The sequence below is a fragment of the Centroberyx gerrardi genome, chromosome 12 (assembly GCF_048128805.1).
Source record: "Centroberyx gerrardi isolate f3 chromosome 12, fCenGer3.hap1.cur.20231027, whole genome shotgun sequence".
In the NCBI taxonomy this organism is placed as follows: Eukaryota; Metazoa; Chordata; class Actinopteri; order Beryciformes; family Berycidae; genus Centroberyx; species Centroberyx gerrardi.
This window is the reverse complement of record NC_136008.1, coordinates 17,769,681-17,912,629: the sequence shown is the minus strand read 5'-3', so window position 1 is coordinate 17,912,629 and position 142,949 is coordinate 17,769,681. Positions and strand designations below refer to the sequence as shown.

Sequence of the window (142,949 nt, the reverse complement as noted above, 5' to 3'; positions counted from 1 at the left end):
GTGTTTTTCAATTGTCTTTTCTCTGATGAACACCCATCTAGGTGTTAATGAATGAATAATCTTGGGAGCAGCTTCCAGTGTGCAGACTCTTCTTTTGTTCCATGTTTAGTATTGTCTGCAGGAATGTGCTTGTTTTCCCTCTGCTCAGCTGTAGATATACAATATAGAGAATGAATTGGAAAAGATGGAAAAGAACTTGGTTAGTAATCGTTTTGTGTTTGGGTTTTGAGTCAGTAAACAGTGGGGTGTTTATAACTCATTATCCTGAAGTAGAACATATATAGTAGTCATATACACTCACCGAGCACTTTATTAGGAACACCTGTACACCTGCTTACTCATGCAATTGTCCAGTCAGCCAATCATGTGGCAGCAATGCAATGCATAAGATCATGCAGATACAGGTCTGCAGCTTCAGTTCATGTTCACATCAAACATCAGAATGGGGAAAAAATGTGATCTCAGTGACTTTGACTGTGGTGTGGTTGTTGGTGCCAGACGGGCTGGTTTGAGTATTTCTGAAACTGCTGATCTCCTGGGATTTTCATGCACAACAGTCTCTAGAGTTTACACAGACTGGTGCGAAAAACAAAAAACATCCAGTGGGCGGCAGTTCTGTGGACGGAAACGCCTTGTTGATAAGAGAGGTCAGAGGCGAATGGTCAGACTGGTTGGAGCTGATAGAAAGGCGACAGTAACTCAGATAACCTCTTTACAACTGTGGTGAGCAGAAAAGCATCTCAGAATGCACAACACCAACCTGGAGGCGGATGTCACTTTGCTAGCTGATACCTACCCAGTATTAGTATTGAGCACTTTATTAAGAACACCGTGTTCCTAATTAAGTGCTCGGTGAGTGTATAATAGTTATGAAACACACACACACACACACACACACACTCACACACTTATCAGATCTTTCCTTCGTATGGGGCCCCCTGTACATATTCCACACTGCCAGGGTCTGGTCTAAAAGCCAATCACCTTCACACTTACTGAGCCACAGCCAATAAGGAGAGCTCTTATTAGTGTGTGATTACCATGGTTACCACACCCCATCTAATCTTACCTCAAGTAACGGTTCGAACATTTAGACCAACTGCATGGTGAAACAGGCGTCAGTGTGTGTGTGTGCATGTGTGTGTGTGTGCATGTGCCTGAGCTGCATGCGTCTGCACATGACTGAGTGCCTCGCTTCATGTATCTACAAGTGTGTGTGTGAGAGGGAGTGTCTGACTGCTGGGCTAAAGAGTGTGTGTGTGTGTGTGTGTGTGTGTCCTACAGTGAATGTCTTCTTTATATAGGGTCCTCCTGGTGTCTGTAGCTCCTCTGGACTCACTTGTCTCTTCAGAACTGTCGAGAGAGAAACACACACACGCAACATGTTACTAACATGACACAGACTGGCATGACACGCATACACACACACACAGGCAGCAAAGCACACACACATACCCAACAGTTACAATACAAAGAGGTACTGACGCAAACAACCGCACACACATGAATGCAAACAGGCATGAACATTGACGCACACAAACACAGTACTGTTGGTAGAAAAGAAGTGTGTGTGTGTGTGTGTGTGTGTGTAGAATGTCTTAATGTCGGTCACATGCCAACAGTGCCTGGAGGCTCCCAACTTCCTGCAACAGTACCCCAACCCCTTAACTTCCCCTCTTCATTACTCACTTCAACATCACCCTACACTGGCCTGAACTGGACTCTTGTGTCTCCACATATGTGGAAGATTGATTTCAAATTCACTGCATTCATGAGAGTCGTTAAAAAAATACACAAGAGCGTCTGGGAAGATGCTTTGATGTAACACAGTTCAGCAAATTTTGTTAATGCTACAGACTTGAATTGTATTTGATTTCTTTTCCACACACACACACAAACTGAAGAGGACACATCACTTGTGAGATGAGATAAAGAACTCGTCATGTCGGTCAAAAATCTACTGAAAGGTTTCTGAGGTTCACATCTGTCCTGTAGTCCCATCTGCCCTCATAACATTACATTCTGCTGAGCCTACAGATAACCTGTGCGTACTGCATGAGTGTGTTATGGCCGGCTTGCAGCACTTAATCTGAATCTGATGAGAAAGAGCGAGAGAAAGACAGAGAGAGACGGCTTTATCCTCTTGGTCTCTATATTTCCATAATCTCTCAGTGAAAATCCTGAGCTGATTAGATACAGAGGATGACTTCCATTTTAATATCTCATCATCTGTATACTACCTCATCTCAGAGGCCAATGTCTACGTGCTATTCTTTGTACTATCAGTTTTTTTCTCACCGTTTTCATAAATATATACTAGACACTCTGTGAGACAGACTGCTCCATTCATTCAATGGGAAAGTTTTGTTCACTCTACTATGAACCTTGTAAATTAGGACGCAGAGACTGGAGTTCTTCCTATCATGTGATATGCATGATTAGTAAAGTTAATGTGAAGCAGAGAAATAAGTGTTTGTGTGTCTCTGTCTTCCTGCTCCTGTCCATTGTGTGTGTGTGTGTGTGTGTGTGTGTGTGTGCATGTTGGGGGGTTCTGGTACAAAGAGACTCCTGTCAAGGTCTCTGCTTGGATTAGACACATCAAAGGAAACCTCTCACACAGTAAGGACAGACAGACCAACACACACACACACACGCAGTGCTCAAAGGCGTCATTACACCATTCAAATGTCTCAAAAACTGATATATGATTATCACTTACAACCGGACATGCACAGACATCTCACACACATAAATCTCTCTCCCTCTCCATTTAACATTTAGTCATTTAGTCTCTTTAACATCTCATTGTAATTACACTGAATAAAAAGCGGATTTACTAGTTGTGACAGAATGAAGGGGTTCAGAAGTGTGTTAGTCTTTTGTTTGTTTGAGCGGGTGTGTGTCCTTGTACTTCTATCGAATGTAGTAGTGTGCCACAAGTAAAGTAATATGAGACGTTTGTATCACAAGTCAAAAGTATGAGAGAGAAGCCTGTAATCAATTGACTAACATTATTACACTCACCTGATGAATGACCTGAACAATTAAGGAACACTTTCAATACATTATCAATACTGTACATTAACCTACTGCACTATGCCCAAATGGCAATATTCAACATGATCATTATAAAAACAAAAAACAAAATAAAAACTAAACTAAACATTTGTTAAATTTGATACCTAAACTAAAATGAACAAACACCACCTAAAAACGAATTGAAACAACATATAGTAGTTCTTGTATAACATATGACTGTCGCTGGATCCTCCACATCTGTCTCTCTCTTTCTCTAAACACACGCATCTGCATCTGCATACACACACACACACACACTCTGCAGGAGACATTTTTCAATACAAGAGGAGACCTTTGAGACTCACAGCACAGTCAAATGTCTAAGGCACTTTATCACGCTAAGAGGCCCTTCACATAGTAGACTGTGAGTGTGTGTGTGTGTGTGTGTGTCCTCTCACCAGACTTGGGGTTACAGAGGACAGGTGGGCTGCTGCTGAGCGTAGGACTGCTGCTGTAGTAACCGCTGCTGCCACAGCTGCTGCTCATGCTGCTGCGACGGGCGCCGACCACCACCTTTATCTCTTTAGTGGGACTCACTGGGACAGACAGACAGAGAGAGAGAGAGAGGGAGAGAGAGAGAGAGAGAGGCAGGGTGAGGAGACAAAGATGGGACAGAGACAAAGACAAAAAGTGAGCGGGAAAGAAAGAGAGAGAGGGGCGAGGGAGGGAAAGAGACAAAGTAGAGGAAAGACTAGAATTAATTTAACACGATTTATTGAAGCAATTACTGGTCGCACCAGTAGGTGAATGCACTGTACAGGAGGAAAAGAGTAGTGGGGCTGTCGTCTACCAAACACACACACACACACACACACACACACACAGTTCTGTGTATGTAAGGTCAAAGAGGTATTACATGCATGTCTAGCCCAACATCCACTGAGCCACAGAACGCCCCATACAGACATTTCTATAGTGCATTACAGCAATTAATCTTCTACTAAAACTAAGAATATAATTAGGCATGATCTGAATTGAATGAACCCAAATAAAAGCTGAAGCTGAGCTGAAATTGCAAATTGCTACATTTTCTTCCTGGAGGTAAAGTCAACAGAATGATGTGATGTTGAAGAACCGGATTCAGCACTTCTGGCCATGTTACACTGTTCTTCTGCCTAGCAACACGAATAGCTCCGCTCTGTTAACGTCCCTCTCACAGAGAACACCAAGGACACCAGTTAGTGTGTGTGTGTGTGTGTGTGTGTGTGTGTGTGCGCGCGTCTACTGAAGATAAGGCAAAAGGAGTAAATATGTCACTGTGTGATGTTTGCCTAGAAGGAAGAATCAAGGGTGCAAGGGAAATAATTTCATCCATTTAATGAAAACAGCAAAAGAAAGAAAAATACTTCAGTAAAAAGTACAAAGAAGCGTCAATATATGAACATATCAAAACATGTAAAGTTATCAATTGACTTTAATTACGAAACAGGTATCTTCAGCTCCTCTTTGTATTCCTAAAATTGGGTATTATCACTGTACAGATAAGTGAACTATCTAAATTAAACTAAATTAAAGTTTACTGTGTGTGTGTGTGTGTGTGTGTGTGTATGTGTGTGTGTATGTGTGTGTGTGTCAGTCAGTGTGACTAGGGCTACAACTAACGATTATTTCCATTATTGATTGACCATTTAGTCTATAAAATGTCAAAAACAACGAGAGATGTCCATCACGAGGGTTAGGCTGGTCTGACCAGTAGCCAAAAAACACCAAATTAATAATATAAAATGGAGAAAAGTAAGCAAATCTTAGCATTTGTGAAGCTGTAACCAGAAAACATTTGGTAGTTTGTACTTGATAAATGACTAAAATGATTAACTGATTATCAAAATTATAATGGATGAATTTTCTGTCAATCCCCTAATCAATTAATCAACTAATCATTTAAGCATTTTATTTCAGCAGTGTGACCATGTCCGTATGTGTGTGTGTGTGTGTGTGTGTGTGTGTGTGTGTGTGTGTGTGGTCTCTACCTGAGAGGAAGCTGGTGTTGCCTCCGTCTGAGTTCTGCTTGCGCAGACAGAAGGGGCTGTCGTGGCTCTCTGGGATGCTGCGGCCGCGCTCGTTAAGAAGCTCAATCAATCGCCGCCGGCGACGGAAGTTCATCCTGAACTGGTAGAGCAGGGCCCCGTCGACAAAGTGGTGCTTGTTGGTCACTGGTGAGGAAGAAACAGAGAGGGGGAGAAAAGAAACAGATGGAGGGTGCAGCAGAGCAAGAGACAGAAAGAAAAAAGAGTGAGGGAGAAAAAGAGCATAAGAGAGAGGGAGGGGAGGGGAGGAGAGGGACACTTTAATTTCATTTTAAATCTCATGTCATTGCTAGAAATTCATACATGACAGACCCAAAAGATTTGAGTAACCCTAGCTGTGGCACTAAGGAAGCTAAACTGTTTTAAGGAATGTTATTTTAAAAGTTATTTTCTATGATGTCTCTGCTTAAGGAGACAAAATTGTTAAGAAAGAGAGAAAAGGAGGTAGAGAGAGAGAGAGAGAGAGGATGACATGTGACAAAGCATCAGGAGATGGATTCAAAATTATGATGTCATGAGTATACAGTATACGCCTTAGCCCACTAAGCCACCATGATGCTCCTTTTTCACTTAATTTAATTTACCTGTAACACGGAGTACAGCTCTTACAGGACATGAACAGCGTGTGCAGGAGATTGATCTCTCTGCTGTTGATTAGTTTATACACTGGTCATGGGTCAGAGTCAAATTCCTGACTCCTCACTCAGTGCAGTGGGGAGTTATTTAAACAACTCAGTGAATGTGTGATCATTTTACCCAGAGGCCATCTGGGCCAAAAAGCTGACTATGGCGCTGATTCATACTCTTCAACTGAACTGAACTGACCTTAAAGCACACTGAAGTTAAGTGAGCAGAAGTAAGCTGCACTGAGCTGAACTCACCTGTGCTGAGCGTGCATTAAACTCAGGAGCGCTGACCTGATCCGACCTCAGTTATCTTAGCTGAGCTGATAAGAGCAGCTGGACTGAACAGTTACAGTATCATTTTGTTTGAATTAACGACGTTCTCAAGGTCAGACTAAGTCAAGGATATGAAAAAATGTGTCAATAGAATGAAAGACTGTGAAAAATTTGAGAAACACTGGGACATTCATCATACATTTTGATAATCATTGACCTGTTAAAACTCTAAAACACGGTATGAGGCAAACTGGTAACAGGCCTGCCAGCTTATACTGGATAAATCTGTAATCTTTCAAATAATATAGTCTTTCAAATCACTTCTTAAAACTCATTTTTATAGACTTGCTTTTATGCATTTACCTTTATGAGTTGTTGTTGGTTCTTTTTGGTTCTTGCCTTGCTTTATACTGTATTTCTTAACCTGTTTTATTACTTTTACTGTTGATTTTATGTCTTTGTTGTTCCTTGTAACTGCGTTTTGTACAGCTCAACACAAATAAAGATTACTATTTATTATTAACCAACCAACCAACTAAATGACTCACTAACCCACTGAGAAACCAAATTCCCTGTGTGTGGTTATGTAAGCTTGTGTAATACTGCATTCCTCTGTCTTAAACCATAACTACTGGTCCATTTACTTGCCTGGCTACTCACACGAAACTTTCCTGAGATTACAGATGTAGGAAATGGTATAAAATCTAGTCAATGAGGACCTGATATAAATGGATACTGTAATTTAGACTAGTCTGATGGTTTTTGTCTGATGTTTTAAAATTTTAGATTATTGTCTGATATGTACAGTCAGCGCTAATTGAGTCCAACTCTACTGTATAGTTATTTTAGCATCATTTTATGGGTGCACGCCTATTGTCAGCTTTACAAAATGCTTTTTTCATGTGACAAAAAGAAAAAAAAAAAACATCCTATGCCATAGTTTAAAGCAAGGTCTACACTCCACTTCACACTATTACACTGAAAAAGCTATTTTACTATACTAAAACTGAAATGGCTTCTGAAATGGTTTCTCCTGTTGAGTTTTTAAGCTGACTATGAAGGATCTTGAGGCGGACTCAGTAAAGAGTCTAGGCTTTGTTGAGCCAAGATTTATATAGGCTTGGCCCCTTATGCTGATGGTTGGCTGTTGGATCGCTGCCTTTTGTTCAGTTATGTAGCCAATTTCCATTTTACTCTTAGCCCTTATGTGAGTTTGATTGTAAATTTGCTCATGTACAATGTCTGCAGCGTTTATATACACTGTCAGCAACCTTTATGTCTGTTTTAATGCTGCTTCTCTGGGAGGGATTCCTAATCTCATTTGGACTATATGACCAAATAATAAAAAAACAGATATATACAGTATAGAAAAGCAGCTGCCATACTGTCCCACAGTAAACGCTGTCAGTCATTCTGAACACATATAACCAAACACAATGTGGACCCATCCAGACTCGCCTGCTATTGTTCCACTGTATGTGAATGTGTGAACATGACCTCTGCCCGGCAGAAAGGAGGAATGCAGGCGTGGGCTGTGTCACTCTCTCTTTCTCTCTCTCTCTCTCTCTCTCGCTCTCTCTCAAGTGATCAGTCTCTCTGTCTGATCAGCTGGGTTCCTGAGTCTCTTTCTCTCATTCTGTGGGTCTCAGATCAGTCGGCTCTTCTATATCAAGCCTTTAAACCTCCCCACCCACCCTCTCCATCCTTTGCATTGTATTTTACAATAGAGCACTGCATTCAATTCTAGACTTACAGTTTGTCAAATCCTTAATCGCACTGTGTTTAATGTGGCGGCTGATATCCTCTAAACAAACAGACATAAATAAACTATAAAAATGAAACATTTAACAGCTATTGCTCTTTGTTAACTCAATCTACCTGCTGTAACAAAAAGGCATATGAGAAAACACACAGTGCAGTATTTCCACAGGGAGGCTGATGGTGTGCAGTGTCTGTCAGGCCAGCAGGAAGCAGATATGGCTCTGTATGACATTAACTAAGTGATGTGACAACAACCTCTCTGCCGCACTGAGTGTGTGTGTGTGTGTGTGTGTGTGTGTGTGTGTGTGTGTGTGGTGAAATACATCACATTCCAAGAGATGCTGGAGATGCTCAGCTCTATTACAGCACTTGAGAGATGGGAGGACAGAAAGACAGAGAGAGAGAGAGAGAGAGAGAGAGCGAGAGAGAGAGAGCGAGAGAGCGAGAGAGCGAGAGAGGAGAGAGAGAGCAGATGGGCCAACTGTGTGATGGTGAGGGGAGATCAGGCAGATGAAGAGAAGAGGAGGGAAAAGGGAGAGAGGACAGAAATAACTCACATGATTAACCATCTCTCCCTCTTTCACTGTCTCTCTCCTTAATCTCCTTGTTCTGTCTGTTGGTATCATTCCATCTCTTTTTAAAATGATTTAGATGGTAAATACTGGCAATAATACTGTCTAACAGTAGTATTTTTACAATGCATTGTTCCTTATTGCTAACTACAGTGTGTTATATCCACACTGACTTTATCGCTGATAACAATCCCCGTCTCTGTTGAAGGCCATATTGCACATCTTCAGTCTTGTACCTTTACAATTTTTTACACTTTCAATGTAACAATCTGACTAAGGGCCATTTGTATTGCTTGTTAAAATCAAAAGACTGATGAAATGTGTGCAAATGTGTAGCACCCACCATATGGTGAAATATCTGCTACAAATGAAAAATACTAGCACTAAAGGCAACCACATGATGTCTCTGTTGTATACACAGCCTAATTTAATCAGACAAGGGTGTGAACCACGGGTTCTGAGTCAAATCAAATTTAAGAAACTTTGTCTCTCCCCTTTAACATACACATAGGTTAATATGATTAATGTTGTCATGCAGGGACCCAACACAAACAGAGTCAGGATCCAGCTCCATGTTTAAGAAACACTATCAACATGAACTCTCTTGGAGGGGAGGTGAAGACTATCGTATGATGCTTTATTTCCTGGGGGGTCAAATAAATAAGACCCTCGTCCACATAAACACACACCACACGGACGGATAGACACACACACACAAACACAGGGAGCCACACAAACACACACACTATAACAAGCAAGCTAGTATTTCCACAACATACTTAAATCGGAGCCTTGTGTGGGTCAAATGTAATTTCCTGGATCATGGCTTTCTCCCTTTTGATCTGGTGTTAAAGCTTTTCATGAAGAGATTTAATATCTTAACTAGAATAATTCAATCTCCACTGCATAGAAAGCATGATGGTAAAACTACCAGTTAGTTACTATAAGCTGACTGTCAACTACATGTACAGGTAACGCCCACATTCAAAATAATTTGTATTTCTGAATTTAAAATCAACCTTAAACGAATCGCAGCAGACATTACTTGCTTTTTGTAAGTAGACTGGATCGTATTACTGTGAATAGGACTGATCATTTTGTTTTATATCATCTTGCACTGCCGACATCTGTGGATTCGCAGCAGTGTTTACCACTTGTGTTGACACACCTCCGCAATTCATGACACCAAGTGGAAGAAATCGGAGCCCACGAAAGGTTCCCACGTCCCTCTTGTAATTATTATAGGAGGTTGACGTGACGGCAGGTTGTATTTAGGGTAAACATGACATAATGTGAACGCGGCATTAACTAGGGGGAGCATTACTCTGTAAAACCTGAGGATTACATGTTTGATTTCCTTACACAACAAACAAGTGGGAACCTTTGGTGTCAGTTTTTTTTCTCTCAAACTCCCCTATAGACTAGTCAACAAGGGACGCTGTGCTTGCTCATCTGTTTGCCGTTTATTTTCAAAGGTGATTGGTTAATTTACAAACTTATTGTTTTAAGTTAAGCAGCATTTTGGGATTAACTTTGTGAAATGAGTCATAGAATATATTGAATATAAATTTGTTTTATTGGTCTTCTCTAAGCAAAATTCCTGTTATATGATGCCTCCCCTTAAAGTGTCTATATGTGTGTGTGTGTGTGTGTGTGTGTGTGTGTGTGTGTGTGTGTGTGTGTGTGTGTGTGTGTGTGTATCATGTATGCATGGAAAACATGCTAAGCTGGGGCCTCGGCCCTCCAGCCAGTAAAACTCGCCGACTTCCTGATGCCCATGCCACTCAGGTCACATTTTCCTTGTGTTTATTAGTAACACTCTGTAACACTACATACTCTTGAACGTAGCTATACACCGGGTCAGGTCAGGCACAGGACATACAGAGAATCATGACTAGTGAAATACAACCCCAGCATGTTTGAGATATAATGTGGGTCAGGTCCGAATGGTCTGGAGGCCAAAAAGAGCAGTGAAGGGTTTTGGGACTGGACTAGACTGGCATGGTTCTTGCATTTTCCATTATTTCAGATACCAGACACAAAAGAGCAAAGCAAAGGCACATGTCACTCGGTGCCGTAAATGGCAAGGTTAAGGACGAGCTGAGAAGGAGTTCAGCTGAAGTCTGGATTCGTCTGACCGGAGGAACTCAACACCAGAGCCAAGATAGCAGCAGAAGACGCCACAACACAGACTGGGAACATACCAGCAGGGCCCTTCTTGCCATTCCCAAGTGTTTAATGACACAGGATCATGTAGAGCAGACACAGGGCCACTTACAGGGCTGCTGGCTTTCACCCTCACCAAAGCCCATTTACAGATCATAAATCTGTCAAGAGCGTGGCTTTGAGGCAGATTTGGCCCTCCTGGGTGTGTTTGATAAAACCTTGAGAGGAAATACTTCAATCACCTTTTGTTTTGTATACTAAAACAGTATCTGAATGATGCAGGTGTTGTTTGATAGTGTTGGCAATCAAAATCAAAAGTTTTTAACATGCACAGGACATTTTCAGCAACTTTTCAGTGGGGTGGTTGAACACAGTGGTAACAGTTCATGCATTGGGTCTACTGCAGTACAATCCCTGTCTTTGTAAGCCTCTCCCCCTCACCATGCTGGATGATGCCATGTTCGAGGAGCCTCCGTCCCAGTTGCTCCGCCTCCTCCCTGGTTGCCATCTCCCCCTCCTGTAGCAGCCAGTCGACGAACTCAGAAGCCACCAGCGTCCGCTCAAACGTCCCGCCCTCCTCCTCCCGGGTCTGTAATAGGTTGTTCTCCGTGTTCATCAACCTATGGAGAGAGAGAACAGAGATAAAACCAATGAGCTGAACGCTTGCTAATTAGCTTGCTGCTAATGTTACCCATTGGTTTCAATGAAGAATGCTGACAAGCATTTTAACTGAAGCACTTATGTAGAAACTTTTTCCAAATAAAAAATAAAATTAAAATGAAGCCTTACTGAGGATAATTAAAAGACTACTATAAATAATGAATCACTTCAATTTGTGTGAAGTTTTATTGTCATACTGAAAAGGAGCATCTACTTAAAGTTACACTACGCAATTTTGCCAGCCCCAAATGGCAGTGAGAGGAAACTGACATTTATGGACTTTATTATCCAGAAATCCTGTAATGTGCCATCAGTGAACTGCACACTGCATGCTCTTGTTTACCTGCCTGTTTGGTCTGTGATCACTTTACACCAAAGATCTAATACTGAGGAGTCCAGCTTTCTCTCACTCACTTGCTGATGTTTAGGAGACAGTTTGTATTTCACTTTTAAGTTTTGATTCATAACCTCCTGTGTGCAGACAAGATTTCCTGCCAGTGACCCGACCCAATTTAATTTGGGCAAATAGGGCGAATGTATGGTGTCTCAATTAGTGGAGATGGGGACGCTCTTCTCTGCTGCAGCCCCACTTTGTGATTTAGGCCAATAAGGCAGGTGTAGAGCAGTTTTAATAACAAAAATGTAACAATGTAGGCTTAAATGCAAATGTGCAGTCTATCCCTAATAATCTGCATCATTGTGATTCATTGTGACCATTTCTGCATTAGTGTGTCAGTCGAATGACTTAAGTGGAGGCATGGACAATCCACCTTAAAACAGAATTCACATGTTATTCCTACCATCTCACACAGTGTAATCATCACTCATGACTATGAACAACTCTTCTAGACCTGCTCCACTGACAACAAATGGAGGTCTGACTTTGTGGACTCAGATTGTTTGTTTAAGCTTTTACACCCAAATAAGTTATTTCACAGTAGCGGAGAACATTTCAGGTTATTTGTGGTGACGAACAAAAGAGGAGTCAGTCTATCACAACAGGCCGTGTGTTTTACTGTTTCATTCATAGATGTGCGTAATCCTGTCTGGTCTGACAAACAAGGATCATATGAAATGGGTGTGACATCTGGATGGTACCGGATGACACTAGATGACACATACACACTCATGCATACACACACAAACACACACATACGCTCAGACAGTCAAACAAACAAAAACAGACAAGTGCACACATGCACAGAACTGCTGACTCTTTCTCTCTGTTGCTCTTTTTAAAAAAAAAAAAAAGGACTATCACACACACCCAAACACCGTCATGTGCACGTCCAAACAATATGAAAACAGGTAGGGCGATGTTCAAAAGAAAGACACAATGAGCTTTCTATAGTGTGCCTGGACAAGTTAAAACCTGTACTGGCAAAGAACGGTGCAATGGAGCTAGCTATAGGTAGGAAACTCTCCAGATCTTCTGTTGGCGGGGTCGTCCTGGCACAGATCATACACCCACATTCTGCTGCTTTGCATCACTGAGGGTGATGGCTATCAATCATTCATTAAAACTGCCAGCTCTGAACACAAAACAGTGTAATCTCAGGACAGATAGCCCCATGGGATTTTTTTAATATAGTAGAAGAACATCATTCATGGATGTAATAGAGGCTTGTGGTTTTGTGGGAATGTTTAGGGTCAAAATTTGTCAAGTATAGACACAGCATATTTGCAACAAAAAACACATCATGTAACCTGGGTTCTGCTTTCTTATGTCTAACATGACAAGAGTGTCAGTATCTTCCAACAAGCCTGGGGATTTAGACTTCAAGCTACGCAACTTCAACAAACACTGGTAAACACACCAATAGGTAAAATTTCTAGCTCACATGAAAAACCAGTATAGTCTGCTGGTTCAGTTGTCTGCCTGCCTGGTTCAGCCTTATCAGCAAGTCAACTCAGTGAACCATTAACCTTTAAGACTGCAGACATTAACCCTGGATCTGGCTTTGATTCACAATAGTTGGAGATCAAGATCAAGTCTGCACCAGTTTTTTCAGTCAGTCAAGATATTAAATGTGACTTTCCAGTTGGAAATGTTGATGGATGAAGGCAAGCTGGTCTTGTGTACTTAAGTAAATGTAGCTTTCCACACCATGTATGGTATTAAATCTAGATAGATGATGATGACCTTGTGTGGAATCCATGTATCCTATAGAGTGATTTGAGGAATGTGTGTGTGTGTGTATGTGTGAGTCAGAGAGAGAAAGACGGAGACAGACAGAGAGAGAGCTAATGTTGAGTGAAGGATGCAGGATACTAGTGGAAGATAGATGTCTGATAGGGGACTTCTGTTATGGCTGGATGGACCGCAATCAGGCACAGCTGATAGCATGCACAGACAGCACACTTTTTCCTCCAAAAAGCCTTGCATCCTTAACTGCGTCCTTTCTGCCAGTACCATCTCCTTAATGCAGTTTGTTAAACTACGGATCATAACTCCAAATGGGCTGCGGACCCCACATTTAAAGAGAAGCATTATTTTTTTGTCATTAAACTTTGTCCCAGGGTGAGAATGTATTCCTCAAATTTCAATCCTGGGTTAGGAAAACAATACAGTTCCAGGTTTAATGCATTTAAGAAAATGGTCCACGTAATCTTGGATCAAGTGTGCACACCGAGGATTGCTTAAGTCATTCAGTCATGTAAAGTCAACACACTACAGCAAATATGGCGCATATTTAGATGTCAAATTTTGATGGATTAGGACTTTATGTAGGACAAATGCTGTGGTCTACATTAGCAGCCAACCAAGTTACTTAACCTACAAATGTCCTTTCTTGAAAGCACAGGACATAATGTTCCATGGCACCTCAATTAAAGTGTACACAAGACTATTTTAGCTATTTATACAGGTTAAGTCAACAATTCATCTTATCTTAGCTCCAAAGGGAAACACTCAAAGAAGTACTGCACTCAAAGTAAAGCAGTGCCATAAGGCGCTTTGGAGAATGGCGTCTTGCAAATGGCATGTGCATATGCATAATATATATACTACACACGATGTAAGATGATATATAAATGGATGATGATAACTTTATGTGGGGCAAGGCAAGCTGCCACGGCCTAGATAAGGAATCGGTGTAGTTGATCAGTCAGTATGCCGGACTGGGCCTGAGACTCGGTTGTAGGATAACCAGGCTTTTCCCTGGGTTTCCAAAAACCTCAGCAGGATGGGTTCACATGGAGACAGGGCACTGATGACTCTCTAACGCCATACAACAACCTTTAAGAGCCATTTAAGGCCATTTAAGGGACACATGGGAATAAAATACACTAAGCAAGTCACAATCTAACAAAGCAGGTGAAAGCATTAGGGAAGGAAAAAATTCCAAACAATTTGCATGTTTTGACATTTTGGAAGGTTTAATATTCCACACTTGAATCCAGGTGATCAGAAACAACATGAGCCACATATGAGTTTAATAGGCAGGAAAAGCCCTGTTAACACAAACTGATATGGAGGAAACCATATGCAAGTTTTATGTTAGATCTTAGATTAGATACAAAACCTAAGTGATTTCCAAGTAGAGCTCAACACAGGATGTCGATCATTATGTAGAGAAGAGGAAATCAAGACACAATGGCCTCTTCTAAATCAGTTTGAGTGACTCAACATGCATGGCAAAGGCCAAACTTCTACTGTCAGCTGTGCATAATGCATCTGTTGTGTTTTACCTAGAGTGACCCACAAGTCAGTATTACCAAGTATTATTAGGTCGCACAGTTTGGGTATGCAGCTTTCAACTGTTGAGTTAGATCTTCCTAAATAAGAGAAAATAATCTGAGGAGACACTATTAGCCTACATTACAAGGGCTATTCCTGGCTTAGGTTAACTTAAGGTTAATGGAAACAATTTTGAGGCAATTTCAAGGAAAAAACAGCATTGGACCTCATTCAGAAGCCTAATTCAGAGCATACAGACCAAATTTAGTGCTGTAACCCACCTTATCCACAACCCAGCATTTTTATCTATGCAAACACATTTTCAAACTTCATGAAACCTTATTTAGCCGTGCTGCGGCCACACCTACAGCTAAATAAGCCCTATGTATTTATGTTACACAAACTGTACAGCATGCACATACTGTAAATGACACTGTGACAAACAGGTCTGTAACTTCAATGAAACATCACTTTCTCATGTCAAGTCAAGTTCATTTGTATAGCCCTTAATCACAGTCAGAGTCTCCAAGGGCTTTAACACATTATCCACATTATGAAACAACAAATGAAAATGATAAATGACTTTCTCATCAGGACCTTGCCAAACAGAGGTTTGTCAGCACAGAGCATTCTGTAAGCAGAGCTAGCCTCGTTAAAAAACATGGAATGTTAAATTGCTTTTATTATAGACCTTCCTGTGTTAATTATACTGCATACTAGACTTTCTAGTGGTAATTACCCAAGACATCCCACTAGTCTTCAGCTGACACACGTTAGGACCTACTCTCCAGCAGGGAGAGAGGCTAATGGTCTTAGCCAGTGTGGCTGTGGCTAATGCTACAGCAAAACTGCCATGAAGGCCCCTTCACTGAAATCTTCAAAAACAAGTGAAAACTAACCAACGCGTGTTACATGCTCGCTGCCAGCTGTGAGCATCTTGGCAAATGAAAATGTAACAATAAAAAATTACTACTACAATTTAACAACAGTTCCTGCTAACACACACTTAGCAAGGCCTACTATGGTAATGTTAGACATGGTTAAGGATCAATCAAAATGATCCTTTTAATGCTACGATGTAACACGACGAATGCAGATACTTAGGAGTCTTTTAAACTATTCATTGCAAGAATACAAGCAAATACATCATTAATTCTTTGCATCTTTTCAACCCATGTTTCCATAATAAATGGGCAAGCTTTCCTCCTCTTTCCTCTGAAAAGCAACGAAAAAATGTCGTGTAGCTGACATATTACTTAGTCTATAATTAGGCTGGCACTAAAAAAAAAGATTTTGATGACTGAATCTCTTCTATCACAGTGCCAGTGAAGAGAGAACACACTCCAGATAGATCGCTTAACACAACACTCAGCAGTGGCAACTTGGAGAGGAAGAAATCGACTCTACATTTTGGCAAGTTGAAACATTACAATTGAAGCAAATATATTCATATGCAAATTAACATCTGACATCATCTGGCGACGTCTAATGACTTTTAGAGCAGCCAATTGCTTTTTTCCTTGGAAGAGAGCTGCCAACGCTGCTTACATAGCTAAATACCTTAATCAAGGCTGTTCAACCAACACAACCTTCTTTTTCCCCACAAAGCCTAAAGGGAGCCAGCAGGAACACCAGCCTGTAACCATTTCCTTTTTCAACTTAAGGTTTTTGGTGCCATTACGGTTACAGAGGCTCAGGCTAAGGGCCACCTGGGGAATGAGGAAGATAGAGTCTATGTTTGTTGTTTTAAATAGCGGCGTCTTCTAGCCTTGAAAGCACCCGCAGGACTGATAAGCAGCATTGCAAGTCTCTCTCTCTCACACACACACTACAAGCACACACTCTCACGCAACAAAAAGACATGCACACATGCTATGAAAAGACATTAGTACCAGCAGAGATTGTATTTGAATTGCACAAATTTGTCAACTCTTTCACCAAGAGGGCAGAATAAAGCTTGATCATTGGCTGAGGAGATGAGCAAGGCACAGTACACACATCACATGTCATTGGCTAAGTGAAGAGTGTTAGCCCACTGTTGGCAGCCTTAGAGGAGGCGGAGCCTTCCAGTCGTCACTCAGGGGACAAAAGTCTGCTGTGCCCGGATGTGTCTCAGAGAGCTCAATCTGAACTAAAAATACTGAGTCTGAATTCAGAAAAAACTAATTTGAAATCACATTTAATTTCCAGCCATTGCATTCAATTTCAAATTGTGCCTTACAAATAACATTTTTGAATTCCTTTAGTCAACAAATCCTTTTTTTTTTTAATTCACGGTTTAACATGAGCATGACAAAAATCAAATTCATGCAATTCAAATACACACAAACACACACGCACATGTGTAGAGTAAACAGTCCAAGCGCTGAACAATGCTTTAAAAGGCCTTGCCACTACTGAGCTGCATTCAGGAAGACACCAGTTAGTCATAAAAGGTTGTAAATGTCCTCCTTGACCAACCCCTGTTGCTGAGGAACGGCTGTCAAAACAACAATATGAAGTCTTTTCCTGTGGTTTGTTTATGGGACTGTGTGTGTGTGCTGCCTTGATTATCTGTGGCACCATAGATCAATAGGTAAGGGCTGTATGTGTGTGTAGTATCTCATGAATATAAAAAGGCTGTGATGGATGCTTAATGTAGCAAATGTTCATGTATTTTGTCTGTGTACAGTATTGTGTATGTGTGTGCATGTCTGCATATAAAGATCAAAGGCCTTCTCATGCTGTAAGGGACAGCCTGGTCTGGATGTGACAGCAAAAAATAAAGGATTAACCTTGATGCCAGATTAAACTCAGAGAGAAAGAGCACCTCTGGGTGTATCACAAGGAAGCGACATGTCACTGCGTTGTACACGAGTGCTTACTGGAGCCAAACTTAACCTCCTATTTCACAGTTTATCACTGTTATTGCACTGTTATTAGTGCAACCACTTTTACTACCATGCAGCTGACAGGTCATTTACTATTTTTGAAACACTTCTTTAGGTATTTAGGTCTAGAGACAATCTCAATTCTTGACTTTACTTCAAAGGCAGAAAATCCACCTTTTGTGTACCGGCAGTGCGGTTACATTCAAATAAATTAAATAATTGAAATAGCCAAACAAAGATTAAGGAGTGGTCTGCCCACTTAACAAAGGGCTTTTAAGTTTGTTCCGATGTATGCTCAGGTCATAAAGGTCAACTTTGGTGCATTTAAGGGACAAGTCAAGGAAATTAGTATTATTTTCATGTGTGGAAACTTATTGAAACTCACAATGTTCCTCCTCCTATGAGCCTCATGTATTGGACTAAAGCTAATTTCTATGACAGTAGAATTTGATGACTCTGTGGCAGACATCTAATGTGTGCCAGCCAAACGTCCATTCAAGAATGACGACTTGCATGGGAATTCCCATTTCATTCATTCTGCCACAGCTTCAACTTGTGTGACTACTGGCCATCTGTAGCACAGATGTCTTCCTAGATATCAGAGAAAGTACCAAACATCTCAATCGTTTTAGCATTAGCTGTGGTACCATTGTGCTGATTTTTGCTTACCAAATAACCAAACCATACAGTAGTCTACTCATAAGGAATTTGCAGTAATCCTTGGATGGGAGATATTTGCGCTTCCTACATCTCAGGCACGAGTCTGGGAGATGGTTGTTCTTTTTATGTCAGGACAGTGTTACTTATACCAGCAGTGTATTCACAACGCAACTCTGGTTCACAAGCAAGCAACACCAGAGCAAGCTTGAGGGGTGTTAGTATTTGTGAGTGTTTGTGTTTGTGTGTGTGTGTGTGTGTGTGTGTGTGTGTGTGTGTGTGTGTGTGTGTGTGTGTGCGCGTGTGTGTATGTGTATGTGTATGTGTGTGCATGCCCTGGGCTGCACCATGGTGATTACATAAACACATAGCTCAGGGAGCTGAGACGACAGATGTCTCCCCTTGGACTATTTCTTCCTCTTATGCAATAACTGCCTGTGTGTGTGTGTGTGTGTGTGTGTGTGTGTGTGTGTGTGAGAGAGAGAGAGAGTGTTGTCTAAGAAACAGACATGAAAAATAGGTCTCTGGTGTGTCAGTGTGTGTGTGTGTGTGTTAGGAGAGATACAGAAATACAGTTCATATGGAAGAGGTAGGACAGATTAGGTCTATGTGTGAGACAGAAAGAGAGAGAGAGTGTGTTTTGTAGAATAGAGACATTATGTGTTTGTATGTCAGCATTCATTTGGTTATGCAGAGACAAAGTGTGTGTGCATAAGCGTTTGTATGTGTGTATTTAATCCAAAATTCTAAAAGCGCCACTATCACACCACTAGAGAGAGAAAGAGAGAGAGGGAGAGAAAGAGGGAGAACAGAAGGGAAGAGAAGCACAAAGCAAGACTTTGGTGTTTCTATAGAAACAATCAGGCTCATCTCTGTTGGAAAAACAGCATCATGGGTAAAAACCTGGTGACAAACAAAAACAGTACCATTAGCGGTCCTCTGCCATCCTCTAAACACAGCCCGTCATTGGACAAATACTGTGAGTCATCTTTTGTCGAGATGCTTCCAATATCCTCTGATTTCCCTCTGCCTGCACTCAGGTCTTTTATCACCATCAACAAACCTGTTAACCTGCGTGCCCCGCCTGCTCATTGGACTCAGCTCCACCATGCAATCTATTCAGATAACAACCAATTTGCCAGCATAAAATAATCTTTAGAAAATTTGTGGTTGTGGCATTTCTGCCATACTAGATAGTATAGCAGTGGAGAATGACAGGGAGGATCAGAGAGAGAGACAGAGGGGAAGACAGGCAACAAGTGAGTGGTGTTTGTCGTGGCTCGCTAAGTGACCATGAAAGCTCCAAACGTGAACCATTTCAGCAGCATCAGATAGCACTGTATTAGTACTCTGTTCATCATCATATCAGCAGACTCCACCAGTACCATGTTTGAGTAGATTAGCCTTAAAATTGGCCAATTACCTATATTTATGTCACTGCATTACAGCAGTAGTTTGTCCAGAGGGATACGCCTGCAAGATTATGGACTACTGAAATACACTCACTTTTTGGCAGTTGCATGATAAAATTGTTAGCAATTTTAGCTCTATATGTTCAGCATTTATTTCATTTTCTACTATGAATGCGATCAAAGGACACTGTATGTTTAATGGACAAAGTGAGCTTGCTTTGCACCATTTCAAAAGCACCATAGTGCACACAGAGGTAAAACTGCTGCTGTTCTTCTTATCGCTCAATGTTAATTTGATTGCCAAAATACTGATGCATTACTTAAAAAAATTGAAAGAAAGATTTGTCTAAAAACGTTCAAAATAAGAGCTACTTTTACAAAATCCTGTGCATGGATCCTCTGTTTCCATTACACAGCTGTATGTGTATCTATTTCTTTTAAATCCTCTTCATAGTCGCACTGTGAAGAACTTGACTGTGTGTGTGTGTGTCTGTGTGCTCTGCGTGTGTATGCCAGTGGTTGTGTTTTAGGTGTGTATTTGCGTGTCTGTGTGTCCGTACTTCTCATAGATCCTCTGCCCCCTCATGAAGACCTTGGCTTCACTATCCAATGGGAACGTCCCGTCATCCTTCCGGAAGCGGTAGAACAACTTCATGTCTTTGAACTCCCGATGCTCGTCACACACTGAAAACACATTCAGACACAAAAAAAAAGGGGGGTTTTACTTCTGCGGGCTTATCACACACAGGAATCACACACATGGGAAGAGAGGTTTAAACATTTGTCGCAAACTAAAAACACACAGAGGGAAAACAGGAACAGGTTGTTTCTAAGAGCCTGACAACAACTGGAGCCCCTCTACTCTCACACAGAAATATATACAGACACAGACAGAGGTAGAAGCAGACTTCAAGAGCCTTTGTTTTTCCTCTCAGATTGCATCTTCATATTACATCATCATCACCCATGTAATTATAATGTATGGAATGGACACACATATACAGAGGCTCTTTCAAATGACTAGAACAGAAAGGGAAACCATTCTTCTGCATGTTAGGTTCAACACAAAGTTTCACTTGATGCCACTGCTTGCAACAGAGGCTATTTTGGGTTACTACCAGTAAGTGTTTGCTGTAATTCATTTGGCGATAGAAAACAGCATGAATGAAAACATCACATGATGGGAATGTTGATTCTGATGTTTGTATGAGGCAATCTGACCAGATCACTGAAATCTAAACATCATTTGCAGCTTGAATCATTTATCCAAGGCAGGGATCTGCTGTTAGTGTTGTGAGCTGGCTCTGTTTAAACCCCTTGGAGCCAGCCAGCTCTCCCTGTCTCTCCCTTCAGTGTCTGGTCAAATGTGAAGCAGGTAGTGAGACACTGGGGCCAAACTGGCTGGGAGGGATGGAGAATCATCCATTAAGAGGCACTGAATGTTCCCAGAAAATGTCGAGGGGGTGGGGGGGGGGTGGGGGGGGGGGGGGGGGGGAGAGAGAGCGAGACTGGTGCAGTTATATAAAACAGGAAACACAACAACAACACAAACAACACAACTACGTGCAAGTTCACGTGCATAACAGACACAATTTTACACACACACACACACACACACACACACACACACACACACACCACACCCTTACCGTGGTGAATGATACTCTGGTCTAGAAGTTTCTGTATGATCTTGATGGCCGTGTCTCGGTCTGAAGCCTCCTTGTGCTCGATCAGCCAGTCAATGAGCTCCTTGGCCACAAAGCAGTTTGGGTAAGTTCTCAGGTGGTGCCTCCGATCCTTGATCACCTTCCCCTCGTGGAGACGCAGCCTGCAAAACAGGAGAGTTTCTTCAGAATATTTCTACACTGTTAGATCAGAAACTCAGAATGAATATATCAGCCAGTCAAGCTTCTAGCAGCTAGCCCCAAACCTGAGAATTTGATATAGTTGAAGAACAACTTCATTCGAACAGTCATATAGGCTAAAACTTTGCTTTACAAAATTAGGCAAAGCAATCAGTCATCTAGGCAAGGGAGGGGGGAATTCAACTACCATTTGCAGTGATCTACAGGACGTGACTATATTGCATGATGACAAGAAAACATCTCATGCCTCTACAGATGGCCTAGATGCTGGTTTCCATTCAGCAAGGTGACCTCTTCTTGAACTGAGTATTGTGAAACAGCCCACCTCAGCCTCAGCCAGGCTTCCTGCAGCTAGCTAGTTCCACTCCATGCTGGGCCTGTGTGCAGCTGGCTAGCATCACTCCGGATTAGCGCTTGACAGCCCAGTCCAAGCCTGCCCAGCCAGACCCACACACACCGCTCTGCCAAGGCCCAGGATGGGCCAGCAACCGCAGCCCAGCAAGTTAGACTTCGCTTACAACAAGGTGCAGCACTATCATCAGAGCATTAAACTTAACTGATGTTCCATTCAGTCCAGCAACCTACCAATACATCTGAAATCATTTCAAACGGAGCCAGCAGCAAAATCATCCATCTTGCTATTGCTTTCTTTTCAAAGTCTGATAGAACCGGAGTGGGACTTGCTGTGTCAGCTGTTACAATTTACAATTTCCCATTTGGCAGACGCTTTTATCCAAAGCGACGTACATATGAGATTTTTGAGCTGTTCTCACTCTGTTGGTTGCTCTCTGTAATTGTATTTCTAAAACTATAAAATGGGTTGTGGTGGGTCACTATAAGACAGGAGTACGAGTGTTTTTAATTATCCAAGGTTGCCCAAAGAGGCCCGACTTTGTATCAAACTCCACCAGTCTGGTATCCAGTGATCCTCTCCTTGGTGTTGAAGAAAAGTTCCTTGTGCAGCAGTGCAACAAACTGTCTATTCACAACAATGAACTGGCCACAAGGCGCACTACAACAGCTGCATGTGTCTGTCTGCCATGAGAGCTGTCGTTCTGTCTGGATCTCTGTCTATCTTTCAGCTCTGTGTCTGCTTCAGTCTGTCTGCTCTCAGATATGAGCTGTCTGCTCAATGGTATACAATGTGTGCTAAGACATTTATAACAGCTGGTGTATTGTCACCAGTAACAGGAACTGTGTCACACAAAACCCATGAGCTTGACTCATGATAAAATGATCAGAGGTGTGGATTAGGTACACTCTTTGCTTTTACACCAAGTGTGTTTCATATTAGGTCTAGGTTTATTCTCATGCGTATTATCTGATTTTCATATGATCGTGTCTGTCACCTCCCCTTCTCTCTCTCTCACTCACAAACACACACATGCACACACACAGTGTGTGTCAACCATCACTTCAGACCAGAGGACAAAGTTAATGCTAAGTCACAGGCAGTCAAGGTAAAACGCTGAGGGAAAACATCAATCATTAAACTGTCCAGTGTGTGTGTGTGTGTGTGTGTACCAAATGCCCTCAATCTGTGTCCTACATCTGTATAAGTGGGTGAAGACAGAAGATAGGAGGGAGAGAGAGAGAGATAGGAAGGATAGATAGATAGACAGAGAGACAGATAGATAGAGAGACAGATAGATAGATAGATAGATGTTTGATTCCCATTTGAACTGTATTATTTATTGTTGAACTGTTGTGGCTTGATAGTCATTATATGGTGGAGTGTCAACACAGCACACACAAATACACATGCACACTGTATCTTAATGCTTTGGCAATATTGTTCTAATTTCACGCCAATAAAGCCAATTGAATTGAATTGAACTGATAGATAGAGAGATAGAAAGAGAGAGAGATAAGTTGCAGTCAGCCTCATATGTCCCAATCTCCAGTCTTTCCCCCAGACCAGCAGCCGTGTCAGAGGAACAGTCTCAGAGGAAAAGGCCAACCACCCCAACCAACCCCTCGTTCACTGACACCAGCCACTCTGCCAGCTGGCAGCCTCAATACACAGCTGTGCCAGGGACACTGACACACACACACACACACAGTACTGACAGTATACACTAACAAACAGCGAGACACACACGCACAGACACTCACACTACCCTAATACACACAAAGCATAAGTAAGAGTACACTCCATGTACGCACAGACACACGCCATTAATCTCCTGAAGTGATGACAATTATGCCACTTGAGAATGGGACAATGTTACAGCATGTACTTCGTCAGAAATAGCAAACGCTGTTACTCAACTTGTCTCACCCAATTGGAAAACACATTTCAGTTGCTTATTTTCCTTATAGTTCAATGGGGAGCTGAAATTGCAGGCATTGGTGCCATTCTTTACCTCATTTGCCTCATCGCTGGGCAGTGTGAGCTAAAGCCACTGGGGTTAGGGGGTGCACTGGGGGGTTAGGGGTTCAATTCCCCGTCAGGCTCAATGGGCGGGGCATGACACTGACACTGCTGGGGTTAGAGGGTTCATCACTCCCCGTGCAGCTTAATGGGTAGATAAGGGTCACGAAAATAAATATGTACATAGTCATAACACAGTAAAGCACGTCAGAATACAACACTGCCTGCATTTCCACAGCATGTGATGCATTCAATCACACACGCTCTCTATGCATTAAAGGCCAGAGCACAATACAATGCCACTGCTAGCTGCTGGCTAAACATTGCAGGCTATAGTGGCACCGGGGCTAAAGTGTGCAATGTATGTGAGCAGCAGCAGCGGTTTGAATGGGGAGGGCTTGTGCATGTATGGACGCCTTTGTTTGGCTGTGCATGCTGCAGTGGGGCTGGGACTGGCTGTAGTGCAGAGGGGTGGGATCCATCCGAGGCGGCATGCATGGCGGTTTTAATTGATTATCCACATTCAATTCTGACCGAAATACACGGCTTTTAACGCGCACTTCTCTTATTTGATGTGTCATGTCCAGATTTATTGTTCAGCACGAGCTGAGCCACCAGAATCAAACAAGGGCATGAATGAAAACGAACTACTTTCAGCTGAATTTACACATGAGCAGACGACTCGTAGATTAGGCGTATTTCAAAGCCTGATGTGGGTTAAATTAGGGTTTGCAAATGTGGGTTTCTGTTCCCAGCTTGCACACGATCCTGACAGAAGTGACACAACATGCCTCCCTCAAACAAGGCTCGCCAGTACGAGACGCAGATGAGGCTGTTTGACTGGCAGCAGCCTCGGGGGTCAGCGGGGACCGACCGACCTACCTCAGCTGTTCTCCGGTGACCAGCACCTCGGCCATGCGCTCCAGCTCCGCAGCCTTCTTCTGCATGGTGTTGCCGATCCCGTCCATCGCTCTGCTGTAACACACACACACACACACACACACACACACACACACACACACACGCACAGGCGAGAGAGTGTTTTCTGTTTGTCAAAGAGCCACAAACAAAGCCACAATTCTGGGATGCGAAAATGCAATGAAAAGTCGCGGTGTGCATATATGCTGGAGCAAAGTGCGCTTAGTTCACCAGATGATAGACAGTCACAAACAGGTATGGAGCGATTGGCAAAACAAAGCCATGAATCCACACGGTGCTAATTTCTTTAGAATGGTGCAAACACAGAACAAATAATATCTATATCTCAACACACTGGCAGCAAGTTCACTTCAGTATTCGCTTACCCTTCAAGCACCATGGAAAGAAAAAAAAAGAGTTTATCAGTTAATATTCCTCGGGTTTGTGGGCTTTTATTCCATCCCAGAAAAAAACGAATGAAACAATGCAAGCAGTTAGAAGTGACAGCCAGGGCAGTTCCTCAGTGTGCAGCATTCCCCTTTAATCCCCGAAAAAACCTCCAACCACCGCCGTGGATTTTCTGCACACACTGACTCAAACATGCACCTTTCCTTCGCGAAATCCCTCTTATCTATCTATTAGACACAATACTGGTGGTGTGGGGCGGGCGGGTTGGATGCAACGTGTTTTTTTTTTTTTTTGTGTGTAAGCAGCTCACTCCCTTTTCCTCTCCAGTAGCTGGGTTTGTTTGTCAGTGTGACACACCACACGGGATCAGTGCACGTTTTTCTCCACGGCGCAGCGCAGGCGGGCAGTGCCCATCCACACAGCCCCCGCATTGGGAGGATCTGCTGTCGTCACTGGGGGAGTCAACCGGGGGGGGCGGGGCTAAAGGCGGAGATGGGTGAGTTCGATTCGTACGCCATCTGGCACCGCAAGGCAATATTACATAGGAGTGTGTACATATAGGCAAGGATGTAAACTCACATATATATATCAAAAATCATATTTTCAGAAAAGCATGAATTTATTTTTTTTTGTTGTTTTTTTTATTAATTAAAAGGCCCTTACTTTGAGGGGGAGCATTATTAGTGCTTTTCTGAAAATGTAATGATTTTTGTTCATATTAGATGGGAGGCCAAATGGTTTATTTCACTTTTTTAATTTAGAACTGTATCATTGCATGTAGGATAGTTTTGGATAGCTTATCCTCGTCCCATTCACATCCTTGTCAATTAAGCTTAAAATCAGAACTGTCCTGTGCAGTGGGTAGTTCTGATTTTTTGCAAAATTGATGAAGAGGTGAATATAGGATCTTTCTGAGTAGCTTTAGATTTTGCCAAGTTGAACAGCTGCACAATGAATTTGAGCTTTGACCGTTAGCTTGGAGGAGGTTCCAGGGGTCGGCAACAAAATGAGGAACAGTTTATTTTCCCTATGATTTGAATTAATTTGAATTCAGGACAGTGAGACAGCAATATACAAAAGACTATTTTTTAATCAGAGGTTTCATTCTCCCTTTGTACAGTGCAAACGGTTGTCCAGTTCTGCGCCAAATGATTAGATAAGATTTTTTTAAAAATCCCCATGGGGAAACTGAGTCATCACAGCGTCAAAGAATAGGATATAGATAAGAATAATACAAATAGAGAGGACTGCATGTACAGTAATAAAACAAATCATCAACAACAAAACATACTGAAAACTAGAGGGAAATCAGAGTGCAAAACCTCCACCAACACTGAACAATTCTCTAACTTGCTGTTACACCCAAAGAAACCATTTCTATTGCTTAAATTTTAGGTTTAATTGTATTCTTGACCCTGAAAATATCCTTTGGGTTTGGAATAAGTCTCTATCTCTGTTCATAGTTATGGCTAAAAAAAACAATAATCATCTAATGGCAGAAATCCCAGATCTGGATCACCACCAAAATCTAATCAGTTTCTTGGCCCAAGGCCTAACCGACCACACAGTTTCAAGGGAATCCATTCATACGTTACGCAGAAAGACAAACTGGTGTGAAAACATAACATCAATATCAGGAAGATGTCCCTAATATTTTGTACATTCAGTGTATATTTTAAGAAAGTAATTGGTAGCACAAATCCCGTGTGTGTGTGTGTGTGTGTGTGTGCGTGTGCGTGTGCGTGTGTGTGTGTGTGTGTGTGTGTGTGTGTGTACAGTCAATGAAGGCAGAGAAACAGACAGGTTCCTACATGAAGACATAACCAGCGCTTCCAGCGGGAAGAGATGACGTCTTCTAGCCGTTTATTGGCTACAGGGACGATGTTTAATATCGCGGGAAACTTGAAAGCTCCGTTAAGCTAGCCACAATTATCCTCAACATTGTTTCCGTTTGTTCCCTCTAAATCCCAAATCACCTTCCAAAATAAAAGTTCCTCGAGGTGGTTGCTTCACATAAGCAGTGACTGTCTTGTGTGTGCGTGTGTGTGTGTGCGTGTGTGTGTGTGTGTGTGTGTGTGTGTGTGTGTGACAACAATTTCTACTAACTTTATATTTCCATTACATCCTCCACTACTATTACAGGGAATTCCCTTTACATCTCTGAACAAATATAATAATTTGGTCCTTAAGAAACTGAAACAAAATACATGTATTATCGTTGTTATATTAGCCTATTATCATTTAGTACCTAAAATGAACAATTTCTTACAGTGGAAATACTGTAGGTATAGCCTACAGCACATTCACATAACTGGTACTTTTATATTTGGAGACTTGCAGCCTGCTCAATTAATGGGTTGTTTTAATACAGACTTCAGAGAAGCAGGTTTCATTGTGTAAATATTCCAAATTTCACATCACAAAAGGAAGACACATAGTGATGAAACTCGTTTCAAAACTAGGCCTATTGTAATATGTTAGATAAAATAATAAAATAAAACAGCTGAGGATTGGCATTGATCTGGTCTCTCTGAAAGCTAGTTCAAAAGTCAGAGGTCTAAAATCAAACAATCTGTACGAGTTTCTATTCTTAGGCGTTTTCAGCTACATATGAATAAAACACTATGATCACTACAATATTTCACATTCACAACCCTAACAACCTTTGTCTGTGTTGAGGAGGCTGCAGCACCTCTTCCTGAGGCTGTTGGCAGAAGCAGGTGCTGTGTAGTACCTGCAGCACACCATAGCTCATCTATTTGAAACAAGCACAGCATAATGGTTGTGTAATTGATATGTTTAGTGGTTATTTTGACTATACAGTTGAAGCCTATTTATCTTCAGTTACACAATTTTCTACAAATGCTACTGTACTTACAGTCTTCCTGCTTTCTGGTCTGATCCCACAGGGAAGGGACAGAAGCGGACACACCTCCCTTCTCCAAACAAGCAATCTGCTTTGGTTTTGGGATGATGGACAACATGCTTGTGTTTACGTATGTGAAACAGCGATACACATATTTAGATCCAAAATGACTACTTTGATTTTAGTTTATTGACTATTTACACCACACCACAGCAAACAAATCCGCACAGCCTGTTTCAAGGCCTACATGTTTTCCATCAACCCCCTATAACAACACAGGAATGTCAATATAATCTTCAGGCTTGGAACGTCTATGAACCGAGGCCAGTGTTGAAGGCTGTATGAGAGGGAAGGTGAGTAGGTGCTGATGCAATTTCCACAATCGCTGAAGGTCTTTTCCATTGACGATTTGATCAAGTCCAGAGAGGAATTCCAAGTTTCCACTGAATACTGAGCCCAGGTGCTCCAGAGTTAAACTGAAACTGCTCATGATAAGAAGCCATTTGGATTATGCTTGAAACAAGCATAGAGACATATTGTGAGGATATCAGTGTGCATCTGAATCAACAGCAAATATTAGAAAATCCTGCATGTAGCATCTTTAATATTATATTTTTAATGGTAAGAATACTTCTCTACAGAAACCTTCATATTAAGCAAAGAGAAGATTGTGACAAAAGCTTAGGCCAAATTATGTGTTGTGACAGGTTACTGTGAAAAAGAATAAAAAATAAATAACTGACTGAACTGAATAAACTGACAGTGCAATTCACAGTAGTTCATATGGTCATAGGGCATCCAATGGAGTTAAGAAGTGTTGAGAAGTGGGCAGTAATAGCAAAATCACTGTTAACAGTTCAAGTGGCGTGCACTGCAAATAAAAATCTACAGTTGTAAATGTATTTGGCCATCATCATTTAATGATGATGAAGATGGTAGAGATAAATCACCCCGATGTACCTAGTCATCAGGGTGATTTATGACTGCATATGAAATAAAGAAAACACACAATACTATGAAACTTACAGTGAGGAAACGAAAATCCAAATGGTTCAAACTGGAAAGCTGTTCATCTAGATTTAGGGCCTGTATGCTGGTATTGGTATCAGTGAGATTAAAGATGAAAAGCCAGGTCATTCAACAGACAATAGGGGTTTATTCCAATTTAAACATTTTCCTTGAAAACTTGAAGTTGCCTATTTCTGTTACAAGTGGGCTATGTGGTTATGACTGCCTCCAAAAAGTGAAAAATTACGTTTGAACAAATAAGATATTCCACAAATTTGATGCAAGCCAAGCAAATCACACTGTATATTAACAGAAACTTGCTGTAGTAGAATCCTAACTGGACTTCAGTAGCCAAACAAACTACTATTTATGCTTTTATGATCTCTGTTTTTTCACTGAGACCAGAGTCATGCTGACCACAGCGTCCGACCGCGACATCTGCTGACCGAAAGAGGCACTGCGAGCAATAAGGAAAATATTTTTAGAGCAAGGGCGGAAGGTCGTGGGTTCAAATCCCGGTCCTGGTCCTTTCTGAGTGGAGTTTGCATGTTCTCCCCAGGTTTCCTCGCACAGTCCAAAGACATGCAGGTCAGGTGGATTTAAGACTCTGAACTGCCCATAGGTGTGAATGTGAGCTTGAGTGTGGTTGTCTGTGTGTGCTAACCCCTGTGCCTCAGTTTTTTTTATAACCAATAAATCAATCAAAAATCAATCAGTCAAGCATCCTGTGGCAGCCTGGCAGGAAACAGAGGTGTGACTATATGCTCTATCCTTCAGTTGCTGAGTTTCTGTAGCTGCTCTGTTGTGTAACGTTACAGAGATGAAGTGCTGCTCAGGATCTTGGTCAGGCAACTACTAGGTCTACGTTAGGTCTAAACATAACGGTCATTACCGGTTTTTATTTTTTGTTTGTTTTTGTTTTTAACCACCTCCTACTTCTTATTTACCACTTAGGGTCTCCGCTTCCTCATTGTCATCGCTTTACACATTAAATCATATAAATTACTGGTGAGACTACAGCTTCCGTACGGGCCAGTGGCGCAATGGATAACGCGTCTGACTACGGATCAGAAGATTCTAGGTTCGACTCCTGGCTGGCTCGATTCTTTTTCCCCCCCCCATGTGTACTTACATTTTATTTGATGTAGAAAACTTCATTCAATCCGGACACCACAAAGAAACGTATATTATGCAAATAACCTACGCTTCCTCCCATACTTAAGATTACAAATTGTACAATTTGTTAACTAGAAGGGCACTCGGAGAGCGCAGACCTTGGTTCGTGCTATTACTGCTTGTTCGTGAGTCGGATCCGGATCCGCTGCAAAATTTAATGGGTTCTTCCTTGGCCCATGCTACACCCTTCCACGAAGTTTCATGAAAATCGGGCCAGTAGTTTTTCCGTAATACTGCTAACAGACAAACAAACAGACAAACAAACAAATAAACAAACGGCACCGCCGAAAACATAACCTGGCGGAGGTAATAAAAGTTCATCGCATCGGACCAGAAAAAGCAGGCGGAATACCAGGAGCACAGAGAAAACATTACAAAGTGACTAGCCAGCTGTCAGTCGAGGTAAATCTTGGTAGTGTCATCCAATCACGTCTCGGTCCGCTACCAAGTTTCTACCAAGAATCGCAACGGAGGGCCAATCTCTGGCCGCGCCTCTACCAAGATTCTACCAAGAACTGACCAATCGAAATCTCCGAGCTATGGAATCAATCAGAATACGACGTAGCGTTCTTGTTGCTGGCGTTGCTGGGCAAAGACTTTGCGCTTTCCGTTTAATTTCAAGGTAAACTGTAAAGTTGTTTGTTTGTTTGTTGTTGTTGTTGTTGTTTAGTTTGTCTTCGTCAGGCCAAAATTAATAAATTACGTATTTCCCGTTTTTCTGAAAACGACATTTTTATGGACGCTATTTTTTTGACATTCAAGTAGGCTAATAGCGTTGATTTAGAAGGATCGCTATTTGTTTAGGATGATTAAGCTGGGTCAGTGTAACGTTAGATAATTCAAAGATGACAAGGTTTTCTGTGAATGAAACTAGCCCAAAGTGTTGATGTAAAGATTTATTTACATCTCATCTGGATCGAATAAATGTGAGCGATCTGGTTAACATTACCTAAAAATAAGGTTATTATAGGTTAGGCCACCTGTTGTGAACTAAGTCGCGGCACCGTGTGTTGCAGGCTGCTTTTTACGTTTCATTAGATTTAGTGATGCAGGCAGCTCTTCACGTTTCATTCTAATGTTTGCTATAAGCCTTTATCCATAACATCCCGCCTGATGGGGTACTTCTTAGGGCAGATGGACAAGCTACATCGTTGAGTGGTGATTGCTGGCAGTGCAGCAGCGCCCCCAGCAGGATGGTACTGGCATGTACAGTATGTAGCCCACTGAATGGAGATGGCTTTGACATCTGCAGAGCTCTGCCTTATGAGTCACAATAATCAGAGCAGCAACCAGACATACCTGTTTATGTAACACTGAGACAACAATTTTATTCTCTGGTGTGACTATAAGCATGATGCTGAATATATTCGATAGCTATGAATTAATAGGCTATGACTTAAAAAGAACCAAATTAAAATTGAAATTTTGGCCTATTGCAATGCATTTATTTTTTTAAACATTCATACAGCACATATGTATATATTTTCTCTTTATCTTAATCTACAGCTGGCTAATGCTGCAACTCTGTGGCCCACTAATGAAAAATATCTTACTTCAAATCTTTTAGTAAGCTTATAAGGAAAAGACATTAATAAAATTTGAATGGCTAGGGCAGGCTAACCAGAGATGTACACTTTTCACTGCAAACCAAATTAATATTCAAGGGGTTATTCACAAAAATCAAAATTACCCAAAAGTAAGTGTAGGCCTATAATGCTTTTTTAAATATACAATATGTTTGCAAATGTTTCATTTCAAAAATTTAACAAAATATAGATCTACAGGCCTATAGAGGTATACTGTCATACGTTTGGGAAACATCTTTACAGTTGCCTAAATTCATACATCTAGAAGTTTGTATAAGTGCTGAAAACAACACACTTTGTGTGACAAAGGATGGTAGTTCTTTAACTACATAATGATATAATTTAGCTATCTTAGACATAATAGAATCAAAATGCTGTTTCGTATGCATGAGTGTGGAACTACATGCCCTAAGTACATAAGGGCAAAGCCAATGGAGGATAACAAACTGTCCAAGTTTAGCCTCCATGCCATTATGTCATGATAGAGTGAAATATTCTGTTGAAATGTTCAGTTTTCTCAGTGGTTTCAGTTTTTGATTTTTATAGTTTGAAATGAATGCCTGTGCCAAGTATACCTGTATGGTTGTATTCAGAAGTTCTTATTTGAAATAATTTATTGCATTATTGCATATGAGAAATGGATAACAATGTTGGCTCTGTGTGCAGGTCAGGGAAAATAGATTATTGATTCAGTATGTCTTACACTGCAAAGAAAAAATGGTTTCAAACAGCTTAGTTACTCAGCCAGCAAGCTAGCGTTTCTTTCATATTGATACATAAGGTACCTGTGATTTATGTTATATCCCACAATGGAATTCACATCATTTGTGTTCATCATGTTAGGAACAACATCCTTGTTGAAGCCTTTGGACAGACTATGTATAGACCTATTTTAAATTGTGCTCACATGTAACTTCACTATATGGGCTCACACATCAGCATTCGTAAAGTAAAACAGCAAAACTGTGAAACTGAAGTTGAAGGCACACAGCGTCTAAAATGAGTTTAGAATAAGATATTTACACAGCCAATGCAATTGATATTTACACAAAAAAAATCATATGGTGATATTTCTACAAAGTCAGTAATCAGTGGGTATAACGCACTGCTTCACTGCGTTCAAACTGGGGCTTTGGTGTATTATTTCATATCTGGGTCAACACCTTCTTTAGGTATTATGCATAATAGAGACTCCATTAACATTCCTGTCAGAGTATAGATCATACCACACAGTAATCAATTTCTCTACAACAAGAATTGTGCATGTCCGCTCTTGCGCTCCAGTCACTCTCGGGCAGTTCCTTCAGATTTCCACAAGGTGGCTCCCTCCGCCTGACACTAGTGCTGGTAGGAGGCGGCGGCGACGGGCGAGGAGCAGCCGGGCTCGATGTGCTTCAGGTGGCAGGAGTGGCAGAGAAGGTGGCCGTTCAGCGGGTAGCAGCGGTGACCCTCCTCGTCGTTCAGCTCCATCTTACAGTCCTGCACAACAGACCCAGAAGAGGAACGCAGAGGATAAGAGGGACTCATGCACTGAAAGGCTGCTTGATTTTAAATATGAGAATAGAGAATGAATGTGAAAAGTCTGATTTCTGCTCTGTGTTAACCTTATTTCCCGTCACTGAACAAATAGACAACAATAAGAACCTCTGTAGGCTAGATATCCAGCATTTATACAGTATAGGTCCATTTCTACTTCTACAAAAAAAGATGAGATTTGCTAAAACCTGCCCTGATTCATACAATAAAGCTTTTCTTTATCTGCATATAGCTCACGATTTTGAGAGGGAAACCTGTTTTCAAAGACAAAAATGAACTTCAAGATATTGCTAATCTAAAATCACCTTGAACTGATTGGCTACTAGTTTGAAAGATAAAGGCAAAGTACGACAGGGACACTGCCACTTCATGTCTCAGCTGTTCTGCATTGTTAAATGCAACTTTAATGGGGAGCCGCTCTAAAAGAAGCTCCTCTCCTCACGACTGACTGCTTTTATTGTTTTCATGAGCCGGAAGAATTCCAGCTGTCAATCAGCCCCCGGCGAGAAAGTAGAGGCACTTGAGTAGAATGACGAGATAGCGATGATGAGGTGTCGCGTACCTGCTCTCCTCAGCAGTACATAATTACCACCAGGACTGTAATTAAGATTTGGGATCTCCTCGTTATGTTTTCTCTAAATGAGCCATTCAGCAGGTGCCTCGTTTAGGGCCAATGAGCACGGATGTTTTAAAATGCCATGTTTGATTTTCAGTCTTGCAAGAGAGAAAGGCGACTTGTTTTTTACCCACCTCACAGTGATAGCATTCCACATGATAGTCTTTGTCCATGGATACAACTCGAATGGTTTCGTCCGACCCCTGGAAAGAAACGCAGGCAGACAAACACAACCGAAGTCAAACCTCGGAAAATCATCCTCTGTTTAACTCAAAATAAAATGTCACCATATTTTCTAATTTGATCCATTGGAAAACAAGCTGACTCACGCTGATGACAAACATTTACACAAATCAAAACAAACAGAAAAATAGCCCAATGGATTGATTTTATTGTTATGTAATCCTATAGAAAGAGACGAGGTGCTTATATTTTCTTTTACAAATTCACTGTTACAATACCAGCCTGTGAGAGGGACTTCCACTGGACTTCCTCAAAACAACTTACATGTGGGCACAAGACAAACTTACTAACACCCCTACCACCAAACACATGCATATAGTACACTACCCCTTCTCTGGATACCAGCCTCACTGCTTACTGAAAGGGGAGGGCAGGGGGCATTCCGGCAAAGCCAACTCTAATTTTGGACGTTTCTTTTAAGAAGGAGGGTTGTGTTTGTGAGCATGTTCTGCCTGTGTGTGTGAGCCATGCTTCTACCTATTATCCACCTACTCTTCCTTGACGCCACCTAAAACAACAGCCCGGAGCTATTGTCTTGACCTATACTTGAACTTTAAGGGCCACTCTACCGGGAATTATGGCAATATTAAAGTATCTGCTATTTGCACAGCTAAGTTTAGTGTTTTGGCACATACTGAGTAAATAGGAGCAGATATGGATTTCATATCTGCCGAGCTGCTGGTGGTTGAAGCTCGACAGGTTAAGGTGAAAGACTAAACAGACTTGTAGTTTTTAAGACATAAAACTGACTGTATGATCCATGCCGAGGATCTCTTTCAAGTCCTTCTACACCTAAACGGTTTCTTCAAGAGTTACCTGATATCACCCTCACTTCTTCCTGCGGGGCTTGACCTTGAAACACTAAGAGGGGCAGCTGATTCGTGCCACCGCTGACCAACTCTTTCTCCACATCTGGCTTTCTACTCATAGTTCACCAGAGGGCTGATTCATTAATCTTTACCCCTGAGAGAATCGGGTCAGGGGGCCGAACTGTTCATGATCATATTGGTACGTACCTCTAGGTTTAAAATTCAATCAGATATTACACAGGATAATTACCAAGACAAACGTTCATTAAGAAATCTGTTATTTTTCTCCCAAACATACAAAGCAGTCAGCACAAAAATTATATTTGTTTAGTATTGCTTTTAATTAGCCACTGTTATTTATTTTTTACTGTAATCTGCTAAATTTATGTTTCTGTCTCACTGTGTTTTAACTCTTCACTCTGATTTCTAAACTGTCTAATGTTTTAAATTGTTGTTTTTCTCTCACTCTGTATTTTACCTTAATTTGTCTTTTCCTCTACTTATTGTAAAGCACTCTGAGCTGCATTTTATGTACGAAGGGTGCTATATAAATTAAGTTTATTATTATTATTATTATTATTATTAAAGCATGCCTTGATCAACCTTAACCACTGACTGTATTTATAGGGTTTATGGGTTATTTTATAATTATTTAGTTATCAGAGTCGCTTGTAAACTGAGACAGAAGTAGGGCATTTGTGGGTGAGATAACAGGACTGGCTGCAAATGCACTGAGGCAGAGATTGTCAACAGGACTTTCAATATCACACACTGCTGCTGTAACCCGACACTATAACCTGGACAACTAGGAGCATAATCATGCAAAATACATAATACAGGCTGATGTGGGCTTACCTCTGAGGGCAGGATGGGCTGATTACAGGCTGCACATTTAGGGGCCAGGACCCTGGGAGAGTGAGGAAAGAAAAGACACAAATTCAAAGATTGGTCTGAACTAAACTGAAATAAAGTGATTTGAACTGAACTTCTTCTATGCAAAGGAATATAAAGCTTGCTGTTCATACGTGGAGTTCCTCTCCCACAGCTCTTAAACGAGCCGAGTCTCTCCCTCTTTTTCTCTCAACCCTCACTAAATCTAAGACTCTGATTTGACTAAGGAGATGCCAGGTTTGCAGATGTGCTGGCTCTCCCTCACACACGTGATTCCCCCAATCCCAAAAAAGACTAGAAAAACAAAAAGCAAAATGAATTCATTATTTCCACACACACACACACACACACACACACACACACACACACACACACATCTGCAGATGGCTGGCACCTGGATGTCTGAGGGAATAACACAGGGCCTCTCAGTGTAGACAGGCATAACTGTGGCTAAAAGACAAACACTTAAAGAACACACACACAAACGTTTCTCTAATTCAGTCAGCATAAAGAATATGTGGGAGTCGTCAGTCATCGGCCATGTACTTGGTTGAGCAGTATATTATTCTCCAAGCAGGGAGACGAGTGGCTGTAACTGAACAGAGCTGCTGTTGAGCCACTAAAGTTGCTATTTATGATAATTCACCTTTTACTCCAGTTGCTACGGATGCTTACGTGCAGAACATCCATTTACTTCTCACACACAAAACCTTGATTGTTCACTGAGAAGTCACAAGCTCTGGTTTCTTCCGGACCTCGCCGAATATGTTCCTGTTGAGTTTGGCTGAGAAGAGCCATGGCCACATGCCACTCCTCTCACCCTTTACTGGACAGTGATCTTTCCTCCCTACCCTCCCCCCCCTCCTCCCGTCCTCGACTATGCTTCTCAAGTGTCTGCCGCACGTGGCAGAGAGAGACCCAGTTAAGCCACGCAGACCTTCTCAACCTGATCCTGCAGTGGCAGAGGAAGCTGAAGGGTCTGTGTTGTGATTTCATCTTAAACGTGGAATATGAAACCTTCCGGAATCACGCTAAAATAATTCACTTTTTAATAAAGATAGTTTAAGGTCATGCGCTCATGTTCCCTCGGACTATAAATGCCAGAACAAGAGAGCAGGAGCTCACCTGTGATAGTCTTTGACGCAGTAGATCTTATTCTCAGTGTCCACAGTGAAGGGCACTCCATCAAGGCTCTCATTACAGATGACACAGCGGAAACAGCCGGGGTGGTACGACTTCCCGAGGGCCTGCAGGATCTATGAAAAGAGAGACGAGTGCAGAATATCAGGGCGTCAGTATTCTATTTCAGATATTTTCCTCTCTATTTGTAACCAGTATTATGAACAGAGAGCCATTGTTCTAAAAAAAAAACTTTGCTTTTAGATTAGATGAAACTTTAATGATCCCCATGGGGAAACTGGGCTGTGGCAGCAGCAGAGAATAGGACATCACTAAGAATAAGCCCATAGAGAGCAATGAGGATAATATATGAGGATAATATAACAAGTATTCATACCTACCAAATGTATTAAAAGATACATCTATCTTGATATGGGATGACCAATATACAAAGATGTGTAAATAAGCATTGTACCTATTCAGGTGCAAAATGAATATGAAAATGAAATATGAATAACATTAATGTGCAAATAGTATGCGTTGCACCTATTCACATTTTTTACACAACTTTTGCAAGAACATTCCCAGTCGTTATGTCCTCCAGATTTGCCTGTTGCAACATATAAGATCTTTAATGTGGCTGTGTGAGGAGGAGGCAGTGTAATAAAAACAGAGACATTTCCTTCATCTGTCTGCTAGGCCTGTATGGAGAACATGTGTTCACTTATGTCGAGGGAAATCCCTCATATGCTGCTACACTTCCACAGACTACTTTGTGATGACATCCTGTGTGTATATCTGTTTTGTTTTTACCCATGAGCCTGTGTGTGTGTGTGTGTGTGAGAGAGAGAGAGAGAGAGAGAGAGAGAGAGAGAGAGAGAGAGAGAGAGAGAGAGAGATAGAAAGACAGAGAGAGAGAGAGTGGAGACAGAGAGGGGAGAGAAATAGTAAGCGACACACACGCGGAGCCACCACTTCCTCCTGAGCCTTTATCCAGATGTGGCCGCAGGAAGCTCATTGTGGGTGAAGCAGCTCCATGTTTCTGCTGAGGGCATGTGGCTCTGACACACACACACACACACACACACACACACACACAAATACGGGACACTCACCATATCCATGATCAGATGTCCGCATGCGTTGCACTTGTCAGCAGACTGCTGGAAACCAGAGTACTGAAACAGACCGAGAAGAGACGACACTGACTCATTGCTAAACCAAAGATAAGTATTTAGATCTTCAATGGATGACTCAAGTCCTTCTTAGTCCTTTGCCCCACATAAAGTCCCAAATAAACATAATTTTCGTAGCAAGAAGATTCGGATTGTTTACTGACAAAACCAGATTGATCACTCAGCAGCTCTAAGATGTCACTCAGGCATAATCCAAAATATGTGGTTTAGGTATCATACTAAAATTTCAGTCCCTGAAAGATTTGTCTGAGTTCCTCTTTCTCTTGCTCATCTGCCTCAGAACGGCCTCTCTGGAGTTTGTATTGGACCTGGGTCAAAATAGCAATTTGCTGTTAGATAATCATGGGAAAGTATTTGAAAGTCAGTTTAGTGTATTTTTTGTGATTGCCATCTACCTGATATTTGAATTGCTTGGTAAACCCCTGGTACTCCAAGCAGGTTAAAGCACATGCTAAGAAATATAAATACTATTTGAGGCATCTCTCTTTCAAGTAGGATACAAGGTCCATGCACCATCACCTTCAGCTTTATTAGTGTATGAATATACCAGTGTCAGTGAGAAGGAGAGGCCGCACTAACAGGTCTGGTAGAAGAAGAGAGGTAATTAACAGCACATAGAGAGAGTGGAGAAAAAGCAAATTTAATTCAATGTAAATTCATATTTTAATTGAGCAAGAGAGCTTTTGATGGAAGGAAGATTAGATGAGGTTTTATTCTGAGAGGGCTCCTGGGATAAACACACCCCAGTGCTGCTGTGTATGACTAGAAGGACAATTTGGAAAAATACTTTCAAAATACTACAGATAACTCACAGATAGTAAAGCATGCACACTGCTGCACAAGGGCTGCAAAAGGTCTGCGTGATGAAAATTCACAGATTTTACCAGGAGTTTTCAACTGTATTCAATGGGGCATCCTCTGATTATAAATAGACTGAAACGTTAACATTTTTACGACATATTCACACTGCACTGGTGTGAAATGGCTTTAACTCTTCCCCCTATAAACCATGGCTAAGTAGCATCTCCAGTTACCAACAAACCTCCAATCCCACCCAGGGGAGGAAACCGATATGGAATAGCTGCATGAGATGCTGGAAATTGGGCCACAAGGTCAAAGTCTCCAACTTCAATTTTGTATTAATTTGCATGTTGACAGATTATGGGCTGAATTTAAGTTTTACTTTATAATATACAAAAAAAAGTGATGACCCTTTTTGATTTCACCTGTTAAATCCACCTTAGCCTAGTTGCTGTATAGTATCCCTAAGATAAAACCAAATACATTTTTGATGTCATAACAACTATTACAATACCACATACCTAAGTAAAGATATGTATTAACAGTGTGTTGCCCACTCACCAGAAAGTCCTCTTCGCAGAACACCTTCCCTCCAACGTAGTAGAACGCTTTCCCCCTCAGCCTTCGACCTGTGGAAACACAAACAAAGAAAGAAAATGTATACAGTTCACTCAAGCAATACACAGCAGACCCAGCACCCACTTCTCTCAAAACTAGCTTCTTAGAAGACAAAAAACCCCAACATTTTTTTCATTATTGAATTATGATAAGTGGGTTTAAGCAGATTGCAAAAGGTAAGTCTAGGACAGAATGTCGAGATGTCTGCGAGAGTCTCGTGGAAAATCTTGCGCATGCATACGCCCAGTCTCAGAAAATAAGTTACACCAATAACACACTGAGACTGCGGTGATTAATTACAGCCATTCAAAGGTAATGGACCCTCTTGCAGAATTCATTATGTCCCGCTGAATCCCAGGCAGATAAATCAAATAAACGGCTCAATGGCGAGCCGGTGTCTTAATGTAATATTGCTGAGACACAGAGCAGGACTGGGAACACATCTGGATCTGACTGCTGCCACAACCACGACCACATGAGGGGAAAATGTTGTGATTTAATCCAATTACCAGACAGGTGTAACTGATTAAACACTCGGCTCTATTGGCTCTCCTGGCAGAGACAGGCCAAAACCCACGAGGCCCCGCCGTTCTTCTTCTTTGTTCCTTTCCAGTGTCATTCCACATGCTGGGTGCACTTCCTGTCTGTCTGTATGCTATAATAGCTCTATGGTCTGGGTCTGGCTTCCTACGTCTCCTCTCCCTCATAGCAGCACACACACACACACACACACACAAACGCACACCTCACTTCGCATGGCTATTCCTGCCCAGGTCCCACAGGAAGAGGGAACATTCCACACATTTTCTGAGTGGGGAGGTGAGGGAGGGGACAGGAGGGCAAAGGAGGGGGTTAACCCCGGTGAATAGGAGCCTTCTTCATCTCCTCGGCTCCCACACACAAACACGCACAGCGGCTTAGGCAAATCGGAGAATAAACTCGCAAATATCCTGTGTAACATTAGGAAAATACAATCACCACTATGATCAATAGTTCACGAGCTATGGGCTCCGAAGTGCATAGATGTGTCTTCAACCTGCAAAATGAAGCAAGTGGCTATTTTAGTCTAATGAGGAAGTAGCAGAGTTCAGCCAAAGAGCTTGACCTATCTTTTCCCTCCTGAGGGCGGAGGGTTAACCCTTTTCTCTCCTAAAAACACTACTTCTGTCTTTAAATTGGGAGTAATAAGACCATTAATCATTTGAAAATCTAGGATTTATCGCCTTCAAGGGCCAAAGAAAGAAGCATTATGCACTGCATTGTTCTTGAGTTTTAATTATACAGACAATACAGGCAAGAACAATGGAAGACTTGAAAGAAAAACTTTAAAAACACCAGCCAAACTCATGATTCATCTTTCAAATCAATGTCACATGAGATTCTTTGAATCACTGCTTGACAATTACATTATCTTTCTTTGACAGAATAATTTGGTCAAGGTCTGGCCAAAGCTCGCACAATAACTACCTTCAGAGGAGAAAAGACATTTTGATCAAGCCAAGGTGTGGAACTGGCCTTGGGTAATTACTGACAGACAGTTTTGGGACTGTGTCCCCAAGGAAAGAGGGAAGGATGAGGGGGATGAGAGTGAGATATGGGCCATTCCTCTTCTTTACATTCCTGTCTTTTTTCCAATGAGTCAGAAAGGGAAGGCTGTGAGCTTTGTGGAAAGATAAGAGCTTAATTAAAGTCAGAAGGTGGGACTGACTATTTGAAAAGCACCAGAACGAACTGTGGCTAATTCTCTTTCAGAAAAATGTTAAATACCTGAGGGATAGAACAAAGCACGAGGCCATTTTCTAATCAAAACATCCTATAAATTCCCTTATGTAATCCCAGGCAGAAAATTACGCTACCATGATTTCCTAATCAAGCCATAACCCCCTCCTGTCCTGTAAGTAAATTACTCATGTGAGACATCTCAGCATAAGATCCACATCTCTGATACAGCAATTTGGGAATCTCAAATTCATTTTCACATAGGGCAACTGTAGACTGCTTACATCGAGCTTCAGTCTCGTCTCAAGTCATTTTCCCTGTCCTACTTTGAATACATATGTTTAATTGTTAAAGAAAAACTTTGCTGCACTTACAATCATTCTCTTTAGTAGTGTGACTGCATTGCTCAGATTTTCAGAGCACCTGGGATGTTTTGCTCAAGACCCTCGCAAACTATCCAGCAGCTGTTAGCGCACCAATGGATTCAGGACCAATCAGATCCTTGTTTGTTTTCTCCAAAGCCCGCTGACTGGCTGGGATGAGGGCCTGATGTTATTAAGGCAGGAGTGTGATTCGAAGTGGAGAAGGGGTCTCTGTGCTCTTGCAGCTCCACCATAATCAGATCTCTGTTCTCACAGCAAACTCCAGTCACACCTCACACTGCTGCTGACCACTGCTCCACTGAGCTATCACATGAATTAAACCAAGCCATATTCAGCTGTACTGAGCTCAAAGAAAGTGAGAAGCATGATCATCTTTGTATTATAAGATGGCAAACACAACAACCTCACTTTAGTATTCAGGGTGGTTCACACGGTTCCAAAATAATTTCCATTTGTGTTTCTTTCTACATATAAACAGGATCTCAAATAAGGACAGGCAATATCCCTCCTAACAGGTTTTCTCAGGCATCTAGTGTTCAAAGTTAAAGATCTACATCCCCTCAAGCCCTCTCTCTCAGTGTAACTCCTCTGGGGCCGGCAGTCCAACTGGGACTTTGCTTTCTTCTCTCACCCTCTTGCTTTCTTTTTCCTTCTACGGCCCTCTTTCCTGCTCCATAGATTATTTGGGTTGGCTACTGTTTAAGCCAGTTCCCTGATTACAAACAGGTCATAATCTCCACTAGATTTCCACGGGCCCAACGACAGCTTAGGGCTGCTCTCAGTCTTCTCTGTGGCGCTGAGGAAGTCAATGATTAGCCTGGAGCGAAGCCCCCCGCAGCGAAGTGCTGAATCCCAGACACGCAGCCTGAGCTCTCCTAGCCACCAGGAATGTTCTCCCGGGGCGGGTGGGGTGGGGGGATTCTCGGAGGAAGTTCACGGTCATAAAGACTTGTTATGCAACTCAACAAGTGTGAAGGTTGTCATGACACAGAGATTTGGGAGGAAGATGACAGGGGCGGCCTAATAAGAAGGCACTGTGTATGTGTGTGTGACTTTCTGTCTGTCGCGTATGTGCATCTGTGTGTGTCAGTGTTGTTGCTGTAGGTGTAATGTGTGGGTACATGCATGCATACATAAGCATGTGCCTGTACACGTGTGCCTGTGTGCGTCTGCAACTTAGCTGTGTGTGGTGGGTGGTGTGCTCCCACTGAATGGTCTCCCTGTCCGGCACTGTGCTCCCGTCTCTTCGGGCCCAGCTGACATAACAGCACCCACTGTCCTCCTGGAGCCCACCCTCCTGAGGGCCCCTACGCCTGCATTCCTCCCCAGCTGGGATGCTTTCCCCCTGGGGCCAGGCACAGCGAGCGCAACCCTTATGCCCTCACATGGAGGAAGCTATGAGAGGTATGTGTATCCTCCTCTCTTCGCCCCAGTTCAGACATCGGCTTCATTCTCCCTCACTATGAGGCTCCTCTTCTTCATCCCCTCTCTCTCTCTCAGACACACACACACACACACACACACACACAGGAGGGCAGATAAAGGAAAACACGGTGATGTTAATCACAGATCTGGGGGCGCGACCACTGAGGTCAAAGGTGCTGCAGAATAATGGGCCTGGGCAGGGGTCACCGCTGGGGGACACATATTCCACATACCCATCACTCTGTAATTGGAGGAGAGGCTTTAATTGGCTGGGTTCATCCAGACCAGGCAGCCAGATAGAACTTTGGCTTTGGAAGTCCACTGCTACTCAGTCAGGAAACTACAGGTCAGTCTTACATATGATCAGGAGCCAAGTACAGCCGGGGTGTTGAACCTCAACTGAAGCCTGGCTGTACCTAATTAGTCCAGGAAACTCTCTGTATCGAAAGAAAGAAATCCAAAAAACTGGCCAGTGCAGCAATGCATAAGCGGTCCATTGAAACACTAAAAGTGAGTCAGAGATTTTTACTGAGTCATACTAAAATGATTTCAGCGACCGACTGGATGAATGAATGAACTTGACGAATGGCCTTGTTCCCTGTGTTTTTGCCTATTCCTCGCTCTTTGTGTGGGCTGGAGGAGTGACTGACACACCCAGAAACCAAACACTGCCGCTACAGGACCCTAATCCACAAATGATTGCGTGTTTGTGCTCGGGGCAGCGAGTGACTGACGAACAAGGTACCACTTCCATTCAGCAGAACAGGGGCTTTGGCAGCCTTTTAGTCAGGAGGTGACATGAACTTTATGGGTGACTTGACCAAGGAGGGAAGATTGAATGGGGGCAAAAGTCACTTAGCGAGCGAGTGAGTGTTTGTGTGTGTGTGTGTGTGTGTGTGTGTGTGTGTGTGTGTGTGTGTGTCTACTTACTGCAGGCGCTGCAGGTGAAACAGCTGTCGTGGTAGAGGCTACCCATAGCCTGGCAGGCCTGGTTGGCTCCATACACCGCCTTGTTACACTTCACACAGACCCCTGGAACACAACACAACGTATCACAGCCAAGTCAGCCACAGTAAGACACACACGCGATCCACCAATCACTCACTCACTCATACAGATCAACACACTGCACCACATTAACAGACATGCTGTAGACTGTGCAGCCATATGGATGTAGTCCTAAACTACATGGCCATCACTACTGAATCGGAACAGTGAGTCGGAGATACACCATGACACTCAGCAACACAGAGGTCAGTGACACCCAGACACAGTAGGTTACGACATTAGTTTATTATGGTAGGATAAAGGGGAGTGAAGGGGCATGGCGGCTATGATCGGATTAAACCAGACAAAAACAATGGAAAGAGAGGAAAAAAACACTTCACAAAAGTCAGGAAGCTGGTTAGTGTGCTGTATCACTGAAAGGGGAAATATATCCCTATTTGCTTGTTTGACTTGGCTCAGAGACTGAGAAGTCTGTTATATGAATACTTTGATAAAATCCAAGTGTTCCTACATTCACACCACGCACACGCACAAACACACACACACACACACTCACACACTCACACAAACACACACATAGAGTGGCCTGACACTCAGACCCTCCAGTCTACTTAACATCAATCCATCCACCCATCCCACCCAGAACAGATTTGGACAGGATGTGCAAAGACGAAATGAAAGAAAGACAAAAGGAATAGAGATAAAAGGCTAGACACATGAAAGCAAGAGCTATTCTCTCTCTCTGCCATGTGCTGCATGAAGAATGCCAGTTCATGCCTTCAGACAGGTGATTCAGGCCAGTCAGGCTTCAAAGACTGAAACATTACATCATCCCTCATTTAACTTTCGACAGCTCATGTACAATTAGGGATTTCTGTCTGATCAATATGGAACTAGTTTTTGCCTCTGTACATATTTGTCATATGTGTATTCTTTTGTGACCTGGAGCTGCTTAGGATGCAACACTGTTTTCCCGAGACCTGACATGAAAATATTATCTCGTCTCTCTCCTTCCCTGTCATTCTCTCTCTCTCTGGGCCTGCACTGTCACACGCATGCATGAGCCGTCTGTGGAGGCACGCCATGTATAACACGGCATGATATGACAACTGACATATGGACTGTGACAAGTGGCAGCTCCATCACTGCTGGCCTCGATGAGCAGTCAGCTGGCTACTAAATCCATCAGATACAATGATGACCATCCAGTCATGACGTATTAAGTTAAAGTGACAGCGACAGAGGAGGAGGGGGGCGGTGGTGGAAGATTACGGCAAGAACTCAGGCTTCTCTTTGAAGTGTCAGCGTGTGTGCGTTATGGTTATTTGCGTGTGTGTGTGTGTGTGTGTGTATTACCCCAAAACAAATCCCCGGGGGCAGAGAAAGAGCTCAGCAGAAAGAGGGGGGGCTTTTCCTAACTCAGCCCATCCCAGCCCTGGTCCAGCCTGGACACTGACAAAGAAACTTCTGTTTCCACTGTACCCAACACACATCACGCGTCTGCCTCCTCCACAAACACAGTTACACATAATAACCTTGTCCAACTGTGACTCCTCATAGGCCGATGGTAATACAATATACAACTGTGCTATATATACCTAATTCAACTAAGCCTCTCCTAATGCAACAACAGGGGACACATCGCCTAGTCTACATTAGTGGGACCAAATGGTTGGAAAGAAGAATTTGAGTCAAATGGAATAATATTATTATAAATTCCGAGAATTTTGTTCTTATGTAAGTAATTTTGTTTTCAAGAAAAGACAAATTGTAGCCTTCAAGAAACAAACTATTGAAACTACTGAGTGGAGGCCCTTCGAATCACATTCTCTGTCCTTAAATATTTACAGGGAACACTTCACACGTCTGGGCACAAACACACAGCAGGAATTGGATTTGCAGGATAACTGCATACACACACTCACACTCATGAACACAAGGGGCTTCAGGGATGGATTTACTTTTTCATGACTTCTTTCAAATTTGACACTGGGCACAAGACATTTTTCTTGTCAATTTTTGATTTAGCTTTTATTTTTACATTCCGGGAGAGCAAAAATGCACTATAAATCCATTTTCTCCTCTCTTTTCCTGTTTGGGACCAGCAGTCTTCGTTTTGGTAACAACCTCCCTGCTGGTTGGACCTCCACAAATCTGCCTTTGGCTGGAGTCCCATATTCCAAAACACCATGATTATTCAGGGGACTGCTTGCTTTGGGCGGGGGAGGGGAACCAAAACATGGAGCCAAAACTTCACCCCTCCTCTCTCCCCCTCACCTTTCCCAGCTGTCAAAACTCCCTGTCCATGGCTGCTTTCCTCTCCCTGGCCAATGGACCATTGACTGAAAACTAACCCCTCTTCACACACTGTAGTTGCTAAGACCAGGCCGAGCGCTATCACTCCTCCAGTGAGTCCCAAGTATTCAGTTTCTTAGTGAATATAGCTTTGAGGATTGAGCAATGAAAGAGAACTTCTGTAACCAAACATGTGATTGAATTCCGTCTTTATCAAATCAACCACATGAAAAACTGTTTGATTTTAAAACTAACAAGAGTATGTATAGTACATCACACAGTACAATTACTTTCGCTGTAATGTAATGAATGGAGCCATGTCATCTGTGTCTGCGGCATCGTTTTCTAACTCATACCCACGGGGCAGACACCACACCCAGTGATGACATAGCACATTGAATTCACTCAAATACCACAGGCCATATATTCATAGACAAACGAGAGACAGAGACGTGCACATGAACACATCACATGCACATGTATACACACACACACATAAAAGTCAGCCTCCCAAAAGCCTGCCAGAGCAGAAGCCAAGAATCCCTGGGAAGAGTTAAGATGAAGCTTTCCAGTCAACAGCCAGATGGGATAAATTAATCCTCCATCTTAACACAACACTAAACACTCATGCTCAACTGTGTGTGCGTATGTGAAAGACAGAGGGGGAGAGGGGAAGCACACAGGGACGTCCCGCCACTATTTCCCTCTTTGATGAACTCGGCTATAATTCTCGCATCCACTCAGACTCTCGCGACCGAGGACAAAGGAGCCCGCACGAACTTTCCCTAAATCTCTCCGTTTGTCTAGTCATCCATTGAGCCGCGCCACAGGCACCTCTCCACTCGTCTGGGTCTCCCCTCCCCTTTTTATCTCCAGTCCTCATTTCTTAAATTCCTCGCTCTCTTTCTCCAGACATTCCTCAGTGTTCCCCTGGTGCAGCCGTTTGGCACCGGACTCATTTTCCCAGAACTTCCAGCTGCAGTTCTGCCAATCAGCACCACGCGTACGTTTGGGAATCTGATGGATCCCAGCCCTCCATATGGATACAGCTCACTGGATAGGGTAAATACTGACATGGCATTGGCAGAGACTTTTAAAGGCCCGATATACTGTATGCAGTCCTGTAAGACGCAAAAAATGTGTGCTTTATATAGTCGAAACCAGATGGGATCTACAAACGTGACAATCTACAAACTGTCCAAAAGTACTCAAAATACTGAACAAACTGCATATGCTAGTCTTTTTAACCTTCACAATAAAATAGAGATCCGGTTGAAAACACCTGCCGGCACAAGTTAATATCAGTGCAACAGGCAGGAGAGAGAAGGACACTGTGAAAACAACTAGTCTTCTTCATCGGTATGTAAAAAACTGCATCTGTCCATCATGCAGGCTATTTTCTGGCATGAAAGCATGACTCAGAGGATGAGCCATGGTCTAGTGGGAAACTCCATACAGGAACAGTGTGTGGGCTATGTGGGAATATGTGTGTGTGAGTGTGCCTGTATGTGTTATATATATATTACGTTAAAACCTACACTTTTGCTGATTGCACATTGTGCTCTCCCACATATCCGCAACACTGATGTCTGTGTGCGTTTATGAGCCTTGTCGTGACAGTGACATACGCCAGAACATCTTCCCTTACACACCAAATGAAAGCACTCCAGGGGGCTTTGGGAGGCTGTGAATTACAACTGTGACATTCCAGCAGGAAATTCCTTTAACGAGGAGGCGGGGGTGGGGTGTGCGTGTTTGTGTGTGTGTGTGTAGGAAAGGGGGGGGTACAAGATATCACCCCTCTCACGCTCTCTTGTCTCCTACTATCTTTCTCTCCCGAGGCAGGACGTCCCGTTTTCCGTTCTGATGCCTGTACTTGGCTCCAAATGCCTGGCCAACACATGAGCCCCAACGTTCTCTCTCACACACTGCGATCACCTATATATGATACACCTTACGCCTCTGAATAGAGGGCAACAAAACTTTGCCACACATAGTATGAAACACCTACAGTGTGCACTACATGACTTTCAGTGAAAGAGGCAACGGCACAGGAAATTAAAGTGATAAAAAGTGACAAATAGTGATGAAAACTGAGGAGTGTGACAACACCCTGTCAGCTGATCTCACAGCAAAGCATTTTTGTTTTCTGACTGTTGCATTCATTTCCTGATAGCAGTCCCACACTCCAGATATAGCTAACAAAAACTGCTACAGGCACTGATATGAGGAACAGAAACCAGGCCATTTATGAAAGCGAATCTGCTGATGGTGGACATTCCTCTCCAGATCTACCTACCTCTCTCTCTCTCTCCGTAAACTTCTGTATTGATCATACTCTCAGCAACAAGATTTCACTTCTCACTTCTATATATTGCAAATAAAAGGCTTAATTACATCTAATACTGTACATTTAATTGAAATGTGATTTCATCTAGTGCAAGGATGAGATCTGGTAAAGGAAGGTAAACGTGAATCTCCACGTAAATACAAGTGGTGCCTTCAAAAGCCTGAATTCTTAAAATAAACTCACAGCCATGCTGCTGGTTCTTTGTGATTTGTTTCCAGATGCCAGAATTTAAAGAGTCACAGGTGTTGTCATTCATTATCATGTTCCCTGTGCATCTGTGTGTGTGTGTGTGTGTGTGTGTGTGTGTGTGGGTGTGTGTGTGTGTGTACGTGTGTGTGCGCGCACGTGCACAAGCATGCACGGCATGCTCACATAAAGAGTAATGTGGAATGTGCAAGCACAGGTCTGTGGCGATGATGTCATTTGGAAAACATTGAATGCCAGTGCCAGCCAAACCAACCAGACATGGGAAGGAACATGAAAGGGACGTTTTTCACAGACCCGACACATCCAGACAGATTTGACAAAAACAATCAATATGCTATTACCAATGACTTTAGTTATCAATACGACCTCAACAGTAATCAATGAGACCTCTGTAAGCTGAGAGGAGGTGAGAGGACAACGGCCTCCTAGCTGGCCTTGGCCCCAGCTTGTACTGTTAAAGAGTTTGTTGTAGCTGCCAAGACAGCAGGCACAGAAGAATTCAAGAACGAGATGAAACAAATTGAAAATGATTCACTCTAGATTCCACAAAGGGATTAGGAAAGAGAAAAGAGAGGCCTCAGGCTACAGAGTGTCTGTCTGCAAAGTTGAGCTATTATATCAGCAATGACCATCAAGAACATCAACACACACACAATGACACCTGGGACGACCTCCCAACTATGCCACTTAATCTGGCTAGAACCTTGTGACATGCAAGAAATGTGTGTTTGTATGTGTGAGGGAAAGAGAAAAAAAGGATGACAAAGGGTGAGAGAGCGTGCATATAAATAAAATGAAAAAACAAACAGATTTATGTTCTGGACTGTGGGTGGGCCGTTCACTCTTTGAACCGAGTTATGCAGCAGTGGCCTAACTGACAGAAACTCCTGGTTGATGTTGGTAGTGTAAACATTCTTACCAAAGTAGTCAGCCTTCGGCTGGGCATCCATCTCTTTTTCCAGACGGTTAGTGAGGGCTTCCAATTTTATTTCAGCTGCAGAAGGCCCCTGTTCAGCGGGCTGCACATGGAGAGACTGGCAGGGCAGTTTGACAGGCTTGGAGGAGCAGGTGCCCTCAGGTTCAGCACAGGCTGCCGTTCCTAAACTGGCCATCTGGACCTGACCTGGACCCTCACTGATGCTTTTGGAGACACTGCCAGGGGTTGAGGCAGAGGCTGGGACCTGGGCTTTGAGCTGAACTGATTCACAAGGAGGGGCAGGTAGGACAGGTGAGGGGGCTGCCACAGGAGCAAGGCCATTCTGTCGGGGGTCAGACAGGTTGGCGGAGGGTCTGGAGGTTGTAGAAGGTGGTGAGTAATGGGCTGCGGGTGGTGCTGTGAGAGCAGGCTGGGTGGAGGACTGTTGCAGGTGGACGTCAGCTCCACCAGTGAAGGCACTCAGAGGCAGGGAAGGGATGAGGTCTGGTTTGACTGAGCCAGAAGGCTCTCCAGCCCATCCTCTGGCCGGCCCAGCAGAGGAGGGGGGACTCCGCCTCACTGGTGGGGTGACGGCCCGACTCTGCTGAGCCCCAGAGCCCGGAGATGGAAGACTGTTGGAGGGAGATGTAGACTGGCGCTGAGGCTGCTGCTGAGAGGTGATGCTGCCAGACAATATCCCAGGCAGTGACGGGGAAAGCTGGCTCTCCCTGGAGGGGGCCCAAACACTCGAGGGGCTGACAGGGTGACCAGCATGTGTGGGCGCGCTGTGAGACGCATTTCCTGGGCTGGGGGGAGCAGGGGTGTGGTGTTGGTATGAATGTGGCTCAAAGCGCTCCTTATTATCGTAATTGTTTCCGTAGCCGTATGTCCTGCCGGCTGGCGGTTCAGACTGAATGCCTGAGTGGTGTTTCTGCCCGTCATACTGTGCGTACTGGTTCCCACCCACGGTGCCCGGGACAGGGCCAGAGAGGATGGGGGGCTTTGCTGCCGCCTCGCCCGCCTGTCTGTAGCTATTGATGGGCGGCCTGTCTTTGGTGTAGTATGTGTTGTTGTGACCCCCGTTCATTTTCATGGCCAGGTTGTTTTTTGCCATCTCTTCTTGCTGCTTCTGCATGTGGATTTTAGTCATTTTAGAGGCAAACACTTTCCTGGTCTCCTCAAAATCCGGATTATTCCCTGCATCCCTCCTCATTCGAAATAATCCATCTCTGGATGCTTCATACATGTTTAAATCCTCGATAAATTTACTTGCCTCCAGACCTAAATCCTCGTATTTATCCATTGTGAAGATATTTCGCGTGGCTTTAAATAAAGGGGGAAAAAGTTATAGGTACCCTGTATTCAAGGACTACAGTCAAAATCACAACAGTCAATATCTAAAAGTGTGTTTCTCCCAGAGTGAAAGTCCAGCAGTTCGCAGTCTGACAGCAGATATTCTGACATGGATCCAGACCCGGGTTGAAATGCAGCTCGTCTTTGTTACTTACAACTTTCCCGTCCTTATTATTCCGGAGGAAGACTTAAAGTTTGAACCTCCTCGTCCTCGGTGAGCCCGTCCAGCTCTGCCCTCGACAAGCCGCCGTCTGTCTGGTTATAAAGGCAGATCCCAGATCCGATAGCCCGGACGACCCCACCAACTGCCCCCTCCTCCCGCTTCACAATCCCACTTATGGCGCTGAGCGGGGAACCTCCATTCAAAACTTTCTTCTTCGCAAATTTTATCGTTAAAAGTAGTTCAAAGTCGTTGAAAATCACGATATATGTCATTCACGGCGCGACAGTTATTAAAAGTATCGTTGACGAGTAGACTGTGGGACAAAACGCTGGGAGGACGGAGCCGTACGTGGCCGGTAACAGTTGGGACTGGAAGGGAACAGTTTGTTTTTAAAGGCGCAGAGCTCAAATACAGATCAGCCACAAGTTAAATTTGAATCTTGTGGATCAGCGTTGGGCTCGTTAATCAAAAAAGTAATATGTTACCTATTACTCCATATCATTTAGAAAGCAGGCTAATAGCTTCACTTAATTTATTAAGTTACTCCCCAGGCAGCCATTCCTCTACTTTCACTTATCCGTTATGGACCCCCAAATTGGCGGTTACATCTTCAAAAATCGCGATAATCTCCTGTGATTTGGGAAGCCAAATAGCATTCTCCTTTTACATGATAAAATGATAGTAGTGGAAATACTTATACTCGGGGAGAGAGTAGGCTGCTAATCAACCTTATAATCTAGTTTAGTGAGAGGAGGACGACTAATTACGAAGAAACGGATAAGACATGGGTGTGGGAAATAGGCTAGTTTTGGGATAGGCTAATTCAACTTCAATATTATATTTAGAGGGGGTGACACAAAAGTAAAGACTAATTTTTAGCTTGGTAACTTAAGTATTATTACGAAACTGAAATAGAAATGTTACTTTATTGTTACTGAAAAAAGATGATTGTAATGCATTATTGAGTTAGTGCCGACCACGTGTTGAAAACCTTTCTCTTTCTCTTACATTATATATCTCATGTATATAATGTAACCTGTTACACCAACAACTCCATATTTATTCCAGCATCTTTGCACTCTGCACCATTGCACTATTGTCCTAGTGTTGTTTACATATGTATATATATACTTTTATATATATATATATATATATATATATATATATATATATATATATATATGCATATTTGTACATAGTAGTTAAATGTTTAGGTTTACCTTTGTTCATCTTGTTGCTCTTGTTTTAGCTATTTATTCTGTGTAAGTACATTGAGTCAAATTCCTTGTATGTGTACATACTACATACAATAAAGCTGATTCTAAAAGACATGGATTGAAACTGGCTTTGGCCACTATAGGCCATAAGACCACTGCTAATGATTAACTTATAGCACATGGATAAGTCACCTGGTAAGCTACGTAATTAAAATGTATGGCACTCTGATAAAAGTAGCCTATTCAAAGTTTTCCTGTATCCACCATAACAGTGGAATAAACCAGGTAGTTGTTTTTGGATGTGCTTGTGGTGGAGGGGGCTATTTACAGTGCCTGCCCCCTCTGTTTTGGGTGAATGATGTCACACATTCCTGTTCCCCTGGATGTCCATGGAAAACAAACAGGCTTTGGGCCATGGGCTCCTGGAACCAGTGCCCCCCCTGAGACCCCCTCCCACACTGTATCCTGACCCTGGCTGGAAAGTTTGGCTGAGAGAGAGGGCCAGCAGAGCACTGTAGTTAGGTCTACATGCAGCAGGGGTCATATGAATGGGGTGTGTATGGAAAAAGAGAGGGGCTCCAGCAAACACACATGGGACAGATCCATTTTATTTGAGTCCTGGATGGAGCCTGTAGTGTATATAGTGTATATATCCCATTGTCTGACAGTCCAGTTGATGTGAGGAGGTATGGAGCCAGTGTGTTGAGGGGCCTCCAGGCTGCCGGTGGGTGTTGTAATTACAGCAGAGTGTTTATAAGGCACAACCATCTGTGCTTTAGGGAAGCAGCCACCACAACATAGCCACCCTCCAAGTAAGAGCCTTAACTCGCTTACTGGTTTCTCACACACATCCCCCAACAACAGACACAGCGTGAAGGCATTATGGTAGCAAAACACTTGAGGACTTGCATGTTTGTAATATGTTTACACTCACAGAAAATATTCACACACCTATGTCCTACCTTTGAATTTACAGAAAAGATTTGTATGAATGTGCAAGTCACCATTTGAATGAATGGAATAGAAGATGCAAACTTGTAATAGGCTATATTTGCTGAAATCTACCTCTTCTTGAATACAAAGGTATATATACCTGGTAGAATGTATTTTACAAACTTTTATGAATGATTAGGGACTTCTGGTAAATCCAGCATAGGCTATATCTAATCCACCAAGTAGCACTTTATTTCAATAAAATCTCAACTTTTACATTTAGTTCACACTGCTTGCGGTCACAGGTCTACAAATTACTTTTGCAGCAAAAGTGAGAGCGTGCAGATATAACATCTCCATGGTTGTACTGTGCTAAGAAAATATATTCAAGAAAAAAACAAACAAATATCCTATTACATGTTAGCAACTGCTATTACAATCAAATATTGACTTGCACATTTATCAATCTTTTCAGTGACTTCAAATTTAGAACATAATTGTGTGAATATTTCCTGTGAGTGTAAATTCCAACAGGCAAGTTCTGAGGTGATTTGCGACAGTAACACCTTCATAAAATGGCCCCTAGTTAAGTTAGAGATGTGGGAAACAACAGCAATTTTGGAAAAGTGGAGATCACTTGGTTTCACTGATTATGTTAATGAACCCATTGTGTCATTAGCACCTCATTAGGTGTGAAATGGAGAAAAAAATAGAATGATACAGAACTTTACTTCCCAGTCTCCAAACTCTCTACATTAATTTTGACTAATAATTCTGTACATGGTACTTTACACATCATACAATATTATACATACATACATGAATACAAACATACAACCAAAACATATCACGCACTTGTGTGAGTGGATTTACCGCATAGGTCAGGGCCTAGATTACATACATTCAGAAAAGGCTTTATGCACTTCCATCCAGCAGCCCAGATGGCTGTTACTATGGAGAGGTAAACAAGTGAATAACTTTGGCAGTGCGGTCCATTCACATACATACCAGGAGATTAGCTTTATCCTCAAAACAATTAAAGGACTAGTGAAAATCTCTTTATACAATGAGCTCACAGAAAATATATCCACGGATGAACAAATTACCAGTCTTGAGGTCAGTCTGGGAGATAATGAGCTCTGGCATTACTGTGTCCCCCTGTGAGAATAGGGCCCAGTCCAGGGACTGCTCTTGTGCAATGGAGGGTGACTGTGACTGCTGCTGCTGCGCACTCCACCCTAGTTTCCACCAGTAGAGTTTCTCAAGAGGAAGGGGGTGATTTTTAAACTCATCAAAGAGAATTCATGCTGTATATCTCTAGGGTAGGCACTATGAAGACTGTGGTCTGAACAGAAAGTGAGTCACAGTGGAATACTGTTTCCTATTCAATAATCCTAGTCGTCATGGAAACTGCAGAGCAGACGAAAGTGTCAAATGACTTCGGGGGCCATCGGTGACAAAATTAATTATTAGAGGAAATGCACCATTACATGTCAGACTTTACTGTACCAGCGTTGTTGTTCTAAAACACCCTACTGAGCTATTTTGGGGAACGCTCTCCTGACCCACCTGAAAAAAAGGCTACAGTGCTCCTGTTTTCTATGACACAGCAACTCCGGCTATCAAAGGCCATCGGCATATTGTTCAAGTCAGTTCAAGTTCAAACTTGTTTATTAACTGGTGTGTATGTCAAGGAAAGTGAAAAGGAAGGTGAGAAAAAAACAAAAAAACAACTGCAGCAATAACACAAAGAGAGGCAGGGATCAGGTGTTCACAACCACCTCCCATGAATCTTTTGTATATTTCACACAACACCAGCCTGAAAGTGTGAAAGAAAACACACACACACACACACACACACACACACACACCAAGAGATGAGTTGATAGAGGATAAAATGCCCCTGGATCTCTCTCGTGTTCACAAACACAATTTTTCTGTCTGAGAGGTGGCAATATGAACATAAGATGGATCTCTGAGTGTCTGTTCTCCATTTCTGAATCTAGCTTTATGAAACCATCCATAAGGATGGAGACAATAGAGAGAATAGTGAACACAGCCACGGCTCTTTGCTCCCCCTCCCCTTATTCCTGGTTTCTCTTCCTGTTATTCTGTCTCTCCTGTGAGCCGTTTCCTGTCACCTGATGGTCAGAGATAGAGCACAGAAATATGGAAAAAAGGTTAGGGGATCAGTAAGGAAGGCTTCCTCTTTCCCCATGTCCACACATTTTTTTTTACTAGCAATCAAACCCTGTATTACTCATATAATATGATACAGTGTTATTTTATTGGTCACAATCTGATCATCAAATGGTATGAAAGTATTTTCTTGCAGGGAAGCTGACGCATACACGCAGGCCGTAATGCAGATCCCGCTATATTACACTGGAACGGATGCAGTGACGCCGGTCAACACATCAGACATTACATAAGGAAGAGCTATCGGAAAGGTCGGATTAATAGGAGAGGTGGGGGCGCTGCCAGTCCTGAAAGACTAGTACTGGTATATATCAAATAACAAACAACTGCTGCTTACTCACTCAGCCTTCACAGAGAGGCTGGTGGGTGTAAACATGGGATACTTTTCAGTGCTGCCGGCATTAGTGTTCTGCCACGACCGTGCTAATGGATGACTCATGTTGGCCCAATATTGAGAGGAGCAACTTCTATGTACTTAGTTAATAGTTTTCAGTCACACTCTGACAAAATGAGGTATGAAACATTTTAAGGAATTTGAAAATGTCCATTTTGTTTGACATCACACCTAAAATGTCCATTTGGTTCAACGGGATGAACATTAATTTGATTATTTAACATGTTGTTTGATTTTGCATAGGTAAACCATATCAATATCGAAAAAAAATCCTTATGATTATCATGATATTGATTTCAACCATATCGCCCAGCCCTAAGAGTCCCTATCCCTAGTCACACTGTGTTCACTGACATAGAGCTAATGAATAGGTATTGGCAGTGGCAAGGTGCAGCATTGCGGCTGGATTACCGCAAACAGAACAACGATCGACAACAGTGTTATGCTGGAGAGTTAAAAAGTCCCAAACCGCATTAGACTCTTCAGTGACTTCCAACAGAAGTGCTGATGGTGACGGATCCAGAACATGAGCCACAGAGCAGAGCGGCAGGCCGAGAAGCCAAACAGGCCGTCACGTTGTATTCAACCAGCCCAGCCGTGTTGACTAACCAGACAGCAGCCCATGTATGGTGCTCAGAGATGATGTGGCGCAAGCAGAGGCAGCGGCACACACTGATAAGGCAGGATCACGACCGACTGGGTCAGCCAGGACACAGAGCAGACAGGCAGGGCAGGCGGAGAGGTGTGAAGCTGTGGTTCTGGGTGTGAAGCATAAGCATGATGCTGTAAGCGGTGTTACAAGAGACTGGAGGAATCTGAACGATGGCTGGAATCTCAAGCGGTGTTTTGGTCTGATTGGATTTGACTGTAAAATGGAGGATGATCTCAGAGAGACAGATGCTGTGTCTCACTTGGCAAAGACTGTTGTTGTCCATAGAAAGGAGAAACTTAATTCTCCTTTCAAGAACTTACTCCAAACATATAAATAAAATGTTTCTTTTATTATATTTACATTTCACTGATGACATTTTATACAAATTGACTTTCATCCTTTCACCCAATCTTAATTTATAACATAAAAGCAACAGTTAGTCCAATAGTAAACCGTGGAGGATCGCCAAACATCACTCGTCGATAAGGAAGTTGATGAGGGCCGTCCTGGGGGAGAGGATGGCTCTCTTGATCCTGCGGTCGCCTAGAAGCTCCTGTCCGAGCGGGCTCTCCAGAACCAGCTGCTGCACCCGCTCGGCGTCCCGGGACATCTGCAGAGGCACCGTCACAGTCCCACATACGTTGTTGTTTATCTGAGGATACGAATCAGAGATGGAGCGATGAGAAAAGTTACACATCTCGTCAAACATTCTGCTTTCGAATAGTGTCTAGCTCTGACCCAAAACCCAAAGACCCAAAATAACAAACAGACTACGCTTCTCCTCCACCTCTCTGTGTAGACTGTACATGTACACCGAACCATTTAAAACATATAGTTAGTGGTAGATATGGGAAGGGCAGACAGTCTTATCCTCTCTAATACTGTGTGAAGAGTCCTCATGCTCTGTATGTTTATAAGCAAGTGGGTCAAGCAGAGGCTCTATTTCACAGCGGAGAGACAGTTTGTATGTGTGCACAAGGGCTTGTTTATGTGCACATCTACATATGCTGTGAGTGTGTGTGTGTGCGTGTGTGTGTGTGTGAGGCCACTCAACCTTGGCCTGCCCTCTGGGACAAACCCAAGGCAGTGATTAGAGGACAGAGGAAGTGAGGTTGCCTCCGCAGAGCTGGGGAAGCCCACAAGAAAGAGCTCCGACTAGAGCAAAACCAACACCGTCTTCATCAAGCACCAGGGGCTCAAAGAATATACGTCTGTGTCTGTTGTGTGTGTGTGTGTGTGAGTGTGTGTCTGTGTGTGTGTGAGGAGACAGGACTCATAGGATTAAACAGTATGCGAGGACAGATGAACCAACAACAAGAAGGCAGAAATGAAAACGTGGATATTCCAGAGCCAGAATTCAATAGGTCTACTGGGTGGAGTATCCCTTTCACTAGAAGCACTAGAAACATAGTAAATAAGAGCTGAGAGAGAGAGAGAGAGAGAGAGAGAGAGAGAGAGAGAGAGAGAGAGAGAGAGAGAGAGAGAGAGAGAGAGAGAGAGAGAGAGAGAGAGAGAGAGCTACACACACACGCACATAAGGCACACTCCAGTTTCTTTTCATTTTTCTCTTTTCCTTCTTTTCCCTCAGCCAGAGTACAGAGGCAGAATACAACTGGTGACAGACAGGTGCTGTGAGTCAGCTGACTGTGTTTTCTGTCATCACACCTCATACGTGTTTGAAAGGATTAGAGGGCTCTCTCAGGGGAAAAGACCCGCTAGAGAAAGCAGTCAAGATTAAAGCAGTTTCAGCTTTTAGCTATTAACTGAGTCAACGTTTGGAAATTGCACAGGCATGTAGGGCACCGTGAAGACTGGCGCGTGTGTGTGTGTGTGTGCAGATGAATGAATATTTGTGCACATGCATAAGCGAGCGTTAGCATGCGGGCATGCGCTCAAGATGCTTTGATCTGATCACTGCTGATTTCCTGAACCAGTGATTGGCTGCATACCCTAGAAAGCACACACACACACACACACACACATGTGCACACACTTTCGTCCTTGATGATGACACACTCCCAAACTGGGTTTTTCACTGTTTGTGTGAATGAGCACATAGGGAGAAAAGGGTACAAAAAAATGAGAGCAAGAGAGTGACAGTGAGTCAGGAATAACATGGTTGCTCTGTTCCTGGCCTTTAATTATTTACCACTTGTCTATTTAGCCTGAAGCCGACCACTTGACATGCAGACGCACAAACACACACACGTGCAGACACACACACACACACACACACACACACACACACACACACACACACACACACACACACACGCTAATCATAGGCTCTTTTGAAAATTACAGAGTATGAATGTAATCATGGACCTAAGACTTTGGGTTAAAGAATGGAGAGTTTCAGTGAAAATGCCAGCTCATATAAGAGCAAACGTGCATATGCCTACTAATATAGCTATGTATGTAATTCTAAATATTTGAGTAAGCAAAGAATAAAAGAAAGGAAGTCTGAATGGGCGAGTGTGCAAATGAGACTGAAGATGGCGTGTGCTGACTGAATGTGCGAGAGGCAGGGCTTCAGTGATTTATTCAGTTCAGTTCAGTTCTTTTTATTGTCGCTTCTAGGGAAACTCACCTTGCAGCAGAAAGTAAAAACAACAACATAAAAACATCTATCATCTATCTGATCTGTGTGTGCGTGTGTGTGTGTGTGTGTGTGTGTGTGTGATCCTACCCGTACAGACAGCTCCACAAAGTCGGGGACCTGCAGGTACTCTGGGTCCACGGAGGGCCAAGGCTGCTGCAGCACGTCTCCTCTCCGCGCCAGGAGGGGGCTGAGGGGGTTTTTCACCTGGCAAAGACCTGCGAGAGACCCGGTAGGAAACACAGGAGAACAACGCCCACGACGGCCGTTACTATGACACTGAGGAGATTTCCACCACATTATAAAGGTCAGTCAAAATTGGGTCTAATTTGGTCTTGCGTGCTGATTCCAAGGTGCTAGGAAACTTTTGTGTAAATTAAACACAGCCATAACACCGTCCCAGCCAAGGAGCGGGGTGAATATTATGGCACGAAAATAGACCGTATCAGAGTCAAGTGGTTCAGGCCAGACAAACCACTGGGCATGACTTTCCTTTTGCTTTCTCTTCAGCTTGTTTTTCCATATTACTGAGAAAAGTGATCTGGTGGGAGGGTAAACAACAGCCTGCTTGAACAAGCAAGCATACGTAGCACAGGAGGCACAGGGGAAGGATGTGAACTTCCTCTATCCTGTGCTCTCTCTGTGTTTGTGTGTGTGTGTGTGTGTGTGTGTGTTACACACAACGAGTGAGAGTGAAAAGTACAAAGTACACTGTGGTTGACTGCAGCACGGGTTGCATGTCCCTGGACTGTATGTCCTGTTCATGGATTTGCCCCTTGACCCACAAACACACGTTTGTACTACTGTACTTGTGAGGACCTTCATTGACTACATGCATTCCCTAACACCTGACCTTAACCTTAAGCCTCTCCACTACATGCCTAGCCTTAACCCTCACCCTAAACAAAAACCTGATCCTAATTCTAAGATTAACCTTAAACCCAAGTCTTAACCTCAAAATAGAAAGAAGTTAGTATCGGCAAAATATCCTCATATTTTTCTTATCTTTCTATCCTCGTGAGACAAGGCAGAAATACAAAAACACACACTCAGGCACACACACCTCTTCCCGTCAGCACTCGTGTGTCAGATTCCCTGATTGTGGCTATCAGCTGGAGGATATGGTTTTCCGGAGGCCTCTGCCTTGTGAAGAAAGCTTGTGTACGTGTGGCTTCGACAATAAGGGGACGTCCTCCAGGCCCGCGTGAGGCCAAGCTTCCACACTAAGCCACTAAACTGACTGCAGATCCTCCCTTTTATTGTTTGTTGGTTTTGACGTTTGTTTTCTCACACATCTCACATCATCTCTTTCATTTTCCTCTGAAGGATATTTAGTCCATTTCAGCTGAACTGTACTTTTAGATTTGATTTGTCTAGTAGGTATGGCAATAATATAAATGAATGAAAAAGTATAAACAGGGCAAAATGCTCAGTGTCACTGCTCACACTTAATGGCTGCTGATTACATCACTGGGCGTTGTAAAAACATTGGTATTAGACAAGCGGCAGTGTCAATATTACATCTATCTGAGGCAACTTCCTCTCATCCTAAAAACAACCTCAGTTTACCCTCAACTTCACATACTGTACCTTTGTCACTGTCCCTGTGGAAAATGCTAGTGGCTCTAGAATTTCATCAAAGTGAACAGTGGACATTTGGCAAACTGCTGTGTTATTAAGATGTGTGACATCTTGCACTAAAGTAGCCATTCCAGGATTTATCATATGATTAGGAAAGAGTTATATTTGTGCATGATTAGCTTTCATCCTCCTCTGTCCTCCCACACATTCTCCTCTGAGTGTGTACAATGTGTGTGTGTGTGTGTGTGTGTGTACAATGTATTATCTGTGTGTAATTTGAAGGACACCAACCTGCCCAAAGTTCAGAAGCCAAGTGAGGAGCCATGGGTGCCATCATCACAACCAGCACAGCCAGAGCTTCCTCAAACTCCACACTGTGCTGCACCACCCTGACTGTAGCACTCTGAACACACACACACACACACACACAAAACTGATTTTCGGTGCATACAATAAGCATATAGTAAGGATAAGCTTTGTGTGTTTATTTCCAGTCACCACAGTGTCACTCACAGTCAGTGTATTGGTAAGTCCCATAAGACGAGAAATGGCTGCATTGAAAAGGAAATCCTCTGTGAAGTGAGCTGTGACCTGGAAACAGAACCAAAAACAAAAATTAGGTGAGACTGTCAGTTAACACAACACTGCTTTTAAACTCTATTTTGGTCCACTTTGCATCCGCTGCCTGCGCTGGACAAACGGACGCTTCCTGATGGGAAGTCTGTGTCATGGAATATTTCACAGCCAGTCTGCCTCTGAAGAGTTATTGGAAAACAATGACAGTCCCAGAAGAAAAGCCTCCTCCCTGTTATCACCATGTGGAGCAGCTGAAGGCATGTGATCATTCCACTGCTTAGCCTTCTGGGAAGAGCCCATTTGGGAGGGGCCCTCGGGAGGAGGTCGATGACCGAGGCTTTTCTGTCGGGCAGATCAAAGGACGGCCCTGGCTTTGGGGGCTTAGGGCAAACAGCCTGAGGTCCTTTAAAAAACACCGGCCCTGGGGGGGGGGGGGGGGGGAGAGAATTAAACCTGGTGGCGAAAGGAGGCTATTTATAAAGTGTGAAAGGAGAGTGAGTGGATTTAAAATCAATTTCCATCCCCTTCTTCTCTTGCTCTTTACTCTTGGGGTTTCAGGTTACGATGGATGTTCAGCACTGGATGGAATGGCTGGATCTCCATCACTGCAGGACTGCGTAATGAGTGGCATCGTACCTTGAACTGTGCTATGCATCTTGTTGTAACTGAGGTCTTAGCATGCCTCATGAAAGTACAATCTATTCATTCAGTCTATTCAAAGCACAATCTGAGCATCAGGAGGAGGAACTAAAGGACTGCAATGTCAGATTGCACATTAAAAATAAGACTACACATGATTTAAATGAAAGAGATTTTAAAATAGAGCTGAGCGACAGATGCAGCGGGGTGAATAAGTATCACCTGTCTTTCTGTAGGAAGATGTACATTTATGAATCTGCTTACTCACATTGGCGTGAATTCTGGTAGTTTGAAAATGAGTCCATTAGCGACCCCCACTGGTCAGGATTAGTGCTATATATCACCGTGAAATAACCTGCCACTGTGAGACATTTTCAGCCATGCATTTAGGAGTACAGTACCACCACTAGACACTATAATGATAAAAGCATAGACACTCTGAGGCTGTAATGCTTCTACCTGTTCAACAGCATAGTTCTTGTTCTCCCAGATCTTGCGGGTCTCTGTCTGCTCTTTCTTCTTCAGCAGGGAGGGGTCCGGGACGTCTCCAAGCTGCCGCGCCCCCCTCAGTTTGGTCACCAGCTGCCACAGGCGAGACTGCCACCGCAGAACCCCAGGAAGGGCGTCCGCTGAGGGGGGCAACACACAAAAACATGGTTATATAAACATGTGAGGAGTATCCTTCCAAAATGAGATATTGAAGATTTGAAACACCTTCTCTCAGAAACTGATTGCTGGCATAAAAGTAGAACTTACTATGGAATATAAATTACATTATTAGCATACCTAAGATCTTACAAAGCTGACAAAATTGTAACACATGTCAGGATAACATCATCCGTAATTAAAAAATGTTGAATAATAAATTTGAGGTGTCATTAATTTCTCAAAATGCATACATAGTGTTTTGAAATCAACCTTGACGCATACACTGGGAATACCAAACAACTAACATACTAACTACACCACTAATCGACCTATCGGCATCACATCATTGTCTCTGTCTGGGGTTTCATGTCTAGTGGTTTGCTGTAGTTTTCTCAGCTCACTCTTGACGCTCCACAGGATGTCCTGTTCGGGCGGCGCGGCGTAAAGGATGTAGAGTCGGACGGTGTCGATGCCGTACTGCTGCACCACCTCCTGGGGGTCCAGCCCGTTGTGTTTGGACTTACTCATCTTCTCCCACGTCACCTCAAGACGACCGCCGCCCAGCGCCGCCGGCTCCTCACCTAGCAGGCAAAGGTTAGAGGTCAGAGGTCAGGAGGAAACACAGATTTAACATTTTAACATCCATTACACAGTACAAATTCTAAAGGCTTCGCATAAGCATCAGAACCTGGACCATCGTAAAATGGCTATTTGTGGAGCCATTCACGGTGAACAATCAGTCAACAAAGAAGAAATAATTTCCAATTTTTCCAATTAAAAGAATCTAGTTTGAACTCTGCCCTCTTGTCCTTTCAGAATTGCATGGACGATCACATCTAACAATGTTCTCTTTTCTAAAAAGTAACTCAGCAACTTTTATTCTGAGTACATTTTAAATGAGCTACATTTTTACCTTTACTTAAGTAGATTTTTACACCAGTACTTTTACTTGTACTTAAGTAAAATATCAGCAAAGTAACAGTACTTCTACTTGAGTAGGACATTCTAGTACTCCACCACTGGCTCTTAGTTGGTTTTACTGTTGGCAAAGTACTTATGTGTGTATCTAAGTTTCTTCCTTTTCTTATTCTTCCCCTTCTCCTACTTCTTCTTCTTATGAGTAAGGTAAAGGTTGTGTGCTCTGTACAATATTTAGGTTTCTTCAGTGATGTTAAAAATAAACCAGATCATAAATTTCCAGTAAAAGCAGGAAGAGGAGGGTCTACGTTTTGCATTGCACAGGAGAGTAATATGCCAAAAAACACATAAAGGATACTGTATGTATATTGGGCCTAGCTACCTCACTGCTTACTAGGATGTAAGCCTAGGAGGTGGTGGTGGATTGATCCGTCATAGTGTCAGCTCATTTCCTGATCAGTACGCTCACTGCAGGAGTCCATCTGATTAGAGGATCTTCGCTAGTTGTCTGTCGCACTTCAGAAAAGAACACGTAACGCCGAATCTGTCTGAGTCTTTAATGCTGGGAACGAGAGGCTTCCCTCTCTCTGTAAAGCCGCCACCAGCTCCTGTTTATCCTGTTACTAAGCAATACAGAGCGGCTGAAAATCCTCAAGCAGGAAACCAATTCAAAGAGATTGTAGGGGCATAAAGAGAAAAGACCTCTTTTCAAAGGACCTCCTCTAATTTGACTTTTGTTCAGAGTAGCTAGTTAACTTGTCGTTCTATCGGGGAAAGCACAAAATAGAGAGGGATCGCTACAAGCAGCAGATTAGGGATGAGGTGGGATACTGATTTCATTACGTTCTATGGTTAAAATAACACAACAAATAAAGTCATTGCTGCCGATTTCTTTTAATCGTGACTATCATGATTATTGTGTCTTTATGAGCGGTTTTATCTGGCACAGCCACAGGGAGGGAGCCCCTCTCCCATCTGATGAACAAGTGTCACATTCACACACTCTTCAGATTCGGACAACGAGTACCTGTGAAGTCTATGTCTTCTCTCTTTACGTACTGGCCACTGTCTGCCAGTTTGAATGTCTGGCCCTTGATCAGACCCTGTACCAGCAGCTTCCTAAAAGGCTCCCTGAAAGGCAAAGGGAGGGATCCGGTGTTAATACGTACACACAAGCAAGCACCAGCACACACAAACACACATAAATGCACACGCACAGTAAGAGCAGATAAGGTGCTGTGTACTCCACCTGTGAGCCACGAGGCCCTGGTCCCTGCAGAAGTGGCAGAGGAAGCGAGCGTAGTACAGGTGCATGACGGCGTGCTCCTTCCCTCCGATGTACACATCCACAGGCAGCCAGTGGTCCGCTAGCGGCCGCTCAAAAGGCCTGGAGGGGAACAGCTAGTTTAGGGTCATCATAAACCGTCGAGCCCTCACTGAATTCTTGGGACTATGCTGGTATGAAGAGGGACGTTGGATTAAAACGCAACAACGAACAACAACAACAACAAGCAAACAAACTCAACAATTTTTATAAACGTTTTGATTCTGAAGAGAGTATTGATGAATGTAGAAACCTGTCAATTACAGTAACATGTGACCCAACACAGGATAGAATAGTAATTGATCCAAGTGCTGTGGCCAAGGTTTTTAAGAAGTTGCACACTAAGAAGGCCAGTGGGCCAGACGGTATTTCGGCTCTTCTTCTTAAAACATTTGCTGATGAGTTGACCCCAGCCTGGAGCCCTCTATTCCAGCTCTCGGTTGATACATGTACCATTCCTACAATATGGAAAAAAGCTGTCATTATTCCTGTTCCAAAAAAACCTTGCCCACAGGAAAATAATGATTTTAGACCGGTAGCACTGACATCAATAGTGATGAAATCACTTGAACGCATTATGGTAGGGAACCTACGAAGTGAGGTACAACATCTCTTGGACCCCTACCAATTTGCTTATAATGATGGTAGAGGCACTGATGATGCTCTAAACACTACAACTCACTTTATTTTAAAGCACCTTGAAAATCCTATAGCTTATGCTAGACTAATGTTTATGGACTTTAGCTCAGCATTTAATACCATACTCCCTCAGACCCTGTTAAACAAGCTGAAACAGATGGAGGTGAACCCCTATATAATCAGATGGTACCATGCATTTATCATAGGAAGACAACAGCAGGTGAAAGTTAATTCAACTCTCTCTGACATACAGGTTATAAGCACTGGAGCTCCTCAAGGCTGCGTAAGCTCTCCCCTTCTTTTCACATTATATACAAATGATTGCAGAAACTAGTACACAAACAACTACATTATCAAGTTTTCTGATGATACAGCCATACTCAGTTTACTGACAAAAGATTCAGACATTGCTATGTATAAGTCAGAGATAGAAGAGGTTGTGACGTGGTGTGAGGGGCACAACCTGATGTTATACGTTAAAAAAACAAGAAATGGTCTTCGATCCCAGGTCTGTTGGTGATCACAGCCCAGTTCTAATCAACGGGGAGAGAGTTGAGCAGGTAACAACATACAAGTACTTAGGTATTCACTTTGATTCTCAGTTACAATGGGCTCATCAAGTGGAGTATGTTTGTTCACGAATCAGTCAGCGTCTGCATTTTCTGCGAAGGCTCAGGGTCCACGGAGTGGATAAAAGCATTATGTTATTGTTCTACAGGGCAGCCATTGAATCGATTATTCGTTATGGCATCACAACATGGTTTGGTAACCTGTCCGTTAAACTCAAATCACAACTCCAAAACCTGATCAGAAGGGCTGGAAAAATAATTGGCCTGCTGCCCCCATCTTCTCTCCAGGAGATATTTGAGGAGACAGTGAGGAAGCAGGGCCTTAAAATCACCTGTGACCCAAACCACATCCTTCACAAAGAGCATGAGCGGATGCCTTCGGGCAGAAGGTAAGGTTACCAAACTGTAAGTTGAACAGGTTGTGGCTTTCACTGGGGGAATGTGCAATATCTTGGTGTAGGGCATCTGTGCAATATTCTTGGTGTGTATGTTCTGGTGTATATGGATTTGTGTGTGTTACTGAATGTTAACTGTAGTTTGATTGTACATGTATACGGATATATTGTGTGTCTATGGAGAGGCTGTGTGCTGCTACGTCACCTGTGTTCTCTCGAATGCCCAAGACAAATTTCTCCTAAGGGAGACAATAAAGGCTAATCTAATCTAATCTAAACAAAAGGAAGATGGGAAGTGTGGTAATATGCGAGATCTGTGTTTCATGTTGATTTTGGGGACATCTTCTGTGCTAAGTGAAGTCACTGCTGTGGTGTTTTTGCACTGCACTTCCCAGAGATCACCTGTCAATCAAGCGTCTTTTTCCTTGGATTATCTGTTGATGAAGTTTGAGTTTCTGTAGGCGGCGCTCTTTTCTTTGTCTGTTCGGCCATGGTGGCTATCGCTGCTCATGTTGAATCACTATAGTGTTATGCTTTTATTTATATAAAAATGTCACCGATTATTACTTGAAAGACCTTTGTCAGATGTCAGAGGTTCATATGTGTTGGTTCTGTTAGTTATGCATATCCATATCCTCTAGGGGGCAGGATGAATCTGACACAGAAAGATCCAGGGAGAGGAAGTGAACAGGAGACACGAGTGCTACAGAAGCATCCTGAAGGCTCCTCGCTCTCGCTGGCTCCTTCACCCTCACACACAGGTCAAAAAAATACAATTATACTACAGTTAATGTGTGTTTGGAGTTCAGCTTTGAAGGCTTCCTCTGTGCTCAGTTTCCTAAAACTCTCATTTTATCAGGTAAGTAGTTGTTTGTGGAGAGAAAAATACCTGCGATTAAGACTGGGAGGCTTATTTTAGGCTTCAGCAGGACAGCTTCGGTTAGCGTGACTGGCATGGTGGTCAGCATAGGCAGGATTCTGCCTAATGATGCTTTTTAGGGCAGACTCCTATCTCCGTGTGTCACCTTTCACACCAGTCATTACTCTCCTCCAACCCCGCTCGCTCTCTCTCTCTCTCTCTCTCTCTCTCTCTCTCTCTCTCTCTCTCTCCCTCTCTTTCTCTCTCTCTACTGGCTGATGGTGTCTGGGGATAATTGAACTGGGGGAAAAAAAAAAAGTTATGAACTCACAGGGCAGAAAATAATCTAGCCTGTTTGTTGGCATCAGGCCAGGCACCTCTAATACATAAACACACTTCTATGTACACCTCCCCCATTTCCCTCCTCTTACTCGCTACTTTCAACCTCTCCTACATCCCGTTTTCATCGTTTCCCCCGTGCTACAGAACACACACAAGGCTCAGCAGGCCAACTGGATGCACAAATAGTGTAATTGCTTTTTCTGTTGTGCCATAATCTGCCCCCGCTAAGAAAAGTGATGGGGAGAGCAGCCCCCCCCCCCTCTTAAAGCAGCTTTACAGCAAGGTCAGGGCACTGGGAAATTAATCTCTTTTGTCAAGCTCAGGGTATCGCCACCGTCCCAGCAGGTGACAGCCGTGGCTTTATAATCTCTATTGGCACGGAATGTAACTCCAGGCGAACATGTGTGTGTGTGTGTGTGTGCGAATGTGAGTAAAGAGTGTGGAGTGATATGTACGCAGGCAGTATGTGCATGTTCGAAATGGGTAAGTGGGAGAGAGTGGGTAAAATTAGAGTGTGCATAATTATGTGTTTGAGTGTAACTTTGCAAGAGGGTGGGTAGAACTGTGTGTGCCAAAGTGTCATGAGTGTGTGTGTGTGTGTGTGTGTGTGTGTGTGTGTGTGTGTGTGTGTGTGTGTGGCAGTGGAAACGTGTGTGCAAGGCAAGAGAGGGAATTGAGTTTGCCTCCGTTCATGCACCTGGGATTAAATAGACAAAAATTGATTTTTTTTAATATCTGTAAACAGCTTAGTTGAGCCGCCCACTGCTGGAGAACTTTGGGCGACTCTCTGTTCTCTTCACTTCATTTGAACTAATAGGGTGAAAATGCAATCTCTGCAATTCCTACTAAAATCTGTCACTGTAAAATGGAGAGTGTGAGAAAAAGGGAATAAATACAAAAAAACAGAAAGCACAAGAGAGGTTTTCTTGGGTCTAGCAGATTGTATTATTATAGAGCATCATGGGAGCGTCAAACAGACATTGGACTAAAAGCTTCCATTTGACGGCTTCATTGACTCATGGACTGATGGAAGTGGAGAAGTGAAGTCAGACAGAAACTGCAGCTGAGGAGGCGGCGTGTTCATACCTGTCTGGGTTATTAGGATCCGTGTATCTGAAGTAATACCAGGCTGAGTCCACAAATGTGTCCATGGTATCAGTCTCCCTCCTGGCCGGACCTTTACATCTGACAGAGAAGAAGAGAGAGAAGGAGGGAGGGAGGGAGGGAGGGGGAGGGAGATGGAGAGAGAGAGAGAGAGAGAGAGAGAGAGAGAGAGAGAGAGAGAGAGAGAGAGAGAGAGACAGGTCAGACAGCACAAAAAATCAATATGAGACTGACAAAATAGAAAATGAATAAATGAACGATTCCAGCTTGTATGCCTAGAGAACTGGCCTATTATTTTATGTATTTGTGTGCGTGCGTGTGTGTGTGTGTGTGTGTGTGTGTGTGTGTGTGTGTATAAGGCTGGCTCCATCTGGCTGTGGGGGTCATGTCCCTGTAGAGAAGCGCAACCGAAGCCAGACTGGCACCGCAGGCCCGTTCCTGTGCCCTGACTAACAGGCTGTGCCAACAGGGAGCGGACTGGCAGGCCTTGTGCGTGATCATGTGTTTGTATTGGAAATGCCACCTCGTGCCCCTTTTTCTCATCCAAACCAAACAGCGCTTGGTACACCATGCGGATCTGCCAACATCGCTTTCACAGCGGAGGAGAGGACACATCCGCAAAGACACGGAAAAAGAGAGGGGTTCTGATCAGATGTGAAGCACTTAATGGAACGGTGAAAGCGTCTGCCTCTCACTTCATAATGAGTCTCGACAGAGTTAAAATCAGCGTCCCAGAAAGCCAAACAGAAGCGCAGTGCTGGGGTTTGCTGTGTGCAACAGAGCGGGCATCTTTTCCTGGACCTTATGGGATGCATTTCCTTTGTCTGACTGTCTCTCCTCCTGTCTGTCCGCCTGTCTAACATATTTCCACTCGCACAGACAGATCCATTTCAGTCAAATCCTTCGTCTTCGCCTCACACTCGCTAACGGACGCGCTCCTCTCGAACGCGGACACGCATCGGGAGGCGACACCCCCCTCTTCATAACCCCCACCCTCGACCACCTACCATGCCAGTCTATAATAAGGCTGTGAGGATGAGGTAAGCGCTGGAGGTTGCCTAGCAACAAGGCTAAGGTGTAGCAAGGCTAATATTTGAAAGCCAGGTGTTATTTCACAAGATGAAAACCCAGCATTATAACAAAGCCCCTTCCATCCTTCCATCACAAATAAATAGAGACCCCACAAAATAGAGAAAGGCATTGATACCCAAAATTCTGCCTGCCTGAGTGATTTCTCACCTCGGACCGGCCAATCAGGGGCCAGATTGTGGTCATTTGACAGACAGCTGGTACCGGGCGAGAGTCAGACCGCTGGGAATCAGATTAGACTACACACAGACATATTCTCTGTGGAGATGGCCCTTCTCTGAGCCATGAAAGCAGCCTAACATCACAACCAGGTAACAAATCTGAAACAAGTGCACCTGTGTGTGTGCGTGTGTGTGTGTGTGTGTGTGTGTGTGTGTGCGCGTGTGTGAGGGATGAGCCAGAAAGAGGCAAAAGGCTCTCAAACAGATGAGGCAAGAGAAGCAGCTGCCCACTCTATGAAGGCTCGCTTCCCATGGAAAATAGACCTCCATCTGTAGTTTGTCTGTGTGAGTGCCTATAAATGTATGTGTGTCTGTGTGTATAATCACCATCAGGCCTCATTCCTTACCTGTGAATTCATGGATCACACACACACACACACACACACACAGACACACACACACACACACACACACACACACGCCTTCCTAGCCTGGCTAATCTGAGGCCGGGTTCAGTTGGCAGGCCAATTTACAGTTCTGCAGAGGGCCGGAGACTAGATGAGCACACAGGAAATGACTTCCTCAAGGACAGATAAAGCTCCATCTCTCCCCCCCATCTCTCATCACACCCTTCCTCTATGTTCCACTCAAACTTTAATTGGACATGGTCGGCGAGTGAAGAGAACAAATTTCCACAGACACTTAACAACGGAGGGGAGATGGAAGGGAGGAGATAACGGCGCCTCGCGATTATGGCCATCAATCTTCACTGATGGGAGGAATTATAGTGGCTTTGTGGAAGTGAGTGAACACAATCTGATGACTTGTGCCATCTGTGTCTGAGTGGGCCATTGTTTTAATCAACATGGAGTCATGACGGTGTGATTAGTCTTATTCAGAGAGGAATTCCCATGCCAGCGAGGGACTCTGGAGACGGCGGTTAATAGGCATCCTGCATTCTCACACATTTTCTGACACATTCACTGAGATGACTCACTGCCAGTCTGCTGAGTGGCGTGTGTGCATGTGCGCGCGTGTGCGTGTGTGTGTGTACAAAGGTAACTGTGTGTTTGCGTGCATTTGTACATGTGTGTGCGTCTCTCTCGGGGCACAGCTGGCTTATGTAACCTTCCGCCGTCGTCTCATGCTGCTATTCTCACAGCTGCCACTCATTACATAACCCCGTCAGAACAAAAGTATTAATCACACAATTCACAGTCTCGTTCGCAAAACTCTGTGTACTTGTGAAGCTGTCAGTTCTCGCAGCTAGCCTGACGGTGGACCAATTTTCTCGGAGCAGATCCCCCGAGGAAATACAGGCAGCAGGGAGAGGAAAATGTCACTAGAGAAGACTTGGTTGTATCTGAAAAGGTTCATGCAGATCCTTTCATTCTCGCTGTCTGCATCCTCCAGGAACACCATAAAGGAGAGCATCATTTCCTCCCCTATCATTTATATTCAAAAAAGAAATGATAGTCCTCCATTTTCTGCATTCAGTCTGCAACATGGTGCACCTTGATGGGCCCACCTAGGGCTGCACGATATTGGAAAAAACTGACATTGCAATATTATTTTTTTTCTGCGATATATATTGCGATATGAAAAAATACAGGAATTTTCACCAAATGACTTGGAATAGCTCTATCAAGCCTTGCCCCTTTAAGAAGGTGGCCTTGTGGGTAACCTGCGCGGGTGACGTAGTAGGAAGTGAGTGTGTTTTTAGCCGCAGCCAGAGTGAGTTGCAGGATGCTAAGTGAGTGAAGTTACCATAGTTAGCGGGAAAAGAGCTTAGAGCGTCACCGAGAGGCCGTGCATTATGTTCGCTGCTGTACCGAAATAAAGTGCCAGTTCTCCACTGCAGAGTTGGTCCGGACTCTTAGTAAAAAGCTTGTTACCAGCTACGAGCCAGGCTAAGCTAAAACAGGCTAGCACAACACCAGAGGCTTCCCAACTACGGTTCGGAGCCGCGACAGCTGGAAAGGTAACATACGCTACTCTTATAACAAACCCTTAAATCGGAGTAAATTATGTTATATCAGACAGACTTCTCTTGTAGATTAGTCATTGAAAATGAGAACCGTGCGAGTTTTCCTTTTGTATCAAGCAGCAAAAAAGTTGTAGCATGACATGTTTCAGTTAATTTGCCTTACTTGACATCGCACGTCCTGCGATGTGACTATTGCGCATGCGCACATCGCGATGACGATGCTGAAACGATATATCGTGCAGCCCTAGGCCCACCTGTTCTTCTTTTTGTGATATGCTACTCATACGCTATTGAGAACCTTTTCTTCTCCAGGGAGGTCAGAGGTCAGCAGAAGAACTGAAGCCCAGGAGCTGAAAGGGATTCAGTGTCTTGCTCAAGGACACTTCAGCGGGGCTGCTTGCTGCTTTCTGGTTAAAGGACAGTCTCACTTATCTCTTTTATCTCTACCCCACCTCTGTAGCTCTAGATGACCGTGGTTTCAGTCAGAGAAACCATGAACAAAGACGTTTTTTTCCCTTATGGATGTGTGGAAGGACATCAAATTCAACGACTTTTAAGGTCTTATCTAGTGAAATTTCGGTGACTCAAAATTGGCATGTTTTGGGGTAAGACATCATAGTGGCCTCATTTTTTACTCATCATCTTAAGTCAAGAAATCATGGTGAAATCATTAATTTTAAAACTGAACACTGCTGCTATATCAGTGCAAACAACCATCAGGGTTTTCCTCAGGATGTGAAGTGTTGATGCCTGGACAGAGAGAGGTCCAGAGAGCTGAGGCATACTGATGAATTTAGGTGCTATTTTTTCCTAAAATATTCTGTACTTTCAAGGCCATCACTTCATTACCAAAAACTTTTAAAGGCCTTATTTTATTTTTTCTCAAATCAACAAACTTTCGAGCGTCCTCACCTGGGACACGTGCAGCTGACCCAGTCATGCGCAGCCTCCAGAGGAGACGCGCCCTTTCCTGTCAGAGAGGGCAGCTTCGGCAGGGTGACGGGGAGCTCCTCTTCGGGGACCGCCACCGGACCGCAAGACCCACAGTGCACCACGGGGATGGGCGTGCCCCAGTACCGCTGCCTTGATATCAGCCAATCCCTGAGCTTGGAGCTGGTGAGGTGGCCGCCCACCTTCTGCTCTCTGGCCTTCTGGGTAATGGAGTGAAAAGCCTGCTCTCCGGTGAGGCCTGTGAACTACACAGAGACAAGGGAAAGGGGATTGAGAGGGACAGAAAAGCTCAATTGTAAATGATTCTGCATAAGTTATAGAATAGATAGATTTGAGTGTTATCAGTAGTGTGGTGCGTCGGCAGCGCAGACCTCGTCAGAGTTGACCAGAGTGTGTGTTCCTCCTTCCTGGCTTTTCAGCACTGTAGTCCAGCTCAGATCCAGAGCTTTGGCCACAGACAGATCCTCCTCACTGCTGTCTGGGATCCCTGTCAGACACAGATACAGCATGAACACAACACAGACAAACACACACTGGCACATAAACACCTGCACACACACATCCAAAAACAACACATATCAACATGCATATACAGTACACAAGGGATCTCTTGAGAGGGAGAATAAAAAAACTCCCCCTGGTGAGGTTAAGCATGTTTTGATGCGGCTAATCGTTAACAGCCTCATGGGCTTCACCTCCACCCTCTGTGAGACAAACACCCAGTGGCTTTACATCATTGCGGCATCCAGTCTGCTGCATAGCAAAGACATGTAGAATACTGGCTCAAGAATGCATATATATATATTAATAAAGATGGGTAAAATGGACACAGAAAATACACAAAATACAGTACACAGCAGTCTCTTACCGAGTGTCTAGATGCGTCTTTGTGTGAGAAGTATACACGTACGCACACGATAACTTACCGATCACAGTGTCAAGATAGTCATCAAACGCCTCCTTGTGTGAGATGACCAGGGGAACCTCGCGGCCGGTGAACAGGTTGCGGGCGGTGACCTGTGTCAGGGAGTCTGGAGAGCGGAGGGCGAGGGGCGTGAGAGAGGGAGCGCTGCCTCCCCCGGCAGCTCATTATCAACAATCATTCACCACAGAGAGAGAGACAGAAACTCAAGGGAATCCCAATTAACATACACACACACACACACACACACAGGCAACTGCAGTTACGACAACCCTGCCTTGAGGATACACAGGTGAATAAACAAATGTACGCATGCTCACAGTCACACACACGCGTGCATACAGGCGATCGAAATATATGCCGACACAACGACACACGAATACTGTGTACGTGTCTTCTTTAATAATGGAGGGAATGTGTTTCTTCCTTTCTGAATATGAGAAGAGGATTGTGGGATTTAGGTGAAAATGTGCAGTTCAATGTGTGATGAACATGGTATGGTATCTTTTTCACAATAGTACCACTTTTACTCCTTTTATTAATTAGGTTCTGCTCAGTAAAGAATAGGCATAAGTTGGAGAAAAAGATTTAATCAAGTGCTGCACAGAAGTGAAGCATCTCAGCCCTGACTGACTAACTGACCTGAATTTGTCTCTTGATGATCACGGCACTGTGGTAGAAACAGTAGTGGGTCTACCAGGTAACATAGCTACAAAAGCTGTTAAAAAACCTGCTAATAAAAAGTAGATGATATAAAATTTGTGTCTTTCTACAAAAAAAACATCTTTTCCCTGCCTCAAAAATAGCCATGTCGATTGGCATAATATCATATATAGCAAAGAAATGCATCTTGCTCAACTGGAATCAACAAAGACCTCCAACATTTAATTTGTTCAAAAAAATTCTGAATGAAACATTACGACTGGAACAGCGCACTTATACTTTAAAAAATAAGGGGGATATCTTTCTGAGAACATGGGAACCCCTTATGGACCTGTGATCATCCGCCTAGCCCGGTTAGATGTGCCTTGACTCACTTTATCCTACTTTTTTTTTTTTTTTCTTTCTTTCTTTTTCCCCCCTGAGTTCTATTTCTCTGTACTGTAAGAATGATGAAAATGAATAAATAAATAATTGCAAAAAAAAAATAGCCAAGTCATGTTTATTTGTACAGCTCTTTACCACAAGCGTCTCAAACGGCTTAACATACCATCATATACATGTCATATACCATACTACACACAAACACACTATGGGCAATTTAGAGTCTCCAATCCACCTGACCTGCATGTCTCTGGACTGGGAGGGAACCCACGTGAGCACAGGGAGAACATGCAAACTCCACACAGAAAGGATTGTGGTGGAGATTCAAACCCCCAACCTTCTTGCATTGAGGCGACAGCGCTAACCACTGAGCCACTATAGGCAAACATACAGATTCTACAGGGGCTGGACAGGCGGAGCGGTTGCTTACCTCTGCCCGGCTGAAAGGCTTTCTCCAGGGCGGGGCGCACTGAGCTGGTCCCATGCAGCAGTCTGTGGGACGGCAGGACGGCCAGGTACGCCGCTCCGAACATGGCTTCCGGGGAGGAGGTGTAGGCTGCCAGGGTCTCCCCCGTCTCCTCGCCGTTCACCTGGGAGTTTAAGGAGAAAAAGCATGTTGGGACTCTTCTGCTTTTATGTGTCAACAGCTGCACTGGAGCCTAGTTAATGAAAATGTTAATGCTAGTTAATGGTAAGAGGTTCAGTCCAAAATGAGATCCCCACCATCTGCTGTTACAAAATGATTGCTGGCATGTAAATGAAGCATATTATAGGTTACAATTGAAGTTATCAGTCATCTTGAGACCTTTGTTTACAAAATCATTATGGTTTTAGGCATAGCAGCATCTGTGTTTTTGAAATACTGAATGACGCATTTGAGGCAGCATATTTTGTTTACAAAATAGATATATAGCATTTTGGAATGAAACCCATCATATGTTCTTTGCACTGTCAAGCGTATGTAACATGTAGGTACCTCTGACACATAACGCCATAATGTATATAATCTCACAGTGATTTAAAGACGACAGTTATTCTAAGGTGGAGTAGGGTTGATGTAATATGATGATCCTAAGTAGATGTAATGTTAAGCCGTTATAAAAGACATACTAATACAGATCTTCAGCCCTTCTGGGGATAATTCAGTGAAGAGACCCCCTGACAATACTGAAGATGAAATACAACACGTTCCTCCTTCCATCTACTAAATGACCCCTGGACTTCGTTTTAATTACCCATTCCACCAGGCTTACATCTGATTTATGAGAAACCCCTTCCCACATACACAGACCCACACACACACACACAAATGCAAGTACACTCTCTCAGCCCGTAACTCTCTCCTCACTGGAAAAATGAAGATTTTTTGAATTAAGGAACTGACTTGAGCAATAGAGTCCCTGATTCTCTTTCAAGGAGTGCTGTATAATAAGAGTGATCAGAGGGCTCTCAGTGGGCTTTTTGCAAGCACTCTGTTTGAAATGGCAGAAGTGTGAAGGACTGTAAATATGCCTCTAGGCACACTCAATAGAAACTAATCTCTGACATCATTTGTTTTGGTAAATTGCTGCTTGCAGATGGATGCGCCCGCTGAATGCGAATACCTAGTCAAGACTTCTGTTTTGGTACATGTTTTCTCGAAAAAAAAAAAATCCAAAATAAAGCAAGCAATCAGTGCTTGGGGAAGAAAATAGATGAAAAAAAGGAGTGAGGGAAAGGGGAGAGTGAGGAGGGAGAGAGAGATGAAGTTGTTGGAGAAAGGCTGATAGATTGAAGGAAACCAAGAAAGGGAGATGAATAAGAAAGAGGAGAGGGGGAAGAGGGAAGGGAGCTGAGGCTCACCTTGAGGCTGAAATCGAAGTAGCAGCCGCTGCAGTCTCCGATCCAGTTCGCCTGCATGGCTTTGACCCCATACCACTTTGGAAGGTCTGCCAGGGCGTCCAGGAGGGGCTGGAGGAGGGGGACAGGAAGACGAGACACGTGAGACAGAACTTTACTGTGTGGTTCTCATTTACTTTGTACAAGTTTGGGAAAAGCTAATTCTCCACTTCACTTTGGAGAGGAGATAATATTTTGTAGGGGAGCAAATAGTTGCTCGCCAGTATGTGGCTGTCGAGGATAATGCCACTGACTTCAACTCTGTCACAGAGTGCGGCCCTTTCAAAGCCCAGCCAATTTATTTGGACAAAGCAGCAGAGCAGACCAGGTCACATTATGCAGACAAAGAGGGATTTTCAAAAATCCTGACCTCTACTCGCCCTACTTTCCTGGATATCACAAAGCAATCGCCTATAAAGCGTTCTCTCTCTCTCTCTCTCTCTCTCTCACTCACACACACACACACACACACACACACACACACACACACACACACACACACACACACACACACACACACACAGCCAAACAGTTAGTCTGCATGATTAAAGGAAGCTATGCATATCAACGAGGCTGGGGCCAAAAAGCCACAGCTGGGCTGAGGCCAGAGATGTTATATCTCTCTTTCAGTCTGTCACAATCCATTACCCACTTTCCCCCTCACAACGCCTCTCAGCGTGCAGTACCTCATCACAGAGATATCAATACAAATACCAACACTAACTATACTCATCACTAGCATGATTGCCAAGTGTGTCAGTTGCTAGACTGTATTTGGTCCAGAGTGGGAGCAAGAGACATAAATCCTGGTGAATTTGTGTCAGCAAACTCTGAGAGACTCTAGGAGGCGTCACAGCAAAACAAAGATGCTACCAGCAACAAAGAAAGGCAGGAAAGCAATGATGACACACTAATGATGCCGTTCAATTGTGAGGGGGGTAAATCTTTTTACTTTTTCTGAAAAGAAAATGTGGTCTGGCATAGAACCCAGTGTAACTGAAAGATGTACACCAAGGACAGGAGTCTCCATGGCAACTAAGAAAAGTTATAAGAGAGAAAGCATGGTATAGCATGGTAGAAAGTAAGGCTGCCCAAGGGTTGTGTGTGTGTGTGAGAGAGAGAGAGACATCATCCATCCATTACAGTGAGATATTATACTATACATCCACATATATGCAATTTCCCGGGATTTGAACCAGCAACCCTTAAGTCACCAGTTTACCACTTTAAAAATTAACAAGCTGTTGTGTAGCGTCAGTGTACCCATGAAAAAGAACACGCTTATTGAATCAGCTGTGTTCATATTTGAGCAATATTAAAGGTGAATAATATATTGTGCTCCAGGTATGTGAATTGTTTATTTATCACGGCAGTGTAATAGGCAGGCGCCATGTATGCGTGAGTGCAACATGTGTGATTATGCATGAAATTGAAAACTCTGATTATTTTGCATTCTGTACTCCCCACATAAAAAAAATCCATCTTAGTAATAATATGCAGTCATCTGTGTCCCAGAAGGAACAATATGGTTATGATTCAGCAGGACCTGGAACCTGACAGCTAAACTGATGACCATTGAATAAATATTGTCTGAAGTTAATGTTGTCTAACATACTTGCACCTACAATCACAGACTGTGCACAGAGACACACACACACACACACACACATAGGAATCACAGTCCAATTACAGCACTTTTCGTGTGGCATTTCGTTTTGACACTCTGTCCTCCTTTCTCTCAATCTCTCTCCTTCTCACTTCTTTCCTTTACACCTTCCTCTTCCTTCCTTCCTTCCTTCCTTCCCACTTCTGTGTTCGTCAGAGAAAATTAGAAATGCGGGAACACACAGTCACAGTGGGCCGCTTCGCTTCCACCTCCACTCACACCTCTGACATGGACACGCATGGGCGAGTACAGCACTGCTGCTAAAACCGGGTGAGACTTGATTGTGCACAAAGTGATTTTCATCAAAGGAGAGAAAATTAGCAAGGGAATTAGCGTTATTCTTAACTACAGTATGCCTCCCCCTCTCATGCAGTGGCTGCTCATCAATTTGTCCCACAATATATTCAGACTATTTGTAATTTACAGTTCCTAATTGTTAAATGGATTAACTCATGTTTGGAAAATGGATTTCGGGTCAATTCTATCTAATGGGTGCCATTAGATAGATAATAGCAAATCAGTAAATGGAATCAAACCAGTTCAGTGCTTTCCACACATCAGAATACAAACCTGCTCGCCCTGCAATCATCTAGATTCAGAAGGCTGTCTTACAGTCTGTAGTGTGTGTGTGTGTGCTTGCCTGCACATCTAACAATGCACATGTATGTATTGCATGTATAATGCATGTAACTCCTCCTGTGGATGACTCATATAAATCTCTCCAAGTCCAGAGGGGGTAATTTCACTGAGCAGCGGGCCTGTTCACACCTCAGCGCTGGGAGGGGGAGGGCTTCTCATCAGCCAGCCAGGCGGCGGCGGTCGTAATACTCGACTCCGCCGGTCTCTCTCCTTGGCCTGGGGACGCCGGACTACAAATGACAGTCTCCGGGGGTCTGATTGCAGAACCAGAGCCAGAGAAGCAGGGTTGCTGCTGCTGCTGCTGCTACTGAAGTGTCAGCCATGATTGACATCAGAGGGGCCTGCTGCTCACCCTGGCCCTCGTGAAGCTGCAGGCCGGCCAATCAGACGCCGCTTGCCACGTACGCACACATTCACGAATACACAGGACGGACACACACACACACACACACACACACACACACCAAAGAGCCCCCACCTTGGCATAGTTTGTGGTCTTGATGAACCATTGTCTGAGCAGCTTCTGTTCCACCAGCGCGCCAGACCTCCAGGAGCGACCGTTTTCATCCACCTGCTCATCAGCCAACACTGTCTGGTCCACAGGGTCCCAGTTCACCACGGCCTGGAACGCACACACACACACACATACAAGCACACACACACATGCACATGCAGAGGCAGACACACACTCTTAATAACAAGTGGAAAATCATAATGAAAAAGCAGATCTCTGACATAGCTTAGGAAGTAGCTTGAATTCAACAGACAGTCCACATACCTATTTGAAGGGCGTCCCAATTCATTGCACATAATCCACGGGCGTCTGTCACGTACTTTTCATTTCACTCATTTTACGATGAGCTGCCTCTGTGGTTTCTGTGACTGCCAAGGACCTCACATCTACACCACTCTACACACTACTCTTTCTTCCAAAAGAATACCAGAATAGGGATTTTAGCTCGAAGGCCATCCTACCTCTTTCTGGTATGCCAGTCCTGCTTCGAAGAGCTTGATAAAGAGGTACTGGGTCCACTTGTAGTAGTCTGGAAGACAAGTGGTCACCTCCTGTCAGGAAAAGCCGGAGTCAGGTCAGTGGTGTGCGGTATGACATGACAGGCACGCACAAGTGAGCCGCCCAGACTCAAAGCTACCCCTCTCACTGGTATGAGGTGTCGCTCAGTGCCTCTGCCTACTCACCCGGTCCCAGTTAAAGCAAAGCCCTAGGCTGTCCAGCTGCTCCCGCATGGACTGGATATTACTGAGGAGAGGAGACGGGACAGGGACAGGGACAGGGCATTAGGGTGAGTGAAGGGGAGAACTCAGAGGGAGCATAAATAGAGAAAGCCTGCGTGTGTGTGTGAGAGAGAGAGTATAAATGATTAAAGGATATGAGAAAGGATCGAATATTTCATGTACCTTTTAGTCCACTCCTCCGGGTCAAGACCTCTCTCGATGGCTGCATTCTCTGCCGGAAGTCCAAAAGCATCCCAACCCATCGGGTTCAACACCTGTGGACGCAATCGAGAGCTCTGTATCAGGCCTATTTGATGGGAAGTCATTACAGCACAATCTACAGCCAATAAAACTGAAAGGACTATTCCGACTTTATGGGAGTTTGGCCCATTGGTCACCTTACTCAACATGTGACAAGATGATTGGCACCAATATCATCTCTGTGACTCTGGTAGATAGTTCTGTCTGGTGCGCATGCTAACGCTTTAGCTATGTTAAGTAATCATAGGCAAAGTGAGCAAAGTTAGCCAGACAGCTAAATGTTTTTGTGCTGTTTATTCATAATGGACTTAATGATGAAGCTTGACATTTTGTTTTCAGAAGTTACGAATCTACAGGCCATAGAACAAAAACTAACACCAAGTTTGGATTACTAAAAGGTCTATGTTCAGGATTTTGCTAATCGCTTACAATTACTTAAAGGGGGGGGGGGGGGGGGGGGGTATCCTAGGATGTGGCAATTCCTAGTGTTTCTGGTGATTTTGGTACTTGGAGGTGTGAAGTAATCACAGTAAAAAAAATTGAATCATGTTACTCTGCCATTTCCCCAGAGTCACCAACTATAAAACATACAACCCCCTTGTACAAGTCAGATTTTGCTCCAGTTTCTATGTAGACACTGGACTGTCTAAAATCGACCAATCAGCACTAAGAGGAGGGCGGGCCTTCCAGAATGGCCAGCCAATCAGAGCAGTAGCTCATTAGCATAAGAAGCTGCTTATGTAAAACAACCTATTTTCTTGTAGGTGGGAAACAAACACTGGGAAGTGAATAGCTAAAGCTATAACTAAACGATTTTTACTGAAAAAAACTTAACAGACGTATTTTATAGACACCAGGTAATTATATAAAATTGCTGAAAAAGCAAAAGATACCCCCCCCTTTAACATACTGTATGCTAGAGCGTTAGCCTGCACATCAGACAGAGCTATCTACCGGAGACACTGAGATTACTTTGGTGCCAATCTTCTCCCAAAAAGTCGGTGTAGTCCTTTAACAACAAGCCGACTACAATGAACAGTATCTGAGAGATAGGTGCTGACCGTGCTCATCCACTACACTAATGATGAAGAGAAGGCTTATCCTGAGATTTGCTGTTCATGGTGTCATCCCCAGCATCTCCACTCTTTTAGGCCTGGCACATTTATCCAGGCTTCCAGCTAGTCTACAATGTTAAACAGTATTTCACTTCAGCCTTGTCTAGAAGGCAATTTAATCCGCAAAATAGTGTTGTCCTACCCTAATTATAGTACATGAACCCTATACCATAATGCATGTTCCTTGCTGGGATCTCAACTCCCACGTTAAGCACCACAGCTAATGCATGCAGAGTGACTATACAGAGTAACCGCAGTTGTTATATAATGTAAATGTAGTTGCATTCTGCAGTGAAAGAGCGAGTGAACAGGACGGGGCTTAGAATGGAAGATAGTAATTGGGATCAAGCCCCCTTTTCTGCACCCTTTATATGTTTCACACTTTCATCGGGGTGTGACAGCTTTAAATAGTAGCCATTAAGATCTGTACAGACTTACACATAATATGGATGCAGTTTGGAGTCATTCAAATTACTCAGTAACCTGGTTTATATTGTATTTCTCAACCAACGTCATCATCTTCTGTTACATACCCTCTCTGTCTGCTTTCTCCCTCTCCCTCTTTATCTGTACTGTATCTACGGCCATTTTATTGTCACCCTCTAACACACACTCTCCATGACATAAAAATTCTCCCATTTCACCATGACATGAGATCTAGTCCCACTTCGGCCACAGGCGCTGCTTCCAGCATGCTTGTGTCTCTCTCTCTCTCTTGTAATGACGTCAACCAAAGACGATGCCTCTTTCACTCATCTCAATTCCGTTTAGCTCTCTGACTCCGTTTTTAACCTTCCTGAGAAAGGAATGAGATAACGGCACAGGAGTGGAAGGGATGAGTAAAGTAGAGGAGAGGAGAAGCAGAGCGAGGAAGAGGTGAGGACTGGAGAGGATCATTGTACTGACTCTAACGGGTCTGATGTTTCAGACGAATCGGTATCCTTGGTAACTGCCTGGGCCTCATTTGTAAAGCCGAGTGCTGGATGGTATTAGGCTAAGTGAGCACAGCACAGCAGACTAGTCCGACTGCTGAGGAGAAATACAGACACGCTGAGAGCAAGACAAAAAGCCTAAGATTGCCTATGTAAATATACCCAAAAAACCCATGCGGCTCATTAAAATGGATACGGTACTACGTTGTTTATTCAGTGTAAATACTCCATTAAAGTGAAAGAGAATTGACGAGGCGTTGCTAGGGACCGTCTGTGATGGACAGGCTGCATTAGTGAGCTCAATTCTCAAAGTTCAAAGAGAGCGGCACAGGCACATTATCATTCCACTGCTAAGAGCGGCGGTTCCTTATGTCCACACAACGCGTGAGGACTAGTCCGAGTCTTACCTTCTTCAAAAGACTCATTCCTAAGCTATTATTATGGAGACTTAAATTTCAGAACACGAGTAACGAGAGGCAGGAAGGGAGTGGGTAGATCTGATGGGGCTGACTTCATGACAACCTGTCTAATGTGGAGCAAAACTGAGACGTATCCATCAGTACGCTGCTCCAGGCTACACACTTTGCAGACAAGGAGGACAGGAATGCCAAGAGACTGATTTTGGGCATGTAGCTTTGCGCTGCTACGTGAAGGCGTCCGCCCACACAGAAGCTAGAAACTAGAAGCTCCACTCCATCTGTGACAGGCAGCTTTAAAACATAACTCCGGCAATTTCCTACTTTCCCATCATTTTGGCCAAAATCTTGTCAGTTGCTTCACTATAAAGTCCAATACAGTCCTATAGGGCCAAGGCACAAGTCAAAAATCAACCGCAAGAGCACCCAAATCATGTCTTTTTCAACATATTAATTCTCACTCTGTAATACGACATTTAATTTTCAGTTTATCCATGACCCTACAACTTTCACTATCTATTGCACTACTATACACAGTGGCGAATGTAGACAAGCAGCCGCAGAGTAAACAAGGAAATGCAAACGCAGTGGCCAAGGTAGCGTTAAAACTGTACGAGAAACGCATGACATCTTTTTACCAAAAGTGTGTGTCATTACAGAGCGAGCAATGTGTTGACAAAGACATGGTTTGGGTCCTTTTGGGGTCAATTTCTGGAGTTTCCATTGGCCCTATAGGAATGTATTAGAGAGCTGCACACCCTAGCAAACAAGATGCAAGTAGCTCTATAGTGAAGTAATTGATTTTGGTTAGAATGGATAGATATGATGGAAAAAGAAGGGAAAATAGGTCTGAGGAGAAAATGCTTTATGATAAAAAAGCAGAGCCACACAGTTAAATTACCCACTGAAAGACAGAAAATATCTACTGAGTGTGACTGTCGACAAGGTGTAACTTCATTAATTAACTAGTGAATAGACTATATGTGCATACAGCGGAGCGAAGTTCTCTTCCTGACAGATGCTGGGAGAAAGTACACTCTCGGGCAGGAAGCGGTCGCCAGTCATGTGAAACCACGGCTGCCGGTGGAGAGATCAGTGACAGAAGTAGCTGGGGAGTCTCTCTGCAGGTAAGGGAGACACACACACCGCTTAGTCAGAGCGAAATCCACCAGGAAAAGAAAACTGGGAAAATACGGAGGGTGTCTTTTACTGTTTTACTGAGCATGTGTGTTTGTAAGTATCTGAGGGTTTAAACAGAGCACATATCAGTGCAAAGCTACAGCTTAGGAACAGAAAACACCATGTGCAGATGTAGAATACATGTACCTGAGCATGCGACAGAGCTGGCACATATTCAATTGTTTACATTGATTTCAGGCGAACACTTACGGGAAGAGGGGGGGCAATTTAGTGTGATGTGATTCACTGCTGAGATGAAGACCACCATGTTTATCACTGCTCCTCTCCAGTGCGCCTCCTGTGCTCTATGGGACCTCTAACCCCCCCTATCCATCTCTCTGTTGTCTGGGAGGGAGACAACATGCTGATTACAAAGCAATGATGGGAGACATGCTACACTGACACACTCGCTACTGACAACACTTTGTCAAGGCCCATTAAGCTATCTCAATAAAATCTTCAATAAAGAGAGGAGAGGAGAGGAGAGGAGAGGAGAGGAGAGGAGGAGAACAGACAGCAGCTGCTGGCTGTCATACCAGCTTCAGTGATTCGTCATGGAGAAGACAAGGATGGATGGTGTGGCGGCAGAGAGAGAGAGAGAGAGGGAAAGAAAGGGCTAAACATAGGCCATCACAGCCGTGTCAGAGGGTGTGGGTGACTGCATGGGCAAGGTCCGTCTGACAGACACTGGTCGCAGCTTGATCGTTACCCCCGGTTTACAAGACTCAAACAGATTGCTAAAATAAAGTGTCCTTCATATTGGTCACATCTCTCTGATCTGAAACACAGCAGAGTCCTCAACACCCTAGAGATGGAAAAGATGAATTTTGCCTTCTGCCCTTCTGGTGGCAAGCCAATTAAGAGAGATACAATACATACAGAGATCAATGTCTTCAAACATCATAGTTACAGCTGGTCATTTACATTGCTTGGTGTTCTCATGAGGTACTTTTAGCCATGAAGTCACTGTCGGGTGAAAACTTTGTGACTCCCAAATGTCAGCTTTTCGGGAACTAAGAAAAAATGCCTTGTTTTTAGATTGAAAATCATTCATTTTTGAGTTTATCCGATGGGTTTTGAAAGGGTTTCTCTGTAGGGAAATGAGCTTGTTGCAGCAGCAAAAGTAATAAGAATCGGTAGGGAAATGGAGTATAAGCAATGGAGTATAAGCAATATTAAAAAAAAGCTATATGAAAAATGAGCAAAAGAAACAGTAAAAAATTAACAAAACAATAAAGCAATAAAATAGGAACTAAACAATGTACATGATGTGCAAATGTGCATTGTATTCACATTAACAAGTCTGCAGCAGGCCATATACATGTACATAAAGAGCTGTGGCTTGCAGACTAGCACTATAAAAAAAACATTACCATCTCTCCCATGCAACAGAGCTCCAGGACAGAGGTACCATATGTACGAAAAAATGGCAGTGTGAAAAAACGCATGTGCATTATCATCTGTTCAGAGTGTCACTATACAACACTGAAGTGTCAATATGTGCCGTCTGATGTGCAGAGAGTGTGCAGAGATATGCAGAAAAGCAACAGTGATACGTCATCTCGGACCATTATGTATAGATTTATGCCTCTTACAAAACTAGAAACTGAAAAAGAGCTCCACTAACAGTAAATGGGAGACTGACTTGGTGAATATTGTTATAGTATAGGATGAAGGTTTAGCTCAAAACTTTCAACACTGTCATGAAATAAATCTCACTTGGGTGTAAGAGAGCAAGCAAACATTCTACAGCTCCACAAATTTCTGGAGTCAGTAATTCATGTTCAAATGTATTGATTAAGCTGTCTGACTTTGTGGGAATGTGAATTGCACTTGACAGCGGACCTTCACTTTAGCACAGGAGCGCGGGGACAGCCTTGTTAGCAGCTGCCACACAACTAGCTTGCTACAATAAAAAAAAATGCTCTTCAAAGTTCTTCTAAAGATGGCACAGCCTTTGTGATTCTGGCAGAAACGTCAATATACGGCCGAGCCATAATGATCCTGGCAGCAGCTTCTGAGCAACAGATGAAGAGAAAGACGTGGGATAAGCAGCCTTGAATTTTCTACACATCCTACCGTACAAGCTTTCGCACAGCCTGGCCTGAGCTGTGACAGTGAAGCCATACGGGTTTGTGTGGATGTGTAAAAACAAAGACATAGAAAGTTAAACCAGCGAATGAGACTTGTGGAGAGCGGCGGATAACAAACAACAAGTCAATAAATCTAAATTTACAAGCTTCAAGTCATAGTTGCCTTAATCTTATTTTTAATCTCTATTCTTATAAGACGACAAGAAGAAGACAAGACACCATTAATGACTCTAAAAACAATATAATTAGCTTAAAGGTCCAATGCAATGCGCATTTCTCAATGTCATGGTATAATTCAACAAAGGACCTGTTAATGTAAAGTTACCCAAATTATTAAAACTGTCAGCACTGTAGAAATTTGACTGACGCCCTTTGAAAACTCCCTCTGGTTTCAACAGAATCAAACAGATTTAGAATTCCAATCTACTTCCAGGTGTAAATGATGTCACCTATACCCAGGTTTTAATTAATGCTCTGATTGGTCGACAGTATGCATAGTTAATCAGGTGTTCCATAGTCTGCTACAGCCAGTCAGCTACTTGCCAAACTATCCAAAATCTCCATGCCTCCATTGTTGCTGGGTGGCAAAGTTCCAACACTGGATATTTGTTCCACAAAGATATTAATATTAGTATGCAGTGGAGGAACATAAAAAACTGGCTAACCATAAAAAACTGAAACAAAATGATGCTCATCATTTTAGAAATAAACATCAAACTTTTCCTTACCGAGTTGAAATCACTGCACTGGATCTTTAAAGCTAAATATCCACTGTACTTTCCCTTCCAAGCACTTAAGTCAAAGTGAAACCTCTGTAGACTTGTTTTACTTTTAATGCCAGTGCTGCATGTATTAACCTGCCTTGTTGTTAGTGGAGGTGACTTAGTAGTGGTGATGACACATCTGATAATAGGAGACATACCTGATGCCCTCTCATCCTCTGGAAGTGGCCAATGGTGTCGCTGATGGTATACACACGCACATGACCCATGTGCAGGCGCCCCGATGGGTACGGAAACATGGAGAGGACATAAAACTTCTTCCTGCGGGAACCCTGGGAAGAACAGCAGGTTGTCAAAATACAGTCCTAGGACAATCTCATAGGACGAGGCAGAGATTCACCTGAGCATAAAACCTTTCTTAACAAAACACGGCTCTGTTCCTGGACTTCTATAAAAGACTGTAATGGGAACAGAATGAACGCTAGCGGAGAAAGCAGAAAACATACACTTCTGAGTTCTGGCCCGTGTTAATTTCAGCAGAAGCACAGAAGAGGAAAGTGTTTACTGTTCAAGGCTCAACATGGGGAGATACAATAAAAGCATGAGATTTTTTTTTCCTTTGTCAGTCGGGGCTTTTGAATGCGTCTTTTGTACAAATCCATCTGAGGAAAGGGTTATTGAGAGATACCGCATTAACCTGCTGACGTCAGCGCAGGAATAATAACTCATCGGTCAATATGGAACAACATTTGAAACAGAGGAGTGACTCTCATGCTGACTCATGATGCGTTATGGGGCTCTAACTATGCCTGACCACCAGCTGGTTATGGATGGTTTACGGTCACAACACCGTTACCACAGCAACACAGTAAGTGATGGTTAGGCGTAGCCATACATGATTACGGAAAACCTGACCCATTAATTTTTCAATAAATTAATTAGGACCAAGGCTGTCGTGAACGTCTCTGATGAATGTCAGCCTGTGCCAGTCAGACCATTAGGCTATATAATCAGCCTGGGCTCTCTGTCTACTGTGAGCTACAAGGACCAGTAATAGCTATGGGAATTGTTCAGAAGGACGCTTAATGACCCATAGGTAGGTTATTCAATTAATCTGCATACTTTCAGCTCTCCTCCATCAGGTAGTCTCTCAACAGACTATTTTTCTCCAAGCTAACAGTATACTTCGCCGAGAATGGGCTGGTGTCACCGTAGCTTTCGGACTCCAGCTTCCATTTTTATTTAGTTAATATTAGGGATGGGACGATATATCGAAATTCAATATATCGCAATACATCTCGTGGGGCAGAAACATGAATCGCAATATTAGCTACATTTTATTCTGCTGTAGTAATCACAAATGCGGCGGCTTGCACATCACAATTTCACAAGCTCTCCATCCAAATTATATTATTTACACTTTGTAATGACATTTGTACATTGTTGTTTACATTCTAGCAAGCCAGTGCCATTGCTAGAAGGATTTGGCTCAGAAATAAACATAATTCTGCACAGTCAGTCTTTGTTGTCACTGAACTTTATTATTACATTGTATCATGGTCGTATCGAGTCATGAACCCCATATGGCGTATCGAATCATATCGTGAGATAAACATATCGTCCCATCCCTAGTTAATGTTATGGACAAATCTTTTCACAGTATGAGAGAGGTCAAAGAAAAGAGCAGACCTTAGGCCAGCACTTCTATCCGTTTCATGAGAGAATTTCCAATAACTGTCCGTGATCTACCCGATAAATTAGATCTTCAGTGTGCATCTACATAAGCATGGCATCACCAAGCTGATGACTGTAGTTGGTTCATAAGGTCAACAGGAATGCAACAAAGGCCTACTGACCTCCTCCGGCGTATCCCTCCGCCACTGCTCCATGATTCGTGGGTGCCACCACTGTTCCACTCTGCGTCGGGTCTCTGTTCTGTAGTCCTTGTCCCATACTCCTGTCTCACTGAACAGGGTGCGTGTGCAGGGGAACAGGAGGCTGGGCGCGGGGGTCAGGAGGGCACCGCCGAGTCGGTCCGACTGAGCTAAACCCAGCGGATACCGAGCCAGCCTCCTCACCGACATCTGCATGGTTCTGTCACCTAACACAGGGATAAAAACACTATCAGCTGGCAGGTAGACGGACGGGCAGGTCAGTGGGAACGGGGGTGAGTCGGTGTAATAAAGGGTTAACTATCTAGAGGTGGGTCATCTACAGGTAACTACCAAAATACAGGAAACGGAACAGCTTCAAGATGCCTTGCATAGACTCTATAAGTGTCTGCAAATCTACTGGAAAGAGGCAACACCTACACAAGTTAATTCCATCATTTGGTGTTTTGATGATGATGATGGTGGAAAATGAATGTCACCAAAGGGCTAAATTGGGCACATACGGTGGATTGATTTGAGACATGTTTGTGATAAAGGGCTATATAAATAAAGTATAGTTAAAGTTTGAACTTTAACTTGGGTTCCAATGCCCCCATCTGTAAGGCAGGTATGGTCACTGAATGGTATAATGAGCATGAAAAAGGCCGTCCCAGTCCCCAAATCTAATCCCATAGAAATGCTTCACCATGGGATGCACATGATCACTCAGAATGGCTTTGTATTTATTGACATTCCCTTTGCCATACCATTAAAATGCACCCCGCACTGTAACAGCGCTGCCACAGCCCTTCACCATGGAAAACAAGCACTTGGGGGTGTACACATCTTTTGGCCGCACATGTACGCGTCCACTTGTTGTTGAGAACAGGACGAATGATGACTCATCTTTTTCCCACTGCTCAGCAGACCACCATCTGCGTCCTTTGCACCACGTCACTCACAGAAGAGTATGTTTACGTGTAATAAGATGTTTATGCACTGCAATTCGATCATAGCGTCCCTCTGGACAGACTGTTCTTGATGTAACTGCCTGCTCACGCCTTATAATGACATTTGCAATCAACTGATTCAGAATGAGTCACTGCTATCTCTTCTTCGACCACAGTAGCCAAAATGATGGGCAACTGAGGCTGCTCTGTATTTTTATACAGGACCCTCTGCATGATGGGATGTTAACTACTCAATTATCTTAGGGACCACACCTGTATGGATGTACCTGCTTCCAGTATTCCTCAATTATTCAAGTGTTTCCTTTATTTTGCAGTTACCTGTGGGTAGGCAGGTAGGTAGACAGGGTGGAAGGCTGGGATATGAAGGGATTATTAAAAAACTAGAAATAACCGCCTCGCGGTTGTATGCCTCCACCAATAAACTTTGTTTTATCATTGCAAGGACAGTCTTTATTTATTGAACATATATAATTAATGTGATTATTAGGTCAACTTAAAGGATTTTGGTGTCTGCAAAAGTAAGTGACAGAACTTCCACCGTTTTTGTAGAATGACCCAAGATCGTTTTCTCAGTTACAGTGGTAATGATGTCACAGTGAAGTTGACCTTTGAACTTTTGGATATAAAATGTCATCACTTCATCATTTTATCCTATTAGACATTTGTGTGAAATTTTGTCATAATTAGCATATGAATTCTTGAGTTATGGCCAAAAACGTCTTTTGTGAGGTCACAGTGACCTTGACCTTTGACCTTTGACCACCAAATTCTAATCAGTTCATTGTGTCATTGTCATTGTCAGTTCCTTGAGTCCAAGTGGACGTTTGTGCCAGATGTAATGAAATTCCCTCCAGGCGTTCCTGAGATATCGCGTTCATGAGAATGGGACGGACGTGAGGTCACAGTGACCTTGACCTTTGACCACCAAAATCTAATCAGTTCATCCTTGAGTCCAAGTGGACGTTTGTGCCAAATTTGAAGAAATTCCCTCAAGGCGTTCCTGAGATATCGCGTTCACAAGAATGGGACGGACGGACGGACGGACGGACGGGCTGTCGCCGGCGCGGAGGCATAAAAAAGCATGATACTGGATAGTCAATGATTACATAAGCACAATTATTTTAACCAGTACTAAAATGACAAATTCAAGTAATTGAACAGCTTTAAAACAACTGATTAAAATAAAACATATTTTAGGCTACTAGTTTGCATGAACACTGCAGTTAGATTAGATGTTGCTGTGGCCCAATGTAGGTCAGACTGTTGGCTATTTCAAGTGCATGTAAGACAACAAATTTGACCCAAATCTCTCTTTTACACAACACACACATAGACACACACACAGTTTCCAAGGTAACCTGAGGCATTGATACAATCTCTGCCTCATCAAGAAAATATTTCTGTAGCAGAGCGATCCATCTGAATCTCAGACAGGGAGACTACAGGATCTCTACAGGTAGCAGAAGTGGGGGTTTTCATCCCATGACCTCCATTGAGATTTAAAAAAAAAGTAATTTGATAATCTGAAGCCCAGGAGAACTCAGTGAAATGGCTATCCTATGTTCTATGATAGCAAGAAACTATGAGCTGTCTCAAGTGACCTGCCTGGTTAAATGAAGGTTAAATTAATAAAAAAGAAAGAAAGAAAATCAAATGATTTCCATTAGAAGATCACAAGGACCTTCATAAGAGACTAATGAAGCAACAAAAACATCCCATCTTAAGCTTTTAAAAGGAGAGAGCATCACTCAAGAAATTACAAGACTATCTGTCATTCAATAAGAATCTGACCAGCAGCCAATCAGGATGTATTGACCGATGTGGACAGAGTTTGCCGGTGTAACTTTGAGCTTCTGCGACCGAGTGTGTATGAAATCAAGCAGCAGCAATCTCCTCTCATCTCCGCCACCCACCTGCTTGTGAGAATGTGTTTTTCACTAAACTCTCTGGAGGGCAGGCTGAGCGTCGCAGCAGCCAACGCGCTTCCCTCAGGCTACGGCTGAAAGAGTCATGCACTCAAGGTTGTGTGCATCTCTAGCTGTGCGTGTGAGTGGGCTGAGGCGAGAGACTGAGAAATGTTTCTATGGTGACTGGGCTAATCCATTTGAGTGTCTGCACTAACAACTGACTGAATACTTCTGCAAACAGCACTCTGCTGCTGCTGCTGTGGACAGCGAGCTGCAGCAGAGGGCTGGCAATGCATGAGATCTGTCCCATTTTGCATCAGTATTTCCACTTCCAGGTGCACTACAGCTAGAGCTGGGCAATAAGTCAATATTACTGTTTATCGTCTTTCAGAGGAATCACATCTTGATGATGTTGTGATATCGTGACACACATTTCTGTCGTGTAAATTGATGATAAAAAGCTATTTTTATTCAGTTCAATTCAACATCCGTTTGCTTATTGCACATTTTGCATACATAAGCCATATTGATATAGGATCAATATCGGGGAAAAATCTTTATGCTCATCGTGGTATTGATTTTAACTATATCACCAGGTCCTACAACACTATTGTATTCCTCTGGTCTATCCACACAGCAGACCAACTGACCCCCCCTTTGCACGAAATAAAGAACTAACCAGCCAATAGGTGTTTACATTACGTGTATCTCTTTAACTGAGTCTTTTATGTCTGGTATTCATTGACACACTGAAGGAGGAAGCAGCGCAGGCATGCCAAACTATAAAAGCGTTGACTTTGAGACAACTCACTGTTTTATTTCCAGATTCCTTCTTTCGCCGTTCCGGTCTTTATAATAATACATTGATAAGCCACGGTCTAAATGTCACTTCCAGCCCTTAAATGCATTGCAAATGACCCGGTTTCACGGCTCACGACTCCACCATGCGCGCCGCCATTTTGCTTTTCAATCAACTTTATCAACACAGCTTCCTTGACAATAACAAACCACTAGAGTGCGGATTCAAAATATTCAGATTATGTTCATAACCGTGTGTCGGGAAAACTTCTTTGGTGCCCTCCTGTTGTTTTCGATAGTTTCGTTATTTTTACTCATTTTTTTCTAAGTGTTTTTTTTTTTTAATTAACAGTTGACTGTGTATCGAGCGAGCTCTTTGTGTGTGTGTGTGTGTGTGTGGGTGTGTGTGTGTGTGCGTGTGTGTGCGTGTGTGTGTGTGTGTAAAATGCAATATTAACAGAAGGATATGTCATGAACTGATGACTGACACAGTTTACATTAATTTTATTAACATTTGTCCCTTCACATGCAAATCAGTCCTAAAATCTGATTCCCTCCCACCTTCAACCCCCTTTTACATAACTTCAATTTAGGTTTTGGCATTTTCCATTAGGCCTATACTATGCTGTTGTAGCCTATTCTGAATTTTGACTGTTATGTTGCTTATGTTTCTTATTGTCTGATTATGTTTTCAACTTTTGTCTTCCATGATGTCCTGTGGCAACTCATGTAAACATCTAGGCCGACTGCACTAGTCAGCAGTAACCACAACTGTCTGTCCTGCTAATACACACTGTCCGTGCCTCTGCATAAATCTGTAAATCTCTTACATTTTCTCATTTCATTCATTGGCATTGCTGCATGCATGATTTCAGTGTTAGATGGCTCTGCTTGTTACCTTAGCAACCCTTTTATCTCCTCACCAGGTTGTTCTCAGCTTAAGGGTTTGTACTGACAATCAAATATCACCGAGTGAGTGAGTGTGTGTGTGTGTGTGTGTGTGTGTGTGTGTGTGTGTGTGTGTGTGTGTGCGTGCGTGTGTGTGTGTGTGAGAGAGAGAGAGAGAGAGGGTATTATTAATTTTTCATAAAAATCTAATCTGAGTTTTTTATCTGCAGTGTAATTACTGCCCCCAAACACTGTTCTTGTTATCTAGTGCACATGATTATAGTAGAAACATAAACTGCATAACCAAATTTTACAGACCAAATGACACTGGTTGTCACGACCTTCTGCTTTATTTGCAATGCAAGTTACCATCATGTAAACACATAGTGTGTTTTGTGTTGTAGCTCAAATGATTGTCATGTTGTCTTCCATTGAGGAGCACAGTGGGAAGAAGTGTTTTAAGTTACACTTTATTGCGCAATCTTCTGGGGTCAAATATAGGTCAATTGTTGTTGTTTTTTATTTATTGTGTATTTTTCTATTTCCCTTTACCAAATCAAACCAAACTGAATCAAATCATAGGCCCACATAAGGAGAATGGCCATTAGAACCTGACTGCACTCACTGAATTAATTACACAACATAAACTGACTGCCTACGTGAGTACAAGGATACTTTGGAGGGCTTTCATTGTACAACATTTCTGCAAAGTGCGCAGCTTCTTTGATGCCAAGTGATTGCTGACTGAACTGAGAGAGAGAGAGAGAGAGAGAGAGAGAGAGTGCCTCCACTCACTTGCATCTTCATCACAGTGGAGAGATCCACAGAGGAGGAGGAGGAGGAATAGTGTCTAATCAGAGCTTCTTTTCTATGAGTTTTTTTTTTCTTTTTCCCCTGTAGCTCCCACCTTTGATCTGGCTCGCAGACGGAGGGAGCAGAGGAGGAAAGAGAAAGTCGGAGGAAAGCAGTTAGCAGGGAGAAGCTTCTCCGCCTGACGTCAGCGAGCCGGCCTGCCGTCGTATATCAGAGTTAAATGGGCGCCTCTGCCCAGGGCACAACAGGATGAGGCTGCGAGGAGGAATGAGGGAGGGAAATGGGTTTTTGACACTATTGAGACACTGACTCTCCACATGCGGCCGAGGATCTGTCACCACACAGCAGCCAGAGAGAGAACTGGGAGGGAGGCTCACTGATGAATGAATCTCATGCTCACTTCACTGTGCGTAATGTTTCATGCAGGATTTAAAGTGTTGCTGTTGTAGGAGGGGAGGTCAGAATTAATTTGTAAAAAAAAGACATCAGTAGCTTTTATGCTAAAATGTTTAGCATATTTTAGTCTTTAAAGTGTACACTCTTGAGAAAATTATTAATAAATAATACTGTGTAGGCCTATAAATTAGGTTCCAGATGAATTTGGAAAATATGTTTCTCCAGTTCAACAGCATTTCACTCTAAATGGGTAAAGAAAGGAAGACCACAGCATACCCTCCAGGTTCTATAGACGATCGATTATAAGAAATGTATTGATGATTGATCAGGTTAACCTGAGGTCACTAATCCTGAAGTCAATCCTCATTGAAGTGCTTTCATGTTTGAGGTCAATAAAACCTCTTTGGACCAGAGGTGAAGCAGGGGAGTGTGAGGAATTCTCTGTGGATACAACAGATTGTATCTCTGTTCATTTGAAATCACACGACAGACACAATTGTGGACTTATATATTTCATAGTACATTGTATTATAACATGTATGATAAGTCAGTATTAAAACAAGACTCAGTCTCTTTGTGAAGGAAGACTTAATTTATGTCATTCCATGGAGGAAAAGACTTCTAACTAAAAAAAAAAAAAAAATGAAAATTCAACTAGGACAAATTGGATCTTGGGGGATGAGTAATGAAGTCTAAAAAATCTTTCCTCATTAGATGCTGTGAGATCTGTAGAGCTGCTCAAGGTCAATATTTGAAAAATAATGAATAGGGTCCTCAAACAATATGGCATATAAGGAAAAAATGCTAGGTATCCTACAATATGAGCAGATGGAGGCTTGATGTCCTCGGGGAGGCTGAGTGAGTTTTAATGCTGCAGCTTGTCTCACTCTTCCACTTCTTTTCTATTTTAATCTGATGAATAGCAAAAACCAGCATGACACCACTCATCAATTTAATGGCAAATTCCTTTGATCAGTCTGTAATTTTTTGGAGTTGCACTCTCAACAATTACTTTTGATCAAGTTGCACGGTTTTTGATTGGCACACTCACTTCTCTCTCATTGCCTTTGAATCTCAGGTTCTAGCCGGCCTTCTGCTGTTTTTCAAACTAAAGTAATCACTTCTGAAAGCAACCAATCATCCTCCTTTTCCACCCACATCCGCCTTCCCCACGCTCCCCGCCTCCCGTTCCCACCATGACAAACAACCCATGGTAATCACCCCCTCTCTCCCTGTTTTGGAGGACGATTACATTTCACTAGCGGAGAACCAGATGACAAACGACCACACAGCGTGAGGGAGCAGCGACGTGTCGGGCAGGAGGTGGATGAGGGGAGCAGGGGGGGCTTGCTTGTCTTCACCTGTCCAAGGTGACCTTTCCTGGACGGGTGTGTGATTCACATCCGCGTCTGCTGCAATGAGAAGCGGGCTGGCGGCGGCGCCGGAGAGAAGCAATCTCACACCATCTCAGCTCCCCAGGACCAGCGAGGAGCCGGCAGACGGGGCTCCGCGCGCCTGTGACCATTGTTCAGAGAGCCTGATAAGTGTGATGTTATTTCCAGGGCCTATTTCACATTGACAGCCCCTCTAGGCAGGATGTGGCCTTCACTGATCTGTTCCCATGGAAGACAAAAGGCCTAAGAGAGAAACATGGTGGCGCAGAGGAGACGGGGGGTTTGGAGAGACAGAGCCGGAGTTGTTAAGAGATCTGAAAGAATCTGTAAGAACTGTCTGGCAGCGTAGCTTTTTATCCTGTTCTCTCCAAGAGCGTTTCTCTTTTAAGTAGGCGATTTTCTTTTTTCTTCCATGTGGTGATTTAAGAACTCTGTGTTCCTCCTCATCTAGAACTTCATCATCTTTCTTGAGGTGTTGCATCCAACTATCATCAAAGCATTTTTTCTAAACAGTTACAAAATAAAAAATATCTAAATATATAAATAAAAATATCAAGTGATTGTCTAAAATCACTATAATCCCACAAAAATCACTGAATCATCCAACTAGAAACACAGTTGACATGGAGGAACGTCAATTATTTTTTCACTCAGTCATTTCTCTGTGCTGTGGTGACAGATCTACAAGAGCTTGTTGTGATCAGTGTGATGATGTTTTGCGTTGAAGTGTTGCAGTGTTGTATTGCTTTGACTCATTTGGGCTGGAAAAAAACAAAATGTGTCCCTATCCTGTGAGAAATCGGCTATTCCACAAAACTACACATTTGTCTTCTTTCCATTGGCCTTTTCCTTTGCCTGCTTTCAGAAAGGCTTCTTGGTAATTAATGCTACTAAATAGCACACTACTCTTCAGTCCTATGGGTCCCTCAACAGTCTCCTAGATACTCTCAAGACGGGTGCAGGGAGGCTTGGGTGACAATGTGATGAAGATAAGAGCCAAACTAGTTTTATCTTGTTTATCTAGTGCATCTAGTTTTGTCTTCGTGCATGGACTCTAAAACTGTATTTTTACATAACTGCACCTATGCCCAAAGCACATTTTTTGCTTTTAAAGGTTAACAGTGAGGTGGAGAAGAAAACTTGCTTTTTTTAAACATCTTTATTCACAATTCTCAGCTCTTCTGCATATTCATACATTGTGAATCACCTGGGATATATTCAATTATATCAAAGATAAAGTAACATCTAAGTTATAAATAATATTTTGCTTGATCTCGTCACAATTCGTCCTTATTTGACAGGTGCTGGTCATAACATTTTTCCAGAAAGTTTGGTATACCCAGTTTGAAAACACAGAAAGACACATTTTTGTTTTTGTTTAAACATTAATTGGCAGATATTAGATCTGTCATTGGCACCATCGGACACAATGCCAATTAAACAGGCAGTACTCATAGACCGTATTGTTCCTGCAGAGTGAAAATAAGAGAGAAAGAAACTCTCTGCTGTCTGCTGTTACAATTACAAATTACAATAATACTTTACCTTACAATGGCCTTATTCCAGTGTATTAACATGTGTATTAACCTATGGAAAAGTATTGTAAGTACACAATATTGCTGTGTAGGTACTTGATGAAAATCTCTCTAATATTTAATGTATTTACACAACGGTGTAACAACACAGTTTTAATGAAGCCATTTGAATGGTGTGTTACACTGTTGTAAGTACATTATGTGTTAATATACTGGAATAAGGCTATTGTAAAGTGTTAGCCAATTTACAATCTATCCATTTAACAAGTGTTCTTACCCGGAGCAACTTGCAATAAGTGCAACAGTAAAATAAGCGAACATTCCTCAAGCATCAACAGAGTGAGTATCCATGGATACGAACCCTGGCTCAGGTGAGGGGAACAAACCTGTCTGTATGATACATGCTGTTAGCCTAGTGTCTGAGACTGAGAGTGGCTCCCTGTGGAGTATTTCTGGAACAGGAAGACCCTGAACACATCGCCAGGGGTCGAGGAGGATGGTGGATGTTGTGTTTGTGCATCAGCTCCCTGGAAAGGTACAGTACTTACTCATCGTGTCTACAGTAATAGAACAAAAAACAAATGTAAACATTATCATTATTATTATTGTTATTAACTGTAGGGCCAACTAACAGACTGTACATTTCCTCATCAGCAGACACCCACTCCTCCACTTGTAGTGAAACTGACGTTTTGTTACCGTGGTGATGAGGCATGGCAGTGACTGGTGGTATGACTGGAGACAGACAGGGGATTCACACGGCTCAGAAATAAGAGAGGAGCTTGAACATAGAGGGTATGAAGACACATTTACCCAATCCTCAACTTCTAATTAAGTCAGTTGTCTGTGTGAAGCAGTGGGTCAGACTAATGGTGTCTGCTCCAGCACAGAGTTGATAGAGGCCACTAACAGGTCTTCCTTTTGGTTTCCTGTATAAAGAGCCACATTTTGAGAAAATGAATCTTTTATACATTCTCCTTTGGCACAAGAGACTTTTATCTTTGTCCCATTTGCATTTTTGGCACCGAAGCAATTTACATTTTTATAGCATAATTAATGAACAAGAAAGTCATTTACATTTTTTGCTCTGTTCGCCAGTACATTGTCTGGAGCATATCTGATGTGGAGGGACAAGCATTTGGAAATGTGTGGGAGTGTTTGCGTGCACCAGTGAGATGTCTGAGCGCACGGGAAGAGAGCAAAACAACTATGTGATTGTTTTTAAGAAAAAGACTGAGTACAATACGCTTTCATAATTAAAAGGTGGTGAGAGGAGAAGTGCTTTCAGGTGCAAATTGGGGCCAAAGGCGACCAGTGTCTTTCCCTTCAGCTGGTCCTCACATCAAATACATGGAGGCAGTCCTCCAGAGCAAATTACGCCATTTAAACAGCACAGAGGAAAACAACTGACACAAGTGTCATTCATATCTCCTGGCAAAGATGAAAGAGAATAATTAATCATTATTTTGCCCCCGGTCAATGACCCAATTCTGTCAATCGCTTAATTTATCTCTTTTGATACATGATATATATTGTTAACAAGCAAAATTAATATATTCATACTAAATATATCACCTGTTAATTGAAAATGACCAGGAGCTTACCAAGAGCAAGATGCAAGGTCAGCTATAAGACTGACAAATGGAGATTATTTCCCTTCTCTACAAAGAAGGCTAATTATGTTAGAATAATTATTATAAAAAGTACAGACAAGGTAAATACACATCCTGTGCAAATTTTGCAAACATGGGTGTGTGAGAAAAAAGCAGGAAATGAGTAAAACATTGCTTTTGTTTGACATTCTGCAGATCAAACAACCACACCCATATTGTTTTTTACAGTTTTATGGTCTTATTTTAACTATTTTACTCTTGTGAAGCACTTTGTGACTTTGCTCTGTGAAAGGTGCTATATAAATAAACTTTACTTACTTACTTACATTACAGGCTGAGGAAGAGTTATTAGATACCTTAGATTATGTATAAACAGCATACAACAGCATAGTTAAATGCACATCCTGTGCACATTTTGCAAAGATGTGCGTGAAACAAGCAGGAAATGATTAAAACATAACTCCCGTCTGACACTCTGCCCGGTCTTGACCGGCTGAGGAAGGCGTTCCTGGCCTGTTGGTCATTTTTCTGACATCAGGGGCAATATCGCCCTGAACTCCGAGCCCAGCATGATTTGTGTGAGCACAATCCAATTAGCTCCACGTAAAGCGCAGGACAGAGTGGCTGGCACATTATGGGTACAGCTTGAGATGCCACTTGCCAAAATAGACCAGGTGTGCGGCTACAATGCGTAAACTTTTATTAGAACCACACAAAATTGAGATTAACTGCAGCTGTGTCCCCAGCTGTAATTGTAATCATATTTGCTGTTTGTGAAAGAGTGCTGCGCTCAGAACACAAAGAGGGGAGGGAGGGGAGGTTGATTCTTCTTCAGCATCAAATACAGCAGCAGGCCAATGTCACAGAACAGGTGACACACACTGTGTACAAAACCCCTGCTGCTGGAGCGCCGTGGAGGCACATGTTTATTGATGTGGCTGGCTTCCCCCAAGCGCACAATATGCCTGAGTGAAAACAAGCACCAGCATACAGCAATACATAGTGCAGCGGACAGATGAACAAACAGACCAGGGATTATGGACTGTCTGTTGGGTTTACTTCTCAGAAATGTGTTGGATAGAAGCTAGAAACTGATAAGCAGTGAAAACACGTGCAAAACATAAACTTAAACTGTCAGCTGTCACAGGCTGATCTTGGTTTTATCCAGTACTGTTACAACTGGAGCCAGTGTGTGACTGTGGAGCACGTAGCCTGATTACAAACCCTCAAGAGAAATTCATTTTTGGCATCTGCATCGATACACTCGCTCTTGGCCTCCTAAGTGGAAATTTACAACCCTCTTTAAGTTGTGTAATTACTATAAAGTGGTTAGCATGTGCAAAGATACTATAAAGAGGTACTGGAGGACAATCTGTGGCTCACTGACAAGGAGAAAGATATTCAGCAATCACTTACTTGGATGGATGGGTGGATAAGTGGCTTCAATTGGCAATTATATGACTCTGATATTCAAAATCCACCACACACATATTTAAGTCTTGTGTATGCTGCACTGTAGGCTATATAATTTAAGTGTCTAGTAATAGTAGGCTAAATCTAACACAATCTTTTGTTTACATGTAGCTATTATATAATCATATATACTGAATACAGAATAGTTCATTTTGTGACTCTTTCCTATTGAAAAAAGGGGAAAGAAAATGAATGAAGGTATTATTTTATATTTTATTCCAATAGAAATATTTTTGTAATCTTAAATCTGTCCTCGCAACGTTCTAACCTATTTCTAGGTTCGAAATTATGTTGATAGCACAGAAAACTGTCATTGGGATCTGTAACGTTCATTTGAGCTGTATTGTTGAGTGATAAAGGTTTAGAGGTTTAAACATTTTGGAGGGAAACAGGTTCTGAGCCCCAGTCATGGATTTTCTGGGCATATCAGTTTTAATAATTTTATAAGGTGGAACTTGCTTTGAAATGCATTTTAACTTTTGTGTTTAGCTTTCAATTACTCAATTTGATCTTGAAACCATCCTTTCCATCTCGGTCATTATAGCTTTTATTCTATTTTTCCCAGTAGCCTACTTCACTCTTACATAGGCTAGTGGTTTTGTGCTCACGGGAATATTGCAAAGACACAAAGGCCCTGGCATTTGTTCTTGTAATTTCTGTTTGCTTATTCTGCTGGTGCACTTAGTCGCTCTGGATAAGAGCGTTAGCTAACCGTCAAAACTGTGAATGTAAAAAAATGTCTTGATCAAATGCAACTGACAGACAGGTTAGTGTGGCGCCGCACAGGACGCGCTGCACGCTGCAGCCGGACTGAGTCTTTAATAAAACGCCAGCACCTCTTGTTTGTGCTGGATCCTCTGAGCCACACTCACCTCCCAGCGCGCGCGGAGAGAGGAGCTGCAGCGCACAGCTGGAGACGCTCTGTCCCCGCCAGATAGGTCAAGCTGGAGACAGACAGACCAAGACCGGAAACCAGGCGGTTTTGCCTTCAAAATAAAAGTGTCACTTTTGGGGGAAAATGAAGTAGCTGAGTCAAAGTAGGCCTATAGAGCGGTTCGGTAGTGGTGCAGGTGGTGGTGATGGTGGTGTGTGTGTGTGTGTGTGTGTGTGTGTGTGTGTGTGTGTGCTTGTGTGTGTGTGAGAGAGAGAGAGGGGGTTATCAATTCGACTTTCTTTTACTACAGATTGGACACGGCATTTCCAAGGGTAGGTCTAATTATAATAGAATAGTTATAAAAATTAAAGAATAGTTAAATGTACATCCTGTGCACATTTTTTCAAACGTGTGTGAAACAAGCAGGAAATGATTAAAACACAATTTCTGTTTGACATTGTGCCCAGTCATGACTGGCTGGAAGTGGCCCTGGCCTCTTTTTGTCATTTTTCTGTCATCAGAGGCTACAGTAGGCTACGTCCTGTTGAACTCTGACCTCAGAGAGGTTTGTGTGAGCAGCACAATCCAGTTAGCTCAATGCAACACAGAGGACAGTGGTAGTTCTGTGGGCTGGCACATAGTGGGGGCAGCTTGACATGGCACTTAATCACAAAATAGACCAGGTGTAGAACCAGGCAAAATTAAGATTAACTGCAGCCATGTGCCCAGCTGTGAATTGCAAGCAGAATGGGTCTTTGATAAAATAATAATATACTTTTTCACCTTAGAGGGGGAATATTTTGAAATTTTTGACCGGATGTCCTATGTTTTATTCTGGCTAGCTTGACGGTGATGTCGCTGCGCAGGTGGTTCTTCCCCCACCACCACTCCTCCTGTCTTGATGCTCAGCGCTCACACCTGAACTGACGGAGGGGAGTGAAGCACGGCGACTTGATGAAGGCAGCAGAGCAGCAGGCGTGATGCCCAGCCTGCTGCTCCTGTGAAGCAACAGCAGCGCGCATTTGGAGAACAACTCAGGAGAAAAATATCCGAGGGAGGGGAGGGGGGGGGGGGGGATGCGCGCATATGACAGGCATTGGACGTTTCCATTTATAACAGTCGAGTAGGGGATTGAATCTCTCTAACGGGGCTGCGTTTTTAAGAATCACTGGCGACGGGCATTTCCAAACATTGCACGCCCCGTCCATCGCCCGCCGCGTCCCGCCCGATCCTCCAGTCAGAGCACCATGCGAGCAGGAGAGACGCGCCCTGTGCCATGCTGAACAACTCTCCGACTCTCCTGCTGGCTCTCACCGCGGTGGCCGGACTTCTCCAGCGATGCCACGGCTGGAGCGACGAAGACCTCCTCCTGCCGCCCATCAACTCCTCCAACAGGTTCCTGGCCAACCTGGAGGTGGACGTGCGCTTCTCCAAGAGGTCCGTGGAGGAGAGCGAAGCCTCGTCCGACGCCTCCCTGCAGAGCCTGTCCCAGTGCAACGTCAGCGTCCAGAGGCTCCTGCCCACCTCGCTGGTGGCCCGCTGGGACAGCAGCTTCGGCTTCCAGTGTGATGTGCTCATCTACACCACCAACAACCACGGAAGGGCTTTTTTCTCCGCGTCGTTCAACAGGGCGATCTCGCCGGTGGTCATCGAGCACCTCGGGGTCACCGGGGGTCAGCAGGAGTTGCGGCTGTGCGTCGGCTGCGGTCTGTCCCGGTACCGGAGGTTCGGGCAGGGCCGGGCGAGGGGCCAGCAGAGCGGGGACCAGGTCAGTTTCTGCTGCGTCGATTTCAGCCTCGACGAGCTGAAGGGGGACAAAAGTTGGAGGCTGAACCGAAAGCCCATCGAGTCGACACTTGTGGCTTGTTTCATGACTTTGGTGATCATCGTGTGGAGCGTTGCTGCTCTCATATGGCCGGTCCCGATCATTGCAGGATTTCTGCCCAATGGGATGGAGCAGAGACGACCGAGATAATTAAAAGGGTTTTAATTACCTGGAAATAATCTGGAAACTAGCCTGTGCTGCCTATACTACTAATTGTAGCCATTCAACTGTTTATCTGAATGAAAGAATGTGGAGGTTTGGACGACGTTTTGAACAAAATGGTTTAGTTTTTGGGTGTTAACTGACCCTTAGACTTCCTCATTAGGCCAACCTAGGGTAAAGTATAAAGGGTTAAGTAGCCTACTGTACTCTGTAATTGGGCCAGTCGCCTATTTCTTAACGGTAGGACAACTCCAGTGTGTTTTTGTATATCCATGTAGGCCTTCCTATAGATTAGGTCAGCGTAAACTGTGCAAACTTTTTTCTTAAAACGGTGTTTGTATAGTTTTTAATCTTTATAGAAATCTTTGCCTTATCCCAATGTGTAGGACTTTTACACAGAAAAGACTTTAAAGTGTGCCGTCAGCTATATAACCCAGTATGTAGTCACGTTCAGAGTAAATGTAATAGTTTTTTCAATATATTCTCAGAAATAGATGTTGTTTATGATTGACATAGAGACGATTTCAATATTTATATTGTTAGATTTATAACGTCAAGTTCAATAGAAGTGCTCATTTGTATTTATGTTACACCGGCTAAAATGACAATAAAATTGTTTATAGGCTATCTAATAGATTTTCTCTGACCTGGTCTCTAAAGCTCTAGTAGCCAAGTCATTTTACTTCAGAGTATATTCGTAATTCAAGTGAATATAGCTTGTGGTCCACAGTTCAAAAGCTTTGAGACAGCTTTGTCAACCAATAGGACAGTTCAAATGATTTGTCCATAATCTACCGAGGTTATTATTGGCTATGTGATATTGTGATATGAATATACTGAGTGCAGGATGCATTTCTGTCACTGTACAGCTAAATTGGGTCATTAGACAACATGAAACTAACTTTTCAGTGAAATGAGAATCCCTGTTGCTTCAATGTTGCCGTGTGTGTGTGGTGTGTGGTGTGGTGTGGTGTGGTGTGGTGTGTGTGTGTGTGTGTGTGTGTGTGTGTGTGTGTGTGTGTGTGTGCGGGGGGTGTTATTAATTAATAATTGGTCCCCACTCGCTATTTTATTATTCCACGGTAGATTACTTCATATGTGGCTGCCCAGCTATGATCCATTGCACCTCCTGACGACCAGTGTAGCAATAATTCAATTATCTCGGTCTAATTAAAGAAAAACTCCATCCATCAACAGTCACGTGCCGTGACAAAGGACAGCCAGCCAGCCAGAAATAAACATTTTTCACTCCGACGAAAGCTTTACACTATAGTATTGATCTTGTGGCCCACAGATGCGTCTAAATCAGTCTGGAGGGAGAGAAGTCACAGTGAATCTACAGGCTGATCTGGTCTCACCGCTCTGCTCACAGTAATTATCTCTGTCATGTCAGGGGCTGAAGTCATCTCTCTCTCTCTCTCTCTCTCTCTCTCTCTCTCTCTCTCTCTCTCTCTCTCTCTCTCTCTCTTTCTCACTGTCTCCCCATCTAAGGGTCAGTCACTGTATAATGCACTAAAGGTTTCGAGGATTAGCCTACATTCAAAATGTTACAAATCATTGATTTCCAGTGGTGGAAAGAGTAGAAATACTTTGCTGATATTTTACTTAAGTAGCCTAGAAGTAAAATTACTGGTGTAAAAATCTAGTGTAGTGAAGTACAAGACTTAAGTAAAAAAAAAAAAAAGAATTACTGACTTACCCAAAAATACCCCAAGTACACAAACAACTACTCAATTACAGTAACGTGAGTACATGTAATTAGTTACTTCCAGCCTTGCTGATTACCAAAACGCAATCATAAACATAGAAATCGGTTGGAATATTCCAACTCAGTGTAATATGGATGTTTCCAGATACACATGGATTACTTGCCTGTGCAATCTGCGTTATGATTCACCATTATTTGAAGTTGTAGGCTATAATTAATAATGTCTCATCTGAGTAATACATTTTTCACTCTTCAAACACGCTACTGTGATTCATTTTTTTTAATTTTTTTTTACTATTTTTTTTATTGGTCTACTGTAGGCTAATCCCCGTTTCTGTGCTTGCAGTGCAGTTTATTTGGCGTGCCCATGCAGGCAGGAGGGGCTTTATCATCCTGACTAATCACCTTCAGCAAACAGTTCAGCCTAAACTGCTGTCCTCCTGCAGAGCTGAGAGACAGTGCTTCACTGTGTGGCTCTTTAATCAAGGTGTGGCTAAAAACGACCTATATTGTGCCAGGATATAGGCTACATTTTCTAATGAACAAATTCAGCCCAAAAATTGACATTTTACCCACAAATCAATGACAGACAATCGATTGTGGAAGATCAAACAGGAGGCTGTTTATGTGCAAATATAGCCTCTGGTTTACAATTAATTTAATTCCTGTTCTGCAAAAAAATCACACTATATAAGCGTAAACAATGAAAAATCACTGCAATATTCCTATATTATTTCGATAGGAACTTACGGTATTCAGTTGTGACTTTATGTTGACCTTATTGTACTTTATGGTATTTTTGTTTTATCTCCTATCACTATAATGTTAATATAATATTCCTATAGTGACTTCTACTGTGTCTGTGGAATTCAGCTGAGTTTATAGTGGCCTTATCATAGTTTATGATACAGTTTTTAATCTATATGATTTTCTTTGGTATATCATTTTTGACAATTATGTGCTGCATGCTATTTTGTTATTACTACCCTTTTTATTTGATGTGTTTATTTTTGCAATTTTGAGATATTTGAATAGTACCACTCTAAAATGTATTGTAGGATTATTAGAGCTGTTATTCGTGAGGGATGTTATAACATATGAATGAACTGTGTATGTCATGTCCTGCCTGTCAAAATGGCCGACTGAGCCACGCCTTTACCTGGAAGAGGTGCTGACACACTCACAGAAACAGGAAGTGTGGAAGCCTTGGCTAACATTCATCATCTCCATGTGAGGACGGAAAAACTGTGGCTCTTGAAGGGGACGGTCCCGGTCACGGACAACGAGCGATAAAAAAATGTGCGCTGCTCTCCACTCATTTCCCTCCGGATCGATGTTGTAGTGTTAACTGTAGCGCAGCATGTCCCTATCAGCAGCCAGAGTCGCTCTACAGATTTTCCTACTTACATTCGCCGTCTTGAATGTATCAGGTAAGTCTCAGCTTCATTAACTGGTGTTGGTGAGTCTGATTTACTGTGAAAGGTTAGTGGTAGGTCTGCTGTTAATGTCATGAATAATATCATAAACAGTTAGGATAAGGATTGTCTTCTGTTTTTGACTGTCACCAGGTTTTTAAATAGTCATAACATCAGGCCTAGTGTTGTGTTTTGCCCTGGGAAACGTTTCAAATGAAAGAAAACTAATGGTAGAACCTAAAGGTCTGGTTTTGAGAAGTGTTTTACATCATCCGAAACACAATGTTTGTTTATGAACATGAAGACATTACTGATGATGGATTGTTGCACTCAGAATGAATTCAGTGAGTGAATTGATTAGTTCTGTCTGAATAGATTCGTTATCTTGACACAGAATCTCAAGACTCACAAACAATTGAGTAACAAGAGCAGGACAAAAGTGGAAGTAGTGTCCTGTGACAGACTGTGAAACATCTTGGAGTCCCAGTCTGGCTCAGGAACAGCAACAGATCAGAGTTTAATGGATGTACATGACTTGACTGAGCAGTTTTGTAGTGTGTGTTCAGCAAAAACCCCAGTGTCAAAGATTCACAGAGAGGGATGATTTCTCTGCTGTGTCGTATTTCATCTGAAAGCTTATGGAGCCATGTGCATTTCAGAGACAGAGGGACACAGAGCCAGAGAGAGATGTGAGACAATAGAGAGTTAACGCAAATTTTCTTAGCGGATTAATCGCTGTGTGAACAGGCCTGTGTTTGTTCAGGAGTCCGTGCTCTGAATGTAGGTCCGGTTAGTCAGAGAGGGAGTGAAGCATAGTCATACCTGACTTTGTCAACAGCAAATTCAAGCACATCTCCAAAGCTTTTTGAGACAAAAACTTACTACACTACTAGTCAAATGTTTGGACACACCACATTTTTCTTTAGTTTTTACTATTTTTCACATTTTAGAATAATAGTAAAGACGTCAAAACTATGAAATAACACAAATGGAATTATACAGTGACCAAAAAAGTGTTAAACAAATCAATCTTATCTTATATTTTAGATTCTTTAAAGTAGCCACCCTTTGCCTTGATGGAAAGGCAAAGGCTTTGGAAAGAAATTCATACATAGGATCAACTTCACTATTTATATTTGTCTAAGAAACACATTTCAAGCATTTAAGCATAAGCCTTTAGATCAAAATGGCTTTAAGAGAATGAAAAACATAATACATTCAATTAGGTGTGTCTAAACTCTTGACTGGTAGTGTATATTGTGATTTTCAATGACATTTATAATTATGACATTATCACCGCTAACTTCACCTTCATTGTGAATTGATGTCACTGTTATTTTTACCTGCATCCTTCCCTTTCCTCTTCATCAGCTTGTCATGCTCCCTATGTGTTATCCAGGGGTCCAGAAGCTGACCGTCACCCCTGACAGTGGCACCATCTTCAACATCAGTAGGGTGAAAGGGTCAACGTGCACCGTGTGCTCCGGGACGGGACGCTCCCAACAATGTTATCCATCTGTACAGCTCACAGACAACGGTGCTGTCTCACTGGAGTTTAAATGCCCCAGACCGCAAGATGTATTCAGTGTGGAAATTGTGCGAAGCATAGGTATGAGTTTCCTCGTCTCTCTGAATGCAAATGAAGGGTGTGGATGTGTGGGTGCTTATATTATAACATGATGAACGTATCTAGTTGGGATGGTGTGTCGCTATATAGAATGGGTGAACAGTGAATTTAAATATCGTCAATATCCAATGAAAATCTCCAAAATGTCTCCAAAATCTCCAAAATGTCTTTTCAGGAACTAAGAAAAACAGCCTTGTTTTCAGCTTGACCAATGGGTTTATAAAGGGTTTTATAAGACTAAGGGTGGTAGAACGTCCTTCACCTGAAGAGAAGCGTGGAACCCTTCAACTGAAGTTAGTTCTGGTCGAGTAATTTGATTGGACAAGAGGCATTCCATGAATGAAATGAAACAGCACTGGGACTTTTTACTGTATGTATCACTCCGCTTCACAGGTGTTCTAATATAACCTTGATTAGGCTGCGTTCACACAGAGCGTTTGTTTGTGTGGAGAAAGCGCTGCCTGGAGCTTCTTGTGAGGAGAAATAAAAAGCGGATCACAGCAGCGTCATCTGACGTTAGCTGAGTAGCTGGCTAGCTCACTAACCAGCTGATTAGCACTTCTAGCAGACAATACAGTGTTGTACAACAAGCAAATGCTTACCAGATATTCCCAATACACGGCCTACACAAAACTCTAACTTAATTTGCACCTAGTAGCGACAGCAAAGAAAGTAAGCTGGGAAGAAAGTAAGCTGAATTAGTCTGTGCAAACCTCAAAGTAGCAGCTAGCCTGCAGTTGGGAAACAGTTTACCTGTTGCTTGGCAACATTGGTAGTGAATTCCTGAGGGAACTGTTTTTGTTGGCGGAGACAAATAACAGATAAAAATCATCTGTTGTCTCAAATTACCATTACTTGATGAATAGTTTATACAAATGTTCTATAAAAGCAATATCACACGAGAGGGAGTGCTGTTGTACTGTGTGATATTGCTTAATTAAAACATGAAAATCACCACTGAGGTTTTCACATGACATCAACGCTACTTTAAAATTTACTCTTGAGCTATGTGTGACGAGTATACTTCCTGTCCTCAGCTTGCACCACAAAGTCCTGCAATGGCGATATCATCCAGACAGAATCTGGCTCCCTTCCTTTGATGGATTTCAACCGCATATTCACCTGGAACCTGAAGGCCTCTGCGCCGCAAGCGTTCCAGATCGAATTCACCAAGACGGGTCTGAGACAGATCAATCCGTCAGAGAGCTGTCCAGACAAACACACCTACAGCCTCCGGGCCCTGCAGGCCTCGGGGGAGGTGGCCATTGGGACATACTGCAGGACGGGTACTATCAGCAGTGCTCAGGTACTGAATCATGGCAGGTTTTCTCTGGACGTTCCAGCTAAGCAGAACCTGCAGAATTCCCGGTTTGATGTGTCCGTTGGAGAGGAAATCAAATGTGAGTTTGTTTAAATGGCGTCATTTTGGCGTCTTCTCATGAATTCTCTCTCATGTGTCTTTCAGACTTTTACCTCTGATGATAAACTAGTGATAAAGTGGAATAGAACGTAGAGATGATTGTAGACAAAAGTCACATCTTCTGAAAGTCCTGTGTACTTGTTTTCTCTCTCAGCCCTTGCCAAAATGAAACTGATTTTACCAGAGGGGACCTCGTCCTCGGAGCTGCTCTCTCCGAACTACCCGGACAGTTTCCCTGATGACGACCTGATGGAGTGGGAGTTTCAGGTTCCGGCCAAACACAACACAGCCGTTCAGTTCTTAAAGCACATGCTGCCCCGTTGTCTAAAGAAGAGGACTGCAATTGAGTACTACAGCAAAGGAAGAGGAGCCTCGGTGCTGAGGCTGACGGACTCCCAGCCCGCCCAGATCATGGGGAACTTCTCCCTGACCCTGAAGAACTGTGAGATGGACAGGAGGCGCGCGGATTCTCCCGGACTCTCCCTAAACTTCAAGGTCTCTGCTGCTAGGACAAGTTCCCCAGGTTTGTATACCATGTGCACTTTGTGGTACAGTTTGGCATCGGTGATATTTTGCTGTTCTCTTTTTACCTCTGCCAAGGAGGTTATGTTTTCACCGCTGTTAGTTTGTTTGTCTGTCTGTCTGTCATCAGGATATCTCAAAAAACATATTAAATTTGGTGGACAGATAGGCCTTGGGGCCAACAAACAATTGATTTGGTTTTGGTAGTGATCCGGATCTGGGATTCCCGCCATTAGATGATTTTTTAGCCACAACTATAAAACTAACGGAGATAGAGACTTGATTCCAAATCTTAAAGTTATGTTTTCAGTGTCAAGAAATCAATCAAACCTAAACCTAAAATTGAAGTGATAGGATTGATGTCTTTGGGTGTAGCAGCAAGTTGGAGAATTGTTCAGCGTTGGTGGAGGTTTACACACTCCAAGGGCCTTCTAGTTTGAAAGGTGAACAATGTTTTGTTAACGTGTTACAGCATGTGTGTAATCCAATATATGGATTATATCAGGTTTTCCACATTGTTTCCCAAGTCACATTACAACAAGGATGTGCAAGTTTGTCAGCCAAGGCTATGATAGGATTTTCCCTCTTTTTTGACTCGGCTTAGGATGAGCCATACTTGGAGTTTGGTGAGTAATGATGAAATGGTCCGTAAAGTGGGCCTCATTTCGTTTATCTGAGCCATCATGTCTTAACGTAGGGGAGCTCTGAGATTGCCACATCATTGAGTCATGAATGCAATGGCACATTACCAAAAACACTTCCTTGAACCAAGGGGAATCATGTGAGAGTGGGAGAGAGAGGGAGAATAAATGCTCATCTGTTTTTGTGATGTTTGATGTAGTGCTGTGTAGCGTGGACCTGAAGAAAGAGAAGGGTCTCTCTCTTTACATTGAGAAGATGAGACCGGGCTCCGACTGTGAGATGAAAATGAACTCCGCCACCCAGGGGAAGATCGCTCTTCCGTCAGACAGCGTTACTCAGCTGTCATTCCAGGACTGCCTGCCTGAAGACGTGCAGGTCATCGGCAGAAGAGTCATAGGTAACTCCTGCTTTCAGTCATATAGCCCCAGGTATTCACCAGGGTATCCACAGGCCCTGAAAATCCTTGAAAGTTTTTGAATTTGAGGAAAATGAAATAAGGCCATGAAAGTTTTTGGACCTTTCCCCATCCTAGGATCAATGCTTCACATCCTGAGGAAAACCTCATGTTGGAGATTTGCACTTATACAGCAGCTTTGTTCAGTTTTAAAATTAATGATTTAATCAGGATTTCTTGACTTGACAAGATCGTCAGTAAAAAGTGGGGCCTCCATGATGTCTAATTTTTTTTTTATTGATTCATTCATATGTGACTTTGGCTGCTATCGTTCCCCTTCCCCATTCCCCCTCTCAGACTTGAAAATGTTGTATATGTGATTGTCCAACTATCAATAGTACAACATTGTTTGGCCTGTTATCTATAAAACATCTATAATACGTCAGTGAGAACATTTACATAGTTAGGCTGGGTTAGTTAACTGGTAAATGTATAACTGTAGTACATAGTCCACGGGAATCGATATCAGAAAAATTTTGAGATCGTCCTCCTAGGTATTACTTATTGACAGAACACGGTGAAGTACAACAATAGTAAAGGCAAAAAAATTAAAAATAATAAGAAAAAAAGAGTATAATAATACAAAGTATTTAATTAAGCATATATACTGTATATATATGTACACATACACATACATATACACGCATGATGTCTAATTTTGATCAATGTCATGTCTTGCCCCAAAACATGCCAATTTTGAGTCTTTGAATTTCACCAAACAAGACCTATTGAACATCCTTGAATTTGATGTCCAAGTGTGTGTGGGAACCCTGATTTATAATGCGGCTCACCAAGTCACTAACCTCATTGTGTGGTTCACCAGTCACGTCTCATCCTAATTTATTATGTGTTTCCATTGACTTAAATATGCCGTAGTCAGCACGAAATGACCATGTTTCATTCATCCCTTTTCACCAATTCATGCTGATTGCTGTAGCTCGTTTGAAATTAGAAATTCAGTCTCACATACTGCACCCCTCAGGTCGTAAATGACCTCTTGTTATGTCTCGTAATCGTTCACATTTATCCAGAATGTCAAAAACTCAAAGACTGCCCGAAGGCCCCCGTCCTGCTGGCTGTGCCTGCGCTGCCCAGCTGCCTCCCCGCCCCCCTGAGCAGCGTGACCTGGACCCTCCGTCCTCCTCCGCACGGCACTGTGGAGTTGCGGTCTCCCACTGGCACCCTCAAGCGGTCCCTACCTGGGCAGCCGTGTAACGACAGCATCATTCTCAAAGTGGCCGAGGGGGACGGCACTGCTTTCGGACACTTTTGTCCTCAGGGAGCCATCCAGAAGGTCCAAATCCACACCAACGTGTCTGTCACTGCCTCCAGTGTGGGGAATAAAGCGCTACGGCCTCAGCCAGTGCTAACTGCCAGTTTGAGGGAAGAGATCAGAGGTAACAAGCAGCTTAAAGCTCCATTTAGTTTTAACATGGGGGTTATTTGGCTCTTGACCACCATGAAAACCAGAATATAAACTACTCACCAAGATCGGATGCAGCTGGACGAGTTTGTAGCGTTCTGATTTTTACTTCCCATTCATTTGAATGAGGCCATGAAAATAGCCTGAAAACTGACATTTAACATGTTCGTGAACAGATTCAACAACAGATCCCCCTACTGTGATTTTCAATGGACTGTGGGTCCAACATTTTAGAACATAATTTCGCCAAATAGCATTTTTATAGATAGAAGAGAACATAGCGGAGGGATACCATTTAGGAGAGATAACTCCTGTGTTGGAGACGGATTTGCTTTTATTTTTAAATGCAAATTTTAGTGTAAACCAAGAATAGAAATGCAAAATGACAACGGACTGCTGTGTTGTCTTAAAAGCGGGATCTGTTGTTGAATCTGTTCACCGACGTGTTAAATGTCAGTTTTCAGGTTATTTTCGTGGCTCATTCAAATGAATTGGAAGTACGCTGCAAACTCGTCCAGCTGCATCCGATCTTGGTGAGTAGTTTATATTCTGGTTTTCATGGCGGTCAAGTGCCAAATAACCCCCATGTTAAAACTTAGTGGAATATTGCTTTAAATTGTTGATGTATTTTGAGTCATGCATCATAAATGAATACATAACTAAGGTTTTACTTAATTTCCGTTTCCCTTCTTTCTAATGCACATTCAGAGAACTACATATTCAGCGTATCTCCAAAGAAAGGCGTTCCTGTCCGTTTGGCTACTCCTGGTTGGCCGGCAGGAATGAAGTCCTATTCCACGGTGTCCTGGATCGTCTTTGTGCCGGACAAGATGGAGGCCCACTTGATGTTCCCCAGCCGAAACCAGCCCAAGTGCAGCAACCGCCACACCAACATCAGGGTGCAGACCCTGGGATCCCAGGAGGAGATGTACAGCCGCAGGGAGGACGAGGGGGCCGACGATGAGATCATCGTCTCCGAGAGCTTCTACCTCAACATGTCCAACTGTATGCCCGAAAGAGGAAACTTCAGCGTGATCACCAAGATCACCTTGCAGAAGAACAAGAGTAAGAGATAACTCACTTGCAGGGTTGCTTGTTCCTTGTCATTTATCCACCATGAACATCTTCTGCCTCTCAGTCTTTCTGTGAACTATGGAATGTTCAGCAATATTTGTTTATTTCAGGGCTTAAAATTGTCCTTTTTCTTGGGGAATGATATATGACATCAAACTTCAAACAGTGACATTACTCAGATTGCAGACTTATTTAGTATAGGACCAAAATGTTTCAATGGAGAATTTTGTCTGTGTGTGTTGTAAACTAGACTTGATGCTGACTATCATCCTGAGTGTGGTCGCTGCTCTGTTGGCCATTTTTCTCATTGTGCTGGGAGTGGTGTGTGTGGTGATCAGGTGAGTGCGTCTGCTTGATATTGTGTTTTTTATCCATGCCCATAAGGATGCCTTTTACCTCATTCAAAACATTTTCACTAAAGTATTGTAGAATAAATGACTAGTGAGAAGAAAGAGAAATCCTGGCATCGGTACCTGGATACATTAGATTACATTATGTTTTACTGAACTTTGTCTTGGTCTCACTCTCACACACCTGTCAAGCAGGAAGAAGAAGAAAAAGCTGAATCATCAGGTGTCCATCTACAATCCCAATGGCACCAGCTTCCTGCCGGGGCACAACGGCTTCCCCAAATCACGTGAAGACAACGAGTCCCATGTCTACGCCTCCATCGAGGACACGCTGGTCTACACACACCTGCTGAGACGGGGGGAGGAGATGGGCGTCTACGGAGAGGTGGACACCTACCGGTCCTTCACGGGGCCGACGGAACCGCACAAACCACCAGTCTCCACGGACGCTGGCGCCGATGACCTGGCAGTTGGCGTTTACCAGCCGTTCGTGCCCCCGTCCCAACAGGCTCCTCCGGTTCCCGACAGGCCTCCGAGCCAAGGCCGATCCATGGTGGACAATGAGGTTTACCACACTGAGGTCCAGAGTGAGGAGGAACACTGTCCGGACGTTACGGGGAGCTCAGCGCTGGGACAGAGGATGGAGCCAGAGGGAGGGGACTGAGGAGAGGGGAAGATTGGATTCAGCCTTCGCCTTCTTCGCTTGACCAGCTTGAACTCTGTAATATCCACTCCCTGGCGTCTATGTGACTATGTGATTACCTGCAGTTCAGATGTACAAAAAGCCTTCTTTTTCTTTTCGGTTTTAGTTTTGCACCAAAGCCAGACACCCAAAAACAAACCTGTTCAAACCTGCCCATAGTTAGTTACCTCATTTGATCTTAGATGAAGACACTTTAGTTTTGATAGCAGTACTTCACTGTCCTCTCTATGCCAAATATTTTATTTAGACTTTATGTTGCTTTTAATTAATGAATGTCTTTCATTTTAGTTATCTTGTATATATGGTGTTACTTTTGTACAGAACATACCATGGATGTCTGTACAAAACGAACACCGTGTGTATATTTCGAATGTGTGTGTTGTTTACATGTCCTTGTCTAAGAAATATTTTCATTTTTATCATTAAACAACCAAATGTGCCTTACAGACACCCACAGTTTATTAAAGACATTGTACATAGCTTAACTTATACTGTTCTGCTCAGCTGCAAATTGGATTATTTTGTATTGAGAGTTGAAGGTGTATATAGTGTTTTGTTAGTAGTAGTATTGGTAATAGTATTAGTATTAATGCTACTGTCCATGCATTTTTACCTGGACAACTTGCTCTTCCAACTCCATGATGGTCTTATTGCTACATTCCCTCATTTCCTTACATGCAGGTGTAATGCAGCTTCTCAGTTGTTTCCAACCAGGGCAGAAAAAAGTTGAGTGCTTTTGTCTTTTGCAATGATATGGAATAAAAATACATGTATACTGTATGTGCAGGCAGTGTGCATGCAAGGAGGAATCGTTACATCTCACAAAGAAATGTCAATATGTTTGTTGGGATGACTGTCTCAATAATTACAGGTAGATAAAAGAGAGGCTGTGTGAGCGCTATATTTTAAAACAGTGTCCTCGCTTAACTCATTCTGTTCGGATCAACAAACTGCTGTAAGAACTCATGGAATAAATGTGTCTTTACCAAGTTACAGTCATGTAAACTAAGACTTTGTGTGACTTTCATGTTTTCACAGTTTGTAGATTTCCTGGATGGGATATTTTCATAAATAGGAAATAATTCCTGTGAGGAACTTAGCTCCATGTCTGTTGAGTTTATCTAAAAGGATGATATCACCATCAGGTCATGTTCTGTACCTTGCATTTAATTACAAAATACAACACTGTCAAATAGTTACTGGATATTAATAATTTCTATATAGAGCATTGATTTCCACATCAGGCCGACCCAGAAGATGCCATACAAAGTCATAGGCCTCCTTTGAGGGAAAAAAAAATCAGATTTCTCAGTCAAACTCATATGATAAAGAAATACACAGAATAAATGGTGCATACTTAGCTAATCTGTTTGTAATTATATCTGTACTGTGGTTTCTGTTAGTCAGAAAGTGGGTGGATTTGTCTGTGAAGCCACACTGGTAGATGTTCTTGCTTCATACAGTTCAGAAAATGAACTGTAGAGGGAGACATACGGCACTGTCAGTTGAAAGTTTAAAGTAAATCCATATTCCTTCCAGAAGAACTAAATGTCCCTTTTGTTTGTTGTTAGTGCAAAAACCTTTTAAATGTTAAGCTGTGTTGGTTAGGAGCCATACAGACAGACACAATATGTTCCATAAAGGCTTAACAGACTGACAGTGTTAAAGGGACTGAGATCAGGGCATTCACTCTCAAACACACCTTTGCAGAAATCAGTAGTCAGTGGAGGCAGTGGGCAGAAGACATGGTGCGAGAGCAGATTTGTCCATTTACCAATGCTCAGGGTCTGATGCAACTATCCCTTGGGCTACTGAACTAGGGCGAGTACCAATGTAGAAACCAGTTTTAGATGTTGGAAAAAAGCATGGGTGAGAGCAGATTATGGTTATTGGGCTTCCCAGCACAGATGTTTTGTCGAATTAGGACCATTACAGGAGGCTCAACATTAAATTCAAAAGAAAAAGTAAAGTAAAGGAAAACCGGAAAGGTTTTAGGGGAGGAGATGTCAACAACCTACAAATCTTGCCCCACTTAGGACTTAATGACAAATCTATATTGCATTTGTGAATGTTTTAAGATTAAATATTTTATGCTAATGAGTCTATATGCATCATATTTGTTTACCTTGGTAAATTATATGTATGTCTCTTGTCCTTTTAGGTTTTACTATAATACATTTCACTTTTTGAGCTTATGCTAAACCAAAACACCATATCCAATAAGTTCCACCGTCTACAGCAATAGTTCAGCTGACCTAACTGACATGAAACCTGCATAAAATACAAAACAGAATGTAATAAAACAAAACAAAAAACTGTCATGGTCTTAGTCTTGCAGGTCCTGGCCTTTCTCTTGGCCTTAATGATTACCATTTCTTTGAATATAAAGTTCTGGAAACACGTCACACATATAAAGTAGCTTAAAATGAATGTCCACCCTCAGAGGAGACAACCAGAGCTATTTTACAGGCCAGAGCAGATAAAAATTATATGAAACACTTGATCCAGGGTTTTTAGGTCTTGTTTTGGAGAGACACATTGGCTGCTGATGAACTGTTAATCCCACTGGCCCTGGGAAATAACTGGGAAAAGGAAAGCAACCCAGAACTTGAAAGTAAAAGGTTGTTTTTTTATTGATCATTATCTTCACTGAACACAGCTGAACAGCTTACAGCCATGTCTTTGTGTATTAAGCTAATGAGTATGTTTTTGATAGCCAAACGTTTTTCCCTTTGATGAACAAAATAGTCATATAAAGGCAAAGGATTTTTTCTCTCAAGAAACTGTTTGACATAAACAAGAAGATGAAGTGATAGAGTTAACTGAGGACACACAGCTCTATGCCATTGAAAAAGCAAATATATGATTGCTATTCAGTAAAAAAAAGTTTTTATTGAACGGATCAGCAGATATTTGGAACATTGTTAGAAAATAAAAAAATATACATATAGGCTACTAAATACAAGCCATCCATTAGTGTTTTCCTCTAAATTGAATAGTAGGCTGGAACACTGCTGATAGCACAAACCTACTGAAACACTTTATCACTTTATCAGAATACATCGGTTTGTATGTAAAATATTACCTACCAATGGTTTTAGCTTATGCAGTCACACGATTCATTCTGTTTTTGACACCTGAATGGCTTGGACAAGAAACAGTGAGCTAAAGGCTAAGAAAAATGCAGCACACACTTCCTCAAGGCCTTGCACATATACCTGATAGCATTCAAATGCTCTGCAAGCAGCATCCACTGTCCATATGAATATTAATCAGCACAGAATGGTGTAAATGTCAGAGATTTAGAAGGAGAGCAAGACAGTTTGTGGCCCCTAGACGATGTTGAACTCGCAGACGGAGGCCTTCACCGCGCGGCAGCTCTCATCAAACCACTTCCCATTGGCTGTGGTGGAGAGGATGGCACAGTTCTGGCCCCGCCCCCCGTCCGGCTGCAGGGTGATCTCCGTCTCCCAGTTCTTGAAGCGCACGGCGGACCCGGACTGGTCGACCCACTGGCCGTCGGTCACCATGTCGTTGATGCCCAGCCAGATGTGCTCCTCGGGGCCGACGCTCTGCCGCACGTAGCTGTAGAGCTGGTCGTTCTCGTCCCCGTTCAGAGGGGTGCTCAGGCTGCCCCCCTTGGCGATGCAGTCGTCACTGGCCGCGTGGTAGGTCTTCTTCACCGGGTCGGCGAGGAAACACTTGCCCAGGATCTTGGTGCCTCTCAAGCAAACTGAAGGGAGGGTGGGGAGAAGTCAGTGCTGTCCTTTCTGCTCTCCATCACTAACTGATGTTCCACCACTTCCATGCTGTTATCCCTGACTAATGAATCACAGCCATGAGGTGAGGTGAAGTCCCCCGCCCCATCCTGACCTTCCCCATCCCACACAGCATACTGTTTGGAGTGTAGTGAAAAATACATTAGTGGAATAGTGATCAGCTGTGGGACTACACATACAAAGGTGTATGTTAAAGATTTCTTGGCGGTTTCTTCTGTTGTGACGCAGTTTTGGGCATCACAACAGAAGAAATTGTGTAACACATACATGATGCAACACATCAGTTGTGCAACACATGCAACAAGTCCACATTTAAAGTGAACTTATGTGTTCATTCTCTGCAGGTACAGTACCTGTTTGTAAGGCTTGCTGCTCTTTCAGCAAATTCAGCTCTAGCACAATGTCATTGATCTGTTTCTTCAGCTCCTCAATTGCAGCATTAGTTGCAGCGTCTGTTAAAGTAAAAAGAAAAAAACCCACCATATTTTCAGAGCCATAACACATTCAGTCTGTTATTGATTAACTTTGATGGCACCTCAGTAGTGTTATTCTGTAGAAGGTATTCAGAGATTTAACAAGTGATGACAGTTTTCTTCTCCAGTGTCAAGTAAACATGCCTCTTACCTTTCTTGCCATTTCTTTTCTTGGAGACGTTCTGCTGGAGTGTGCCGTGTGCCAGCAGGAGAAGGCAAAACATCAAGCTGACCCCTCTAGTATCCATAATGCTCAGAGAACCGCTTTACTGCTGGTAGTAAATCCACAGTATAAACAAGTGTTTTGGTTTAGCAATGGTGCGCCACGAAAGCCCTTTGTAGCTCTGAGGGTTGGCCAGACTCAGACGGCTGTGTTTTTGTTTTACACGGCTGGAGTGGCGGCGCAGAGCTGAATGAGGAAATCTTATCTCAGAGAGAACAAATGTTTTACAGATGTTTAACAGCTGTTTGTTCCTTTGGAAATGCTGATGAGAGATGGATGGCGAACAGGGTTGTGCGATGTTTAACACTGTTCAGACAAGCATGACTTGGGTTCCATATGTTTTCAGGTTACCAGTGAAGTTCAGGAGAGGCACTATATGTCTATGTGTCTATATGCTGCATTTGTTTTTATCTCAAAGGCAGGAATGTTTTGTGTCTTCCCTAAAGTATGACATTACTCAGATTCCCTCTCATAACCCACATGAACTGTATTTGACTAATTCAAACCATTATCATGTATGTGCAACTGTTGGTGCCACTTAGGAGAGAATTACTACAGACAGTTGGCAAATGATTATCCACTTAAGCTCCATTAATTCCACCTGCACACAGTTCATAGTTGTCTGCTGATTGAACGTGAACTGAACCTCTCCTGTGTTCCTGGCCGGTCTTCAGAGCCTGTTGTTGTTGATGGTGACGGCTGTAAACCAGAGGTTGGATGTTTTGGGATTTCTCCCAGAGTCTGCATCTGGTTCTCCTCAGTAAGCTAGAGGAGGCACAGTTGACACGTGGCAGAGTCTTACATAATGACTCAACAGGGTTGTGTGAACGTAGGGTTTGTTTTTGTTTCATCTTTCCTGTGGGAGGAGTCTTGACTAGAGAGATGTTTCAGTGACCTCTGTCTGCACAGAGAGACTTGATGGCTCTCTAAAAATGTCTGCTGATGATCCCACATTTGATTCTTCAGTGTCATCCTGTCTTACTGAATAAACATATTTCACAGCCAAACAACACAGAAACTAAAGTGACGCAGTGAAAACGCCCATTTCCAAACATGAGCGAGTCAGATAGTCAAAATAGCTCGACTGCCACCTATTGCTTGCAAATTCCTATAAATAGTGGATGAAATAACTATACACATTTCATATTATTCTCATGAACAAACAACTCAAAGACAAAGAGGAGTTTTTTTTAAATGTAATTTTATCAATATATTTGAAATAAAATATTTACAAAATAAATTAATAATGAAGCAGATACGTAGATCAGTAATATAACATTCATTGAAAATAAGTCATTTACAATGTACAAAAGTTCAGGCAAAGGCAAAGGCAGCTTGACTTGTATATAGAAATATATTCTAATAATGCCCATTGGTTGTGTTCGTTGCCCTGTGCACAGCAGGCAGGTCTACACTAGAGTCTCTGATTCAGAGTCCAGTCTGTGTCTCAGAAGCAGACAGTGCATGGGTCATATTTCATTTCAATATTCACTCAAATGCATAGTTAGTTAGTTTGTTAGTATCAGTGCTAAGCTGTCTCAGTCCGGACTACATCACCTCGGCCGTAAACACTTTCTCTTCCATGGAATAATAATGTTGTTGTGTGTGGTGTACTGCTAAGATGACCATAAAACAGGAAAGCACACAGTACACTTTGTCTACAGCTACATGGGAGGTTGTGTTGAATTATATAGTCTTTAGTGTTAGATAGAGACACAATGCTTCAAAAGCTGCTTTTCAACTCTATTATAGCAGCTGCTGAGCTCATGTCTTGTGACTAAACGCACAATGTTCATAATGTATTTCAGCCTCCTTGGTTGGTTTGTTGCTCTTCTAACTAGTTAGCAAGGCTCACAATTTCCAAATACTGTAGCGCCTATATTTCTATATCTGAGTATATTTCTTACGATTTATCATTTCAGGATACTGTGTTTCACAGTGCAAGAAAATAAAAAACACTGAAACAATAGTTAAACAGTTAAAATGCACAGGAATACACTAGGATTGCAAAATCACCATGCTCAACACAAAATAAATACAACTAAATGAAGCATAGAACACAAAAAAGGCGCAACTTGAGGTACAAACATGCAGGAATAAATTAAGTGTGCTTATGTCTGCAAAAAAAATACAGTGAGTCCTCTTCATCTTGGTTGTTGCCATGGTAAACAGCCCCCACTATCTGAAGCCTCTCCAGAGCGTTAGGCACCATCCCCTCTGGTCTACGTTGGGCAAAGCACTGCAATAAAACCACAGACGAATATTAGAAGAACTCATAACTACAACTGACCAGGGATCAGGCTTCAGCATGAGGTAATGTCAGTAAAAATTATAAAGACTGCGAAGAAGAGGTAACACAAAAGAAAACAACATCTGGCAGACATCTGAATTTGATCAAATTATATCCATCATTTCTAGACTACTGAGTATATAAAAATGAAAACACACTGAACCATATATGAACAATTACAGAAGCAGGTTGGGTGATTTGAAGGAGAAACACTTGGCAAGGCTTGTGAAGGAGGAGTGCTTGTTAAATTACATTAAGGGGAGCTGGAGAGGCCATTTGGGAAAACTGTAGGACATCGAGCATGAGAACAGCACAATGCAGTCTGGCATTACTGGCTAGCTGCTATTCATCCTAATGATGATAGAAAAGGCTAAGTGTCACTCTGTAAACGGAGTGTACCAGGATGTGAGTGTGTCAGTGAGTCATCGTCAGTGAGGGTTCGTCTAGACACAAAGGAGGATCTATCATGCTGCAACCAGCCGCTGTGCCACAGTGGGAGAGGAGAGGAGGTGAGAAGGACGGGTCAGGGTGAGATGAGCACCACAGTTCGGCGGTCAACAGGGGGGCGCTCTCCCGGTGTGAGCGACAACACCACACAGCGCAACATCACGTGTGAATTTGTCACAAACCTCTCCATCCGCTGCTCTCACACCAGAGCTAGCAGCAATGAATTAGGCCGGATAGAAAAAGTGGAAAGCAGAGAAAGAAAGCATAAAAGAATGAAAAACAGCCGGCATGTGAGAGAAAGGGCAGACAGAAGATACAGTGCAAATGTTCTTGGCTATTAACTGGAAGCATTAAGTTCAGGTCATCAGCTACGGCCCCAATCACTGGTGAAATGGAACAATTGATTGGTTATTGATCCTGTGGTTTCTATGAAGCATGTATTACAGTCTAGAGATACTGTCAACATATCAAACCGCCTAATTCTACAATAGAGGATGGTTCACCTTTGAGAATGTAGTCTGTTAAGAGACTGGGCACCTTGTCGCTGTCGTCCCTCATCGCTTGTAGAACTGCAAGGCAGGAGGCACAGAGGAATGAACGGATCGCTCTGTGGTATTGATTCAGCAACTATGTTTCAAACAGTCAATAAATACAGATGATGAGACTCACTCTTGGTCAGGATCTGGAGGTCTTCAATCGAAGGAGGATGTCCTTTTTTCTCATAAGGGATGACCGTGGTCAAATACTGTAAGACATCGGGAAAAAAAGAAAAAGAAATGAAAGATAGAAATTAAAAGGAGAGAATATCTGCGGCATGATGGAGAAAAACAATGAATGTGATTAGACTTCTTGTATCTCTTATTGGCAGATCCGGTTAGGTATCTATTTTGAAAAGAAAGGTAAAGTTGAGAATAAGACGCTTAAGTGGCGTGTTGCTGTTACAAGAAAAGGGAGACGTTCCCATCTGAGTGACAGCAAACTTTTTTCAGTAAAGGAAATAGAAGGAGAGAGAGAAATAGAAAGTAACCTGTCTTTCACTGCACCCACTCCCAAAAGTTTGCCGGAAGCCATTTTGAATGACAGTGGAGAGTCCCTCCATGCTGAAGCGCTGAGCAGACAGGAGGTAAAGCAGAGAAAGAGGAGAGGAGAGGTGAACAAAGATGGAAGATGAGGAAACATGCAGGAATACATATTAGAAACTAAAACATCTAAATAAATTGATGGGTCAGTTTTGCAAGAAATGCAGTGAACAGTGTATAAGAAAGATTATAGGCTTGAAAAGGGAGAAGAAGAAATATAGAATAAAACCTGTTGAATAGAGTAGAAAATACTGGGAAATATACAGTAGCTATATATAGAATAAAACCTGTTGAATAGAGTAGAAAATAGTGGGAAATATAGCTACATATAGAATAAAACATGTTGAATAGAGTAGAAAATAGTGGGAAATATAGCTATATATAGAATAAAACCTGTTGAATAGAGTAGGAAATAGTGGAAAATGCAGCTATATATAGAATAAAATGTTGAATATATAGCACAAAACAATATCACCATCATAATGACTCAATAATCTATTATAGTAAACAAACAGTGACATGAAAGGAGATCAAGAAGGAGGATTTTAATGATTCCTTAAAACTCTAATGCCAAAAAAACAAAGTACTGACTGATCCAAGCGTCTTCTCCACGCGGCTCTGCGAGCTGCCGGCTCCGCTCTTCAGCTTCTTCTTCTTCTTCAGCAACTCCCGCTGCTCCTTCTGCCGGTTCTGCACATCGATGAGCACCGAGATGAAGCTGTTCTTCACCTCCTTCTCGAAGTCCAGCTCGTCCCTGAGAGCCAGCTGCTGGATCAGCTCCTCGGAGAACCTCCGAATCGCCGTCTCCGTCTCCTCCAGCCGCTCGTTCAGCTCTGCCACGCTCATGGTCCTCACCCCTGGACGGAAAACACACACACACACACACACACACACGCATAATATTTAATACAGACAATCTAATTTAATACACACAGACAATCGGCCCTGTTCATTGGACACTCACTGTCCTCGTAGCTGTGGCTGGTGCTGGAGCGCTGGATGTCCAGTGAGAGCATGGAGAGGTCCGACTGAGACGGGTTCTGCTGCGCCTCCATGTCAGGAGAGTCCTGCATCATCTCCTCTATCTCCTCGATGACCTGCAGCAACACACAGCAAAAACACCAGGGTTGAGGGTCAATTCATGAATGAACTCAGCAATTCCAATTCAGCTGAGGAACTGGAATTGGAATTTGAAAAAACCTTCAGGAAACAGAATTGGAATTGAATTGGCATTTCAGAAAGTTGAATTTAGTTCAGTGAAATTCTGTGAAATTCCATGTGTTTTTTTGTTTTTTCTTACCTCATATCTGAGATTACACATAGTGTTATATATTATCAATACGGAATATCATAAAATGTTAAAGGTTCCTTTCAGGTGATATTTGATGCATAACATGTAATCGTAACACATACAGTATGACTGAATGTATTTAATTTGTTTAACTTGTTTTTTATTTGATTCATGATGTTTGATTCAAAATGTTTAGCAAGTCAAGACATGCTCTCTTAGAAGTGGAATTGCATGGAATTCAATTCTGTTTCCTGTCATTCCAATTCAATTCTAATTCTGTTTCCTTAGAGCTGGGTGACATTCCAATTCCAATTCCAGGATTTGAATTGGAATTGACCATGCATTCTCAATTCAATTCATGAATGGCCCCAACCCAGATAAACACACACACACACACACACACACACACAAACACACACACACACACACACACAAACACACACACACACACACACACACACACAGATAGTAACACTCAAACCAAACCCAGTGAACATCAGCCCAGTCAATAAATCTGTCTGAAACACAGATGGGATTCAGCTTCCAGCTCTGCTCCTCTGTCCCCGCAGCCTTGACACTCACACTGTGATTGCATACTAAAGACGCAGGTTGACGCCGGTCCAGCTTACCTGCTCCGCTGTGAAAAGTGGCTCCTCGCTGAGGCAGGAGACGATGATGGAGTGCATGTCCAGCTGCTCCCTCAGCTCCTCGTCGTCCGACAGCTCCGTCGTTACATCACTCGCTCTCTGCCAACGAGGGGGGTGGGGGTGGGGTGGGGGAGGGAATTTAATCAAAAACCCTAAACCCTGGCACAATGAATATTTGAGATTTGTGGGATAAACGGAAAAGGCGGGGGAGGGAGAGAGATGAGGGGTTGGATAGGGGGGGTAAATGAAAAAAATATATGGGGCAGAGAAGGGAGGGGTGGAGTCTAACGCACCGGTTTCTCTTCCAGGTTGAACATGGGGATGTGGAGGGAGCGCGTTCGAGACCGTTTCCAGTCCACCGCCATCACGTTTCCATAGTTGTCCGTTAAGGCGGTCCAGATCCTGTGGGGTGAAATGAAAGGACACAAATCAGGTCTTTTCCAACTTCTGATACCTGAATCTAAATAAATGTCCTGCTTTTAATAAATGTGGTGTGGGTTTCTAGTAAAAACAACATTTCAGTGCAGAGTGCAAAATTCTGCTGAACTATCATCATAACAAACTATATCCTCTGTCTTAAAAACTATAGCCTTATGTATGTGCCCAAGACACTGGTGGTGACTGCTTATGAGAAGAAAACCACAGAAATATTTTTTAAAGTCATATCCACAGAAATATCCCAATCAGATTAAACCATTTTGATCAGTAGGTGAAAAGTATGGCACACTCCCATAATCCCCAGCGCTGTGGATAAAGCCACTGCTGCACTAACCTATTTTAGAGGAGATTTGAGGATATCACTAAAGCCCACTGGATAGTTGCAGGATAGCGCCTCCTGTGGAAACACTGTCACACAACTAATGGCTTTGTTTACATAGTGATTTACTGAGTTGGAGACTTTTCTTCACTCTGAACCCCATAGTCTAAGCTGTTGATGAAAAGGACTGTGTAATTTTTAATGCCTTTTGAAACTGTAACAACTTTGTCTACAAATTCGTTATTACATTAGAGTAAAATAAATCTGGGTTGTATCTTTAAAGGGAACAAGATGAAATTGTAATGTAATGTAATTATTACCAGATACATGACAAGAGATGGCTCAATCTGTACCCTAGAAAAATGAATATCAGCTGGAGTAAATGCTTTTGATGTGTGTGTGTGTGTGTGTGTGTGTGTGTGTGTGTGTGCCGGGGGGGGGGGTCAGTTACCTATGTAGAGCTCTGTATGGCTCTCTAGTGCGGGTGACAGTAGTTAGGGAGCCTCACAAGGACCATCACATCTTAAATAATAATCCAGCCTGTCCTTCCTGAACCTTTACAGTCACACCGAGCCTCTTCCTGAGCATAATCCAGATCTACTGGGGAAGATGAGCAGCACTCCGTACAGCCATGTAACTGCATTAAGCTGCCTTACAGATATTAAGCAGGCACTGTCATGATAAATGCCACATAGAGAGGCCTAGTAGCATCTTTCAGGAATGGTCCCTAAAATGCGACCTGTCACTACAAACCGTCAATGGCATGCTGCAGTTTGCAGTATAAGCATATACTGTATGTTGCCGCTGACGCTGCTATCTGATACATGATCACATTGTGGTAAGTGCCGCCCGGTCCCGTCACCGTGTACCGAGCAGACAGGCTAACACTGAACACTGAACAGAAACACTCACTCGTCCTTCTCCAGCAGCGAGTCCTCGGCGATCAGACTCACAGGAGCGATGCTGTCCGTTTCGCCGGTGTAATTTAGGAAGCACACGGACAACTTCTCGTCGAAATCGTTCACCAGGTCCTCCATTGACCTGAAACCGCCCGGTCCCCCCGCGGAAAAGCTGCCGTTGTGCAGCTCGGGCAGATCATCCTCCAGGACCTCCGCTCCCCGCTCGGCTCTTTGGGTTACCAGGCCTTTTTGGGGGATCCCCCGGTCCGAAACCATGGTCAGGTCGCTCACATCCGGCCACTGGTCGTCGAAATGTGCGAGCGGCGCCGCCATATCCCGGAGCAGCCTATCCTGTCCTGTCCGATCCGCCCCGGATAAATAAATGATGCATGGCAGGCCGCAGCATCCTCTCTGTCGGTCACTTCCCACTCAGCTGACCCGCTGCGTGCTGCTGCTGGCCCTCCGTCTGCACTGTCTGCACCGCTCCCAGGAACCAGTAATCAATTAGCCTACATTTACATTTCTGTCTAAATTTCATGACTACCAATCAACAAATAAGTTAATATATAATATATAGGCTATAATAAGTTTTGACACCACCCTCTCTGAATTGAATACTGAAGTTGAATTATTTAGGCCTATCCCAAAACTATTCCTTACCCCCTCACCTTCATCAGTTTCATTCTTTGGCCTTCCTACTGAAGTCTGATTTGACAAAACAAAAGCCTTGCCTATTTTAGGTCATTTTGCAATTAATTTATTGCAAGTAGGCTACCGGGTCAGTCATCAGACCACACAGGCCAAGTTTACATAGGCGTACAAGCCCAGAGCGTCATAAATGAACGATTATGGTTTATGAGTATTAGATCATATAACAATTCAATTGCTGTCGTTATATTGGTACGGCGTTAATTGTGGGCAAAACGTTGTTAAATGATATGTTGAACGGGGCTGAGATGCCAGTTTTGTGTGGCGTTTCGTGTGTTGAGCCACTGTGATTACATCTGTTTGACCTGCCTAATTTAGAAAAATATTTTAGAAAAAAAAATACACTCTCTCTCTCTCTCTCTCTCTCTCTCTCTCTCTCTCTCTCTCTCTCTCTCTCTCTCTCACACACACACACACACACACACACACACACACACACACACACACAGCGACCCCCTGTGGAGGATAGAAGAACTTCCTTGGCATCGTCTCGTTCCAAAGTGTCGCACACTCTCTCCATGTTTCCAATGGCAACAGACTCCAAACAAACATTATCTGTGCATGGAAAGAAACAGAGCACGAGAATCACGAATTTATACAGGCCAGAATTTGAGCTTGGTCTTAAATATTTTGGGCGGATATTTCTTATTTGGTAAGGCTCGTCTCGTGGTGAAATGAGCTCCCCTTTGTCGATGCTGAAGAAAACTAGACGCGCTCCACTTCAGAATCAGCAATGGTAGGCTATTCACTGAGAGAGTCCAAATGACACAATGCGAAATTACAACTGCAATGTGCAAGTGGGTGGATCTGCATAGGGAACACAAACATGTCTTTTGACCAACAGGGGCAGAGGAAGAGTGCCATACAGGGGGAATCTCCTCACAGGTATTCCTATACTAAAACACAATATAACACTGCAGCAGCCATCACACTACTCTTTCACCAGCTGATTTGGATTCTCCAGCTGCTTCCCCCTGACTGGTAAACACTGCAGATGTCTTGTGACTGCTATTTTCATATATTTGTGGTATTGTCAGACTATGAGGCCACACAGCTCGAGGATGATCCCTCTGATGTAAATCCTCCCCCGGTGTCTCATGCTGATGCTGTCTCCACTTCAAAGTCAAAAGCCCCACTGAAGAAAGGTATACTTATTACAAAGCTATTTGAAAGCACAATTCATCTTCTTAGATAGACCTGGAGGTGAAATTTAACCTTTTTCATTCTGTAGGTCTGAATCATTTTGTTCATATCAGAAATGTTTTTTTCTTTACAACATTAAAATAACATTGTCTTAATAATATGATGGGTTGGGGTTAAGACTTTGTAAAGAGACTACTAGCAAAGCAATAACATAATGGTAACATGTGTGCTTGCTTATGTGTGTGTGTGTGTGTGTGTGTGTGTGAATAACTGTTAAGGTGCTCCACCAAGCGACTTTGAGCTAATGTCTTCCATGATGCAGCGCCTGACCCAGCTGGAGACAAAAGTGAAGAGTCAAGCACAGGAGATTGAACGCAAGGTGAGAAATCACTTCCTGCTATCCAAACCAAAATGTCCCAAACAGATGTACAGTATGCACCTCTCTGAAACATACAGTATGTCCAACTCCCAAGTTATTTTTCTTCATTTAACTGAAGGATAAAAAGATTTCTGTCTTGGAGGAGAGACTGAAGCTTCTTAAAAATTCAGGTAATTCCTTACAACATGCTCACAATTTCTGCCTTATACACTGAAATGCACTTCAACACAGTTACCCTTCATCTCAGAAGTGCTTGATAAAAGGATTTGGTTTTGGCTCAATCCTTCCCATGTGTGAATTTAGAGAGCATAGGTGATCTGAGCGACAGAGATGATCTTGTTGGGACGTGCCACCAGCTGCAGACCCAAGTGCATGAAATGGAGGTACGTTAATACCATTAAAGATTCATCCATTTGTTTTCATTGTGATTAGGTGGGGACTCGAGTCACATGACTGGACTCAAGTCAGACTGAGTCACAATTTGAACTGCTTGAGACTTGACTTGATGCATGAAGAGAATACTTGAGACTTAACTTGACTTAGGTTCTGGTGACTTGGGACTTAACTTTGACTTGTACTTCGATGAGTCTTGACAAAAGATCTTGTGTTTGTGTAAATGACTTAGATTGAAAGTGACGAGATTTGTTCCACCAGATGACTGAATTTAAATTCTGTTTTCTGAATTTGTATGGAATCAACTGAATTTATTTAAGTTGAAACTGATTATAGAAATCAAACTCATGATGCACTTACCAAATTTTTATACTATTAAAACAATATTGCATTGAAAAGTCCTAGATATTTTGTTTTCTTTCAGATATTAAATTGATACTTGACTTCTGACTTGACTTGGTGTTCTACATTTAGACTTGGGACTTGACTTGAGACCAGTTTTTTTTAAGTGTGCTGCTCTCCCTGCCAGCGTTTTCTGAGCGACTATGGCATGATCTGGGTGGGAGATGGAGAGACGAGGTGCCGACCGGAGGGAGAGGAAGCTGAGCGTCTGCAGACCCAGAGTTCAGAGAGAGGCGTGTGGCAGCCAGGTAGAGGAACGACTATTATCTTCTTCACAAGCCGTACGTTTTCCTAAAAACATTCAACTAGTAGAGCTATAGCTGCACTGACTAATGCTAGGATGGATTCCTCTGAATCTTCACCATAGGACAAGTGAGTACTTTTCTTTTGCAGGCTCCTCCGTTGTCAGGAACTTCTGCATGAACTTTGACCTGGTGCTGCAGAACGTCAGAGAACTGAACATCCTAGCAGGAGAGGGAGAGTCCTTTGTGCAGGCGACAGCCACAGGAGCACAGTTAGCCAGACAGGAGCCCATCCAGCTGAGGCTCCACAGTAATGGCATCGTAATGTTTGACGGGCCTTTCCGCTCCTATCAGGAGCGCAGCACTCAGGTTAGCTGGTTAAAACTGGACAGAAAAATGAAATTGAGCTGTTTAGGATCTTTAGTTCACATCCTGTTTGTCTTGTTCTTTTCAGCAGTGCATGCAAGATCTGATGGACGGGTATTTTCCTTCAGAGCTTCAGGGAAGATTTCCAGATGGTGTGCCTTTTGAGGTGTGTATCTCTCTCCCTCTCTGTCTTTCTGTGTGTGTGTGCAAATGCATAAGTGTGCGACTTTGACTAAGATAGGATTTTCAGAGAACAAATTTCATTTTTGTGCAGGTTCATGACAGGCGAGAGGAGGAGTTTATTGTCCGGCGACCGTGGGCTGAGTTCCCTGGCAAAGGACAGGTGGTTGCTGGGGCAACAGAAAAGGGGAAATCATCAAACGCGACATCCTCTCAAACACCTGGTTTGTTCCTGCAAACATCACTCTGTTAGTTCCCAAAATGGACAATGTGGTGGAAACTCTAAAAGTAACTAATCTCCAGGCTCGTTCTCATAACTTCTCTAATTGTTCACAGGCAAGAAGTTGAGCATGGACCAGTTCCTGAACAGGTTGCCAAAGGTGGTAGTCAAGGCGGGTCGAGTGATTGACATCAGGGACTCAGTGAGGGCCACCCTGCAGGTGAGGCGGCTCAGCAGGGAACATCTACCTCACTCTAAGCTGTTTCGCCTATAGGCCTAATGTTGGTTTATACACTCCTGTTTTCCAGATGATCACTAGTCAGCTATCTCGCTATCTGTCTGTACTTGTTCATGCTGAGCACACACACACACTTCAGTATGCTCATCACCTAACCAAATACTTTCATTAGGGTTCATCTGGTGCCCAGAACAGCAATTCAGTGACGCTCGTAGAAACACCAGCACTGCAGGCGATGAAAGAGAGGTATGCAGCATTCAAAATCCACCATGCAGCAACGGATAATGTGATGAATGTCGGATAATGTTATAACTTGTCAAAATGTCATAAAATTTCTCTCTAAATGGGCTGAACATGTTATAAGCCCTGTTGAGTTAAGAACTTATTGGAAGTCACTTTGGACAAATGTGTTATGTTATCTAATGTAACTTGACAGATAATGAAATAACATGTTCAGATTGAACTTGTAATGAAAATCCTTGTAATGCAATGATTGCTGGTTAATATCAGATTTTATTACATTGTTTAGTTATTTAGAGAGACATTTTATTACATTTTGACAAGTTGTTACATTATTCGTCGGTTATTGCCTCATGTCAGCTTTTTCTTAACAGAAACAGTGAGCATTTTACTGGCACTGGAATCTCATAGGCGTCCATAGATGTGACCTTGTCAGCCTCTTCCACTCACTCAGGCTGGAGATGTGTGACTCTGATCGGCCCTCATCCGCCCGTGACGTCACCACACTGAGGGTGAAGTCTGAAGATGGGAATCACAGTTACATACTGAAAATGCGCTTCTCAGAAACAATAGACGACCTCCGCCAGCATCTGGACAAACTCAGGTGAGACGGCAGGAAGCGGCCTCCTGCGTGGTCAAAGGCATCATCATCCCGAGTCTCTTTAGTACCAATCACAGTTTCTTCTTACAGTCCAGTCCAGAGATGTCACAGGGTCATGGTTTCCTATATTTCTTCATCTACAGGGGTGAGGGTGTCTCTGGATATGACATCATCAGTGTGTACCCACAGTGCTGCTACAGCGATGACTGCCAGACCCTCCTGTCATGTGGACTCACACCCAACGCTACTCTGCTGCTGCGGCCGAAGCAAAGAAATTCACTGACTGATTCATCCAAGTAAATAAAATAAAGTTAAATAAAATAACCCTTTCACCCATTTAGGGCTACTACAGTCACAATAAAATTACTCTTCAACCTATAATAGGTTATGACTTATAGGGGAAAGGAAGATTTTTTAAATCAACATCTCCATGCCTGGAATTATCTTGGCATAAGATTCACAAAGAAATAAACTCTACCGTAGCAAGCTTTCTGCTGAAAACTGAAATCAGAAATAAACTGAAATGAGAAATAATGTTGAAAACAATCTTTATTTCTAAAATATGCAAATGCAAACAAGGACAAAAATATGAAAATATAAACATCTTTTCCATTTTCGCAAAACATTTGAGATGTTAAGGCATGCGGGGACCAACTTTCCAAAGATAAACCTTGAAAGATTAATGGTGTTAATGCAAGTTAAATATCTGCACTTTGTGGATGTCAAGTTTGAAGTAGAACTGTTGAGCAAAACATTATTACGGCAACAAGTTAGGACCCAGAACTTGTGAACACAAACAAAAAATAAATATCAATACTGCAGAAGTTTTTCAGTCATGAGTGTCATAAGTTTATCAAACAGTTAAGCCATTATCAACTTGAAATGTATAGTATCCTATGAACTTACTGATCTAGACATTGTTGAATCTATATAGATCACACAATATAATGAGTTCCAACGGAAAAACATCAATTGACAATTTCATGTTGCTACCAGGAACAAAACGGTGTAAAGGTGTCAACAGGCTCTGCGACACAGCCCAAAAGTATCTGTTACATTCAGAGTCGAGGAATGTATTGACTATTCTACTGGTTGATACACCGAGAGAGATCATATCGAAAAGAGTCAGCTGCAAATAGCCCTTTCTGGTTGGTCTAAATGAATCAGCATTATGGTTGCAAACATCACAGAAAGGCACGTGTTGACCTTCAGGCCTCTAGCAGAGAGAAGCACCCACAAACATTCATAGAGCTGTGCAACCGCCTGGACCAGAGCTTCTTTGGTAATAAAACTGATGTAGGCCTACTGGTGTGACAATGTCGATTTAGTAATAGCCCTACAGTTGTTAAGTCACATACCACACAGCAGAGTCTAATGTTACAGTGTACACCATTGTAAATAATGGCATGTTAGTAACATTTCCTTTTTAACTCACTCGAAAAACACAGATTAAAATATTTTCAGTTGATTGTCAACCACATCTTGGATTATTTCCCTAAAGAGGGAAAGTAAAATTTAAATAAGTTATATTAATGGGATTTTTACACAAACACCTATCCACTGGAGTAAAAAAAAGGAGTGGAAGACTGTTTGGTAACAGACAGAGGCATGTCATCATAAAACAATCATTTAAAAAACAAAAAACAAAACAACACACACACACACACAATGCTAAAAGGATCAAGTATAAGAGTTAAGTTCTTTTTCTGATAGCCCTTGGACTGAAGTAGATGGGATAATGATTCCGAACAACAGGCAGACTTGAGATTATTCGACGAACAGTCAACTGAGAAAAGTGGAGGACGCTAAACCATTTGGGGTAGTCTCTGTCCCAAACTAAAATCAAGATTCAGTCTTCTTTCTGACATTCAACAACCAGACATGAAGGCCAAACTCATTTCAAACGCTTTAGAGGTGGAGTGGGAGTCGTGCAGTTTTCACCCATTACCGGGGTGGGCAGGTTACTGGGTGATGCAGTTCTCGCCCATATCCTGTGCGTAACGATCCGATACTGTATTGCGTAGTTCCTCGACATCTCGACGGAGCTGCTGCGCTTCAACCAGCTTCTTCTGCAGGACCTCTGGACTCATCCAGTCCTCTACTTGCTCTCCCATGGGAGGTGGTGCTGAAGAAACACAGGACATTCTTTGTGTCATAATTTTCTCAACCCAAATTTTTTAGAGCACTAATAATTTCCTGAAATAATTTGTTATACTGTACATATATATGAAATGTGGCTTTGTACAACTATCAACTACAACTATCTCTATTACGAACAAGAAAATGAAATCAAGCAGCGCTTACATGTGATGCCAAGAAGCAGGGAGAGGTTGGGGTCTTGCCCCTGGGCTCGCTGGGTCAGAACGTTGCACAGAGAGCGCAGGTCACAGAGGCAGGAGGACATTTCTCCATGTAGCCTCTGCGTGAGGCAAGCCCCGGCCGGCTGCGGGGCGGAGGAGGCCTGGTTAGCGTTTTTCCACTCTGGATCTCCCATCTGCTCCTGCAGGGTCAGATTCTGCTCCATCAGTTCCTGGTTCTGGGCTGACAGCTGAAACACAGCAGGCAGTGTTAACGGTAGGCAATGGAGTAGCATGAATTTCTGAGCGTACGGCTGCTAGTCGCGTGGCTGATTACATCCAGGACCTCTTCATGCTCTCTGGATACCAAACCGATAAACAGGATTACGCCTTTGGATTTCTCTAACTCACCTCCTTCATGGCTGTGCGGAGCTGTAACAGACTCTGTTCTTTGGCCAGAACCTCCCCTCTGAGAGCCTGGGAGCTGCTCTCTTCCTGAGACACCTGCTCCTCCAAAGTCTGCAGACACAAACAAACACACACACACACACACACACGTCAAGGACAATAGTTGGACAGTAGTCACACAAATCATTTAGACTTCTTGTGAAGAGATAAATACCCGGATCTTGGAGCCGAGCTGTTCCATCATCCTGTGTTGCTTCTCAATGACCTGCAAAGAGAGGAATGGACCTTTACAACTATACCTTTCTGCTTTGTTAGATTGAATGCAGAAGCACTATGGAGGTGTAGATAAAAGCAGTTCCATGAGCAGCACAGGTGTTTAGTGTTTCTAACATTAAGTGTACTGAGATGAGCATCTTTAAGAGGGTTAACAGGTAAATAATGACATACCTTTTTGAGTCTCTGCTGCTCCTCTCTCACAGCATTGTTCTCTCCTTTGAGCTTCTCAATATCCAGGGAAGGCAGTCTGGCTCCATCCTCAAGGCCCTCCTGCACCCGTTCCTGCAAACTAATACAGACAAATACAAAAACACATAAGACGGGTTGTGTACAGTTGATACGGTCAATGAATATGCACTGACAATGGCATAGAATGAACATGCCTAATGAATAGATGGGAGATTGTGGTGTGTGTGTGTGTGTACTTGGTAACGGTGGTCAGCAGCTCTCTCTCCCTGCGTCTCTGCTCTTCCAGCTGTGTGTCTTTTTCCCGGGCGTGTGAGCGCGCCTCCTCAAGACAGACCTCCAACTCTCTTACTCTGCCTTGTAGCTGGGCTGCCCGCTGTTCAACCTCCAGAAGCTGACGCAAAAACAAGCATGCGTCCAAGTTTAATATTGATTGTAATGTACATACCTTTACAGAACGTAAATTAGGATAGGCCCAGTGAGAAACTGGACTTCAAGCAGAACTCTCTTCACCTGCTTGTTCTGGCTCTGGTAGTCCTCCATGGTGGGCAGGTCGGCTAGATAGCGCTCCAGAGTCTCAATACGCTGCTGCTTCTCTCTGTTCTGCTCCGCCTCCTTCTGACACTTCTTCTTCAGATTGTTGATGTGCTTGTCTCGACTGCGAATCTGCACAAATATTATAGCTGTCATGACATACTGAGATACTGATACTTACTGACTAGTAATTGCTGTTGGGCAGGCACACACAAACCCTTTCTTCCTGTTTCTTCATCTCCTCTGCATGCCTGTCGCTGCTCTCCTTCAGTGTGTCAGTTAGACGCCGGGTCTCGGCCTCCACCGCCCCCAGCCTGCACTCTGCCTCCGCCTTCTCCTGGGCAGCACAGTCAGTTCGCTCAGCAAACTGAGCCCTCAGGAACGCATTCTCCCTCTGAGCTTCCTGTAACACCACCATGTGATAGTGAAGTTATGATTAAGTGGTGTTATGTCCTTAGCTTAATTTGTATGGGTGGATTGTTTGCATTGCTGTTTGTGGGAGCCAGTGCATGTGTTTCGCCTAACCTGTAGCCGGAGCATACACACATCCCCATATGGAGCCCCGCGGCCCAGGAGAGCTCCATGGACTTGCAGCTCGCTTTCCCTCAGACGCTGTTCCAACTGGGCCATGTGTTGCTTCTGTCTGCATCATGACCAAGTCCAAACATCATCAATACAGCAAGCAAGAACAGAGAAACAACAATACAGGCAGCAATATTGTGAGAAAAAACAGACACAGGCCAAAAGCACTGTATAGCACCCAGAAATGGGAAAAAAAAAATCAATACGGAATACGGCAATACTTTCCCTCCACAATATTGATTTTTTTCTACAGTTACAAATATTTTTATTCCCATGTAATGTAAGACCACACAATGATGTTCTTAAAATTGGAAAACTTGGTTGTTGAAATAGTGACTAAAAGTCTTCAAGGCCTTGAACTGAATTTAGTGATTGATTGATAACTTTAAGTATAATCACAAAGGTAAAAACATAAGTAAAAACAAATTCAATTGCAATAGATAGCAGTATCAAATCACCATATTTATTGTACTGCAAGTATTGAGAATTTCATTATTATCACATGATTTTCCCACCCCTACCTAGATTACCATCCCAACATAAGCAGTAAAACTGTTAAATAGCCCTGAGACACTTACCTCTCTATGATAAGCTCCTTCTCCTTCAGCAGACTCTCATTGGCTTTGACCAGAGCATCCCACTTGCCAGACTCTGAGTGCAGGGAGGTGGAGTATAGCGATGGGTACTGCCCCACTCCAGCAGTCATTAACTATACCAGCAGAGACAAAAATATAAGACAGGATACAGTATATAGGCTGCAACTTCAGTTCAGAGACTGGCCTAATGCTGAATTCTACCAAACAAATAATGCTGCACTCATTTTATTTCCTTATGGGAATTCTGTTAATGAGGTACAGGATGGTAAACTTAACTTTAAAAACTACAGGCATGGCAATGACAACAGAGAAATGCAGATGAGCACTGAGTAGAGCACTGAGTAGTGCTCATCGCTCTTCAAAATAGAATGCAATTCAACCTGTGTGACTCCATTAACACTACTGTAGGTCTTCTTCCAACATACATGGGATGCATTGCCAAATCTGGGTGTGTTTTGGAGCTCTTAAGAATATAGGCTACCACATTGAATCCTGCACTCAAGTTTCATATGTTAGGCTAAAAGTGACACTTTTTTGAATGAGCATCATTGCTTGAATTTGCAAAGATTTCTATATTGTCTTCAAAACTAAAAGCCCTCTATGTTATCCTACATAAAATGTTTAAAGTGGTTTAAAGTGGTTCCTGCTCTATTCTGATGCCCTATCCCAAGGGAATTTGGAATTTTCGGGAAAAAGTAAAGTAAAATGACAAGGCAACATGAATTTCACTTGTTGCATGTAATACTGTTCAAGATAGAAATATTACATACATAATTAAACAGAGAAATATATATATATATATATATATATAAAAATCATAGATGTGAAATAAATAAGTCTCTTCGCTACTGCTCTACTCATAATCCTATTTACTATTAATGCTTACCTGCAATTGTTCCACTTGCAGGCGTAAACTCTCCAATTGCTGCTTGTGTTGCTGTTGCTGCTGCCAGCTGGATAGTTCGCCACATCTGTCCTGCAGCAAGGGCTCATAAACTTTGGCGCCCGCATGCTCCCTCAACAGGGCCTGTGTCTGCAGGCCCAGAGGGCTAGCATACGCGCCAGCTGATCCGGCCCCACCGGACTGGCTGCCCCTCTGGTTACAGGGTTCTGCTGCACCGGGAACCCCGGGCCGTGCCTCAGGGAGAACCTTATAGGTGTGCTCCATGCCTCCTCTGTAGGCCTCAGACCCACAGTCCAAGGTGTCTGCAAGCCCAGTCGTCTGTAATCTGAGTCTGACATCAGGGCACAACCCCCCCAGCAGAGCTGACTGGTTTAGCGTGGGTTCCACAGCAGGAGTGTCAAACCTCTGGCCCTCGTCCACGCGTGTGTGTTCCCCCATGGGGAAAAGTGAGTGGTCCAGCCCATTGACAAGGCTGCGGTATCGGCTCAAACAGTCTGGCTTTGGCCCCACGGGATCTACTCCCACACCAGCCTGAGCATCCAAGTTGGGCGAAGACGCTGATTTGGAGAGTGAGGAAGACTTTGAGCTGGAGCCACTCGAGGTTCTGGAGCCAGAGGAAGTCCTGTGAACCTCAGCAGAGGCCTGGGACTCGTCCTGGATACATGGCTGGGGCTTAGAGGCCGGGGCTCCGGCCGTGGATGGCATGACATGTGCAGTGGGGATGGGGATCTGACTGCGGATGGGCTGGAAGGAGGGGCTACTGCTTGACCTGCAGAAATCTTAAACAATAAAAGGAGGAAGAGTAATTAGCTATTACATCAAGTGTTGTTCTTTCCGTATTCAAATATAAATGCACCTTGTTAAACTAGAGGAGAATATCTAGAGCACTAGTGCAGGCCATTTACTCTATTTTCAGTTGGTGATGTAAAGTATACGCAGCAGGGTTTATGGGTGGCCTACTTTGTTGATGAGGTGTCACCACTGAAAAAATTAGCTAGTACTGACCGAGTCAACCCAGGGAACAGGCTTAGAGTAGACTTAGCCAAAGCTTAGAAATAGGGCTATTTACTAGGCATGGTTAATATAAAAATGTCTGCTGTACAATTTTAGATAAACCCTATATTGGTTGCCATGCTAAATGCATCAAATTTACAGGCCTATGCAAAACATTTATTCACCATGTAAAATTCAGCCTTAATAGAACAGTTTATTTGCTGACTGAAGGGTCTTCACTCAACATAAAAACCAAGGATTAGGCTACTCCTTAACAACACATAGCCTAACAACAGACAAGCACCATTAGATCACCATGGTACACACCCAATCCCCTCTGTCAAGCATGCATAAAAAAGTTAAATTGTCATCATTTGGAAGAAAGACAGAAAAACATAAGGCCTCTGAGACCATGTTATGCTCACAATGTGAAAACAAGCAGCACGACCACTCAAAAACAGATAGTACATAGCTCCACAAGCCTTGACACAAATCCATGTTACATAACTCAAATTTGAACAGCAGTACAAACCTGAGAGACCTGCTGAAGTCTGGTCACCTGGCATTCACTCAAACACAAACTTGTTATTAGCCGTGGCATTTTTTTTTCTACCGCTGAGCTGAGCTGAGCGGAGGTGAGCTGCAGAATGCTTTAAACTGACACAGTACTCCTTCCTCTGCATTTCTGGGCAGCACCAAAAGAACTGAAGCTAAGACTGACAGCGGCACAGCAGTCAGGCCCTGTGCCCAAAGAAGTATTGTCCCAGGGAAGGACCAAACCACCCTGTACCAAGCTCTGAGCAACCACGTACAAACAGGCATACACAGGAAAGGTTAGGGGTATTTATAGCCCACCTCTCAAGTTACGGAGTGATCTGTGGGAGCCGCTTATTTAAGCACCTTGCCCCCTCCCACTGTATCACATGTGTACATCCAAAAACAAGGAGTGAATGAAATTTTTTCCTGCTCAGTTTGTACTACTACTTCATTAAAACTAGCAGCTCATAGCAACAACTGTGAAAAATAGCAATTAGCAAAAAACAAGATTATTCTGGCAACAACATTTCCAGGAAAATCAAGCCTCAAATGTAAAAATTGTGCCTCCAGGCTCAAATGATTCATGACTGGCTGGAACAAGTCTAAACTACTCTGTTAGAGAAAACATCTAGCAAATGTTCATCTTTCAGACATTCCCGCCTTTGTAAAGTATTTAACACAATATTTACTGAAGCTGTAAAAGGGAATACTGTGATAACTGTAGCCAAGACAAACAGAGTAACACACTGTCTGACTGATCACAAAAAAGAGCATAACTCTGCTTAAGCTGTTCAATGTATGCTCTTACTGCTCTTTATCTACCACAGGTCAGCATTATAGCTAAAGTAGGAGAGAAGATTCATGTTGCTAGGCGCTGTTATCATTTATAGTGCCAGGACAAAGCTGCTAACTTGCTTGACAGTTGGGCCAAAACACAACTGTGGCCTGTAAAAAATGTGTTCATTCATAAAAAGGCATACATAAATGGAGCAGCCATAAAAGAAACACATTCATGTAATCCGAACACAATACACATGCATGCACGCACGCACACACTACATACATATACAGGGGATGGACAACAATCACAGAAACACCTAACAATAAATTAATGTTAAGTACTTAAGGAGCAGGATCTCCCTTTGCCAAAACAGCTTCAATCCTCCTAGGAATGCTGTCATACAAGCCCTGAACTATGTGTACTGAAATACTGGACAGTTATTCAAGAAGGAAAGCCTCCATTTCTTTGAGGGATGAAGGAGATGGAAATCTACTCCACACTCCGCACCTTCCCTTAAAAGGTTTAATGATGTTTAGATCTGATGATTGGGCAGGCTATGGAAGGCGTTTTAATTCATCCTGGTGTTCAAGACCCCCTTCTCAAGATGTACGCAGCTTTGTGAAGCTCATAACCTACAGTTTTTGTGGAGATGTCAGAGATGTTGATTCAATTCTGTGTTAATTTTTGAGGCTATAGTTTTGTGATGTTTAACAACTGTCCTGTTAAGTGTCTTGACTATCCCCGTTGGTGATCTTCAACTCATACTGTTCCTCTTTGCCAAGCAGTTAGTCTGAATTTGGCACGTCATGATTTTCAAGACTGTTCCCCTTGCAACATTGAAGGTTTTTGCAAATTTTGTGAACACTGCTCCTGCAAGTCGTGCGCCAACTATTTGGCCTGTTGAGAACTGTTAGCTGCCTAATTTTGCTCTGAAAACTCACATAAAAGTGATGACTGTTAGACACCTTTTAATGCTGACTCATACTACAAAGTGGCACTCAATGACTTCCCTGTGAAACTGCCTTAGTAAGTGTGATTTCATTACTTCAAACTCCTTTTTCATGTGGTGTTTCCATTATTTTGTCCACCCCCTGTATGTGTGTGTGTGTACAATATATATATATATATATATATATATATATGTGCATACACACACACACTGTATATACACATACATATATATATAAATAAAGACACACACCACCTCCAGTGGGACTTAACATCTCTAAGTGTACCTTTCAAATGATGTTCCCATTTAAAACCATGGTATTATAAAAAGCTCTTTGACTGCGACACTCGACCACAGGCAAGGGGCGAGGGTTCACAGTTTCCATTTAGCTGTCCAACCCTGGTATCCCCACACCTCATCCGCCCAATTAGGCCCAACACCAGAGCAGTGGAACAGAGCCTTGGGGCATTTTTGGCTGGGACTATAATCTACCTCTAAAATATCCAGAGCAGCCGAAGATCATGAACACTTTTCTCACCCTATAAATAGTCTAAGACACAACAACACAAACTAGAAGACGAAGTTAGCTTCTTTCCCAGCCACAACACAGAGAAGTAGTAGTAGTGTGTGTGTGTGTGTGTGTGTGTGTGTGTGTGTGTGTGGGGTATCTACAAGTGGACACTGTATGAATGTTCCGTTGAACATCCATTTAAAGTACAAAAGTTGAAGGACTAACAACTGCACTGGGGACTGTAATTATCCTGTAGGGACGCCCTATTTTGCATCTGTTCTTTTGACTGAAGCGGATGTATGCAGCAGGCTATCAAACAAACAAACTGCCACCATTAAAGCAAACAGCTCTGGCAGTATGCAGTGTAAACTGGAGCACCATCACTGACAGGACAGACTTTTCAAAACAACGTTACACAATACATACTACAGACGGGGTCAGAGCAAGAAAAAGCTGTCACCTTCTGTGCTGTCAGATGTTGAGGCGCCAAGACCAGTGTCCCCACTGTCTGCCGTTCCAGGCCTGCGGCCAAATCGGCTCTGGAACTTCTCAGACACAGCTGGTGTCTGCCACTCCATGTCAGTAAACCCAGCTAAAATATATTTGTGAAACAGAATAATGGCAACAGCGGGTTATACAAACACATGTCGAATTGACACATTGACACAGGTTATGCAGTTTTGCCATTTGAGTGACAACTTACCTGATGTTTTCGGTTCAGTATATTTCTGTGAAGTGGTCACTACGTCACCTGATTGAGATGAGAGAAGAAACTATTAGAAATTACGCACATAATAAATTACCTGTAGAGCAGGGACACAGAAGAGATATTTTGGGGTTCTTTACTTTTAAAATACATAGCCAGGTTGGGAAATATACCACCAGACTAATCCTGATAACATCTGAATGTGGCTGGTAAGTTAGCCACTTCAGCAGGTAACCAACTATCATCTAGAGGTCCTGTCCCTGTTATTTACAGTCTATGGGCCTATCTTAAAAATTTAGTTGCCTGGTAAAACAGTGTAAGGATTTCG

At 43.0% G+C, this 142,949-nt stretch overlaps 9 protein-coding genes and 1 non-coding gene across 11 annotated transcripts in view; 4 read left to right on the top strand and 6 right to left on the bottom strand.

The window, feature by feature from the left end:
• deptor (DEP domain containing MTOR-interacting protein) overlaps positions 1–25,722 on the bottom strand; it is a 32,982-nt gene extending 7,260 nt beyond the window's left edge. Inside the window, exons 1-8 of the mRNA XM_071901612.2 lie at positions 25,325–25,722; positions 24,903–24,995; positions 21,431–21,609; positions 20,342–20,465; positions 10,945–11,123; positions 5,049–5,231; positions 3,477–3,614; positions 1,283–1,353 (exon numbers count right to left, since the gene is read on the bottom strand). Of these exons, the coding sequence (XP_071757713.1) occupies positions 1,283–1,353; positions 3,477–3,614; positions 5,049–5,231; positions 10,945–11,123; positions 20,342–20,465; positions 21,431–21,609; positions 24,903–24,995; positions 25,325–25,338 (981 nt within the window). The 5' untranslated portion in view covers positions 25,339–25,722. The remainder of the gene's footprint in view (positions 1–1,282; positions 1,354–3,476; positions 3,615–5,048; positions 5,232–10,944; positions 11,124–20,341; positions 20,466–21,430; positions 21,610–24,902; positions 24,996–25,324) is intronic.
• A 4,527-nt stretch (positions 25,723–30,249) lies between these two features.
• trnar-acg (transfer RNA arginine (anticodon ACG)) lies at positions 30,250–30,322 on the top strand. Its single transcript has one exon. It is a non-coding gene; the product is annotated as a tRNA-Arg (tRNA).
• Positions 30,323–31,831: 1,509 nt separating this feature from the next.
• On the bottom strand, positions 31,832–51,786 carry limd1a (LIM domains containing 1a). The gene is made up of 8 exons (XM_071901640.2): positions 50,118–51,786; positions 44,269–44,370; positions 39,755–39,822; positions 38,312–38,374; positions 37,203–37,333; positions 36,042–36,093; positions 34,269–34,337; positions 31,832–33,461 (listed from the first exon to the last, which is right to left on the bottom strand). Exons 1-8 carry the CDS (start codon positions 51,415–51,417, stop codon positions 33,321–33,323), a joined length of 1,926 nt encoding a protein of 641 aa, XP_071757741.2. The 5' UTR covers positions 51,418–51,786; the 3' UTR covers positions 31,832–33,320.
• Positions 51,787–57,376: 5,590 nt separating this feature from the next.
• lars2 (leucyl-tRNA synthetase 2, mitochondrial) lies at positions 57,377–93,200 on the bottom strand. The gene is made up of 21 exons (XM_071901639.2): positions 93,067–93,200; positions 89,363–89,607; positions 87,707–87,838; positions 80,972–81,063; positions 80,753–80,813; positions 80,531–80,620; positions 80,034–80,177; positions 77,215–77,322; positions 75,803–75,962; positions 74,333–74,437; positions 73,778–73,893; positions 73,368–73,651; positions 69,201–69,299; positions 65,236–65,373; positions 65,014–65,117; positions 63,470–63,649; positions 62,880–63,049; positions 61,719–61,796; positions 61,497–61,608; positions 59,715–59,842; positions 57,377–57,677 (listed from the first exon to the last, which is right to left on the bottom strand). The coding sequence occupies exons 2-21, from the start codon at positions 89,594–89,596 to the stop codon at positions 57,498–57,500; spliced, it is 2,715 nt and encodes a 904-aa protein (XP_071757740.2). The 5' UTR covers positions 89,597–89,607; positions 93,067–93,200; the 3' UTR covers positions 57,377–57,497.
• A 9,774-nt stretch (positions 93,201–102,974) lies between these two features.
• Positions 102,975–104,603, top strand: tmem158 (transmembrane protein 158). Its single transcript, XM_071901674.2, has one exon. The coding sequence runs from the start codon at positions 103,316–103,318 to the stop codon at positions 104,012–104,014; it is 699 nt and encodes a 232-aa protein (XP_071757775.1). The 5' UTR covers positions 102,975–103,315; the 3' UTR covers positions 104,015–104,603.
• A 2,333-nt stretch (positions 104,604–106,936) lies between these two features.
• Positions 106,937–116,665, top strand: cdcp1a (CUB domain containing protein 1a). Of its 2 annotated transcripts, none has more exons than XM_071901617.2 (9): positions 106,937–107,164; positions 108,549–108,758; positions 109,814–110,176; positions 110,351–110,719; positions 111,560–111,757; positions 112,846–113,211; positions 113,946–114,302; positions 114,562–114,649; positions 114,857–116,665. In XM_071901617.2, exons 1-9 carry the CDS (start codon positions 107,095–107,097, stop codon positions 115,323–115,325), a joined length of 2,490 nt encoding a protein of 829 aa, XP_071757718.2. In that variant the 5' UTR covers positions 106,937–107,094; the 3' UTR covers positions 115,326–116,665. The 2 variants fall into 2 exon arrangements, with proteins under 2 accessions (XP_071757718.2, XP_071757717.2); XM_071901616.2 differs by having other exon boundaries at positions 114,854–116,665.
• Positions 116,666–118,248: 1,583 nt separating this feature from the next.
• Positions 118,249–119,988, bottom strand: clec3ba (C-type lectin domain family 3, member Ba). The gene is made up of 3 exons (XM_071901648.2): positions 119,768–119,988; positions 119,497–119,595; positions 118,249–119,097 (listed from the first exon to the last, which is right to left on the bottom strand). The coding sequence occupies exons 1-3, from the start codon at positions 119,862–119,864 to the stop codon at positions 118,697–118,699; spliced, it is 597 nt and encodes a 198-aa protein (XP_071757749.1). The 5' UTR covers positions 119,865–119,988; the 3' UTR covers positions 118,249–118,696.
• Positions 119,989–121,107: 1,119 nt separating this feature from the next.
• fez2a (fasciculation and elongation protein zeta 2a) lies at positions 121,108–127,588 on the bottom strand. The gene is made up of 8 exons (XM_071901641.2): positions 127,263–127,588; positions 125,887–125,995; positions 125,576–125,692; positions 124,620–124,752; positions 124,247–124,512; positions 123,246–123,321; positions 123,080–123,145; positions 121,108–122,078 (listed from the first exon to the last, which is right to left on the bottom strand). The coding sequence occupies exons 1-8, from the start codon at positions 127,580–127,582 to the stop codon at positions 122,062–122,064; spliced, it is 1,104 nt and encodes a 367-aa protein (XP_071757742.2). The 5' UTR covers positions 127,583–127,588; the 3' UTR covers positions 121,108–122,061.
• A 1,043-nt stretch (positions 127,589–128,631) lies between these two features.
• On the top strand, positions 128,632–132,943 carry ubxn11 (UBX domain protein 11). The gene is made up of 14 exons (XM_071901631.2): positions 128,632–128,693; positions 128,802–128,842; positions 128,995–129,102; positions 129,379–129,479; positions 129,598–129,649; positions 129,783–129,862; positions 130,402–130,522; positions 130,668–130,885; positions 130,971–131,048; positions 131,157–131,286; positions 131,399–131,502; positions 131,693–131,766; positions 132,215–132,364; positions 132,505–132,943. Exons 1-14 carry the CDS (start codon positions 128,632–128,634, stop codon positions 132,659–132,661), a joined length of 1,476 nt encoding a protein of 491 aa, XP_071757732.2. The 3' UTR covers positions 132,662–132,943.
• A 230-nt stretch (positions 132,944–133,173) lies between these two features.
• cep85 (centrosomal protein 85) lies at positions 133,174–142,651 on the bottom strand. The gene is made up of 13 exons (XM_071901626.2): positions 142,619–142,651; positions 142,376–142,507; positions 138,127–138,923; positions 137,223–137,353; positions 136,588–136,705; positions 136,280–136,465; positions 136,042–136,194; positions 135,768–135,922; positions 135,514–135,631; positions 135,281–135,331; positions 135,070–135,177; positions 134,666–134,909; positions 133,174–134,486 (listed from the first exon to the last, which is right to left on the bottom strand). The coding sequence occupies exons 2-13, from the start codon at positions 142,491–142,493 to the stop codon at positions 134,323–134,325; spliced, it is 2,343 nt and encodes a 780-aa protein (XP_071757727.1). The 5' UTR covers positions 142,494–142,507; positions 142,619–142,651; the 3' UTR covers positions 133,174–134,322.
• Positions 142,652–142,949: the final 298 nt, after the last annotated feature.

Bases quoted from the DNA above. Each gene is read 5' to 3' on its own strand.
- limd1a (XM_071901640.2), bottom strand. From the start codon at position 51,417: ATGGATAAATACGAGGATTTAGGTCTGGAGGCAAGTAAATTTATCGAG. The intron at 44,371-50,117 runs GTAAGAATGTTT...GTTGTGTTCCAG, and splicing joins GCCGAAGGCTGACTACTTTG to GGGTCTGTGTGAAGTGTAAC. The intron at 33,462-34,268 runs GTGGGTAAAAAA...TCTGTTGTGCAG, and splicing joins TGGAATGCTATCACTGTGAG to GACTGTAAGATGGAGCTGAA.
- lars2 (XM_071901639.2), bottom strand. From the start codon at position 89,596: ATGCAGATGTCGGTGAGGAGGCTGGCTCGGTATCCGCTGGGTTTAGCT. The intron at 77,323-80,033 runs GTGGGGGCTCTT...CCCCTCCTCCAG, and splicing joins AGACCACAAACTATGCCAAG to CCCCTCCTGGACGCCCTGGC. The intron at 61,609-61,718 runs GTGAGTGACACT...GTGTGTGTTCAG, and splicing joins GACTTACCAATACACTGACT to AGTGCTACAGTCAGGGTGGT.
- tmem158 (XM_071901674.2), top strand. From the start codon at position 103,316: ATGCTGAACAACTCTCCGACTCTCCTGCTGGCTCTCACCGCGGTGGCC.
- cdcp1a (XM_071901616.2), top strand. From the start codon at position 107,095: ATGTCCCTATCAGCAGCCAGAGTCGCTCTACAGATTTTCCTACTTACA. The intron at 107,165-108,548 runs GTAAGTCTCAGC...TGTGTTATCCAG, and splicing joins CGCCGTCTTGAATGTATCAG to GGGTCCAGAAGCTGACCGTC. The intron at 110,177-110,350 runs GTGAGTTTGTTT...TTTCTCTCTCAG, and splicing joins CGTTGGAGAGGAAATCAAAT to CCCTTGCCAAAATGAAACTG.
- clec3ba (XM_071901648.2), bottom strand. From the start codon at position 119,864: ATGGATACTAGAGGGGTCAGCTTGATGTTTTGCCTTCTCCTGCTGGCA. The intron at 119,596-119,767 runs GTAAGAGGCATG...TTACTTTAACAG, and splicing joins GAAAAGAAATGGCAAGAAAG to ACGCTGCAACTAATGCTGCA. The intron at 119,098-119,496 runs GTACTGTACCTG...CCCTCCCTTCAG, and splicing joins GCAGCAAGCCTTACAAACAG to TTTGCTTGAGAGGCACCAAG.
- fez2a (XM_071901641.2), bottom strand. From the start codon at position 127,582: ATGGCGGCGCCGCTCGCACATTTCGACGACCAGTGGCCGGATGTGAGC. The intron at 124,753-125,575 runs GTAAGCTGGACC...GTGTTGCTGCAG, and splicing joins CACTTTTCACAGCGGAGCAG to GTCATCGAGGAGATAGAGGA. The intron at 123,322-124,246 runs GTCAGTACTTTG...GATGTCTTACAG, and splicing joins TGGAGAAGACGCTTGGATCA to TATTTGACCACGGTCATCCC.
- ubxn11 (XM_071901631.2), top strand. From the start codon at position 128,632: ATGAGCTCCCCTTTGTCGATGCTGAAGAAAACTAGACGCGCTCCACTT. The intron at 128,694-128,801 runs GTAGGCTATTCA...TTTGACCAACAG, and splicing joins CCACTTCAGAATCAGCAATG to GGGCAGAGGAAGAGTGCCAT. The intron at 129,103-129,378 runs GTATACTTATTA...ATAACTGTTAAG, and splicing joins AAAAGCCCCACTGAAGAAAG to GTGCTCCACCAAGCGACTTT.
- cep85 (XM_071901626.2), bottom strand. From the start codon at position 142,493: ATGGAGTGGCAGACACCAGCTGTGTCTGAGAAGTTCCAGAGCCGATTT. The intron at 135,632-135,767 runs GTACACACACAC...TGTCTGTATTAG, and splicing joins CTGCTGACCACCGTTACCAA to TTTGCAGGAACGGGTGCAGG. The intron at 134,487-134,665 runs GTAAGCGCTGCT...GTGTTTCTTCAG, and splicing joins CCTGCTTCTTGGCATCACAT to CACCACCTCCCATGGGAGAG.